The 144,179-nt window shown below is 42.6% G+C and overlaps 1 long non-coding RNA gene and 1 other non-coding gene across 2 annotated transcripts; both read right to left on the bottom strand.

Moving 5' to 3' along the window:
- Positions 1–39,209: 39,209 nt before the first annotated feature.
- LOC138354433 (uncharacterized) lies at positions 39,210–114,312 on the bottom strand. Its single transcript, XR_011223560.1, has 3 exons — positions 114,078–114,312; positions 81,891–81,996; positions 39,210–40,031 (listed from the first exon to the last, which is right to left on the bottom strand). It is a non-coding gene; the product is annotated as an uncharacterized lncRNA (long non-coding RNA).
- TRNAT-UGU (transfer RNA threonine (anticodon UGU)) lies at positions 104,198–104,269 on the bottom strand. The gene has a single exon. It is a non-coding gene; the product is annotated as a tRNA-Thr (tRNA).
- Positions 114,313–144,179: the final 29,867 nt, after the last annotated feature.

Below are 144,179 nucleotides of genomic sequence, written 5' to 3' on the forward strand. Positions count from 1 at the left end.
TGGTGAACACCTTGAACACGGGGTGGTGGGTGGTGAACACCTTGAACACGGGGTGGTGGGTGGTGAACACCTTGAACACCGGGTGGTGGGTGGTGAACACCTTGAACACGGGGTGGTGGGTGGTGAACACCTTGAACACGGGGTGGTGGGTGGTGAACACCTTGAACACGGGGTGGTGGGTGGTGAACACCTTGAACACCGGGTGGTGGGTGGTGAACACCTTGAACACGGGGTGGTGGGTGGTGAACACCTTGAACACCGGGTGGTGGGTGGTGAACACCTTGAACACGGGGTGGTGGGTGGTGAACACCTTGAACACCGGGTGGTGGGTGGTGAACACCTTGAACACCGGGTGGTGGGTGGTGAACACCTTGAACACCGGGTGGTGGGTGGTGAACACCTTGAACACCGGGTGGTGGGTATGGAGCATTTTTTAAGCTTGTGGAAGGACAACAATGGGACAAAACGAGTGTTAAGCAACATAAAATGAAACTTGGTACAAGGTAGGAAGGGGGCGGGGGAGGAAAAGAAATAAGAGATGGCTTTGGAGAGAGAGAGAGAGAGAGAGAGAGAGAGAGAGAGAGAGAGAGAGAGAGAGAGAGAGAGAGAGAGAGAGAGAGAGAGAGAGAGAGAGAGAGAGAGAGAGAGAGAGAGAGAGAGAGAGAGAGAGAGAGAGAGAGAGAGAGAGAGAGAGAGAGAGAGAGAGAGAGAGAGAGAGAGAGAGAGAGAGAGAGACAGAGAGAGAGAGAGACAGAGAGAGAGAGAGAGAGAGACAGAGAGAGAGAGACAGAGAGAGAGACAGAGAGACAGAGAGAGAGAGAGAGAGAGAGAGAGAGAGAGAGAGAGAGAGAGAGAGAGAGAGAGAGAGAGAGAGAGAGAGAGAGAGAGACAGAGAGACAGAGAGACAGAGAGAGACAGAGAGAGACAGAGAGAGACAGAGAGAGAGAGAGAGAGAGAGAGAGAGAGAGAGAGAGAGAGAGAGAGAGAGAGAGAGAGAGAGAGAGAGAGAGAGAGAGAGAGAGAGAGAGAGAGAGCGCTGGCGGAAGAAGAGAACGAGAAAGACACAAAAGGGAAAAGGTGATGATTTTAGAAAGGGGCGCCCACGATGAAGTGTAGGACGGAAAGAGAGGGTTTGACGAGATGTGGATAAGATATCCTATAGAAGAGGTGAGGTTGTGAGAGAGCACACAGGAAGGGTAGATAATAGGAGCCCTAATGGACTATACCAAGTATATAGATAACAGGAACAAGAGTGAATGCTCCCGGCTGGGCTATACAAGCATGCAGAGCAAGAGAGACAGAGGTGACTGGGGGAGGATAGCGTGCTGGTGAGGCTCTCTGAAGATGACGATCTCTGCGTGTCACAGCTGATTTCTCATATGCACTCCAATAGCTTTAAGATACTTAAAGCAATATTCGAATGACAAACCAGCCATCCAAGAAGGAAATTCCCCTGCTACTTCTCTCTCTTAACGAGTAGGAAGGACCCCCTGTGAACTTTATGAGAAATTCTTCGTACTCAGAAAATCCTAAAGTGAAGTGCTCCAGCGAACGTTCAAGAAACAAACAATATTCTTTGGCAAACAATTTATTTCCTGCCATAATACATTCACTGCAATAACAAGGATATGTTCTAGACCGGACACTGAGTTACCTAACTGGTAGAAGACAGATAGTCATTGTGAAAGAGGCAGACTCCGTATGGAGAGATGGCGAGCCGCGTAACGCACCTGTCAAACACAGCTCTGATAAAAAGAGAACTTGTGAAAAATTTCGATCAAAAGTCCTGACTGGTTATGACTTCAATTTCTTACCAGAGCCTGACTTTTGGATTCGATTTCTGGCCAGGGCGAGACGTTTGTACTTGTTTTCTGGTCAGGATAAAACGTTTTTGTTTGTGTTTTGACCGGGGTAAGAAGTTTTGTGTTCGATTTCTGGCCAGGGGGAGACGTTTCGATCACCGTACATGACGAGATACTTGGGTTCGATTTTTGGTCAGAGTAAGACGTTTGGCCCCGTTTACCTAGAGCAAATGCCTCTGTTTCCTAACGGTAGATAAATACTTGTCCCATTGTTATGGGAGGCAAGCTGGGATATGACTGGCAGTGGTTATGGCAACCTCGAGTAGCCTAACAAGCTTCCTCTTACCAACAACACAAGCCATCTTTCCTCCCTCGGTTTCTATCCATCGGTTCTTTAGGTTAGGTGTGTGGCTTGGGTCCGCGAACGTTCCTAACGTCAAGAAACTAACGTACTAAAGTGCCTTATCCTAATCTACCAGAGGACTCACGAACAGAAAACGGGACATTATGTCAAATTCGCGAGCTCCTGCCATTTTTTTTGGTGCGACAGTTTTTGCTTATGTAATGTATTTGTCAAACTGCGAAAGACGTTGGATTTTGGGGACCTACACAGTCTTAGGAGAATACTATTATCGCCCTCCTGCTCCCTTCCCCTTGCTCTTCTGTACTTCTCATATCAAGACCATCACTATGGCTCTCCCCTTTAATTACTGCCATTATCCCCTCAATTACGCTTTATCTTAACCTGTCCTCTTATTCCGCCTTCCTTTCTCCCGTTTCCCCTCTGGTCGACGTCCAGTTTGTCATTTTGGTAATTTTCTCGTTCTCCAGCACAGGCTCACAGTGATGTAGGTGAGGCAGTAAGTACTCCGCTGGAGAAGACTGTGGTGATATTTCCAGCATAGTTTAGCAGTTGGGTTTAATGATGCTGTTTATGTTGGGTTGGTTATGCTGAGTGTTTCTTTAATGATGGTTTTCACTTTGTTTTTTTCTCTTTCACACACACACACACACACACACACACACACACACACACACACACACACACACACACACACACACACACACACAAACACACACACACACACACACACACACACACACACACACACACACACTACATCTACTGTAACATACTGTACCTACACCCACGTGTACCTCTCCGTGATTGATAATGTTTTACTCATTTCATGAGGTTGAGTTACTGATAAATGTTGACTCATTATTCACCTGCTGCGTCAGGAAGTACAGTGAGTAATGAGAGTTTGGTGGGCACGTGTGGTGAGATGTCACCTCCACCATCACCCTCACCACCACCACTACCAACACTCTATCACTACTACCAGCATTACCGCCACTTCTACCACCACCGTCACTCCATAGCCACCACCATCACTACCACCATCGCCACCTCCATCACTGCACTGCCACTACCACCACTGCTACCTCCACCACAACCACTATCACCACTACAACCACCACCACCTTCACTCCAACGCCTTGGTACTTTGATTTACATGGTATTTTTAATGTTCATGATATTTCAATGTGTAATATATTAACCAGAAATTCAACAAAAGACAATACATTTCAGGATAAACAAGATGCCCCAAGTATATGACATGCGGCAATATTATGTATAGAATATTACCCCAATGACGAGCCGAGTATTACACATTATTAATAATACTGAGCTGTGTCACACTGAACACACTGAGAAAACAATGTTATTCCTAGCAGCAAACATTCAGTATTTATCGGTGGACAAAACACATGATTTTTGGGCCAAAAGCAACTGTATTTACATGCACACAATATTTTTTGTTTGTCCTTACAAAATACTTAAAAATGCTTTAAATAAATGGATAATAAAACATGCAATGCATTTTTCCCACGAGATTATGAAAATTAGGTGCGTATTACACGCCCCAAAACCGGTTTGTTATGGCTCAAAACATCATGAGGAATAAAAAATATACTTGTGCTTCACAAATATGAATAATGGGTTATGTATACCTGGATTTTTAGTCATGAAGTTAGTAATGCCATGAACTTGAATGTGTGTGTTGAGCATACTACCACAACAGTATGTACCAGTACCACGACAGCCACGGGAGAGAGCTCACCCACCCAACACAAAGCCAGGAGCCACGGGAGAGAGCTCACCCACCCAACACAAAGCCAGGAGCCACGGGAGAGAGCTCACCCACCCAACACAAAGCCAGGAGCCACGGGAGAGAGCTCACCCACCCAACACAAAGCCAGGAGCCACGCGAGAGAGCTCACCCACTCAACACAAAGCCAGGAGCCACGCGAGAGAGCTCACTCACCCAACACAAAGCCAGGAGCCACGGGAGAGAGCTCACCCACTCAACACAAAGCCAGGAGCCACGCGAGAGAGCTCACTCACCCAACACAAAGCCAGGAGCCACGGGAGAGAGCTCACCCACCCAACACAAAGCCAGGAGCCACGCGAGAGAGCTCACCCACTCAACACAAAGCCAGGAGCCACGGAAGAGAGCTCACCCACCCAACACAAAGCCAGGAGCCATGCGAGAGAGCTCACCCACCCAACACAAAGCTAGGAGCCACGGGAGAGCTCACCCACCCAACACAAAGCCAGGAGCCACGGGAGAGAGCTCACCCACTCAACACAAAGCCAGGAGCCACGGGAGAGCTCATCCACTCAACACAAAGCCAGGAGCCACGGGAGAGCTCACCCACCCAACACAAAGCCAGGAGCCACGCGAGAGAGCTCACCCACTCAACACAAAGCCAGGAGCCACGGGAGAGCTCACCCACCCAACACAAAGCTAGGAGCCACGGGAGAGCTCACCCACTCAACACAAAGCCAGGAGCCACGGGAGAGAGCTCACCCACCCAACACAAAGCCAGGAGCCACGGGAGAGAGCTCACCCACCCAACACAAAGCCAGGAGCCACGGGAGAGAGCTCACCCACCCAACACAAAGCCAGGAGCCACGGGAGAGAGCTCACCCACCCAACACAAAGCCAGGAGCCACGGGAGAGAGCTCACCCACCCAACACAAAGCCAGGAGCCACGGGAGAGAGCTCACCCACTCAACACAAAGCCAGGAGCCACGGGAGAGAGCTCACCCACCCAACACAAAGCCAGGAGCCACGGGAGAGAGCTCACCCACCCAACACAAAGCCAGGAGCCACGGGAGAGAGCTCACTCACCCAACACAAAGCCAGGAGCCACGCAAGAGAGCTCACCCACCCAACACAAAGCCAGGAGCCACGGGAGAGAGCTCACCCACTCAACACAAAGCCAGGAGCCACGGGAGAGAGCTCACCCACCCAACACAAAGCCAGGAGCCACGGGAGAGAGCTCACCCACCCAACACAAAGCCAGGAGCCACGGGAGAGAGCTCACCCACCCAACACAAAGCCAGGAGCCACGGGAGAGAGCTCACCCACCCAACACAAAGCCAGGAGCCACGGGAGAGCTCACTCACCCAACACATAGCCAGGAGCCACGGGAGAGAGCTCACTCACCCAACACAAAGCCAGGAGCCACGGGAGAGCTCACCCACCCAACACAAAGCCAGGAGCCACGGGAGAGCTCACCCACCCAACACAAAGCCAGGAGCCACGCGAGAGAGCTCACCCACCCAACACAAAGCCAGGAGCCACGCGAGAGAGCTCACCCACTCAACACAAAGCCAGGAGCCACGGGAGAGCTCACCCACCCAACACAAAGCCAGGAGCCACGCGAGAGAGCTCACCCACTCAACACAATGCCAGGAGCCACGCGAGAGAGCTCACCCACTCAACACAAAGCCAGGAGCCACGGGAGAGCTCACCCACCCAACACAAAGCCAGGAACCACGGGAGAGCTCACCCACCCAACACAAAGCCAGGAGCCACGGGAGAGAGCTCACCCACCCAACACAAAGCCAGGAGCCACGGGAGAGAGCTCACCCAACACAAAGCCAGGAGCCACGGGAGAGCTCACTCACCCAACACATAGCCAGGAGCCACGGGAGAGAGCTCACTCACCCAACACAAAGCTAGGAGCCACGGGAGAGCTCACCCACTCAACACAAAGCCAGGAGCCACGGGAGAGCTCACCCACCCAACACAAAGCCAGGAGCCACGCGAGAGAGCTCACCCACCCAACACAAAGCCAGGAGCCACGCGAGAGAGCTCACCCACTCAACACAAAGCCAGGAGCCACGGGAGAGCTCACCCACCCAACACAAAGCCAGGAGCCACGCGAGAGAGCTCACCCACTCAACACAAAGCCAGGAGCCACGCGAGAGAGCTCACCCACTCAACACAAAGCCAGGAGCCATGCGAGAGAGCTCACCCACCCAACACAAAGCCAGGAACCACGGGAGAGCTCACCCACCCAACACAAAGCCAGGAGCCACGGGAGAGAGCTCACCCACTCAACACAAAGCCAGGAGCCACGGGAGAGAGCTCACCCACTCAACACAAAGCCAGGAGCCACGGGAGAGAGCTCACCCACTCAACACAAAGCCAGGAGCCACGCGAGAGAGCTCACCCACTCAACACAAAGCCAGGAGCCATGCGAGAGAGCTCACCCACCCAACACAAAGCCAGGAACCACGGGAGAGCTCACCCACCCAACACAAAGCCAGGAGCCACGCGAGAGAGCTCACCCACCCAACACAAAGCTAGGAGCCACGGGAGAGCTCACCCACCCAACACAAAGCCAGGAGCCACGCGAGAGAGCTCACCCACTCAACACAAAGCAAGGAGCCACGGGAGAGCTCACCCACCCAACACAAAGCCAGGAGCCACGCGAGAGAGCCCACCCACTCAACACAAAGCCAGGAGCCACGGGAGAGAGCTCACTCACCCAACACAAAGCCAGGAGCCACGGGAGAGAGCTCACTCACCCAACACAAAGCCAGGAGCCACGGGAGAGAGCTCACTCACCCAACACAAAGCCAGGAGCCACGCGAGAGAGCTCACCCACCCAACACAAAGCCAGGAGCCACGGGAGAGAGCTCACCCACCCAACACACAGGCAGGAGCCACGGGAGAGAGCTCACTCACCCAACACAAAGCCAGGAGCCACGCGAGAGAGCTCACTCACCCAACACAAAGCCAGGAGCCACGCGAGAGAGCTCACCCACTCAACACAAAGCCAGGAGCCACGGGAGAGCTCACCCACCCAACACAAAGCCAGGAGCCACGCGAGAGAGCTCACCCACCCAACACAAAGCCAGGAGCCACGCGAGAGAGCTCACCCACTCAACACAAAGCCAGGAGCCACGGGAGAGCTCACCCACCCAACACAAAGCCAGGAGCCACGCGAGAGAGCTCACCCACTCAACACAAAGCCAGGAGCCACGCGAGAGAGCTCACCCACTCAACACAAAGCCAGGAGCCATGCGAGAGAGCTCACCCACCCAACACAAAGCCAGGAACCACGGGAGAGCTCACCCACCCAACACAAAGCCAGGAGCCACGCGAGAGAGCTCACCCACCCAACACAAAGCTAGGAGCCACGGGAGAGCTCACCCACCCAACACAAAGCCAGGAGCCACGCGAGAGAGCTCACCCACTCAACACAAAGCCAGGAGCCACGGGAGAGCTCACCCACCCAACACAAAGCCAGGAGCCACGGGAGAGAGCTCACCCACTCAACACAAAGCCAGGAGCCACGGGAGAGAGCTCACCCACTCAACACAAAGCCAGGAGCCACGGGAGAGAGCTCACCCACTCTCCAGTGATATACAGATGCCATCAATCCCTCTCACTCAACCTTGATTGATGACAGGTAAACAATATTTATTTTTTATTTTCATTCCACGAAAGTTACCCCGGCACTCGCGCCCCCGCTAATATACAGTGCCAGTCTTACCGGAGAACACACATGCACACTCTTCTGGCTCTATGACGAGTGCTTGAGATCTTATTCTGGCTCTATGGCACGTGCTAAGGTCCTTATTTTGGCTCTATGGCACGTGCTAAGGTCCTTATTCTTGCTCTATGACACGTGCTCGAGTTCTTATTCTGGCTCTATGGCACGTGCTAAGGTTCTTATTCTGGCTCTATGACACGTGTTCGAGTCATCATAGGCAAGTATGGTGAAAGTGATGTATCAAGAAGAAGAGACGTGTTGAAGGCAGGCAGGTATGAGGTAAGGAAGGTGTCAGAGTAGGCGGATGTTAAGGCAGGCTGCTAGGTGACTCGTGTAGCTCGTGTAAACTTACACGAGCTACACGAGCGCACGTACACACACACACACACACACACACACACACACACACACACACACACACACACACACACACACACACACACACACACACACACACACACACATGGAATGCATTAGGAAGTAATGTGGTGGAGGCTGACTCCATACACAGTTTCAAGTGTAGATATGATAGAGCCCAATAGGCTCAGAAACCTGTACACCTGTTGATTGACGGTTGAGAGGCGGGATCAAAGAGCCAGAGCTCAACCCCCGCAAGCACAACTAGGTGAGTATACAACTAGGTGAGTACACACACACACACACACACACACACACACACACACACACACACACACACACACACACACACACACACACACACACACACACACTCTCACACACACACACTTCCTTCAGGGGTCCAGTAGCTGAGTGGACAGTGCGCAGGACTTGTAATCCTGTGGCCTGGGTTCGATTCCCGGCGCCGGCAGAGTCAAATGGGCAGAGTTTCTTTCACCCCTGTTACATAGCAGTAAATAGGTACCTGGGAGTTAGAAAATTGTTACGGGCTGCTTCCTGGGTGTGTGTGTGTGTGTGTGTGTGTGTGTGTGTGTGTGTGTGTGTGTGTGTGTGTGTGTGTGTGTGTGTGTGTGTGTGTGTGTGTGTGTTTAACACAAATTAGTTAGTAGTTAGTAACAGTTGATTGATTGACAGTTCAGAGGCGGGCCGAAAGAGGAGAGCTCAACCCCCGCACGCACAACTAGGTGAATACACACACAGAAGGAATAGACTCGTTCATATCAATGTTTGCTGATGTAAAAATTATGAGGAGGATTAAGATAGAGGAAGATAGTGTGAGGCTACAAGATGACCTAAACAAACTGAAGGAAAAGTTAAACAAATATCTACTAAAGTTCAACCAAAGTAAGTGTAAGGTAATGAAACTAGGTGGAGGAAATAGGAGGCCAGACACTGGATACTGAATGGGAGATGAAGTCCTTCACGAAACGGACAGAGAGAAAGATCTAGGAGTTGATATCACACCAAACCTGTCTCCTGAAGCCCACATGAAAAGAATAAGATCGGCGGCGTATGCGAGGCTGGCTAACATCAGAACTGCCTTCAGAAACCTGTGTAAGGAATATTTCCAAACCTTGTATACTACATATGTAAGGCCAATCCTGGAGTATGCGGCTCCAGCATGGAGCCCGTCAAGCACAAGACGAAGCTGAAAAATGTTCAGAGATATACCACTAGGCTAATCTCAGAACTAAAAGGCATGAGTTACAAAGAAAGGCTGAGGGAACTGCACCTCACGTCGCTGGAAGACAGAAGAGCCCGGGGAGACATGATCACCATATACAAAATTCTCAGGAGAATTGGAAAGGGTAGACAAGGATGGATTACTTAACACGGGTGGTACAGCACAAGGGGACACAGGTGGAAGCTGAGTACCCAAATGAGCCACAGACACATTAGAAAGAACTTTTTCAGTGTCAGAGTAGTTAGTAAATGGAATGCACTAGGAAGTGATGTGGTGGAGGCTGACTCCATACACAGTTTCAAATGTAGATATGATAGAGCTCGAGAAGCTCAGGAATCAGTACACCAGTAGATTGACAGTTGAGAGGCGGGACCAAAGAGCCAGAGCTCAATCCCCGCAAGCACAACCCGGTGAGTACAGCTAGATGAGCTTCCACACACACACACATTGGTACCATTATGTCAGCTCGTCTGAGTTATGCAGTGGAGGCAGAGGGATGACTGGAAAAGTGTTGAGCTTTTGCGTCTCACTGCGTCTTACCCCCTCCCTAAAGATCCATCTTATCGTCCCTCCTTTCCTCCACTTCCCTTCGTACCCTCCCCACTTCCTCCACTTCCGAATGTACCTCTTCCCTCTTACACTCCCGTACGCACTCCCTTCCTCTTTCTACACTCCCCAACGTACTCCCCCTCTCCCTACAGCCACATAAGGGAAAAACAACAGTAAGTGACCATACGACCAGATTGACCAGAGGAAAAACTGTATGACATAGTAGTCATTGAGGAGGAGGTTAAAAAACACCTGGAGGAACTAGATGCAACAAAATCAGTAAAGCCAGACTTAATATCACAATGGCTGCTGAAGGAGGCTACACAGGTCACCTGCAAACTGATGTTTTCAATAAAACACTGAAGACAGGAAATCTCCCTGAAATCTGGAATAAGATAAACGTAATCAGAGTACAATATAAAAAAAGAGGGAACAAACAGGAGGAATTAAATTAGTGACCAGTGTCAGACAAGTATTCCATATAAAGTGCTGCAGAGAGTAATCAGGTTGAACATAGGAGAGCACCTGAAAAGGATTTACTTTGTAATAAAAAGGAATGATGGACCTGGAAGGGAAATGTTGTAGCTGACAAGCTTCATCGAGTTCTATGACAAGGATACTAAAATACGACAGGAAAAAGAAGACGAGTAGACCGTGTTGGCCTAGACCCTCAAAAAACATATGATACTGTTCCTCGCAAAATACTGGTGCACAAGATGGAGAAGTAAGCTGGGATAATTGGAGAAGTGTGGGTAACGGAGTACCTGAAGAACAGTAGACAAAGAGTCACAGTCACAGGTGAGGTAACTAAGAAATGTAACAACTGAGGTCCAAAGTCTCCATCCTGGGACCACTACTGTTTCTAATTTACGTGAACGATCTACCCAAAGAAGAGGGTTTGTACATGTCAGTGTTTGCAGACGGTGCAAACCTAATGAGCAATGTAAAAACAGAGGAGCACTACAGAATGTTAAAGAAAGCCCTTGACAAACTCCAGGAGTGGGCAAACAAATGTATACTGTCCAGAGTTCATTTCCAGTAAGTGTAACGTAATGAAGATGGCGAAAGGAGAAAGAATATCAGAACGTATCTACACCATAAATGGAAGGAAATTGCAGGAATCAGAGAGAAAGAGATTTAGGAGTGAATAATTCCAACACTAACACAAGAGGCACACACACACACACGTATAGACAGAGTGAGTGACATCGGCAGAATATGGAACGCCTTAGAACGTCGTTTAGAAATGTTGACCACACCACACACACAAGAAAATGAAGAGACGACAACGTTTCGGTCCATCCTGGACCATTATTAAGTCGATTGTGAAACCTAAATCAGGACTATTTCAAGGCAATCAAGCCTGAAAAGTACAGAGATTTGCAACAAGACTATTGCCAGAGCTAAGGCGATTAAGCTGTAGTGATAGGTTGAGAGAATTGGATTTCACAACTCTAGAGGACAGAAGAAACAAGAGACAGCCACTTTAAATTGAGAGAAAGTATTACAAGAGGACACAAGTGGAAGTACCCTGTACGTGGTGATCAACAAGTGGAAAGACCTGAAAGACGTCGTGAAGGCGCCTCCATCCACAACTTCAAGATCACATTCGACAACGAATTCGAGCGTCAGAATAGTTCAATTGATACGCAAGAGACACAACAAGGCTAGCAGGCGGGGTATAAAGAGCATGACCTCATTTCCCCGTCATCACTTATAGGTAAGGTAAGCAGACTCCCTTTCGTGCCTTCCCTTCCTACTTCCCCTGCGTGCCTCCCCTCCTACCCTACCCCCTCCTCCTCCATATAATCTATGGTTGTTGTGATGCAGAGGGAGGAATGTGTCTGGTATACAGGGTATTCACGTTCAGCATCTGGTAAAACCCCTCGGTCATGTGTGCTCGGTGATGAGCGATAGGAGAGAGGGAGAGGAGAGGGAGAAAGGGGAAGGGAGAGAGGGAGAAAGAGGAAGTGAGAGAGGGAGAGGAGAGTGAGGAAAGAGAAGGGAGAAAGGGAGAGGAAAGGGAGAAAAGGGAAGGGAGAGAGGAAGATTGGATTTTTTGTTATTTGTGGGGAAGGGAGTAAAGATGATGAAAAGGCACAGGAGAAGGAAAAAAGTTCCGTAATGGAAACCTTGTCGGCGTTGTTGACACGACGTTGACAACTAAACAAAGCTTGCTCTTCTGTCAGGGAGGTGTAAGTGTCTGTGAGGTGCTTCACGTGTATCACAGCACACATTGATGTTTGTATATGAATACCTTGTAGCATTTACACGTGTACATTCTCATACTTTTGTATATGTTCTCATGTTCTGTTTAAGTCAACTGACCATAATTAAAGATTTGTTTGAAAGTGAAGTGGGTGAGTGAGTAAAGATGAGTGGGAATGAGTAAAGATGAGAGACCGAATGAAGGTGGGTGAGAGTAAAGATGAGTACGTGTGTGTGAAAGTGGCTGAGACTGAGTAAAGATGAGTTAGAGTGACTGAAGGTGTGTGAGTGAGAGCGAATGAAGGTGGATAAGAGTGAGTGAATTTGAGTGAGTAAAAGATGAGTAAGAGTGAGTGAGATTCAGTCCATCAACCGGCGGGGACGAAGGTATTTTTAGCGAATGGCAGAGGCGCGCCAGCTAGATGGATAAGAAAAATGAGGGGAGAGATGAGGAAGTGAAGAGGGGAGATAGAAGAGGTACAGAAGAAAGGGAAGATAAAATTGAAAGGAAAAATGGGGGAGATAATGAGGCAGTAAGGCGAGATAAGATAGAAAAGAGAGGAAGAAGAAATGAGGTAGAGGGTTAACATGAGGTAGAGAAGAGGGAAAGGAGAGATGAGGTAGAGAATAGAGGGATGAGAGATGGGGAAATGGAAAGAGTAGGGAGGAGAGATGAGGTAGGGAAGAGGGGTAGAGAAGAGGAAGAGACTACGGACACAGATATGTATGGAGAGCATTACTAAATAAATGAGAAAGGATCAGGAATAGAAGGTAAGGACGCGAGGAAGGAGTTGATGAATGGAAGGACGCGGGGAAGGAGTTGATGAATGGAAGGACGCGGGGAAGGAGTTGATGAATGGAAGGACGCGGGGAAGGAGTTGATGAATGGAAGGACGCGGGGAAGGAGTTGATGAATGGAAGGACGCGGGGAAGGAGTTGATGAATGGAAGGACGCGGGGAAGGAGTTGATGAATGGAAGGACGCGGGGAAGCAGTTGATGAATGGAAGGACGCGGGGAAGGAGTTGATGAATGGAAGGACGCGGGGAAGCAGTTGATGAATGGAAGGACGCGGGGAAGGAGTTGATGAATGGAAGGACGCGGGGAAGCAGTTGATGAATGGAAGGACGCGGGGAAGGAGTTGATGAATGGAAGGACGCGGGGAAGCAGTTGATGAATGGAAGGACGCGGGGAAGGAGTTGATGAATGGAAGGACGCGGGGAAGGAGTTGATGAATGAATGACTCATAACTCCTACCCTGCCACGCGAGACGACTAACATGCGGACTGACGAATGACACAGGTGAATGAAACAGATAAAAGACACCGATGAATGATCCAGATGACATAGTTGAATGACACAGATGAGTGATAAGAGATGACTCAGATGAATGACACACGTGAACGGCAGAAATGAATGACACAGGCCTACCTGACCTGCACCAGTCTTACGGTATATATATAATTCTGGATGGAGACCACACTGACTCTCACCCTCTACCGTTGACACCCTGTAGGTACTCTTGACACCCCTTTCTCCCCCCCTCCTCCACGGGGAGAGAGGGGCCATGGGGCACGATGGGTAAGAGGTGCAGAGGGAGAAGGAAAACAGAAGAGGGGGTTGAGGAGGAGAGGAGGTGTTGAAGAGGAAGAGAAGTTGAAGAGAAGATGGTAAGATGCCAGTTGACATTTCCTGGTGAGGAGGAGATATGAGTCACTGTGAGTGGTCAGGGACGGCTTGTATTAATATACATTTACTAGTTGGGAAGACGTTTGCCCTTCACTGAAGGACTAACAGGTGTATACATGTGTATAACTTCTGCTGCATGGTTGTTAGACCCGCGTATTGAGTATAACGCTGTTTCGAAGTGTAATCAAACATTGTGTATACCCGCACATCATGAACAATGGCGTATTTTGGTGTATGGTACACATTCACAATATAAGGACACCAATTGATTCTGCACTCAACTAATGGTTAGTAGCGGACTTACTTCAAACTTTACATTTTGTATGCAATGTAATAATGACATCTAGTGCCTACTTATTTTAAATACGTTTATATATCTTAAATATGTTGTTAATTTTTTTGGTTGAGAGTGCAGCTTAGTGTTGGGCTTAAGGCTATCTACCTCTGTAGGGCTTTTAAGGCCACTACAGTTGCTCACTGACAAACCAGCAAGGAAACAAATCCACAAGGGCCGTGACGAGGATTCGAACCTGCGTCCGAGAGCATCCCAGACCCTGCCTTAATCGACTGAGCTACGACATGGAAAAAGGAGTGGAAACCGAAGTTCCAATGAACCTACTGGATCCTGCAGCCTCTCCGAGGCACAATCCAGAGTTTTACAAAACTCCCCCCCCCCCATGCACTGGAGCTATGTCAATAGGCCGTTCTCCCTCTTCGCCCTTGCTCAACCACTTGGGCTGGACGGTAGAGCGACGGTCTCGCTTCATGCAGGTCGGCGTTCAATTCCCGATCGTCCAAGTGGTTGGGCACCACTCCTTCCCTCCTCCGTCCCATCCCAAAATCCTTATCCTGACCCCTTCCCAGTGCTATATAGTCGCAATGACTTGGCACTTTCCCCTGATACTTCCCTTCCCTCTTCGCCCTTACTTCATTACACACATAAATCACAATTTCGTTATGCATCAAATTAAGGGCAACGTCACGGCCCTTGTGGATTTGTTGATGCATCACGCAATTGTGATTTGTGTGTGTAACCAGCAAGTACATTTTACTCCTGACGATAGTCCAGGACTAAAATAAGCTCTCAGTGTATATACACAGAGATGTGGGGTACACATCTTTGTGTATATATATTCCTGTGAGAATATATACATAACGAATCTGATACCGTTGGAATTTCTCGGGAGATTGGGTTGTTGTGGGGCCATCTACTCTCACAAGTCACACCGCACACAAGACACTTCGCCTACGGGTTATAAAACCTATTTAATTTTACCCAGCGTAACCTAACCTAACCAAAACTCACCAAACCCAACCGAGCCTAACACAGCCTAAACTAACTCAAACGAGCCTAACCCAACCCAACCCAACCGAGCCTAACCCAACCCAACTGAGCCTAACCTAACACTTCCTCAACTAAATATATATATACATTTTGACAAGGAGAAAACGTGGTATGTATAACCGTGATGTGGAGGACATACCACGCCGCGGTTCATGGATGATACAACGACATCTTGATCACCGTTTGGCATTCAATTTGGCACAGGCTCGGGTATGTGACCCTATGGGCTCCCTCCCCCTTCCCACTCTTATGGCGCTTAGTATCACTCCTCTCAGGTTACTCCAGTTAAGTGAAGGGAGAACTTTAGTAAATCAACTAAGATGAGGCCGCTTGGGCGACAGTTATACACATGTTGTTCAGGTCATGGCTACGGCTCTATTTGATAATTGCGTAGGTAATTACGTCGGTGTCTATTACATAACCAAATCTATTCAGATTGTACCCCCAAGGAAGAGAGTTTAAATGAATAATATGTCTTTTCTAACTGCTTTCTCAGATTGTACCCAGGAAGGGGGGTTAAATAAACCTTTTTGTTTAGCTAATTTATAATTTAAACTATTATTATAACAATATTTAATTAATATTTAATAGTAATAGTTAGTATCAGTGTTATTCTCCAATGAATATCCAGATTAATATATCTATTATATACGAAATTTACATAAATTATTAACATAATTTAATTTACAATATTTAGATATTATGTAAGATGGATGAATGGGTAGATTACCTAAAGATATCTAAATCCAGGGAAGGATTAATAGTGTCAGTTGAATACCAGTTATAGGTACTTACCAGATCCCTCCGTACCTCTGCAGTACGGAAGCATTGCATTGCATTTTTTTTAGTTAAACTTATTGTGAACACATGGTCTCTTGTATTCATAGTTACAACTTATAGTAATAGTTGTAGTAGAAGCAGTATTAAGGAATTATATTATTTACACGCTCAATAATTTTATATTTTAGTATCTACGTTGTTCACCAAACGTCGCCGTGGTCGAAACCGACTTATATTCATTCTAGCAAAAACTTAATTAATAGATCCTTCTTAACCACATAATTCTTCTTTAACAATTTTATTCAAACATGTCTTCCTAGTGTGTTAATTAAAGCTGTTCTGGCCACAGACAAGCGTTCCTAAAATACAGAGAATAGTTTCTCTCTTGACTAGGCTCTGACGTCATGAGGCCCCGTGATAAATGTCGGCAGGGGTCCCCTATGATTTACAGGACAGCTTGGCGGGAGAATGCCTTTCGACGTCATTAATATACGGGTGGCTTGTTTCATTTCGGCATCCGCCTTCTCGAAAATAATTAAATATGTCAGGAAGTAATGGTAAAAAAAATATTTTTTTTTAAAGATGATGTAGTGTTATACCAAACAAAATTTTGCCTGGAAAGGTATTTACCTTCAATAGCTTTCATATTTTAATGCTCATAACCTATTTTTTAGTCTTTTTCCACTTTGCGACTCTATATATATATATATATATATATATATATATATATATATATATATATATATATATATATACGTTTAACTTTTTCGGTCTTTTACGTATTATATTTCTGCATTCAATTTTAATTGGTTGTTGTTGCTATTTAGATACACAATAATGTAGCCTAACAACGGGCCGAAAATATTACGCCATCACCGAGTCACTTGCGGAATTGCCTAATGCGCGGTTCTTTCTGTTTCTAGGAAACCCGAGCCTTTACCTGCCTGTTGTTGGTTCCGGGAATCAACGTCCCCGAGGCCCGGTCCCAGGTCATGACCTGGGAGATACTATTTAGAATGACAGGTTAAGATCACACGAAGGTCAAATATCACAGGCCTGGGTCACGTATCGAGAAAACAAGTTGAAGTGCCAAGTTCAAACATCTCTTGGTGAACAGAGACATAAGGTAAAGTAAAGCTGTTATTTAGTTCTGACCCTGCCAGGATTCAAACCTGGGATTTACTACTAGGAATCGAAGTCTTTCACCGCTAGACCATATAGACCACGGAGTATTTCCATTCCCTTCCCCTCCCTCTGTCCCGTTGGCACCAATATGTTTTTAAAAAATGTAATCTAAGTGTTACACCATAAATGGTTTTATTTAATATTTCACATACAACGAAAATCTGTCACACAAGATATTGGTGGTGCCTGGCAGTCGGCTCTTAGCATTCTAAAGTGACACCTTTTATTGTGTTAATTGTCACAGGTGGCCTTCAAGTTTGGTCGCATCAGGTGACCTCACACTCTGCTAAGCTGATAATTACAGACGGGTGGTGGCTGACAATTACTGACAGGAAGATGGCTAGAGGCTGTCCCCTGGTAGGCGGAGCTTAGCTCGCAGTTCCCCCCTTAAATACCCGTGGAACTGTAGATTTGGAACGGGAGACATCTCCTGTCACGCAGGGTGCAGTCGCACCTCCACAGACCTCCAGTATCAGCTCTTGATACTGGAAATGACTCAAAAGGGCCACCACTTACGAGCTATTCATGCCCGTGCCATCTTGTGGGTGGCTTAATCTTCATCATTAATCATCGTAGATTTGGAGGGAGAACAGCGGTAGATAGATCGCTACACGAGAGGTTCCAGAAACCAGACTGTCACACAAGGCCTGTCTCAGGCCGGGGGGGGGGGCTCTGTCTATTAGCCGTACCCCCCCCCCCCTCCTCTCTACCAACTTAGTCTCAGAGACTTTGATGAGTGAACTTGTAAGGATGACGTGTATTGTGTTTTCGACTTATGTGTTGTGTGATTTTTAGGGGCAGTCAGCCTTCTCCAATTTCTTATACGTTACAATAGTGACGTTATATAAGCGTCACTAACTTTAATACAACAAAATTGCCATCGTGTCGTACCACATTAATGACCGTAAGAAATTAACTGTAAAGGCAGATTATAAAAGAATGTTTAAGGGAACCAAAAACATCAAAATAATGAAATCTGGCCGCCTGGGGAAAACCATAAAACGAGACTGTTTTTAATGAGACTCTGAACCCCGATCCTTCGGCACCTCCCACGGACAAGACGAACGATCGACCCTACGATGAATCACTGGACCGATCCCACCCATAACTAAGATTCCCCCCCTCCCCCTCTCCCTTTACCCCTCTGTCTCCTAACCCTCCTCCTGAGCCTTTCCCCCTATTCCACCTTCCCCTCCTACTCCTCCCTCACAAACCCAAATCCATATTTAAACGGGCCATAAATCCACACGTGACCAGCACAGCTCATTACAGTTTTGGTCCGGCCCCGCGAATATGGCCTTCCTCACTCTCCCTTACCACCACACCTCCCAACCCCTGGAGGTGGCAGGTGTGAAGGTGACCTAAGAGAGTTGACCACATGGAATTAACAGGCAAGAGAATACCTGTCCTATACCAACCCATCCTCACAAACATTGACTAAATGCGTGTTAATCCAGCCGCCAAACCCCTTATTAACAAATGAGAAATACTTTTCACACGCTCCATAAACCTGTCTTCAGGCCAGGTTTGTCCAAGGAACAACCAACGGTAATCATGAAAGGCAGGAAAGTCAGATGTGAGGTTGGAATTTTGTTATCCTGTATTTCAAACGTACAGCCTTAAACAATCACCAGTAGAAAGGGTACTATGGAACCCATACTGGTGACCAAAGATCACAAGAAACTAAACTTGTTTTAAACAAAACGTTTATAGAAGACATGAGAAACCGGCGCTCCAATTTCGGTACAAACCTCACAAGACAGACAATAGCAAAAAAAGGCTAGACAATTCATGTGCAAGCTCATACATTTTGTATTAGGTATTAGGAATCGCGAAAATATTGTTTTCTTTTTGCGAAAAGGTTATCAATAAAAATATATATTGATTGTTGATTTGTGGAACCAATTACCGCGTAACGTGGTGGAGGTGGGGTCCCTCGATTGTTTCAAGCGCGGGTTGGACATGTATATGAGTGGGATTGGGTGGTTATAGATAGGAGCTGCCTCGTATGGGCCAATAGGCCTTCTGCAGCTGCCTTTGTTCTTATGTTCTTATACGCCTAATGGGAATACTGTATTTACTTTGAGGTGAAGACTGGGCAAGTCGAAGAGTGTGTCCGAAAGACAAACACAAACGCAGCCAAACAGTCAGGCAGAAAGAAACACAGGCGAACACACAAATTTTTAAAATCCATCAAGGGGACGAGGCCATAAACGTAGAAAGAAGATTTCCTCAATCCAACAATTTCTCGAGGAAGAATGTCGAGGCGTCCAGTGCATTCATCACTCACGGAGCCCTCGCCTGGAAGCACACTGCTCCAAGAAGACTTTTGGAAGAACACGCTATGAAAGAATACTCCTAGAAGACTTCTATAGGAGAACTTCTATAAGAAACTTATAGCTGAACATTACTGGAAGACTTCTTGGAGATCATTTCTGGAAGAAGAATCCCGACAAAAGACTCTTGGAAGATGTATCATAGAAAATTTATGAAAAAAAAGACTCCAGGGATCAAGATTCAGATAACAACTGGAAAATTAATGTGAGTTGATCAGAAACAGCTTCAGCCTCAACCTCTCTCACCATCCCCTTCCATCCACAAGAATGATGAAACAATATCATCATAATCATCATCAGTCCCCCCCCCCCTCTCTCCCCTTCCGTGTGAGTGTGTGTGTTTGATCAGCAATTTGAACCTTTGTGATTATTACCCCCAATCATCTCCGTCGGGTGTTTACCTTAGTGCCTGGTGCAGGGCTCGTGTTGTGGTTGTGGTGGTTTTGGTTGTAGTTCTTTTGGTTGCTGTGGTTGTTTCAATTGTTGTTGATATTGATGCTGGGTGAAGCTACTCTCTTAGGGTTGATATTGATGCTGGGTGAAGCTACTCTCTTAGGGTTGATACTGATGCTGGGTGAAGCTACTCTCTTAGGGTTGATACTGATGCTGGGTGAAGCTACTCTCTTAGGGTTGATACTGATGCTGGGTGAAGCTACTCTCTTAGGGTTGATACTGATGCTGGGTGAAGCTACTCTCTTAGGGTTGATACTGATGCTGGGTGAAGCTACTCTCTTAGGGTTGATACTGATGCTGGGTGAAGCTACTCTCTTAGGGTTGATACTGATGCTGGGTGAAGCTACTCTCTTAGGGTTGATACTGATGCTGGGTGAAGCTACTCTCTTAGGGATGATACTGATGCTGGGTGAAGCTACTCTCTTAGGGTTGATACTGATGCTGGGTGAAGCTACTCTCTTAGGGATGATACTGATGCTGGGTGAAGCTACTCTCTTAGGGTTGATACTGATGCTGGGTGAAGCTACTCTCTTAGGGTTGATACTGATGCTGGGTGAAGCTACTCTCTTAGGGTTGATACTGATGCTGGGTGTAGTTTCATCTCTTAGGGTTCAAATCAATCAAATGAAATCAAATCATCTCAAGGTAAGGTTGATGTTGATGGTGGTTAATAATACATATATCAGGGTAGACCAGACTGTACCCCGTAAGACTTGCTTTTTTGCCTGGTAAGTGTGCATCAGATTAGCCAGTGAAGAAACAACGATGGAGACTACCAATACACTGATGGTAACTGTGGTCAAACATACAAACATTCGTTTAATTTGAACATATACACACACAAAAACATAGACAACATACAAATACATACATAAATGCTTACATATATACATTCGCACACACGCATACATGCATGCTTAATAATATGGCAATCTATACACACATTATGCATATGTATGTAAAAGTGGGAATTATGTAAATGTTAGGTGCTGCCTCCAGAAGGGAGAGAGGGGTGGGAGAGGGAGAGAGGGGGTGGGAGTGGGAGAGGGAGAGAGGGGTGGGAGAGGGAGAGACAGGAGTGAGACGGAGAGATGGGTGTGAGAGGGAGAGACGGATGTCGGGGGAGAGGAGTATAAGAAGAGAGGGGGTTTGAGACGGAGAGACGGGTGGGAGGAGAAGACGGGTGTGAGAGAGACGGAAGAGTGCGAATGGAAGAAAGGGGTACAAGATGGCGATAGAAATGAGAAGTTGGTAGCGAGCCGCCAATGATACCAATACCCTAATCGCCACCACCACAACCTCCACTAGTGCCACCATAGTAACAACCACCACAACCATCACTAGTGCCACCCTAGCAACAACCACCACAACCTCCACTAGTGCCACCATAGTAACAACCACCACAACCTCCACTAGTGCCACCATAGCAACAACCACCACAACCTCCACTAGTGCCACCATAGTAACAACCACCACAACCTCCACTAGTGCCACCATAGCAACAACCACCACAACCTCCACTAGTGCCACCATAGCAACAACCACCACAACCTCCACTAGTGCCACCATAGTAACAACCACCACAACCACCACTAGTGCCACCATAGCAACAACCACCACAACCTCCACTAGTGCCACCATAGTAACAACCACCACAACCTCCACTAGTGCCACCATAGTAACAACCACCACAACCTCCACTAGTGCCACCATAGCAACAACCACCACAACCTCCACTAGTGCCACCATAGTAACAACCACCACAACCACCATTAGTGCCACCCTAGCAACAACCACCACAACCTCCACTAGTGCCACCATAGCAACAACCACCACAACCTCCACTAGTGCCACCATAGTAACAACCACCACTACCATCACTAGTGCCACCCTAGCAACAACCACCACAACCTCCACTAGTGCCACCATAGCAACAACCACCACAACCACCACTAGTGCCACCATAGCAACAACCACCACAACCACTAGTGCCACCCTAGCAACAACCACCACAACCTCCACTAGTGCCACCATAGCAACAACCACCACTAGTGCCACCATAGCAACAACCACCACAACCACCACAAGTGCCACCATAGCAACAACCACCACAACTACCACTAGTGCCACCATAGCAACAACCACCACTTGTGCCACCATAGCAACAACCACCACTAGTGCCACCATAGCAACAACCACCACAACCACCACTAGTGCCACCATAGTAACAACCACCACAACCACCACTAGTGCCACCATAGTAACAACCACCACAACCACCACTAGTGCCACCATAGTAACAACCACCACTAGTGCCACCATAGCAACAACCACCACTTGTGCCACCATAGCAACAACCACCACTAGTGCCACCATAGCAACAACCACCACAACCACCACTAGTGCCACCATAGCAACAACCACCACAACCATCACTAGTGCCACCATAGTAACAACCACCACAACCACCACTAGTGCCACCATAGTAACAACCACCACTAGTGCCACCATAGCAACAACCACCACTAGTGCCACCATAGCAACAACCACCACAACCACCACTAGTGTCACCATAGTAACAACCACCACTACCAGCACTAGTGCCACGATAGTAACAACCACCACTAGTGCCACCATAGCAACAACCACCACTACCACCACTAGTGCCACCATAGCAACAACCACCACAACCACCACTATTGCCACCATAGCAACAACTACCACTACCACCACTAGTGCCACCATAGCAACAATCACCACAACCACCACTAGTGCCACCATAGTAACAACCACCACAACCACCACTAGTGTCACCATAGCAACAACCACCACTAGTGCCACCATAGCAACAACCACCACTACCACCACTAGTGCCACCATAGCAACAACCACCACAACCACCACTAGTGCCACCATAGCAACAACCACCACTAGTGCCACCATAGCAACAACCACCACAACCACCACTAGTGCCACCATAGCAACAACCACCACAACCACCACTAGTGCCACCATAGCAACAACCACCACAACCACCACTAGTGCCACCATAGCAACAACCACCACAACCACCACTAGTGCCACCATAGCAACAACCACCACAACCACCACTAGTGCCACCATAGCAACAACCACCACTAGTGCCACCATAGCAACAACCACCACAACCACCACTAGTGCCACCATAGCAACAACCACCACTACCACCACTAGTGCCACCATAGTAACAACCACCACAACCACCACTAGTGCCACCATAGTAACAACCACCACTAGTGCCACCATAGCAACAACCACCACTACCACCACTAGTGCCACCATAGCAACAACCACCACTACCACCACTAGTGCCACCATAGCAACAACCACCACTAGTGCCACCATAGTAACAACCACCACAACCACCACTAGTGCCACCATAGCAACAACCACCACAACCACCACTAGTGCCACCATAGCAACAACCACCACAACCACCACTAGTGCCACCATAGCAACAACCACCACAACCACCACTAGTGCCACCATAGCAACAACCACCACAACCACCACTAGTGCCACCATAGCAACAACCACCACTAGTGCCACCATAGCAACAACCACCACTACCACCACTAGTGCCACCATAGCAACAACCACCACTACCACCACTAGTGCCACCATAGTAACAACCACCACAACCACCACTAGTGCCACCATAGTAACAACCACCACTAGTGCCACCATAGCAACAACCACCACTACCACCACTAGTGCCACCATAGCAACAACCACCACTACCACCACTAGTGCCACCATAGCAACAACCACCACTACCACCACTAGTGCCACCATAGCAACAACCACCACTACCACCACTAGTGCCACGATAGTAACAACCACCACTAGTGCCACCATAGCAACAACCACCACAACCACCACTAGTGCCACCATAGTAACAACCACCACAACCACCACTAGTGCCACCATAGCAACAACCACCACTAGTGCCACCATAGTAACAACCACCACAACCACCACTAGTGCCACCATAGTAACAACCACCACTAGTGCCACCATAGCAACAACCACCACAACCATCACTAGTGCCACCATAGTAACAACCACCACTAGTGTCACCATAGCAACAACCACCACAACCACCACTAGTGCCACCATAGCAACAACCACCACTAGTGCCACCATAGTAACAACCACCACTACCAACACTAGTGCCACCATAGCAACAACCACCACAACCACCACTAGTGTCACCATAGTAACAACCACAACTACCACCACTAGTGCCACCATAGCAACAACCACCACTAGTGCCACCATAGTAACAACCACCACAACCACCACTAGTGTCACCATAGCAACAACCACCACTAGTGCCACCATAGCAACAACCATCAGAACCACCACTAGTGCCACCATAGTAACAACCACCACAACCACCACTAGTGCCACCATAGCAACAACCACCACAACCACCACTAGTGCCACCATAGTAACAACCACCACAACCACCACTAGTGTCACCATAGTAACAACCACCACTACCAGCACTAGTGCCACCATAGCAACAACCACCACAACCACCACTAGTGCCACCATAGTAACAACCACCACAACCACCACTAGTGTCACCATAGTAACAACCTCCACTACCAACACTAGTGCCACCATAGCAACAACCACCACTACCACCACTAGTGCCACCATAGCAACAACCACCACAACCACCACTAGTGCCACCATAGCAACAACTACCACTACCACCACTAGTGCCACCATAGCAACAACCACCACTAGTGCCACCATAGTAACAACCACCACAACCACCACTAGTGTCACCATAGCAACAACCACCACTAGTGCCACCATAGCAACAACCATCAGAACCACCTCCTTAACATCGGGTAGTTCTTAACTTTGGGAAGTGGCAACCCACTAAGGTTAATCTTGGGACTAGAAGTAGTTTTCACTTACTTAATTAACATCGTTAACGGGTGATGTTGTGCACTACAAACATTTCTCAATGCAACGAAATTGAACAAAACAAAAAAATCATGTTTGTACCAAGGATTTTAAGTCAACTTAGATTGTTTAGTAAAATGTACCAATGTCATATATTTATTTAAATTGTGATATAAAAAATAAAGTTATTTGAAAAATTTAAGAAGTATGAGAGTAAAGGAAGAAAAATAGTACCAAAAATTTTTATAATAATTCGAATCAACCACCACTAACAAACTAACCACCAGCAAACTATCCACCACCACAATTATAACTAATTCTTTCATTCTCTCCTGTTATCTCTTTCCTGTCACCCCTCTGCTCTTTTCCTCCCTTCTCTCATCATGCTCCATCAGCTCCCCCTCTCCCCTTTCTCTCTCCCCTAGCTGGCTGGCTTATTAACCCCTCTCACCCTCCCCTCACCAGTTATACTGCTATTCCTCTCGTTCCCCTCACTAGCTATCTTTCTCTCCCTTCTTTTCCCCCCTCCCCCTATACTCCCTACCATTCTCCCGACCCCCCTATTCCCTACCATCACTGTTCACCACTACCACCACTGCACACTACAGCTAAATGATGTCTTCTAACGAAAATAGAGGCACTGGTATCTCTGGTATATTGAAGCATAATATTATCTCAAGAACAGCATATATCTAGGAGAAAATATAGAGGCTGTACGATGTTATAAAGAATCCCAAAAGCAACATTAACCATCCCGGGATCTTCAACAAAGACCATCACAATATGAGTGTCAACTTCGTCGAATGCCAATTTTTTGGCATTCGACGTATGGTACTTTATCCTTTGTACTTTGGGATCCATAACGTACAAAATGAGACGTATTGGTCGAGAGGACGGCTTGACGAATGAGAAAGCAGCCTGTTCCACTTCTGACGTTGGATCGTGCCAGAAGCCAGGAGAACCATTAATATATATAGAGGGTACCATCTCTGGTTGCTTGTACGGACCCTCAATTCTCGAAGAAGACGATATGCAGCACCCTGGGGAGCCTTGTCGGGCTCTCACGTGTGCTGGCACATATTGTCTTCTCCTACCACCCCCCCCCTTATATATTTATATATACACTAAAATCTATTGTACATGATAATATGATTACAAAATGTGGCATTAACACATACACAACACAACCATTAAAAGTAAAATGAAAAGTACACCAACAGGATAAAAAAAAACTGACTAAAAACAAAAACCTGGTTTTTGACCAGACAGGTTAAAAACCTTCTCAAATTTCTCCGGGGTTGGACTCGTGCCCAAGATGCAACAGGCATTTTCCCTTTGAACTGCGACTCTAAGGCGCTGGAACAAGAAGCTTTTCGCTCTTTGATCTTTTGTAACACTGATCGATTTGTCTCTCAATTTTTTTTTTTTTTTTTTTTTTTAGATATATACAAGAGTTGTTACATTCTTGTACAGCCACTAGTACGCGTAGCGTTTCGGGCAGGTCCCTGGAATACGATCCCCTGCCGCGAAGAATCGTTTTTTCATCCAAGTACACATTTTACTGTTGCGTTAAACAGAGGCTACAGTTAAGGAATTGCGCCCAGTAAATCCTCCCCAGCCAGGATACGAACCCATGACATAGCGCTCGCGGAACGCCAGGCGAGTGTCTTACCACTACACCACGGAGACTGTCCTTACCACTACACCACGGAGACTGTGAACATAAATTCCTTCAGGAACTTCAATGCACATTTTCCCCACGAACTGAGGGTCTCTGAACCGATCGGAACTAAGCTGTACCAGTGTGCCAGACCTCTGCATTTGATGGCTTTCTGCATTTCCCCTGAAAGAAGCAGCCCCGCCCCCTTCGCTTGAGCTAAGTTGCAGGTAAGAACTGGCCAGTGTTCATGTGTAGTCCCACACCACTTGCTTACCATCCTTCCAAGGAAGCATGGTGGACGCTTCAGGATGCTTCTGAGGTTCGTTGGGTTTGAATAAGTGTGGTTCTATTTGTGCCGGGCAGCAGGCTGTGGCGAGGCTCCTCTTGATAAAGTCGTCGACGTCTTCATGTCTTGCAATCTTACCCTGTGATTTACGACATAACACAGATGCACAGAGCCACAGATGAACCTATGTTCGGTGAAGATTGGAGCGGCAAAGCAAAAGGCAACTCTCCAATGCGGAGAGTGTCAGGATTGAGGCGAGTTCGCAGGGGTGCACTGGGCACAGCAAATAAAAAAATTCCCGGCATAGGGTGCTGTTATCGCTAGGAGGCGGGCTTTGTTTTCAGCAGATGCGTTTTCAAGCATTGTTGTGGCAGTCTTTTCCATTTTGGGGCTTGTGGTCGGGATAAAGGGCGTGCAATGGTTTCCCATTCACTGGCTACTTCGATGAACGTTGGATCATGAGTTCTTACTGAGTTTAATTTAACATTTAAGTAAAATGTAAAACTTAAATTTAACCTTTAAATCCCACTTATATGTTAAATTTACATTCTTGTATACACAGCTTAACGAGATTGACAATAATATCAGCGGCAGAGGTAATACACGGTTCATTAATTCATGGGCAAGGTAAACAAGAATATCATCAACCGGAACCTTAGCAAACAAAGAACAAACGTCAAAACTTATTAACTTGACATCAGAATTGGTTGGAGCATTATTCAATTTGTTAACTAATTCAATAGAATTGGTCAAATGAGAAGATGAAATAGTTTCTAACAATGATGACAGGATTTGGGTGAGGATTTTTTAACAGGATTTTACCTTCTTCGCGAATTAATGAACCATGTATTACCTCTGCCTGCTGATATTATTGTCAATCTCGTTAAAATGTGTATAAAAGAATGTAAATTTACTTTTATCAATGAGTATTTTTACAGACATTTGGAATTGAAATGGGGAATCCTTTATCGCCATTGCTTTCAAACTTGTACATGGAATTTTTCGAAAAGAAATTAGTTTTACAAATTAGCCCTGTAATCATTCCATGATTTAGATATGTTGATGATATTTTGTGTATATGGCCTACAAATGTAAATTCAGACGAATTTGTAGCTAAACTTAATGATAAAGTCACCGCTATAAAATTTACTATAGAGACTGAAATTGATAAATGCTTGCCATTTTTAGATATACTTATTAATATGGAAAACTTTTCATTAAAGTTCAGTGTCTACAGAAAGTCTACGAATAATTTATTTTATGTTCATTATTTCTCAGGTTATAGATACAATGTGAAACAATCAATTTGTTCCTCTATGTATCTAAGAGCTCTTCGGGATGTTAGTCCAGAATTCTTGGAGGAAGAGTTTAAGAATATTGATTCTATTAGTCTCAAACTTTGTTATCCACTGTTTTTTATTTTTTAAGTTTACCGTAGCAAAGCACGTCGTACATATTAAGAAGATAAGAACATAAGAACAAAGGCAACTGCAGAAGGCCTGTTGGCCCATACAAGGAAGCTCCTATTTATAACCCCCCAATATTGTACCTCACCTCTTTCCTGCCTAAATATCCACACATCAAAAAGTCAACACCAGCAATCCAAGGCCAATTAACGCATAATTATATTCAACCCACTTCAAGACCCCGAACCAACATAGGAGCAGCAAGAGAAAGTATGGGCCAATAGGTTTTCTGTAGTTACTTCCATTTTTATGTTTTCATACCCATTGATTCGTGTTCTGTCACCTCACCCAAAACTTTTGTGTCATATCACTTCACCCAAAACAAATAAAAGCATGATGTATGTTATGTACAAACCAAGTCTTTGAAAATTGTAAGAAGCCTTACGAAAGGCTTCTAGGCGTCAATTACCCTTGGCAGTGAAGAAAAACGTAAGAAATATTGAGAAGATTCGTGTTAGAATTATTAATCTTACCCTTTCGGTCATATTCAACACCATATATATATATATATATATATATATATATATATATATATATATATATATATATATATATATATATATATATATATATATATATATATATATATATATATGTCGTACCTAGTAGCCAGAACTCACTTCTCAGCCTACTATGCAAGGCACGATTTGCCTAATAAGCCAAGTTTTCATGAATTAATTGCTTTTTGACTACCTAACCTACCTAACCTAACCTAACCTAACTTTTTCGGCTACCTAACCTAACCTAACCTATAAAGATAGGTTAGGTTAGGTTAGGTAGGGTTGGTTAGGTTCGGGCATATATCTACGTTAATTTTAACTCCAATAAAAAAAAATTGACCTCATACATAATAAAATGGGTAGATTTATCATTTTATAAGAAACAAATAAAAGAAAATATATTAATTCAGGAAAACTTGGCTTATTAGGCAAATCGGGCCTTGCATAGTAGGCTGAGAAGTGCGTTCTGGCTACTAGGTACGACATATATATATATATATATATATATATATATATATATATATATATATATATATATATATATATATATATATATATATATATATATATAATAAGTTTGTGAGGGTACCACCTCTGGTGCCAATGTGGGGACCCATAGCCTCGGAGAAGAAAATAAAAAGTATTCAGAGGAGACCTTGTGGTTTCTCACTGAACACTAATATTATCTTCTCCTACCACCCCCATTCTTTTGTATGTACACATATATATTTACTTTATTTGAACTTTGTTACAAAAAAGAGTTACATATGGGTTACAAAGATGGTTATCATAGGTTGTCAAGTTCCTCCAGCTCCTCAGATGGCGGGCAGGAACCCTGGATGCAGTGCGCATTTCCCCTCTGTATCGCCACACTGAGGCGCTGGAAAAGAAAGCTTGCAGCTCTTGGGTCCCTTGTTGTTTCAATGAGCCTAGAACCCAGTTCCTTCAAAAAACTGGTAGCACTTTTATTTATATATATATATATATATATATATATATATATATATATATATATATATATATATATATATATATATAATTTATTCCAAATAAATTGCCTTATAGTGTCAGTCCCATTTAGTACCAATGTATTGTTGAAGTGTATTGGCGAGCACAGTAGATCTCACGATAATACTGATAAATGGTGTCATTTGAACCCAGGAATATTCAATGTATTTGATGCCCAAACAACAACTCGGAAGCTGAAGAAGCAAGGACGTTTCGGTCCGTCCTGGACATCGTCGTTTCTCATCTTCTGAGTTGTGGTTTGGTCATCATTTCTTCAGCCACATTATTGTGACTCATCGTCTGCACATGGAATATATCTTTTTTGATTCACATTAATTCGTAAGATTCCAACAAGCACACATTACCTCCACAGCACGCACTTCTACTACACTACATTAACCAAACACCACCACCACAACACACTTCCACCACCTCACATCTTCATCAACATACACTACCACAACTACCACAACCACTTAGAACTACCACCACCACCACCAGGCACAAAATAATCTTGTTACACTACCAAATAAATTACTGATGGATCGACTACCACCACTCTCTCCCAGATTAGACCATGCTAGGCCTATCATTAGTTGGGCCTCTTTACCATTGAGTAACTAATACTTATCTCCAATTATCAATTTCTCTAATACCAATTATTGATAAACTTCATTCTCACTTGGCAAGTCTCTTAACCCTATCAATTTAGCAGAAAATTGCAAATCAGAACTAAAAAGCATATACTAAACATAACTGCAGACTCTGATCTAATCTTACACTCCCTCTCATCTCTTCAAGACTCTCGCATCTGGTCGTTCATTTTAAGATGTCATATTTGGCACAGTGTGTCACGCCACAGCGCTACACTATCACCGCTAGCGACTGTCAAACATAGCCTCATGCTGTACATTGTATTACTAGGCTGCCACACACCACCCACACACACCACCATGTGCGAGTCTTATAAATCTTAGATAACACTCATATTTACTCTTTGTAAGATAGGCTATAAGCAGCTGAATGTAAAATAATGTTTTTCCATTATATTTATTTGATAGTTTATTAATTTAATTAACTTTCGTACTTTATTGATACTGTATAGGTATTTAAGGCACGAAGTATTGTTAATCGTATGTTTTTTATGCATTACCTACTTTGGAGGGTAATGTTCAAGTAGCATGAAGTGTTTGCATGGAGAAGGAAATAGTAGGAGTAGTTAATGATAAGATAATAAATGACAAAGAGAGAGAGAGAGAGAGAGAGAGAGAGAGAGAGAGAGAGAGAGAGAGAGAGAGAGAGAGAGAGAGAGAGAGAGAGAGAGAGAGAGAGAGAGAGAGAGCGAGAGAGAGAGCGAGAGAGAGAGAGAGAGAGAGAGAGAGAGAGAGAGAGAGAGAGAGAGAGAGAGAGAGAGAGAGAGAGAGAGAGAGAGAGAGAGAGAGAGAGAGAGAGAGAGCGAACGACATAGTTTAGGAATAATCGATGCGCTCTAGCCTAATGACCTCCCAGAAGTCGCAGGCCATACAGCCCAACAAGCGAGTGGTATTCATGAGGAATATGCAGAAATAATACGCTGTGTCCTCATCACAAACCACACTACCCATTACTCACACCACCATCACACGAGGGTGACCGCCAGCTGAGAGTGACGTGAACTCATAAACCAGCGCCACCACGACACTTGAGGCCCGGCTGCAGCGACCATAATCGGCTTCAGTCTCCCTTTTGTCGTCTCGTGTCGTTTTAATGGTCGTTTTCACCCCTACTCTGCCACCTCTCCCCCCACACGTTTCTCGTTCTTAGTGTACGCCCTTTACATGTTCTTAATGTAGAATACTTCATCTTCTCTCCCTCTTCTTCCTCTCCCTCATTCTTTCCCTACCCTCCCACCAACAGTGTAACTCACTTTATTCCTCCCCCCCCTCCTCCCTCTTTCTCTCTAGTGTCCCTGTGACTAAGTAATTCTGCACCGCCTATGGCCGACGTAATTCCATTTTCCTCAGTTATTTTTTTATTTATTGATGCATTTGACGATAGTTATTTTATTACGTCTATCATTTATCTTCATGTCTTTCAGTCGCTTTTATTTTAACATTTCTATATAGCTCATGTATTTTAATTCCGGTTCCCATTGTATGTGTGTCAGGCGGTGTGTACTCATCTAATTGTACTCACAGAGCAAAATCGCCAGCATATGGGGAAGCTGGCAAACATTATAACGTGTTTTAGAAACCTAAATCAGGACTCTTTCAGGGCAGTTTACAGTCAATCGTAGACCAATACTGGAATATGTAACTCCGGCCTGAAATCCGCCCCTTGTTAAGCACAAAACAAAAATGTTAAAAGTACAGTAGTGTGCAACAAGATTAGTGTCATAAGAGGGTTAAGCTATGAGATTATGTTAAGGGAACTAGAGCTCACAACCTGGATGGTAGAAATAGCCTTAGCTACTCTATTCTTTTGAGATGTGTCTTCGAATGTCAAGACAGTTCAATTCTAGCGCAACAGGTACAAGGCTAGACCTTTCTTCCCATAGTCGGTGACAGCAGACAGGGAAGCACTGATGGGTATATTACATATGTATATATAGATACTATTGGGTAGAGTTCCTCCAAATTGTTCTTGGCATCGTTCTCTGTAATATTAGTCTCAGCTCTTCTCCTTCCTGCCTCTCTTGCATCTGCTTATACATTATCTTTTACCCCCTCCCTCCCTCCCTCCCACTACCACTACTCCCGGGCTGGGCTTGGGAAGTAGAACTCTCTGAACCCCACCAAGGTAAGGTAAGGTGCCCTCCTGAGCCTTCCCCTCTCCGTCCGCTATTCTCCCCTTCTATCCCCATCCCCTTCTTCCTCCTTTACCCCCTCTTAACTGACGCTTAAACATGTCGTCCTTCTCATGGCCCACACCTGTAGACCCTACGGACCATTTCCCTTACTCTGCGCAGTGATAATATGACACTTGGAGCACCCGTCGTTAGAAGCCATTCTCGCTCCTGTCTTGACTCGTAGCGCTGTTAAATGGGATGGGATCAATTAACTTGCTTCAGGATGGCTATTTAGATTATCCAAATGTATATTTAAACTTTTCTTTCATTTTTCCATTTCGCATGTCACTTTCGATGTTTTTGCTTATCGGGGGTTGCTTACGGAATGTTGGCATTTATATATTGTTTTTGTACAGTTAATACAAAACGCGAGCGGAGATAGCTTAACCGAAACAATTCCTCGTTCCAAGTTTCAAGCCTTTTTTTTTTTATTAGGTACATCTGCATTTGTGCAGCTGCCCTAGACTATATGAAGGGGAGTACAGTGTGTCAAAAAGCTAGCTACGTGATGCTAAAAAAAAAAAACATCACATAGGATGGTTAGTCATACAGAAACATGTGATAAGTAGTCTGCACTGACAGACTCTGGGTTTGTTATGAGGATATCATGAACACAAGAGTGAATAAGGTAGCAGTGATACTATAAGTTGCAAGCCTAATGCACACTGTTACGCTGGGCTAGGTAATCCTAAGCTACGTAGGTCTCGTTTGGTGTTGGGCTGGTGGAAGATTAGATTAAATTGGGTAACGAGATAATAGGATAGGATAGGCTCGGTTAGTTTGCACAAGACTAGAGAAGGTTAAGTTTATATTACGCTTTATTAAGTTAACTTGGGACGAGTCCAGAGCTTTTGCCAATGCTGCTGTCAGGTTTCTATCAGAAAATTTCATTGGGTAGGAATAGTATCATAATTTAATGAGTGGTTCCGAATGTTTTATGAGAAGTGTATGAGTTCAGTTTTATCAATGGAATCTAAGTGAAAGATATTTCTAGTGATGGGATGATACTAACATTTCTAGCGATTCCGATCCCACTAAAAAGTCTCGATTCCGATACGCTTATCGATTACAATTACAATTATTTTCAAATATATAATTGTATATTTATTTTTTTCTGAAAAGTGTCTTATTTTAGTTGGGAAATTTTCATGATTTACATTATAAGCACGGTAAATTTATTAATAATATAATATATTGATTTAAGAGTAAGAAACAATTGATACATATAATGGAAAGCATTCCATTATACATGCTTCAATTGTGTACTATAAATAAAATAAAATTTGTAATCTTATTTCAAATAAAATTAATATTACAACACTAGCTCCATTAAAGCATAGCTAATTCCTTTTTACTTAAAAAGGAATCTTTACCCTAGTCTACAAAATACAAGAAAATAAGGAACACTGAAAACATTCCATTACCCTTCACAGGTGTACAAGTTAACACAATTTACAATACAATTTTGAATCCTTTTTTTAGTGATATTAGTGCAATAGTAGTTCAGTTAAAACTAAATTAATTTTTGGTTTATGATGAAAACCAATCTCTAACCTAAATAATGCAAGTATAAGTGAATCGGAAAAAAAATCATATTTTCAATCCAAGATATAAATTATAACATGAAAACATTAGCATCTCTCCCCTGCTTCTGCTTGCATTGTGTTTCGGATGAATATATTGTACTACCAAAATTTTTTGTTATTAAATATTAAATAATCGTTTTAAGAATCTGAAATCATGACAAATTTATCTCGATTCCCATTACTGAAAAAACTTGATTCTTGATACAGATTCTGATTAATCGTTCCAGCACTAGTATCATATTTCAGTTGAAATATCAGTACGTCGGAGATGTCCCTTCTCTCTATGAATCTCTGTATATTTAACGAACCCCTGTACTTGGCAATCAAAAATAATGTAGTCATTGTTCCACCCTTTCTTCCCGGTGCTATGACACTTCCTGTTGTTAGGTATGTAGATGATACCACTCTTTTTGGTGGCGACAAAAGCCTCAGCGTTGCATGTTCAAGATGAGCTACACAAATTTGAAAAGGCGATAGGTGCTGCAATTAATATGAACGAAACGTGCATGTTGAAGCTTGGACTATGGAGTATTAATTTAACCTGGACAGGTTCATGGTTACGAAGACTAGGGTCTATTAAAGCTCTCAAAATTTACTGGTGTCAAAAATATGACACCGCATTGGCTACAAATTGGGAGGGACATACCAGGAAAAATATATTAGCAATAAAAATACTGTCAAATAGATCATTAACTTTGATCAAACTATTCTAATCAACTGTAAAACTCTAAAATATAGCATATGGAGATAAGAATACTCCTTTGGAAGTAGAAAAGGCACCCCTTTAGATGTGGTGTGAGATACCAACCGATTAAATGGACTACACTATATAAACGTAAGACTAAAGGTGGGGTTAGGTAAGATTACCCCTACCTTGCGAAGTAAGGCTAACTGTACTCCAAGGGATACTGAATGTGTTGCATAAACCTTTAGCCATCTTATGTATTATATTCATTAAAGAAATTATGTAAATGAATAGTGACAAATTTTAAGGACTTTATTAATGTAAAACACGATCAAACTATTTGGTGAATTTGCATGCAATTAATGTTCTAACAGGTTTGTAACGGTGAAGGATTATTAATGATGGCCAATAAACAAGTGTACAACATATAGCTCCAATAAATAGTACCTACGGCAAAGCAGAGAAGGAATATCACCTTTTAACTGGTATGCAATATGGATGAACCTTCACGTTAAATTCATTGCTGCAAAACAACATGAACTCTAGTACATATTCATGAGACCATTCCTACATATGACAGGTTGATGATGTTGACCATTGGGGACAATATTAAATGAGACAAATGTAACGAATAGAAAGTATGCATGCATTTTATTTTTCTGAAAATAGAGTTGTACTTGTAAATTGGATGAAAGATACTACTGCAGCTTTATGTGGCACATAATTTAATGAGATTTCTATTGTTTAATACTGAAGTGAATTTAAAGGAGAATTATAAACAATCATTATGCTACTTTTAAAATTAAATTATGTGCGTGTGATTTGGTGATTTGTTAGGCAGGAGGTTTACTCTGTAGACAAAATATTGCAGTTCTTGAAACATAGGTTAAGGCATAACATTTGAGGATTACGAATATGAAACTACATATCCGCTGTATATAATGTAATATTTCCCTTGTAAAAAATGTATTTACATACAAATATATGGCAATGTTTAACCACAAATGAAATGAAACAAGAAGTTACTTTAGCACTTTCTTGTTAATCAACACATAATCAGAAATATGAACATTGCAATTTTGCGTAAGGAGAAACAGGCATACTGTATATGTAAAGTGAAAATCAATATCTGTAACATTGGTTCATATGAACACAAGAACAAGAGGAAACTGCAGAAGGCCTAGTGACCAATACATAATGAGTTCCACTAAGCAACATCCATAATGAGATAACTATGTTTTAATGATCTTAAGACGTTTTAAAGAAATAATGATTCTAATCAATTTAGTATGTCATCTCCTTCATTACCATATTTTTATGGCTTTATCAGGACTCGTAAGCCTAACTATCCGATGAGACCTGTTATCAGTTCTGTGGGATCTATAACTTTTAAGCTTTCTAAATGGCTCATCAAAATTTTGGCATTAGTTAGATACTTTTTCCATGTTTACATTGAACACTATCTTGCTCTGATGAAGGCGAATTGAGCCGAAAACGCGTTCAGCATTCTCTAATTCTTCAAGTGTGTTTTTCTCATATTATATATATATATATATATATATATATATATATATATATATATATATATATATATATATATATATATATATATATATATACATAATATAATATACAAGTATAATAATATATATACAAGTTTAGAAAAGGAAAAACTAATTATGAAGGCACTTTCTACTGTAGCCCGAATGTGACTTATCATTCTCAGCGGGGAAAGAGGCAGGTCATGACCGTGGATACAAGTCACATCGTACACAAAAATAGACCGTGCCTAACATAAGTTAATACATTATAATCTAACACTATATATGGTTTTGACAACTAGAAAACGCGTTTGTTTAAACGCCTATATACAACCGAGAGCGTATATTTAGTTGATTTAGGGTCGTCAACAAAACCACCAGTATGCACCTTGTCGATCCGGCTCCCGGTATGGAAAGAAATCGGGAGGCTATCCGATAAAAAAACGGAATCCAATCGCCATATAAATGTAACCCGTGTAGCAGCACAGCACACGTTGTGACGCCTGACCCAGAGCAGGGCGAGCACCAGCCCCACGGGGCAGGGCGGGCACCACTAGCCCCTCGGGGCAGGGCGGGCACCAGCCCCACGGGGGCAGGGCGGGCACCAGCCCCACGGGGGCAGGGCGGGCACCAGCCCCACGGGGCAGGGCGGGCACCAGCCCCACGGGGGCAGGGCGGGCACCAGCCCCACGGGGCAGGGCGGGCACCAGCCCCACGGGGGCAGAGCGGGCACCAGCCCCACGGGGCAGGGCGGGCACCAGCCCCACGGGGCAGGGCGGGCACCAGCCTCACGGGGCAGGGCGGGCACCAGCCCCACGGGCAGGGTAGCTACCCAGGCGGAGCAAGAGCCAGGCGCCCTCCACCTCCATTGAACACAGGAGCCTCCGGAGCCAGCTCATCCCTAACCATTCTCCCAACGGGCAGTAAATGCAACATTTTCCAGCGACCACCCTCCCTCCCTCCCTCCCCAGGCGTCCCTGGTGACCAGTGCCGCGTTGCTTATTGGTTAGTGCACCCCTTATACCCATCTCGTGGGCGGTGGTGAAAAGGGTTACTCATACACATAATGGGTCCCCGAACTCAACCCCATTAAATCATTTACCCAAAAGTAACAATCTTGTGACTATCGTTGATGGCGCCACTAAGTCCCAGGAATTTGTATTTTGTAAATGTCAGTCACGTAGGACTCAAACAGAATAACACTTACTGCCATCAGTCCAGCAGAAGTAGCAGCACGTTCAGGGGCAGGTTTGAGGTGGTCAGCTGCCAGGTAAAGTGAAGAATTACGAGTGTGAGACAACACGTTGATCACTAACAGACAAGACTGGCCGAGTGTCGTCCCGCGCCTGGCTGTTGGTTCCTTCACGATTCCGTTTTAGAAACATTACGGAAAAGCTACTAGTATTTATTGTAATTAAATATAGTACATATATACCGAGCAAACAAAAATTTCAAGTAACTAAAACGGATAATTGTTTTCTTAATTTTATCGAACATAAGTTACTATTTCAAATTATTTATGCACAATTACTTTTACATATATAATGACTTAGTTGACGAGGTTTCAAGTACATTAATCATACAACAAGATAAAATAAATTTTAATAGCCTATAATTTTAAGAAATTATATTTTGACTCAATCGCTGAAATAAAAGCCTAACCAATCATTATACCTGAACTATAGAGACGTCTAAAATACAAAATAGGGTTTTCTCCTGATAATTACCTCACCTCGTATTTGCTAATCAGAAAACGGGTAATGGTTAACATTAGCTAGGATGTGACATTCAGATGTTTTAACTACAAGCTTTTCTGACATGTCGAAGGTTCCAATAATATTTTTCTTGTCACATGTATTCCTTATATTAATACATTATTCCATCATTCTTTTAAACATTAGCATAATGTTTTATGCTAATATATCGGTGATGAGACTAATTAAAATATTGATAAAACTATGAACTAAGAATTAATTTGTCATTAATAAGTAAGAAATATTTATTTTCAATAATCTGATGATTTTTTGGTGTTTGGCTTAAGGCCTATCAGCCAACCAACCAGCAAGTAAGTAATTATCAAAAGAAGGCACCAAACCGGGAAGGTTATGTAAGTATACTTTAGTCCTGAACATAGTGCCAGAATAAAGTATACTCTCAGTGTAGCCTATCATCCTGTTTTGGTAGTACTTTCAGTAACGATGATGACCGTAGTACATATATACCGACGTACAACGCAATTAGAAAGTAAAAGTTGGTACTATTGAATTTAGACAAACCGGAAAACGATTTTCTACTCATGTTGCAAAGACAAACTAACCTAACCTTCCTAGGCATAATATATAACATCTGAGGCCTAATATAGTACATATGTGTGCTATACTAGGCCTAGGAATATTTAAGTTTTTTTTAGCTTAATTTTTTTCGGACTATAAAGTGAATAGTACAAAGTTCTACTAACTGCTGAGTACGTCAATATTTGTACTATGATGCACATAGTTGCAAAAGGTACTATCTAAACAGGAGGATAGGTTGCTCAGTGAATATACACCGAGAGATGGGGTTATGTGTACATTTGTGAAATGTATTCTTCTTCCTCCTCCTCTTCTTCCTCTTCTTTGTCTACCTCCTCTTCGCCTTCTTCCTTATCTTCATCTTCTCGTTGTCCTGTTCGTTTCTCATTAGAATCATCTGATTTCTTCAATAATATGTGTTTTCACTTTTCAATTTGTGTCATTTGCTTATTGGAATATTGCTCTTAACATCAGAAAGTATTCAGTGATATAAAAAGTCGGTTCATATATATATTTTATTTTTAGAATACTATAAAGTACAAAACAAAATATATTTTTAATATGCAAATGTTAAATGAATATGACTGTATGAAAGTGCGTATGTTTAAGCGTTTTTGCGCGTATGTGTATATATTTCATGTACTTAAACGTGTGCTGTATTATTTGCATGTGTTTATATATGATATGCATAGGTGGGCAAAATGCGTATGTGTATTAAGTGCGTTTGTGTTCATATATGTTTTATATGCATTAACGTCACAATTCCATATATTACACATATATACGTATATATATGTGTAATCCCGTGTGTGTATGATGTACGTAATCCTGTATATGTATAATGTACGCAATCCTGTTTATGTTTGATGAACCTAATCCGGTGTACGTATGATTTCTATAATCATGTATATGTATGATGTATATAATCCTGTGTATATATGACACGTAATTCTGTGTATGCATGATGCATGTGCTGTAATCCTGTGTATGAATGATGAATGTGCTGTCTATGTACAGTGAATGTACTGCAATTCTATGTACGTATGATGCATGGCATCCTGTGTATGTATCAAGCACGTCATTCTGTGTATGTATGATTAACGTAATACTGTGAATGTGTGTATGTGTTCGTGTAGGTAGGCTGCGTCCCCACTATCGGGGAGAGGAACCCTGCCTATTGAGGTATCTATCATACCTCCTTGATACCTCGAGGTATCTCTGGCCACTCACAGACCTTCACCAGGGTGCAACCCACAACAGTTGCCTAGTCTGTTTACTGCTAGGTCAACAGAGGCATCAGGTGAAAGGAAACATCCCTGACAAACGCGAACCGAACCCGAGTCCTTTCGGTTGCATGTCGAGCTGCGCCCATTGAACGACAACACGTACACTTTCAACATCACATAATATATCTGAAAAAAAAGAAACAGTAATGGAATTAGCATTGCAAATTATTGCAACAAAATATAATCTAGGAATTAGTAATACAAATCATTGTACATAAAAGTAATAATGAAAACAGCATTTGAACAGAATTATGCAGTGATAATTACCTATTCATGGATATTTGGATATGTTACCCATACCCGTACTCCTCCCCCCCCCCTGACATCTACCTCCCCTACCTTCATTATTTCTCCCTCCTACCTTACCTCTTCCTTCTTCCCTACCTTCATTATTTCTTTCTCCTCATTAATATTATACTCTTACTTACCTCTCCCTCAAACCTCTTCTTCCTTCCCGTACCTCTCCCTCTCTCCCTTACCTCTTCTCCCTTTAATTCCCATTTTCTTCCCTTCATTCTATCTCTTCGTGCAGGACAGTGACATTCCACAGTGATCATTTAGGTCGAAATCTTGACCTGAAGGCATTAGTTCTCGCCGTTGAGAGGAGCTCATACTGTCTTTAGCGTCTCGGACGACTATTTTTTACTCGTATAACAGAGAGTTTCTTAGTTCTCCTTTTTCTCTACGTCTTTTTCATCCCTTTCTTCCTCCTTGTTCTCTGTTTTCCCTTCATCTTCCTTAAGTTTTCTTCGTTTACTTTCCTTTTGACTCTTCCGACGTAAGGGGAGGAGAGAGAGCGAGTCAGACAGACAAAAAACAGACAGACAAAGAGAAAGAGACACACACAAATAAAGTCACACACACACACACACACACACATACAGAAAGACACGGGGAAGAGTGATTCCCGACTTCTTGAGGGATTTCATGCAAGTTGGGTCCAGATCTCGGGTCTATGATTTTCGATTTTCACGGGTTCGTCTCCATTTGGCATAGAGCAGGACTCGCGTTCCTCTCAGGCTACCTTCGTATTTTATAAATTTTGAAGGTTTGGGCGGATTGAGGCTAGATTTATTTTATACAAGATAAAAATAAATGCTTGAATGGAAATAGTGATCGTGGAAGCCTAAAAAGAAATGGAAATTGTCGAAATATTGGTTGAAGTAGCAGGTGTTGTTGCAGGAGCTGAAGGAGTAATACTTGTTGTAGTAATACTACTAGCAGTGACTGGTCCCAGCCTAGCAATGTAAACAGTGATCGGTCCCAGCCTAGCAATGTAAACAGTGACCGGTCCCAGCCTAGCAATGTAAACAGTGACTGATGCCAGCCTAGCAATGGAAACAGTGACTGATGCCAGCCTAGCAATGTAAACAGTGACTGGTCCCAGTCTAGCAATGTAAACAGTGACTGGTCCCAGCCTAGCAATGTAAACAGTGACTGGTCCCAACCTAGCAATGTAAACAGTGACTGGTCCCAGCCTAGCAATGTAAACAGTGACTGGTCCCAGCCTAGCAATGTTAGCTTCTCCATTACATTTGATCAACCTGTTCCTTCGTTGTTTGTGATTGTTGGTGGAGAATGTCCAAAGTTGGAGGCCACACGATTTGGGCTAACCTTACCAAAATTCCTAAAATTCCAAAAGTTAAATGATTGAAGAAATAATAATTATTCTCAACTCCCCATCAGATCTCGCAGATTCAATTCTGGACAAGTGTGAAATATTAGTTGAGATGCCTGAAGAGTTTTTCACCAGAAAAAATTACTTCTTTATAAAACAATACAGTAGGTTAAATAAACAAATCCATAAGGGCCGTGATAAGAGATCCATATACAGTATGCTGAAATATATGTGAAGAATCTCATTACGGCCCTTGTGGATTTGTTCATTTGATATATACGCTATTGTGATCTCTGTGTATTATATTTGATGGGAAGATGGGGTAAGCAGCAGGAAGGGGTGTAGGAATGGGGGGGGTGGGTGGGTTGAGTGATGGAGGACGAGGGGGAAAGGCGGGAGGAGAAGAGGTTTGGTTGGATAGGGGAAAGGAGCGAGATGGGCAGGGAAGGGTGGGGACGGCGATAGGAGGGAAGGGACAGGACGGAGGATTCTGAAGGACGAGCGTAGGAAGAAAAGAATCCCAGGAGCTCCATGAAATCCTGAACACACAACCACTAAACATCAGACAACAGCACCAGCCACCAGGGTGTGAACACCATCGAAATGTTGGACGATCTAATGCTTAAAGATTACTCCAAGCTAGACGAAAACCGAGCTCCACGATACATAAGTCCTAGATGAAATACTGATCAGAAACCCCATCCCCCTCTTAAAAATAATTAAACAAATAAATAAAATAAAAGTAAATAAATAAATCATCAATAGTAATAAATAAAGAACCTTCTAAAAACATCAAAACATGTGTGAACGTATCTGAGTGTGTATATGTTAATTCTGCACAGTATTCATCTCTAGATATCCATATACAGTATGTTGAAATACATGTGAAGAACCTCACACAGACTCACAGCTCTCTGACAAAAGAGAGCAAGCTTAGCTTAGCTGCCAACACCCACACATGGTGTCAGCAAGGCGAATAGTCCGCCTCCTAACATACCTCATACTATATTTTTCAATTCCAAATTTTTCCCTTCACCTGTTCCTCGCCATCCTCTTTACTTTCAGCAAATAAATAAATAAATAAATAAGGGTGGTGAGGAGGGGTGAGGGCGAAGGGTAGGGAACAGGGGGAGAGGCTATATATTCAAACTAATTTTGAAACAGGATATTGGGTTTTCAGAAAGTTTACAACTGTCAATTAAGGAATGGGTCCGTCCCAAGAGATCATCGTTGAGTAGGTCCAAATTATTAGAGGGGACTTGTAATATGTATTAAAGCAAATTTGTCAGAAAATTCACACCAAATTTATTGGGAGAGGTCTTCCTCAAACGTAAGTCCAACCCGTACTCGACTCAAGTCCATTACATCCAGCGGTCGACCCCACAGACGCATTCATAAATTTTAACACGCTGTTCATTCAAAACAGGAATTTTCTCAAATATAAATTAATATTATAATATATTAGCATATATTGGCATAGGTTAGGTTAGGTGAGGTGCTTAGGTTCTGTTGGCGATTATTTGTACTTATAGTACGTGGGTGAAGCATTTACAGCGTTGTGGTTCGAACAAAATTCGTCAGTGAAGCACTTGTTCCGGAAGTGTTCGAAAGATATCAGTTGTGAATCGTATGTAAACCTTTTTTTTCATAAACAAGGGGTTTGGCGGGTGCATGGAATCACTTTTGGGTCTTTGTTTGGAGGACGGGCTGGAATGAAAGATGGTTTAAACACTCGCATACAACAAATAATCGTCAACAGAACCTAAACACCTAACCTAACCTAACCTATGCCTATATATGCACAATATACTAATATATTATAATAGTGATTTATATTTGAGAACATTCCTGTTTTGAATGAACAGCGTGTTAAAATTTATGAATGCGTCTGTGGGGTCGACCTCTGAATGTAATAGACTTGAGTCGAGGACGGGTTGTACGATGCCCGGTATGGTAACGCACATAAAGTGTTGTGTGTGTGCGTTAATATTATACATATAGCAACCCAGCTTGCTTAGCTAAATGAACTGTGGAGTTCAGTCCCTGAGCCCATTATATGTGCCTCTGTAACCCTTTCCACTACCGCCCACAAGATGGGTATAGGGTGCATAATAAATGAACTAAACTAACTAACTAGCAACCCATCCTCCTGTTTAGATATATGTGGACCACCGTACATATATTGACATAATGGACAATTAGATAGTAGAATTTGGTGTTATTCACTTTATAGTCCACACAAAATATAGCTAAAAACCATGTGTACTATATTAGGCATCAGATAACGTGTATTAGGCCTAGGATGGTTAGATTAGGTCGTTAGGTTTTATTAACAACGTAAATATAAAAACTTGTTCTGGTTTGTCGAAATTCATGGTATTAAATTCTATTTTCCAATTGTCCATTTACGTTAATATATGTACAATGGTCTACATCTTTACTATAAGTACTATCTAAACAGGAGGACGGCTGAAACATATATACAGAGAGTTTACTTTAGTATTGGACATGTTAAGGACTATATGCTTGTTGGTTTGTCAGTAAGCTATTGTGCTGGACTTAATAACCCTCCAGAGGATGATAGGCCTTAAGCCCAACACCAAGCCTAACGGTTACTCGCTCTCCATAAACAAGTCTACAGAATAATTAACAAAGGTTTACACTACTTATTACGTAGCGTAATCTCTGTTAACTATTTATTTAATAAATTGTCATCAACACTTCCGTGGAAATAAACATTTAATTCAAAATGAATGAACGTCTCCTTATTAAGACTACTCATAACTGAGTGGATAGAGCCTCTGCCTCACACACGTGGGGTCCATGGTTCGAGTCTCCTACAGCCCAGGTGAATGAAATATTCATTTAATTATGCGATTTATTATGTGTAATTCGTTAATGCATGATTCTTTACCGGACTGTCTTGCACTTGTATTCATTCGGTACAGACACCACAGGGGAAGAACGGATAACACAGACTGTGACTAGGCTACCCGTGTCGTGCTCCTGTCTGTAGCGCTCAGGTGTAGAAGCTAAGAACATTAAAGCCAGCGATGTTTGCGTAATAAAGGAGTTAGTGTAAGTAGCCTTGGACAGTAAGGCAGATGTGAGAGAAACAAAGAGCTTTAGAGTTGAGAGTTAAAAAAATCGATAGCCGGAGGTAGACACACAGGCATTCAGGCAGGCATTGGCCTATGAACGAATAAAAAAAGATATGAACCCATAGTTGGCCCATTTCGAGAAAGCGAGTTTTACCCTCCTTTTCAGTATCTTCTCCTAAAGCTAGGCTATTACAGCATGTGGTTAGGTATTTGGGCCTTTTGTCTTCATCTTTCGTCCTCCTTTTCAATCACTTTCTCTTCCCCATTTCATTAATTTTCTATGCCCACTCCTCTTTCTTCCATCTCTCCCTTTCCTTCCCAACCTCCCTATCCCTCACAACAACAACAATAACAAAAAAACTCTCCCTCCCTCCTTCATTCAGTTCGGACTTTTGGAAATCAGAATTTGGAGCGCCAACCTTCCAGGCGATCAGCTGTGAGAGTTCCGACATTCCAGATTTCCAGATTTCCTCCCGGTTGGTGCTGGAGGAAGGTCCCCAGGAAGACACACTCGCCAGCAACCCGATTTTCTGCTCGACGATTTCTCCTTCTTGGGGTTGGAATTGGCCCGGGACGGGTCAGGAGAGGAGAGGAAGGAGAGAAGTAAGGAGGTACAAGGAAGAGGAGTAACGAGGAGAAGAGAAGTTAGGAGATGTATTGCATGAGAGGATGAGGACAAAGGAAAGTTAGTAGCGTAAAGCAACGAAATATTTTGGTAAAGATTGGACACAGTTGAGGGTATGTATGGGACACATAACAGGACTGGTTGTAACCAACACCCACCTCACTAACAGCAACAACAGTAAATGTACCAGCATCCATCTTCACCACACCTTTCACCATCACCACAATCATCACCATCAATGCATATAATGGTCTGGACCCCATCATAGCCCATGGTGCAAGTCTCACTGCCTCCACTACCACTCCGGAGACTACCACCAGGACGATCACGAGGTCGATTTCAACACAGACTCCAGAACCATCCATGACCCTGGCGGCACAGAGGTATTTCCCTCTCCAGCTCCCAACACTCTCACCATCACCATCTCAGCAGCCGCGCTAGCAGACGTGCTGTCTACGAATGCTAACAGCACCACCAACGCTCCTGAAATAGCTTCTACCACCAATCCACAACACCTGAGCCTACCTAAGGCTGCGAGGCGAAAGACGAAAACATCAACTACGGAGGTTACGGACTCCTCAGACGAGGAAATTGTAGGAGCTCCACCGCCGTACCACAGATACGACACCTACTCGGTTCAAGACTTCCTCATTAGCCCACCTCACCAAACTACGACAGCACGGCTCAGCCAAAGTCTCAGGCAAAGAACAAACAGAAAACCTAGAGGCCTACACTAACCCCACCAGCTCCATAACTGGTACAGCCAGCCCTCCAGGGCTGAAAACCACCATGAAGACCCCCATCCATCGCCAGATCTTTAGTATCAGCTATTGATACAGATAATGGCTCCAAAGAGCCTCCACTTACGGGCTCACCATAGCCCGTGCTATTGGAACTTCTTGTTCTGAGTAGCTGAATCTAAAACAACAACAACAACAACATCTCCGCCATCACCAACAATACATCTTCGCCGCCATCAACACCACCAATACACCTTCACGATCAACACCCACCCACCAACACCGTGAATCAAATATTCTCCCATTTTCTCCTCCCCTAGTTTTCCGACTCCCCTCTCACCCCATCCTTCCCCTCACACAGCTCCCCTCATGCCTGCGGGGCCCGCTAAATATGGCATAAAATTTGGATTTTCAGAGTGGGGCGCCAATAAGACCGTTCCACACCCTAATATTTAAGTCTGCCACAGGTGTCTGCTGATCACATTACCGTCCCCTGTACCACCACCTTAAAACCCCCCAACCCCATTAAAATATCCTTAAAACTTCTTTTAAAATCCTGTTGGAACCCTGGAGACCACCTTGTATCTCACGTGACTCTCCCGTGGTAAGTCCTCCACGTGACGGGGAAGTCTATGACACTTATTTAACAACTCTAACAAACCCAATCTCTCGATTTGCCTCAACTCACAAAATCCACCATCCTGATCTAACTAGAAACGCACGAACCCAGACAACCCACCTAACCTAACCTATCTTAACCAACCGATGCATAGAAAACATGTTTTTTTGTGAGCAGCTAGTTTTTAAGGCACGTTGCATTTGGTACGTTGGTTGTCATAATGTACCATAAGGGTGTATTAGTTGAGAGGATGGGTTGACAAGACCATCTTACAAGAGTGTCTGCTGTAGTGGTAAAGTTCAGTATGTTGTTGGAACACAGTAATACAGTGTTCAAGAGCTCCTATTGGTTCTGGGTTCACTCATCCCTGCTTCTTTATCTGCAGTTACTAGATCTGGCAGCGCTTCATTACTGTGTTACACAGGAGGGTACAGGAGTAGACGCCTTCTGACTCCTGTTAGGAGGCTGAAGGCTTTCCCTTTTCCATATTTCTTGGTAAGCAGCCTAACTTCCTGGTAGCATTTTACGAATAACTGAGTAGAAGCATGAGGTGAAAGAAAATTATGCCAATTTGTTTCTGCTCCAGCTGGGATTAGACCCCGGGATCTACAGGTAATGAATTAGAGAGTTCCAATTAACAATGTTTTCTTTCACTGTGCTGTCCCATTCATGTTTTCTTTCTGGTTATAACTTATCAGTAGTTTTGTTCCTGTGTATGTAGCTGATGTTACTCCTGCTCGGATATGCCAGAAGTAATGTTATCTTGTTTGTAAATCCATCAACATTCGTGTCAAACGCCCTTGTATTGCTCACGCAGACAAACATTCTGCAAGCAGAGTCCTAAAGCGCTGAGTAGTCTTTTCTCAGGCTGTACTCACCTAGTTGTGCTTGCGGGGGTTGACCTCCGGCTCTTTGGTCCCGCCTCTCAACTGTCAATCAACTGGTGTACTATCAACTGTGGTATATGCTTAGTGAAGCAGTCGTGTGAAATTATCATGGTAGGTGCGCGGGTGTTGACTTGGTGGTGATACTGCATTTTTTCTTCTGGCATGATAGTGCTGAAGCTGGTGTTGCTGTTATGTTGTTTAGGGTTTTGTTTAATAGTGCTGGTATAATACCTCTGGTGTATTGTTTCTCGTGTGTGTTGCCGGTATTGTGTAGCTGGTGTGTTATCTTCAGCGATCATTTTATGTGGAGAGCCCGGGAGAGTTTCCGTCTGGAGCACTGCTGTACTGATAATGGTGCCGGTATGATTTTCGTGGTATTAGTAGTATTCACCTAGTTGTGCGTGTAAGGGAGGGGGGTTGAACTTCAGCGCCTCTCAACTGTCAATCAATTGGTGTATAGATTCCTGAGCCTACTGGGCTCTATCATATCTACATTTGCAACTGTGTATGGAGTCTGCCTCCACCACATCACTGCTTAATGCATTCCATTTGTTCACTACCCTGATCAGTGGTATGGTAGTGCTGGTGTTAGTATCTGCGTCAGCCCGTTCTCTTGACTGCGTTCAAAATCCATCCTCCTAACCTTACCAGAAAAATATGCACCCAAGCAATCCACCTAACCTGTCGAGCAGTTGCACAGAAAACGTTGATATTTGTGAGCCCTTACTTTTCATAGTAGGTTTCATTTGGTACGATGGTTGCTATATGAACAAAACGCGACCTATTAGTTGAGAGGTTGGGTAGTATGCTTAGTAATGTTACTAGAGAGAGAGAGAGAGAGAGAGAGAGAGAGAGAGAGAGAGAGAGAGAGAGAGAGAGAGAGAGAGAGAGAGAGAGAGAGAGAGAGAGAGAGAGAGAGAGAGAGAGAGAGAGAGAGAAAGAGAGAGAGAGAGAGTGAGAGAGAGAGAGAGAGAGAGAGAGAGAGAGAGAGAGAGAGAGAGAGAGAGAGAGAGAGAGAGAGAGAGAGAGAGAGAGAGAGAGAGAGAGAGAGAGAGAGGTAGATAGACCCGGGCACCACCGGGTACCCCTTTTAAAGATAAATAATATTAGCTTGGGATAATTCATAATGTTTAGTAGTAATTTTAAGTAGAGATAATACTGGATTCAATATGGCTGATGTGCATAATATTGAATTTATATTATGTAAATAGTTATATACATTAAAGGCATTCCCAGCACTAAAGCTGCCCTACTGTCCTAACCAAACCAACAGAGGTGGTCACATTTTCAAACAATTTGCATACAACACGCGTATAATCCACACATAATTTCCAGACGACCATTCCAAACGCGCGGCCAAAGCTGCTGGAATGACCCGCTGAATGTTTTAACTGGCGAATGGCTTTCTCAGTCTCTTAATTGATTCTAATGACCCCAGCAGGGTCGCGAGAAGTCTTAAGGGTTGTTAGGTAATCACTTCGTTAGGGTGCGGGTGTCTTTTGGTGTATGGCAGAGCACATACGCTAGTCTCTCCTGGGTACACATAGTAAATTACACACACACACACACATATGTGTATTATATATATATATATATATATATATATATATATATATATATATATATATATATATATATATATATATATATATATATATATATATGACCGAAAGGGTAAGATTAATGATTCTGACACGAATTTTTCAATATTTCTTATGTTTTTCTTCACTGTCAGGGAAGTTGAAAAATTAACTCTCCAAAGTTCATTTTCACACTTATTTTTCGTCTGACGCATAGAGATGCGTTTCGCAAGGTCACTCCTTACATTCTAAAATACAAATTTACCATCCTGTTGTTGTTGTTTAAGATTCAGCTGCACGGAACAAAATGTTCAAAGTGGCGTGGGCTAAGTTGAAGCAGTATTGGACGTATCTGGTACAGGAGTGGTGCTGTAGATTTACCATGCTTTTGCATATGCTTATATTCTCTGTGTGAGGTGGTACAGAACAAGTGGATGAATGCCATAACATAGGGAATATTGATAGGGTATTACACGCATCAATATAAACAACTTATGTTCTTGTGGCTGCTTGTGATTCTAAGGCAGGGTCATTGGATCGAATGTAGAATGTAATTATGTGTTAACTGGTTGTTGATTGCTGGTCTTGACCTTTTGATGTGTAGCTCCTCGCTGATGTCCAGTCTTCTGTTGTCGTTATACCTATCGATTATTTCAGTGTTGCATGTTAAGATGTCTCTTGTGATGGTCTGGTTGTCTGAGGAGATTATATGTTCCTTGATGGAGCCTTGTTGCTTGTACATTATTAATCACCTAGAGAGAGACGTTGTTGTCATGCCTATATCTTTGGGGCTGGCAGTCCCCAAGTGGGCATGTGAAGGCATAAACGACGTTGGTCTCTCTTAAGGCATTATGTTTGGTGTCTGGAGACACCAAACAGAATGTCTTCATAAGTAGGTTGGCGGTCTTCTCCTACAAGAAAGACAACAACAACGAACCTAAACGTTCCAAGGCCATGTATAGCACATATATTTATTAAAAATGGCCTATAAATTTTTACCCTATATAATTCCCGTCAATGAGCTTGACAGGATTTCGCCTTCATATGTGGAATATTCTTTTTTATCATTTTGTTAAACGTCATTTTATAAAAGAGAATGATGTCGGTTTTTATCATTTTGTTAAACGTCATTTTATTAAACGAATGGTGTCAGTATTTACGGCAGCTCTCCGAGGGCGTGACTCTGACACTGCTATTGTTATTTGTTGCGCGTATTCCCTGCTCGGACGCTCGGCCACGCGCGCCATCTATGTCACTATAATTTATTTGTGAAATTTTGCTTTGCAATTTGGGCTTTTGGTTACCTCAGCCCATTCTCCTGTTTAGGTAGTGCCTATTGTGACGATCGTCAATAGTCAGAATTCCTACGTTCTTAGCATTTAGATAGTAGTATACGGAATAGTAAGGAATTCTTTTAAAATAAATGAAGCTAAAACACAAACTTAAATATTCCTAGGCCTAGTATAGTACACATATGTACTATATTAGGCCTCAGATAGGTTAGTTTAATTTGTCAAAGCAAATTCCGGTTTGTCCAACTCAATAGTTCGGATTTCTATTTTATAATTTCATTGTACGTCGGTATATATATATATATATATATATATATATATATATATATATATATATATATATATATATATATATATATATATATATATATATATATATATTATGGTCCTCATCGTTACTATTAAGTATTACCAAAACAGGAGGATGGGCTGTTTTATTTTATTAATAGTATTGTAATACTTATTTAAAGATTAGTCGATCACACACGGCCATTCTTTGGTCATATGTACCTAATTATACTGTATATAAATTTTTTTTCTGTTATACCAATCATGAAGTGACTACAATAATAAATACAACATTGCCTGTTAAGCTTAACGGCCTATTAACCGTGGTAGGTTTAAGGCCGTGACGAGCTTACGAGCAACTGGTAAGAAAACTTTATTTCTAAACATAGTCCAGGACTAAAGTAAACTGTATACACAGATGCATGTTACATCTTGGCGTATGTTTCTTACGCAACAATATTCAGTACTGTCACATGGCGCTTTGAAACGGCCGTAAAAAAATTTCATGACAATAAATTTTATGATATTCTTAATTTCCACACACACATATATATATAACAACTGAAAACTCACACCCCAGAAGTGACTCGAACCCATACTGCCAGGAGCACACTGCTGGCGTACAGGATCCCTTAACATTTAAGGACCCTGTACGCCAGCAGTGTGCTCCTGGCAGTATAGGTTCGAGTCACTTCTGGGGTGTGAGTTTTCAGTTGCATATAGTCCTGGGGACCACTCAGGCTTGTTCGCACACACACACACACACACATATATATATATATATATATATATATATATATATATATATATATATATATATATATATATATATATATATATTCAGGGGATTTCAGGGGAAATCAGGGGATTTCCTGTTAGCAACCCCAATGTCGGCAACTGGCACGCGTCTCACACCACACGCCCTCCGAATTGCTGTGGCCCTCCGCCTTGCTGCCCCAATCCACACCAGATATAGGTGTATTTGCGGCGAGGTGGTGGCTGACAGGTACGGCCACCATGGCCTACTCTGCCAAAGCACAGGGGGATGGCACTCGAGGCACAGTGAAGTTAACGACATCATCAAGAGGAGCCTCACCACAGCTGGATGCCCAGCTGAAAGAGAGCCCCGTTACCTAACGCCCCGTAACTCTGATGCTCTTATTGGTCGCCCGGATGGTATCACAGTGAACCCCTGGAAGAATGGCAAGCAGTTAGTATGGGACTACACGTGCGTATCAACCCTGGCTAACACCTACATTAACCTCAGTGTTGCACAACCAGGTGGCACTGCCACCCACAGGGAAGCAGCCAAATCCCAAAAGTATAGAGAACTGGATCACCACTACAATTTTGTCCCCATTGCTTCTGAGACACTCGGCGCCTGGGGTAAAAGTGCTACCAGTTTTTTGAAGGAACTGGGTTCTAGGTTCATTGAAATGACAAGGGACCCAAGAGCTGCAAGCTTTCTTTTCCAGCGCCTCAGTGTGGTGTGACGATAATCTCTTTCAAGAGAGATTGAGCCTGCTCTTCCCTTCATCAGTATGTCAATATAGAAGATACGTCCACCAAGTATCGCCAAAACGTTTTGCCCAGAGAGCAAATCGTACCCAGCACACAGTGACACCTGCTACCTACCACCACCGTAACCAGCAAACTGCTCATCCTTTGCCTGCCTGTCGCTGATTGGCTGGTGTCCCGTCGCACCTGCCCTCCGCCTCCGCCACAAGTTGACGTCTGGGCTGCAGTGCGCTAATATTGTCAGAATATCTCAGTGCTCCAAGCAGTTGACATCTCTCGCTGGTAGACTAAGCCTTGGCTTTCGTGTACTAAGGGAGGTGGCAGCTCGAAGCCAATATTCCAGCATTCATATTTTATTTTGCTATCACTGTAACTCACTTGTCTTAACGTAACTTTTCATTTGCCAGTGATTATTCATATTATTTTGCTGTTGACTTGTCTTTCATATTTTATGTGCTTAACTTTATTCATGTCTTGTTTTTCTAGAGTAATTAAAATTTCATTGTTAAATTTATTTGTGTGTTGTGTGTCTTCCCATTACCTTACCACAGACGACAGCTCCAGCTTTTCTTTTTTTTTCTATTATGTGACGAGGCCCTGCCCCTAGCTTTTGAAACAGCCGAACACCAACGCTTTACCGTCACAGTGGCGATACAGAGGGGAAATGCGCACTGCATCCAGGGTTCCTGCCCGCCATCTGAGGAGCTGGAGGAACTCGACAACCTATGATAACCATCTTTGTAACCCATATGTAACTCCTTTTTTGTAACAAAGTTCAAATAAAGTAAATATATATGTGTACATACAAAAGAATGGAGGTGGTAGGAGAAGATAATATTAGTGTTCAGTGAGAAACCACAAGGTCTCCTCTGAATACTTTTTATTTTCTTCTCCGAGGCTATGGGTCCCCACATTGGCACCAGAGGTGGTACCCTCACAAACTAAAAAAAAAAACTATATATATATATATATATATATATATATATATATATATAACTGAAAACTCACAGTTATATATATATATATATGTCCTGGGGACCATTCAGGCTTGTTCGCATATATATATATATATATATATATATATATATATATATATATATATATATATATATATATATATATATATATTAGAACACTGCAAATCCTATGTAATTAAGTAGAGAAAAAAGGGTTGTTAACACATAATCTTTATTTTAAGCATCTACCATGTTTTAATGGCAATTCTTGTTTAGCAGTTTCAACAAGAACTCCTGCTACTTGTGCAGAAACTGGAGTACAGACAAATTATACGTAAAAGTTTCGCAAATAGCTTGTTTTCTAATTGTTAGGCCCATATATATATATCATTAGGTTAGGCCGGATTAAATTAAACTGAGTCGGGTTAGGTTTGGATGGTTGAAAATGCTAAAAATCTGTGAGCGAAGTGTTCTGTGTACACAATTACATTCATCCCAGGAAACATCGCCTTTATGTGAAATAAGTAAGTGTTCTTTATATACAATATCGAGCATCAAAAACCTTCAGGAAGCCCAGTACTTGATATATACATATTAAATTAAAATTAAATTAACTATAAATATATTGTAATGAGAGGATTATGCATCCTGTGAAGAGTTCATTATGTCTTCCATTCACTCTAGTAACTTAGCATATCGTGTATAATTTGCATTAAACTTAAATATCCAAATACACAAATAAAAAAGGCGTGCAGCGCAAATGAAGAATTGTTTGCCGATAAAAGCCTAGGGAAAAGTACAAAATAATTCCTAGCAAACATTTGCAATAACCCAGATCTGAAACATACTTGATGTTTGCACAGAACAACCATAAAAATATATTATTTACCGTCAAATGACGCTGTCAATCATATGGCCAGTTCCTTTTAATTGCATACACAGTAAATATTTTGTGAACGGATAATGAGTTGCACATGGAAGTATATTTATATAAAATATGGTCAGTGTCATTCTAGGAAATGTATTCGCACAGATTTAGATCATGCTTACATAACATCTCCAGCCCTTGGAGTTAAGGCAACCCATATACTGTATATTTCGGAAAGAAATTGCCATAGAAATTCCATTGATCATAACAATTCAGACATATTAAGATAAATATTGCAATTACATAGAAGTGTAAATACATTAATATTAAACTCAAATGTTTAATTTAGCATATCATAGCAAATCATAACCTAATAAATTCTTAACGTATTTACTTAGGAACAGGGCTCTGTAGGTTAGTTGATGGACTTGTAAATATATTACATATAGATTTTGAGCATATAACACCAGGGTTCTTAACTGCCTCTCAGAACTGAGGTTCAATAATCTTGATTTCTGTGACGTCACTTCCATTAAGCTCATTTGAGTGAATATTTTCTCCTCACTTGACTTGGTGTTAGCCTTAATGCCCATCAGCTGGAGAGTTATTATGATTACCACCACAACAGCTTACTGCCCAACCACCAAGTATACTCAAGTCCTGAACATAGTCCAGGACTAAACTAAACTCTCAAGAGTATACACCGAGAAGCGATGTATATCACTCGGTGTGTATATCCCTGTCCGAAGTTTGCATAATTTAGTAATATGTAATTTTAGAGTAATATAAAAAAATTAATAACATGAGACTTGTTATGATTTTTTCTTTATTAAATATTATATAATATAAAGATCATATTTACATTAATTTACAAGGGAAAATACTACATTTATATATATTTTATAATTCTCAGGTAACCAATTTTCCATATCATCACCCAGCATGAGCCGTAAACCCCAAATGTTACGCTTGATCCTGCCTCGCAAGAACTTTAATATGCTGTCTACCGAGTAGCCCGCCTGCCTCCATATCCACACACAAAAAATGTAATCAGAAAGTTTGTTGTATTTTTAATTTTCTTGCATTTTATGTCAATATGAAACATTAAAATCCACTCTAATGCTTGGTTCACATAAAGCTTTAAGAGTGTCTGTAATCCAGTTTAAAAGAACAACTTTCTGCTTACAGAAATCAAATATATGCATATTATTCTCAATTTCAGTATATTAATCACACCTATCATTGTCCTTAATGCCCAACATTAATAACCTATCATTCGTAAGGAATTCTCATGTATATTGCGATACATTAATTCACATTGTTTTGGCGCAATAAATTTAACATGAATGTTTGGCCATATTATTCGCCAGTTAAGGAGTGGATATGACTCCTCTTCTCTAGCAACTGTATGTGGGAGCAGAACATCATACACTTGTTTGCTGTTCATCATTAAAAAAAATCACTATTACAAATCCGCCAGAGAACATCAATTGCACATGAATAAAAGTGTGGTGAAATAAAGGCCAGGTCAGTATACTCTGGCATATGTATCAAGTAGCTAACACGTATTTTACAAAAATAATGCCCTAACGCATTTACATTATTGCTTTGCATCGTCTCCTTTCTAAAGATAACACATAAGATAGCCATTGACTTATGGTACACATTCAGTATTCCTATTCACCGTCTTTCTTACCTTTACATAGTGTAGTCCGTTTAATTGGTTGGTATCTACCATACTATACATATCTAAAAATAGTTTTGTCAATCTCCATAGCACTTTTCTTGTCAATTGGAAAACTGTGAGACAAATACCACACTTTAGACAAAATTTTGCAATTGATTATTACAGCCCTCTGAATCAGGGTTAATTTCCTATTTGACAACATATTCGTAGCTACTATTATATTTCTGCAGAGTACTTTCCAATTTGTAACAATGTTGTTCCATTTGTTTTACACCAGCAAATCCCGAGAGCTGCAAGAGACTCCACTATCTTGAACCATGAACTTGTGTAGGTAACTTTATTACACCAACTGCCAAGCCCCCATCATACACGTTATGTTCTTGTTAATGACAACACCCGTTGCCCTCTCAAAGTTGTCTAACTCATCCTGAACATTCACCACTGTGTCTTCTGTCGACACAAAACTAGTGGTATCGTCTGCATAACTCACAACAGGACGTGTCATAGCCCTGGGAAGACAAGGTGGAACAATAAAGTCATTGCTTTTTATTGCCAAGTACAGTGGCTCTTGAAAGATAACATACAAAAGCATTGAAAGGGGACAGCCCTGACGTACCGACCGTTCCAATGAAAATAGTTTACTCAAAGCACCATTGATACAAACGCTGCTCCGACACTGTTTATAAAGCATATGGATCCTCTCAATAAATTCTTGTGCCACTCCTACTCGATCCAAGATTTCTAATACAAGCTGAACATCAACACGGTCAAAAGCTTTCGACCAGTCAAGGTTTATCATAGAGGAAGGAATATTATGCTCAGACACATGATACACAACTTCCGTAATTATATTATTACAATTGATTATAGATCTTCCATGCACACCACAGAACTGTTCCTTTGATATTATTTTATCCATTGCAGTCCTAAGTCTATTCGCCAACAATTTCGAGATTATTTTGTAATCCTGGTTGAGCAAGAAAAGTGGCCTCGAGTTCGTTAGAAGATGCAAATCACCTGTTTTTGGTATCATCTTAATAATCCCATGATTATTAAGCTTCCTATGATGTATGCTATACTGTACCACTTGTACAAAGTCTTTACCAATGACATCCCATAAATAGAAATGAAATTCCGCCGGGAACCCACCACAGCCAGGTGATTTACCCTTTTTTAAACTCTTGACAACACACCACACCTGCTTATCTACATCTTCCAACAATAACATGTTGTCATCCTGGGTTAAAACACGTGTACATTTTCCAAGGAAATACTCCCCCATACCTTAGTCTACGTCCATTTTTGTGTACAATTTCTCTAATTCACCTCGAACATAACATACAATCCCATCCAAATTTGTCATATCCGTCCCATCACCTGCTCTGATACTAGTCACAAGCGCTGTACTCTTGTTATTCTTGACTTTTTTTTTTGAGATATATACAAGAGTTGTTACATTCTTGTAGAGCCACTAGTACGCGTAGCGTTTCGGGCAGGTCCCTGGAATACGATCCCCTGCCGCGAAGAATCGTTTTTTCATCCAAGTACACATTTTACTGTTGCGTTAAACAGAGGCTACAGTTAAGGAATTGCACCCAGTAAATCCTCCCCGGCCAGCATACGAACCCATGACATAGCGCTCGCGGAACGCCAGGCGAGTGTCTTACCACTACACCACGGAGATTGTAAACTTACTTAACAACTTTACTTAACAAATATGGAGAGAGTTTTTACCATACATCCTACCATTATTCTGGAGGCGAAATATCTGACTCCGTCAGATATTTCATCCCGCATTATGTTAATTCTGCCCTTTAAAATGGTAATTTCTTCATACTTGTCTAATTCCATATTAACCTTTGCATAAAGTTGTTTTAATCTGTGTTGGAATAAGGTTAAAAGGCCACATTTTTCAGCCGCCTTTCTTTTTGACTTTCATGAAAAAACAGTTGCATGCAATTTTCCACATGTCCCGCCACTCCAACAGACACTGGAACTTTTGTTTTTGCCCAACCAGGTGTTCCCACAATACTTGAAAATTATCAGTTACATCTTTACTCCTCAACAGACTGCACTTAAGCTTTCATGACCCTGCCCCCACTTTAACCTGATCGTCAATAACATACTTCACCACAACCAAACAATGATCTGAACAGTACTGCAAGAGCTAATTTCATCATGTAATATGTGCATATATATTCTATCAAGCCTAGAACCATAATTCTGGCGAACATATGTGTACTCAGAGACACCCCCGTTAATGCTATTCACATCCTTGAGATCGATACATTTCAGAAGTTTAATTAAAGCAGGAGATACACATGTGTTCGACTAAGTGCTACAGTCTCTCACAGAAGTGACAGAATTAAAGTCGCCACCAAAAGTAACATTACGTATATCATGTCTGAAAAAATACAATAACTCTTTAGAGAACAATTCGTCTATCTCTTTTTTTCTTTGGGTGCCAGAGGGAGCATACACATTAAGCAGAGGAGTTATAGTGTCAAAAAAGGAAATCCTCGCATATAAAACATTACCATTGTCATCCATTTCGGTATTAGGAACCTTTATGTGGACTTGTTTAGCAATCACTATCATCGTACCACCTTTCAACAGGTTCATAGGATTTATTAGGCTTTCAAAATAATCAAGCAGCACATCAAGTTTCTTAACATCTTGAACATTATGTTCTTGCACTAAAAGTACATACAATTTATTATATTTAAACAAAGATATTTGTTGCAACTGTTTGATTCTACAATTGAACCCATTAATGTTTAAAGTAGCACAATTAAAATTAATAGGCTTCTCGAATGTAATTCTGACAAAAAATTTACTCTTTACCAATCATTATCTCGACTCTGAGTGTCATCTTTCCCTTTTCGAAATTTAAGTATAAAATTTTCCCTCGTGGCTCGATTCTGTTCATGTTCCCCAATATCCTACCACGCATTATCGTTGGCTTTTTTAACATGATCACCACTCACGGGTTGTACTGTGCCCTCGCTACATTTCGGTAACTCTTCGTGATCTTGGTCACGGTGAACTTCAACGGCAATCACCTGGTAAAATTGTTCACAGACTTTTAATTTAGCGGCACAGTCCTTCATACGTTTCAAATCAATACTCTGGGTTAATTTTTTTCCACATGTCTTTACATGACTGGTTACACAGCCAGCTTTCACACGACCCTTTCCCTTTCTACCAGACCTTACAGAAGAGGGTGGAGTTGCCCTCTGCACAGACATTTCTTCGTCACTATCACTCATGGGGTCATCCTCTACATCCAGTTGACAACCAATTACTTGTTCTATTGTCACCTCACCAGGCTCAACACCATCTTCAGCATCGCAGCTACAGTGACTATGTTATGGGCGTCCACCATGTACACTGTCCTGGCTTACCTGGTTGATCAGCCTGATCAACGAGGCTGTGATTCATACGTCAGGCTGCGAGCAGCCGCGTCCAACAGCCTGGTTGACCAGTCCAGCAACGAGAAAGCCTGGTCGACGATCGGGCCGCAGGGACGCTAAGCCTCGAAAACACCTCAGGGTAAGGTACCTCACCCTCACCAGGTTGGATGACAGCAGTTATAGCGTCCTGAGCAGTGTCGCCTGCACCGTCCTTGTCTGCTTCACCTTTACCGTACTGACCAAGTCACCTGCGTCGTCCTCACTCACACTGGGAGACACTTCCAGAGACGTTTCACGAACAGAGTTTTGAGTTACTTCATCCATCCTACCTTTAACTGAAGCACTTACAACGGTGGGTTCATTTTCTGGTACACTGTCCTCCAGTAAAGGCGGAAAGTCATGTTCACGAAAAATGTTGATACGTTCTGCTGCCTCCACCTGGCAGGCAGCAGCCAAGTGACCACACACACCCACACTTAAAACAAGTTTTCAGTTGTCTACTGTAGATAAATTTAATATATTGACCTGCTACTGACACTGATGAAGAAATATTACGGTGAAGTTCCATTTTCACTGTTCTTGTACCATTAAAACATCCTTTCCTGCTCCATAGGTACATTTATTGTAACGAACATTGTCTACTTTCCCATATTGTTCCAGTATGTGAGTAATAGTTCCAGTCGACATTTCAAAGGGCGCATCCCTCACAGAAACATATGTAAACGTCTTGCTCAAATTAATCACTTGCACCGATCCATTCCCACTAGGCAGACTGATAATGTCACCATCATACTTCTTCAGAAACTCGGAAAACGCCACATTGTTGTCAAATTTCACCACCACTGTTTCCTGGCGGTGGTTGGAAACCAAACATATCGTCCATCTTTATCTGTAGCACATCTAAATTCAAATTTTTATTCAGGTAAAATACATACATAGAAGATGAGTTACAAACATAATGTTTGATTTATAGATAGAGCTAGTACATACAATACTTAAAGCCACTAATACGCATAGCGCTTCTGGTGTGGGTGCGTGCTCCTGCTGCGACGAGGAGGATGGTTGGTTTGGTGTTGGGACGAACGTCCATCAACCTATGGACAGTTAGTAAGGCAACACTGGTCAACCAGAAACTATACTATAAGCCTATTGTATAGGCTATAGGCACATAGCCTATATATAGTATATAGTGACAGTGTCAGACCACGGAGGAAAATTGAAACAGGAATTTCCTTAAGTACTTTTGTATATTAATACATCTTCAGAAGGAGTGTTACATCTTCGTGTTACATCGTTACATACATCTTCACTCCTTCTGAAGATGCATTAATATACGAAAGTACTTAAGGAAATTCCTGTTTCAATTTTCCTCCGTGGTCTGACACTGTCACATTTTTAATCACGCGTTTATTTTCGTGATATACACACATAGTATATAGTACAGGCACATTGAAGATCGTCGTAAAGACAAGGTCATAATCAGTATTACGACTGAACTTGTGTCCTATGAACTCCTTCCGCTTAAGTGGAGGTGTGTGGGAGCCCATGATGGCACATACACCACCCCCAATGTGAGTCTCCAGGCTCAATAGTCAACACGCCGGCCGATAGTGACGACAAACACGTCCGCCCACCACACGCCAGTAGCAGCGGAGAGCAACACCAAGAATCTGTTTCAAATGTCCTTCTTTTTTAAATGTTGAAATTGAAGCCTCAGGCCAGATCTTGGAGGAGGTGAGGTAATTCAGCTTCTTGTCTTATTAAGAACACTTCAAGACCGCGTTCGAAAAAAAAAATACTTTGTTAATATTATACTGATAAAGTGTGGTCATTAATTATAGGTGTGCACCCGATGTGTTTATATAACAGTGTACCGTGCACTAAATGGTGTACCCTGCTTCTCGGTATATATTCACTAATTGATTTGATTGTTGCCGTCAAGTTTACATAAATTCTAGACTATGTCCATAGGCTTATAGTATAGTTTCTGGTTGGCCAGTGAGCTATTGTGTTGCCTTAATAACTGTCCATAGGTTGATAGACGTTCAGCCCAACACCAAGCCAACCATCCTCCTCGCCACAGCAGCAGCACGCACCTACACAACTCTCCCATCGTCAATTCGCGCCGTTGAGGCACTGACAATTCACCCACTGTTAAGTGGGTGAATTAAGTGAGTACCGCTTGACCATGGTAACACTATTTTTTTTTTTTTTAGAATAAAAGTCCGGCTCCTTGAAGCATGCAAGCAATCTGAGGCGGAAAAAGTAGCTGCCCTAAACACGGTAGCGAAGTCTACTCCAGTCCACACAGACGTTGCTGCAATAACTGTAGCCAACGTTGAAGACCTATAGAAACAACTCAAACCCAGCGCATCTAACAGCACTGAAAGACGGAAAGGTTTCGTTAATTCCTCCACAACAATTTCAAGCTCACAGGACGGTTTTCGTCAGAAGACCCATTACCTGGACAGCTGAAGAAGCCCACGACATCATCAAGTAGATCAACGAAGAAAATCCAACTATGACTGCAGTCTCAGAATACATTTAAAAAATGATGACAACGAAAAGGCAAACACTGAGACTCACCTTTGCAACAGCTGGTCAAGCCAGCAAAGCAGTGAAAAGCGGATATAAATGCTTCGGCCTCACATCCTCGTCGTCCCAAATCTCCAAGTAGAGACACTCATCTTAAGCAGTGATTCAAAGGCTCCAAATACGATCACTATACAAACAAATGCCTTGAATAGGAAGGAAGACGTAGCATACGCTCGAGGAATCTCAATTACAAGCACTGCGCTCGAAACATCATGAAGTACATCCTCTGCGGAGGAAATCACATTGGAATGTCTCGTCAGTCTCCCAGAAGAAAGGATGAAGTTTAGAAAATTATGAACAGGGGCCAAACAAGCCAAGACCACAAACAACCCGCTGCTGCTTCGACATCCACCAAACTTCATCCCCAAGCCTGCCAGAACAACCCACAACCCACCGACCGCCAGAGACGACACACCTCAACATCACTCCAAAACTAGTCTTGAGGTTAGATTCATCAATGCGTATTGACTGCCAGGGTCATTGACGCCGCAATTTATCCGTTTCTAATTTTAAAGTATATCTTAATTCCAGAGTTTAGGGTAAAAGAAAGTCGCAGTTTTTGAAGATGATTGCGGAACAGCGATGGGCACAACCCCATCTTCCCCCCCCCCTGACATGGCAGCTCTATGGTATATGCACAGAAATATAGTTCTCTGGTCTTCTATGCTCAGTGTTTAATAATATACATGATTCAAATATAACTAAGAGTTAGACACATTTCAATATATGTAATATATTTCTATGTAATTGTAATATTAATCTTGACAAACGATAGGTCTTAAACGAAAAAACTAAGAAGCCGATAGGTGATGAGGCTTTACACTATACGCTAACCTCGCGCTCAATAGGCTCTAAATCTTCACGTTGGTGGGCGGTTGTTTTCAACAAATTTGTCTCAATAGACCAAAAGCCTATATAGCAGACTCGCTGAAATTAGTTGAGTTAAAAGCCTGTCATCTGCCACTATCATTAAAACCTTATTTTACTTAAATTCATAACCTGCAGATATAGTTTACTCCAGGACAGAGTATATATATTTAATGTATATATACTAAGAAAACTTTGTATATATATATATATACGTGTGTATACTTTGGTGTTGGGCTTCAGGCCTATTAACAGCTTGATGGTTAAGGCCACCACAATAGGAGGTGACCAACCAGCAAGTATACTTTAGTCCTCCTTAGTTCATATATGTTGTAATCTGACGCTAGCTTACTGTGCAGCCTACATCAATCTCAGAGAATCAATTATTATCCCAAAATTCTCTTCCCTCTTAAGACGTTTATAGTTAGGCATTTTAAAGCATTTATCATTCTTACGAGTAGTGGGTGATTATGAAAATTTGAAGTTCATAATTATTCATATTAATTTTTCCATTAACCTCACTTGCACTTAATTACTTGCCAGCATATGAATTATTAGTTCTGCACTAATTTGGCTGAACAGTGATGTGATTTTAATGTTGAAAACTAAATGATAAATAAAAGTTAAGTGTCTGCAAGAAACATTTTCATCATTTGACATTCCTTTCACTCGGGGTTAGAGTAAGTATTTAAAATATATTGTAAATTGAAGTAATATAACTAATGACATGGCACCTATTTTGTATGCCATAGCGGGACGTCAGGATGTCAGGAAACTGACCGATTAGTATGTCCAGTCTATACGTCCTATGTAAGTTACTTACACAGACTTACGCAGGACGTATATACTGGACAAACTAATCGGCCAGTTTCCTGACAACGATTACAGTATTCATACCGAGTTGGCATTAAAAAAAGGGCTTTAAATAAACACCGCATTAAAATAAAGTAGTTTCAATTATACTGGATAAATTATTTATCAATATCTATAAAGGAGTATGTCTGACGGTCTGTTTGTCCAAGATTGGAGACCAGACCGAGCTTAATATTAACATACGCCAGAGTTATCAAGATATACACACTGAAAGTTGGGTTTGTCGTGTATATACACTCTAAATTTTATTCCTGAAGTCGGTGTAATTTTTAGTTTAGTTGAGGTTACATAATAGGGTAAAGTACAGCCTAAGGAGTTGATGGGTCTTGAAACACTAATCTAACCTAACCTAATCAAATCCAACCTAATCTAACTTGCCCTAACCTAATCTAACTTGACCTAACCTAATCTAACTTGACCTAACCTAATCTAACTTATCTAACCTGACCTAACATAATCTAACCAAACCTATTCTAATCTAACCTAACCTAATCGACTAACCTAACCAAAATATACCATGGTAAATGATAGTACCGTTAATAAAGCCAATATATGTTAACATTCACTACAGTCAACATCCTTGTAAGAACAAACAAGGTCTCCATACATTCTGTCCTCTCACCTAATACGTCTCATATTTACGGAATCGAGCAAACCGTTAAAAATGCGACGTAATAGTACAAAATAAAGCACCATAGTACTGACGTATTCTTTGCATTGGCCACGATCGGTTAAGTGGGTTGATTGGGTTAATACGTTTATGGTTAGGCAAGACAGCTGCGTTTTTTACTGTGTCATTTCGAGAGAACGAGTTGCACTACGACAGGGAGTGGTGCAGTTGCTCCTGCAACTGCACATAGAGTTATTTCTGCAACCTGCACACACAGTTGCTCCTTCTGAACGTCGTGAACTTTGGGGAAGCTAAACCCATCAGAGCCCCTTACCCTCTTTCTCTATCACTATTATTAAATTACACAAAGGTAGGGTTCCATGTTACTCAGTAAAGATCAGAGCATGCATTTCTTAAAAGGTCAAAGGCATCCTGAAAATGCAAAGAAGTTTTAGGGGGCGGACTCGAGCCGGCCTCAGCGGGTCACTGGGGCGCTCAGTACACCCTTTGTGCTACGAACCTTCCCTAATGCCCAGACTGATATATATTGGAGTTTGCATTAATTAAATTTTACAGTTATTGGAAACGAATGAAGTAGATTTTTACGTTAAACGGAAGGACATCAACTAGATTTTACGGTTATTGGAAAGACATGAATTTGCATCAATTCTAGTCTTTGGTAGAGAGGGTACGTAGCCTGAAGTCCGACCGTGCGGCCGTGCATAACCCCTGTTTTCCTCCATTGTAACCAGGAAGTAATCAAGATTTGCTTCTAAGCTCATTTTCCAGAACTCTTTCGTACTTGCGTCAGGTAATATATCCCATACATTTTATACCGAATTACAACAAAAACTAACTTTTGTCAATGTGTACAGTTAAAATGCAAGATTTCTATTTTAAATAATATTTTTTGACTGGTTTCGATTTTCTCAGATGACAGGGTCTGCAATATTAAACATAATAATTAGCGCAATATTTACCTTAAGTTAAGTATTTATTTATTTATGAATTTAGTACTTTTCATAATTTAGTTATAACAATGCATAATGAGTCCAAAGCTTAGCAAGATGCGCTGAATACTTAAAAACTACAGTTCCGGCTTGGTGTTGGGTCTAAGGCCTATCAACTCCGGGAGGGAAAATGTTGTTAACCAACGTTTATTGCGGGTGTATGTATATACAATAAACATTGTTAACATCCAATAAACGTGGATAATGATATTTCATTCATCTGGGCACTTGGAGGCCTCGAACCACCGCCTCCAGTGTCTTGAGTCTACACTTCATGTCTAAGTATACACCAAACTGCACTTGTCTAGCCGTCATGACATGAAAGTTAGTATTGGTGGGTAGTCTGGGTCCTAAGTTCAGTTATTATGTCTGCGTACCCTGGCAGATGTCCGAACACGTGTGTGTCTTGAGATTTCAATTTGTCAGTGTCAAAGCTACTTGTCTGCCATTTCATGTAGTCTGCAACTGATTAGCAGGGGGGGGAGGGCAATTTAGTCTGCTGCTATATATTTTGGTGGCTGACAATATTAAAATCCAGTGTGGCTTGCACTGGTGATGTTTACAGCAGACACTTCTATGTTTATATCTTCCACTCTTTATCTGAAAAGTCTATGAGATCGTACGTTAGTATATAAATTATATTCTGTTTTTGTTGAAGATGTGTTGACTCACTGTGTGTCAAGTCTTAACACACATGAACGATTTTTTGGTCACCAATAATATTTATTCTCCTTCCCATTAATTTATGCTAAACTCTCCATTCATCATAATTACTGTTGGAATTTCTTTAGACCATCGCCAAATGTTCCTGATTTACTCTCAGTAACAGTTCATTGCATAAGTTGGCACTGCAAGGATCAGCTGATGCCACTAAGAGTTCCTCACATTATGCCACAAGAGCGTAAACTAAAATGTGTTAATTAGATGGTGATTACTTTGTGTGACTTACTTATTGTTGCTGGCTTGTTTATTGTTGCACCACCGGGCCTCATGGCCTTCCTCACTCACTCACACCACACCCAAACAATGTCCACATGTTTATTATGATTTTCTACTAACCTATATATATATATATATATATATATATATATATATATATATATATATATATATATATATATATACCAACTTCAATTCTACCCACTTCAAGACTCCGTGCCAATATAGAAGCATCAAGAGGAAATATGGGCCAGTAGGCCCTGTGCAGTTACTTCCATTCTTCCCTTTCATATATATATATATATATATATATATATATATATATATATATATATATATATATATATATATATATATATATATATGTCGTACCTAGTAGCCAGAACGCACTTCTCGGCCTACTATGCAAGGCCCCATTTGCCTAATAAGCCAAGTTTTAATTAATTAATTGTTTTTCGACTACCTAACCTACGTAACCTAACTTTTTCTGCTACCTAACCTAAACTAACCTATAAAGATAGGTTAGGTTAGTTTAGGTAGGGTTGGTTAGGTTTGGTCATATATCTACGTTAATTTTAACTCCAATAAAAAAAATTAATCTCATATATAATGAAATGGGTAGCTTTATCATTTCATAAGAAAAAAATTAGAGAAAATATATTAATTCAGGAAAACTTGGCTTATTAGGCAAATCGGGCCTTGCATAGTAGGCCGAGAAGTGCGTTCTGGCTACTAGGTACGACATATATATATATATATATATATATATATATATATATATATATATATATATATATATATATATATATATATATATATATATATATATATATATATATAAAGCCCTATCAACTTCACGAGGGTTACTGACCAATTAGCAAGTATACTTTATCCCTGAATATAGTCCAGTATCAAAGTAAACTTGGGAGTATATACACGGGAAACCCAACTGTACCTCTTGGTGTACATATTCCTATTGTTTTTTTGTATGATTTTTGGTATTAAGCGTGGTGGTAAATATTTTACATGTCTGTTACATCTTAAAATTACTGTATAGCCTGCACGTTTGTCGTACTGCAATATTTCACTTATACACATAATATTTTAGGGCTTATGTTTTCGAACACATTGTATTAGGTTTAGGTTCTAATACTAAGGTCAATAAGATTATGGTTAGGTTAAGTGAATTATATTAAGATTAGGTTAAATTAATTATATTAGGGTTAGAATAGGCTACAGGATTTGAAAGACTAGGTTAATTAGTGCTACTTTTCATTAGTATAATAAACTTGACAGTTGGTAGCGCTACACTACACGTCACTAAGTCTTGCTTTAATATATTCTTCTGGCTGAGTGCCCAAGTTACGTTACAGTTTATTCTGATGATATGTAAAACGTTCGTTTTTTATTTTACAATTGTATAATTCACATATTAATTTTCAGTTCGGGTGTACCAATAATTACACTATTGGGAACTATTACTGTAAAGAAATGAGTCACCCGGTCACTTCCAGCGATTTCACTGTTCTGATTTCTAATACGTTTCGGCTAGATCTTAACATCTTGGAATCAATTTCGATCATGTTAATGAGACCTAGAATTGTGAGAATGAGTGTGGCCTAGTGGTTAAACGACTAGACACGCTAGGGTGCATGGAGCCCTGGCTGTCCCTGGCTACATTCGATCCCCAGAAGGATCGAATCCTTCAGGGGTGAGGCGTTTTCTGATACACCTTAGTGCATATTTATATATATTATAGATTATATATTTATATATATGCAGCGATATGAAGAAAGATGTGACGTTTTCGACAGTTATGTCTTTTTCTAGCCTGGCCGCTGAAGAAGACCAAATGCTTGAAAAGTTACAGCTTCCTTCATATTTCAATATAAATTTTCTGTACACCTTGATCACTGTTTCGTGATCGTTGTTGCATATATATATATATATATATATATATATATATATATATATATATATATATATATATATATATATATATATATATATATATATATATACATATATATATATATATATATACATATATATATATATATATATATATATATATATATATATATATATATATATATATATATATATATATATATTGGTGTATACTGGCAGCAGGTTTTCTTTCAAACATGTTTCATTGAATATGACCGCATATTCTGTATTTATTATTTTCTGGTTTAGGGCTTCTATCCCTCTAACTATTTTCTTAGCATCAGGGCTTAATTGGAATAGGAGTTCTCCAAAACTCATTTTCGTACTTTTAAGGTGAAGAAAAGAAGTGATTTACTATAGAGTGTATTACACTTATTTGTATAATTTGCACGACGTTTCGAACCTCCATGGTTCATTCTCAAGTGAACAATCTTACAATACTAGTTGATTTTATACCCGCATTAGGTCAGGTGATAATACAATGAAGGTGAAAAACATGGGGGGATACATAAGGGATAAACATAGGGGCTGCAGAAGGCTTATTGGCCCATACGAGGCATCTCCTATCTAAACACAAAGATTAATCCAGTGTAATTGGCCTGTTATGTTGGACATTGTCTTCTGTGTTGGCATCGATATGTTCTTGTCTTGTCCTTACTCTCATGGTGGGTAGAGTAAATAGTTCCGTGATTTGGGTGTTCATGGTAGGTCGCTCTATTCTCCTATTCCAATTAAGCCCTGATGCTAAGAAAATAGTTAGAGGGATAGAAGCCCTAAACCAGAAAATAATAAATACAGAATATGCGGTCATATTCAATGAAATATATATATATATATATATATATATATATATATATATATATATATATATATATATATATATATATATATATATATGACAGTGTCAGACCACGGAGGAAAATTGAAACAGGAATTTCCTTAAGTACTTTCGTATATTAATACATCTTCAGAAGGAGTGGTTTTTCAGGTCGCGTACTGGACATAAATAGACAGGAGAGAAGTGTCCACGTATTGTACCTCACCTCTCTCCACCAGTCTCTCCTGTCTATTTATGTCCAGTACTCGACCTGTAAAACCACTCCTTCTGAAGATGTATTAATATACGAAAGTACTTAAGGAAATTCCTGTTTCAATTTTCCTCCGTGGTCTGACACTGTCACATTTTTAGTCACGTATTTATTTTCGTGATATACATATATATATATATATATATATATATATATATATATATATATATATATATATATATATATATATATATATATATATATTGGTAGCAGTCTTTCTTGTAAACAGACAGTAAAAAGAAACATAAGAAATATTGAGAAAATTCGTGTTAGAATTATTAATCTTACTTTTTCGGTCATATTTAACAACATATATATATATATATATATATATATATATATATATATATATATATATATATATATATATATATATATATATATATATATATATATATAACAAATCCCTATCAACTGCACGTGGGTTGCAAAGTACGTCAGTGTACTTTGTCCATTACTTCGCTGGGGATGCACGTCAGTGTACTTTGTCCATTACTTTGCCGGGGATACACGTCAGTGTACTTTGCCCATTACTTTGCAGGGGGATACACGTCAGTGTACTTTGCCCATTACATTGCCGGGGATACACGTTAGTGTAATTTGTCCATTACTTTGCCGGGGATACAATACAGGTCAGTGTAATTTGTCCATTACATTGCAGAGGACACACATCAGTGTAATCTGTCCATTATTTTGCCGGAGATACACGTCAGTGTAATTTGTCCATTACTTTGCTGGGGACACACGTCAGTGTAATTTGTCCATTACTTTACAGGGGACACACGTCGGTGTAATTTGTCCATTATTTTGCCGGGGATACACGTCAGTGTACTTTGTTCATTACTTTGACGAGGATAAACGTCAGTGTACTTTGTCCATTATCGTGCCGAGGATACACGTCAGTGTCTTTTTTCTATTACTTTGCTGGGGATACACGTCAGTGTAATATGTCCATTACATTGCCGGGGATACATGTCAGTGTAATATGTCCATTACTTTGCAGGGGATACAATACACGTCAGTATAATTTGTCCATTACTTTGCCGGGGATACACGTCAGTGTACTTTGTCCATTACTTTGCCGGGGATACACGTCAGTGTAATTTGTCCATTAACTTGCCGGGGATACATGTCAGTGTAACTTGTCCATTTCTTTGCCGGGGATACATGTCAGTGTAATTTGTCCATTTCTTTGCTGGGGATACATGTCAGTGTAATTTGTCCATTACTTTGCTGGGGGATATATGTCAGTGTAATTTGTCCATTACCTTGCCGAGGATACACGTCAGTGTAATTTGTCCATTACCTTGCAGGGGATACCCGTCAGTGTAATTTGTCCATTACCTTGCAGGGAATACTCGTGAGTGTAATTTGTCCATTACCTTGCTGGGGATACCCATCAGTGTAATTTGTACATTACCTTGCCGAGGATACACGTCAGTGTAATTTGTCCATTACCTTGCAGGGGATACCCGTCAGTGTAATTTGTCCATTACCTTGCAGGGAATACTCGTGAGTGTAATTTGTCCATTACCTTGCTGGGGATACCCGTCAGTGTAATTTGTCCATTACCTTGCCGAGGATACACGTCAGTGTAATTTGTACATTACCTTGCCGAGGATACACGTCAGTGTAATTTGTCCATTACCTTGCTGGGGATACCCGTCAGTGTAATTTGTACATTACCTTGCTGGGGATACCCGTCAGTGTAATTTGTACATTACCTTGCTGGGGATACCCGTCAGTGTAATTTGTACATTACTTGACTGGGATGCACGTCGACGTAATTTATGGCCCCTATGTCCGTCTCCCCTTGTTAATATTGGCACAACATTTGCAGATTTCTGTCTATCTAGGAGTTTCCCATTTATCAGTGTTATGTAATAAATTAGTTAGAGGGTTAAATAGCTTCTCTGCTGTCTCTTCTAGTAGCCATAGAGACAACTGGTCAGGTCCTGCCGACGTGCATGCGGTACGTAACAATTCATTTATGTACTATACATTGGAAGGCAAATTTGTACTTTTAACGTGTAGACTAGTAACGCCTGATGGTGTGGTGGTGTGTTTAGAGCTTCTCAACCTCTGTAGCTCACCACACTTGCTGCTTGCTGACCAACCAGCAAGTAAGATCTGGACATACTCCAGAACTAAAGTAAACCGTATACACCGAGATGCGGTGTACACTTGTCGGTGTAATAATCGTCATTGTTTTAGTTTGGTTTGTTGTTGCGCCTCTGGAGGGGCTGGCCACCACAAGTGCTTCCTCACCAACAAGATGTCACTCAACGGCGCTTCCTTTATTTATTACCGGTGCAGTGTATAGTTTCTTTTGCTCTCCTCGCTACATGATTTTTGTTTTGATTATTAACATATTTAAGTACATGGTCATTTATGCAGCTACACTAGTTGTGTCAAGAGGTAGCTGTGTTATACGAAAAACTCCACGTCTCGCAGGATGGTTAGTCATACAGGCCCATGTGATCAGTAGCCTCCATTGGAAAGCTTATGATACATTATGAGGACCTCCTTAAGAACACGAGCGTAGTAATTGCCTAGCTTTAGGGACCTAATACCGGCAGGTCTGAGGGTCTAGAGACTGTACAACTCCGTGGAACAAAAACTGGGCCATGATTTCGCTACAGGGTGTTCTCAGCGACTACAAAAATGCCTATCGATGTAAAACGACCATTGCACATTATACGAGAGCTATACTTGGTGATAGCGCACGGAGCCAACCATGTGGTCACAAACGTTATTTCGAGGTAGCGGAAGCCATAATAGATAGCAATAGACCATTCCCAACCTTAATGAACGTTTTGCGGCAGTTGTTCGTTCATGGCCTCGACGATCCTTGCCGGGCGGAAATCATTAATCGGATATTAATGTATTTCGTGCACTTAATAGATTATTTTGTTCTGGTTATTTATTTGGTTTGTGTTGGGCTTAAAGCCTAACAATCGCGGGAGGGTTGATAGCCACCAAAGTAGCTTTCTGACAGACCAGCAAGTATACTTTAGTCCTATATATAGTCCAGGAATAAAGTAAACTGTATATACTCCTTGATGTGGTTCACTAGCCAGTCAGGCTGTTCCATGGGTGGCCTCCATACTGCGCACCTACCAACCTTGCTGGGCTTAGCGACCAGTGACCCATGGGAGATTATTAGGCTAAATCTCTGATACTACTGTTGTCCCCTAACTATTCATAGTGGAAGCTCCTAACAAGGCCCCGGAGTGGGAGGGATATCATATATGCACATGGGGGGTCCCTCCGGCCGCCGCCTTACCCACTCGTGGGCTCCGGCCAGGTCATCCACCCTCTTGTGAGACACCATTTGGAGAAGTGGTACTCCAGATGACGACTCTGCTTAGATAGTTGGCTACCAGCTATCCTGGCTGCGGTTCACCTAAGCAAGACTATATTAACCCTTATGCACCCTTGATTTTGTTTGATTGTTGCCGCCGAAGGCGGCTAGTTTATTGTGCACCCCATACTCATCCTGTGAGCGGTAGCGCAAAAGCATTACAGAGGGCACAAAAGGTCTTTATCAGACCTCATCTTAGATTATTACATAAACAATTTCTTCAATCCTTCACACCTTATAGATACAATGTCAGCTAGTTACAGAGAAAGTGCTATTACAAGAGCTACATATTTACAGTAAGTCATCATACATTAATGGTAGGTCTTGTCGTTAATACATAATAGTTTGGCCAATGGGGATATTACAGAGTCATAGGGGAGCTTCTGTTTATTATTAGTCCTCACAATACACTACTTGTTTCTGAATCTCATATGTCGTTCATCTACTGGAAGCAAAATGTGGGTATGACACTGTACTTGTTTTTATGAGATTCAGAGGCCGCCATTGTTCTTTTGTACTTTATCAGTCTGCAGTTTCAGGAAAGCAAGTATGTCTACACACCCTGTGCACGGTGATCCTGGGACTAAGGTGGTCTGCCCTTAGATGTGGCCTTGGACCATATTCTGTAGATGGAATATGTCCAGGTCAGGGCTTTCACAGAGCAAATCTCAAGGTCGCTCTTGGTGAGTCCCATATCCTGTAGACCACGCGCACTCTCCTTGCACCATCCTCCTCTCCAATTAAGGGTTACTGAAGAGGCGGATGCTGTGTGCTTCCCGGTATATTCCCTGACCTTTTGAAGGATCTCTGGGCTGCCGTACTTGTCACACTTGCTCTGATGTGGACGGGAGAGTGGGAAGTTATCAGCAGAGACCTGGGTGTCTAATATAAAGGCCTCATCACCTTTGCAAGCTATGATGTCAGGCTTACAGAAGGTCCCTCCATCCGGTATACAGACTTCACGTTCCACCTCAAAACCTCTTTGCCGCAGGCAGCCGGCTACGAACCAGGTAATATCGTCATGACGTTTCACCCGAGCCCCGTGTGTCTCGTTTAGCTTGATGTTGGTCTTAACGCCTATCAACCTCTGGAAGGTTATAAAGGCTGGTCAATTGCTTACTGACCAACCACGTGTATACTTCAGCCCTGGACATAATGTAATACAGAAAAAAACATTCTATTCCATTCTCAGTCCAGGTGAGAGGACTGTAATACAGCTTCAGGTTACGTAAGACCAAGCTGTCGCTGTCCCCAAAAGCGCATTCGTCAAATTTTCAAGTTGCTTAATAAAAACTATATTTTCTAAAATATAAAATAATATTATTGTTGAGAGTAGTAAGTCCCCACGTTATTTATTTTTATTCAATTATGTTCAGTATGTAAATGAAGCATTTAGAAGGAGACAAATTTCGAACTTAATTAGTTGTCATGTGTAGTGTTTCGAACACAATTAGTTTGTCATGTGTAGTGTTTCGACCACAATTAGTTTGTCATGTGTAATGTTTCGAACACAATTAGTTGTCATATAGAATGTTTTTCATTCATGAATGTTGTATTAACGAGCATAAAAGGCATGTATACACAACTGTATTACGATTCTAATTGTGTATACAGTGAATGTACATTAGGCTTATACAATGTTCTGGACGGCAGTACTCACCTAGTTGTACTCACCTAGTTGTGTTTGCGGGGGTTGAGCTCTGGCTCTTTGGTCCCGCCTCTCAACCGTCAATCAACAGGTGTACAGATTCCTGAGCCTATCGGGCTCTATCATATCTACACTTGAAACTGTGTATGGAGTCAGCCTCCACCACATCACTTCCTAATGCATTCCATTTGTCAACCACTCTGACACTAAAAAAGTTCTTTCTAATATCTCTGTGGCTCATTTGGGCACTCAGTTTCCACCTGTGTCCCCTTGTGCGTGTTCCCCTTGTGTTAAATAGACTGTCTTTATCTACCATTCTACCCCTATCAATTCCCTTCAGAATCTTGAATGTTGTGATCATGTCCCCCCTAACTCTTCTGTCTTCCAACGAAGTGAGGTTTAATTCCCGTAGTCTCTCCTCGTAGCTCATACCTCTCAGCTCGGGTACTAGTCTGGTGGTGGTGGTGGTGGTGGCAGTGTCCGTGGTGGCAGGTCAGCGGGTTCTGAGGCGGCATAATACCACCCGCGAGTGTAGCCTACTGTTTGGTAGTACTGGTAGTAACGATGAGGACCGTAGTACACATACCGACGTACAACGCAATTAGAAAGAAGAAATCGGTACTATTAAATTTGAACAAACTGGAAAAGATTTTATATTTATTTTGCAAAGACAAACTAACCTAACCTTCCTAAGCCTAATACACGATATCTGAGGCCTAATATAGAATATATGTATGCTATACTAGGCCCTAGAAATATTTCAGTTATTTTTTTACTCATTTTTGTAGTACTCTACAAAGAGAATAGTACCAAATTCTACTATCTAATTACTTAGTGCGTCAATCTTTGTACTATGGAGCACATAGTTACAAAAACCACTATCTAAACAGGAGCATGGGCTCAGACCTTAGTTAAGCCCAACACCAACCTTAAGACATTTGTCCATTTGACAAAGGTTTTAGAATAGGCTAAAGTATTATTTTCTGGGGTCTTGCGGTCCATTCGCAGCCATAGTTTAATTCCTGTCAACAAATTCCTTGTTGGTTTTAGTGCGATCATTATTGTCCAGCTGGTAGACACCGCTGTCCATCTGTGGCTGCCTCTGTCCAGCTGGTAGACACCGCTGTCCATCTGCGGCTGCCTCTGTCCAGCTGGTAGACACCGCTGTCTATCTGTGGCTGCCTCTGTCCAGCTGGTAGACACCGCTGTCCATCTGTGGCTGCCTCTGTCCAGCTGGTAGACACCGCTGTCCATCTGCGGCTGCCTCTGTCCAGCTGGTAGACACCGCTGTCTATCTGTGGCTGCTTCTGTCCAGCTGGTAGACACCGCTGTCCATCTGTGGCTGCTTCTGTCCAGCTGGTAGACACCGCTGTCTATCTGTGGCTGCTTCTGTCCAGCTGGTAGACACCGCTGTCTATCTGTGGCTGCTTCTGTCCAGCTGGTAGACACCGCTGTCTATCTGTGGCTGCCCTGTCCAGCTGGTAGACACCGCTGTCCATCTGTGGCTGCTTCTGTCCAGCTGGTAGACACCGCTGTCCATCTGTGGCTGCTTCTGTCCAGCTGGTAGACACCGCTGTCTATCTGTGGCTGCTTCTGTCCAGCTGGTAGACACCGCTGTCTATCTGTGGCTGCCCTGTCCAGCTGGTAGACACCGCTGTCCATCTGTGGCTGCTTCTGTCCAGCTGGTAGACACCGCTGTCCATCTGTGGCGTCCTCTGTCCAGCTGGTAGACACCGCTGTCCATCTGCGGCTGCCTCTGTCCAGCTGGTAGACACCGCTGTCCATCTGTGGCTGCCTCTGTCCAGCTGGTAGACACCGCTGTCCATCTGCGGCCGCCACAATCCATCTAGCGCCATCCCTGTCTACAGCTGGCACCGCCCATCTGCTACTGTCCAGCTGCAGCCGCTAGCTGCCGCTGTCCAGCTGCAGCCGCTAGCTGCCGCTGTCCAGCTAACAGTCACCAATGTCCAGGTAAAGCCGACACTGTCCAGCTGCGGTTACCACTGTCCAGATGCGGCTGCCACTGTACAGCTGCGGCCGTTACTGTCCAGCTGCGGCTTTCGCTATCTAGATGCTAGCCGCCACTGTCCTGCCGCCACTGTCCACGCGCTGGCCGCCATTGTCTAGCTGCGGGCGCCACTGTACACCTGCGGATGCCACTGTACAGCTGCGGCCGCCACTGTCTAACTGCCGCGCCACTTGCCAGCTGTGGCCACACCTGTCCAGCTGCGGCCACAACTGTCCAGCTTCTAGCCGCCGCTGTCTAGCTGCTATCAAGTTCAAGTTTAAGTATGTTTATTGAGATAAGCAAGAAATACATCTCAAAGGGATAGAGTAGCTTAGGCTATTTCTACCCCCTCGCTGCTATCCGCCACTGTCTAGCGATGTCCACCACTGTCCAACTGCGGCTTCCACTGTCCAGCTATTAGCTGCCACTTCCCATCTGCGGCCACAATTGCCCCAGCTGCTAGCCACCGCTTTCCAAATGCTGCCGCCAGTGTCCAGCTGCGGCGTCCTCTGTCCAGCTGCTACCCGCTACTGTCCAGTAGTTTGCCGATACTCTCCAGCTACGGCTGCCACTGTCCAACTGCGGCTGCTACTGCCGAAGCTACACATTTACCGCCCCACGAGCCACTGAAAGGGAGCTAAACGGTCTCCGCATCCGGCGCTCGAGATGGTCGTCCGTGCAGTCACTCGTCAAGCTTGTTCACTCGCAGAGCCTCAACTGACCGCATTGCTTCCTATAATTGCACTCTCCATGAAAATAATAGGCTCTTCACCTGTCTGAATGACCACTTAGAACGCTATTATGCACTCGAAGCCACTCTAAGTGTTACATCACTGCCTGCAATCGCGAGAACTTAATATTCTATATCTTACTTGACAGGCAACATTGACTTCAGTATTGGTTTAGAGGTTTTAGTATAACTATTGCTCTATGACATTAAAATACACATTGTGGTTAGTATTACCTCCTACTGGAGTAGCACGCTCTCCTAATAGTACTAGACTAAATTGGCAAAACTCTCTTAATTGTTTTGCACGCTAATTAGCTAGGCTGTGCTCGCAGCAGAAACAAAACTACGGAAAATCTATGCTAATTTTTTTTCAAACAAGTTCTCTAAAGAGCGACAAGACTAGAAATATTTTTAGACGTATAACACGCTCTAAAGGTACGGTAGAGACGCATCTAGGACTAGAGTAAAAAATGTAGAGCGCGTTAGAGCTAGAGCGGAAAATGTGACGAGTTGGAAGAACTAAGGAACAGTCAACGCTGTTCAAGTACTAATATTACAAAGAAGAGTTTGTCTATGGCACGGTAGTGGCTGTGATCGCCCTCCGGTGCGTGTATCTAGGACTATCATTAGTCAAATACTCTATACGCTTGACTATATTTGGCTATACCAATGTCTATTGGCTGTACTAGTGGTCTACCCAGCCGGTGGAACATAACGGCGACATACCCAGCATTGTTGTAGACTTGGCCATCCAAAGAAAATGGGAGGATATTACATGGGGATGGAACTGGATAATTAGGAACATGAGGGACACAATGGAAGGTGCGCTTCATCTAAGGGAACAAAGTACACTAAATAGAAACTTCGCTTATTATTTGAAGATTTCGAGGTGTGCTGCGCGCGCAGGCCAAGAGGCGGGATGAAGCCAGAGTGGGCGGGGCCGGTCAGCGAAGCTCCGCCCTCTGTGCCACAGGGGGCGGAGCTTGTCGCCACTCACTTGGCACACTGTCAGTCCGACGACACACTTCGTACGACACCATCTAATTCCTTATCATTATCATCATTATTGCTTCTCTGGTGTGCCATTATCACCAGTCTCACCTTCATGACACCTCTCCCAAGGCTATATTTCACCAGGAAGGCCACTTTATCCCAGGCCTTGTGGCCTCAGTGGCTGGTGCCAAGGTGCCACGTGAGGGTAAAATAGTCAGTTTATACCCCAGCTCGGACGCCGGGTCTCCACTTGGCACCACGTCTGAGTCAGCAGGTCCTCGCCGGCCCAGCCCCCCCCCCCAGTAATCAATAATTGGCTGGTTTTGTGTGTTGATGATATTTACCGTCGACTTTTGATGGCCTCAACGTCGTTATACAAGATCGAGTCGCCGGTGGACTCGTGCCAACATATCAACAAGGATTCTTTTCATCTATTTCTTCCCCGCCTTGGCGACGTCTACCGCCCCTGTTTCGTACGACGCGCCTCCACGGTCAGCACCTCCGGAGGTTGTCCCGGGTGCTTGGTCGGGCGAGCCCCTTCACTCGTGGTTCGTTCTGCTCGAACGAGCCCCTAAACTCTTGGCTCGTTCCGGTTGAACGAACCACTAAAGTCCTAGCTGCTCAGGTCGAACGAGTCCTTAAACTCGTGGATAAAGCCTGTCTTGTGGGACCCTATTCTCTTAGCTGGTTCAGATCGTACGAGACCTAGACTCGTAGGTGGGCCAGATGAGTGAGTGTTACGAGCCTTCCTGCTCCTCACACAAACAACATACACACATTTTTATCAACTTTTTTACTAGCACATAAAATGACTTATTTCCTGAGTAATCAAGACTCCCTCAATGATGCTGATCTCTTTTGTGACTGCGTACTGCCACCACCACCAGTGACAGCTTACTGCCACCACCATCAGTGACAGCTTACTGCCACCACCATCAGTGACAGCTTACTGCCACCACCATCAGTGACAGCTTACTGCCACCACCATCAGTGACAGCTTACTGCCACCACCATCAGTGACAGCTTACTGCCACCACCATCAGTGACAGCTTACTGCCACCACCATCAGTGACAGCTTACTGCCACCACCATCAGTGACAGCTTACTGCCACCACCATCAGTGACAGCTTACTGCCACCACCACTATCAGTGACAGCTTACTGCCACCACCATCAGTGACAGCTTACTGCCACCACCATCAGTGACAGCTTACTGCCACCACCATCAGTGACAGCTTACTGCCACCACCACCAGTGACAGCTTACTGCCACCACCACTATCAGTGACAGCTTACTGCCACCACCATCAGTGACAGCTTACTGCCACCACCATCAGTGACAGCTTACTGCCACCACCATCAGTGACAGCTTACTGCCACCACCATCAGTGACAGCTTACTGCCACCACTATCAGTGACAGCTTACTGCCACCACCATCAGTGACAGCTTACTGCCACCACCATCAGTGACAGCTTACTGCCACCACCATCAGTGACAGCTTACTGCCACCACCACCAGTGACAGCTTACTGCCACCACCATCAGTGACAGCTTACTGCCACCACCATCAGTGACAGCTTACTGCCACCACCATCAGTGACAGCTTACTGCCACCACCATCAGTGACAGCTTACTGCCACCACCATCAGTGACAGCTTACTGCCACCACCATCAGTGACAGCTTACTGCCACCACCATCAGTGACAGCTTACTGCCACCACCATCAGTGACAGCTTACTGCCACCACCATCAGTGACAGCTTACTGCCACCACCATCAGTGACAGCTTACTGCCACCACCACTATCAGTGACAGCTTACTGCCACCACCATCAGTGACAGCTTACTGCCTCCACCATCAGTGACAGCTTACTGCCACCACTATCAGTGACAGCTTACTGCCACCACCATCAGTGACAGCTTACTGCCACCACTATCAGTGCCAGCTTACTGCCACCACCACTATCAGTGACAGCTTACTGCCACCACCACTATCAGTGCCAGCTTATTGCCACCACCACTATCAGTGCCAGCTTACTGCCACCACCACTATCAGTGCCAGCTTACTGCCACCACCACTATCAGTGCCAGCTTACTGCCACCACCACTATCAGTGCCAGCTTACTGCCACCACCACTATCAGTGCCAGCTTACTGCCACCACCACTATCAGTGCCAGCTTACTGCCACCACCACTATCAGTGCCAGCTTACTGCCACCACCACTATCAGTGACAGCTTACTGCCACCACCACTATCAGTGCCAGCTTACTGCCACCACCACTATCAGTGCCAGCTTACTGCCACCACCACTATCAGTGCCAGCTTACTGCCACCACCACTATCAGTGCCAGCTTACTGCCACCACCACTATCAGTGACAGCTTACTGCCACCACCACTATCAGTGACAGCTTACTGCCACCACCACTATCAGTGCCAGCTTACTGCCACCACCACTATCAGTGCCAGCTTACTGCCACCACCACTATCAGTGCCACCACCGACTGTTAGTGGTGTTATCTTCCCTTAGTATGGCTGATTCCGTAAATAACACGCAAATAATGGCATAATTAAATTATTATAAGAGCAAAAATATGAATAAATTGCATCTTTGCAATTTTGCAAAGACTTTGCCCTTTGCATCACAGAAATTAGAAGAGATAAACTGCAGTTAGTTAAGTTATTAATTATTATTATCAATTTAATATGCACCAAATACTCATCGTTTAAGTGCTGGTGGAGAGGCTGCAGAGTGCACATTATGGGCTCAAGAACTGAACCCCAGAGTTCTCTTAAGTTAGGCAAATCACATTGGGGTTTAACTGTTTACGTTTGGTTAATATTTGTATATCATGTATTTCAATGCTTCATTTTGAAACTAAAACCTCAAGCAAGCAAATTTAAAAATACGGAGAAGGACGTAAAATGTGATGGCTCTTAATCTGTGAGGGTGTAATACACTGGTTGGCGAGTAAAGTGTGTTCTTGACAACCAGGTTTGGTTACTCAACGAGCCAGAATTGTTCTCTTGTCGACCATGTATATATCCCAGATGCTCCAGGTTGGTTACATCACGGGCCTTAGTCTTCCCTGCCCTGTGCAACAGAAAACGAGAAGCCTTGTAATCTAGCGCACGTTAGCTGCGGACTCGCTGGTACTGAGCATCACTTCTCGTCCTCGTGGGAATAGTGGCAATCCTTAACACAGTGTGACGAGTGATGAGGAGCGGTCTTGGACGCAGCTTATAGCCCTTTTATGACCCCGAGGCGCAAATTGAGTCCACGACCTCAGTGGAAGAATACTTAAAGCTCGCCCTTGTGTCTGAGGAACAGAAGGAAGCTGGCACACCAGAGCTGAGTGTGACAAAGGTGAATTGTTGATTATATTACATAGAGAAGGGGCTCGGGGTTGTGGCTTAATCTTATATTGATGCGCGTTTAAAGTTAGAGTAGGTTCAGAGGTTACATTGTTCACAGCGTGCAAGAGATCACAAGTTCATAAAGGTATACAATATTCAGCAAGACATGCAGGCAACTAGATTAATACACATGTATATGTGGATGGCGAGTCACAATAACGTGACTGACGAATGTTGACCAAACCACACACTAGAAATTGAAGAGACGACGACGATTCAGTTGATTCAGCTACTTAGAACAAAAGTTCCAAAGTAGCACGGGCTATGGTGAGCCCGTAGTGGACTTACCTGGCACAGGAGCGGGGCTGCAACTAGACATTTCGTTTCGTCGTCAACCATTATCAAGTCGATTGTGAAGAGACGAGAAAGGCACAGGCATACGTAAGGCAAGAAAGAGGTGAGGAGGTGGAACTCTTGGAGGAAGGTAAAAGCAAGGCGAAAGATAGGGGTAATAAAGAACATGAAGGGGATAATAAAGGGATATGAAGGTGTAATAAAGAAAGAGTAAATGGGAACGAAAGAGAAAGTAAAAGAAAAAAGGAAAAAGAAAGAGAAAGAAATAAGGAAAGGGTAGGGTTATGTTAGGTCACGTTTTGTTAGAAAGTTTAGAACATTTGAGAATGTACTATGAAAGGGAAGAGTCAAGCTATATCGCCACATGTATATGTGTATGTTAATTGTGAACATTTCTGGCAGTACACGATACCTTCTTAACTGCAAGACTTCATGACATGACCTCAGACATCCAGACGGACTTTGACATTCATTATACAACACTCGAGGAGCGACAAAACTCGCAGGTGACCTTTGATCTGGAAATATACAAAGAAGATATGTCAAAGTAATTTTTTATAATACGGAATATTACAGAGTATAATGACAGAGCTTTTCCCCGTGTTGTGGAGAACAGACACACACACATACTCTAATACTCTATATCCCAGCTGGAATTTTTTCAGTACAATCGTGTGACCTTAAACAGAACCATGTACATCAGAAGAAGAAATCTCAATACCTCAGTGTTCATTTTATATATATTGTATCATTATAAATTTATATATGTATATATATAGTGCCGTGGGATTTCTCAAGGAATTAGGCTCCAAGCTCATTGACGTCACCAGAGACCCAAGAGTTGCCAGTTTTTTGTTTCAGCGCCTCAGTGTGGCGATCCAGAGGGGAAACGCCTGCTGCATCCTCGGTTCCTGTCCGGAGGCGGATATATATATATATATATATATATATATATATATGTATATATATATATATATATATATATATATATATATATATCCGCCTCCGGACAGGAACCGAGGATGCAGCAGGCGTTTCCCCTCTGGATCGCCACACTGAGGCGCTGAAATATATATATATATATATATATATATATATATATATATATATATATATATATATATATATATATATATATATATATATATATATATGTCGTACCTAATAGCCAGAACGCACTTCTCAGCCTACTATTCAAGGCCCGATTTGCCTAATAAGCCAAGTTTTCATGAATTAATGTTTTTTCGTTCACCTAACCTACCTAACCTAACCTAGCTTTTTTTGGCTACCTAACCTAACCTTACCTATAAATATAGGTTAGGTTAGGTTAGGTAGGGTTGGTTAGGTTCGGTCATATATCTACGTTAATTTTAACTCCAATAAAAAAAAATTGACCTCATACATAGAGAAAAGGGTTGCTTTATCATTTCATAAGAAAAAAATTATAGTAAATATATTAATTCAGGAAAACTTGGCTTATTAGGCAAATCGGGCCTTGAATAGTAGGCTGAGAAGTGAGTTCTGGCTACTAGGTACGACATATATATATATATATATATATATATATATATATATGTCGTACCTAGTAGCCAGAACTCACTTCTCAGCCTACTATGCAAGGCCCAATTTGCCTAATAAGCCAAGTTTTCATGAATTAATGTTTTTTCGTCTACCTAACCTACCTAACCTAACCTAACCTAGCTTTTTTTGGCTACCTAACCTAACCTTACCTATATATATAGGTTAGCTTAGGTTAGGTAGGGTTGGTTAGGTTCGGTCATATATCTACGTTAATTTTAACTCCAATAAAAAAAAATTGACCTCATACATAGTGAAAAGGGTAGCTTTATCATTTCATAAGAAAAAAATTATAGTAAATATATTAATTCAGGAAAACTTGGCTTATTAGGCAAATCGGGCCTTGAATAGTAGGCTGAGAAGTGAGTTCTGGCTACTAGGTACGACATATATATATATATATATATATATATATATATATATATATATATATATATATATATATATATATATATATATATATATATATATATATATATACACACACACAATAAAGGTGAAAACATGGGGGGATACATAAGGGATAAATGTGAGGTGAAACATAGAGGTAACTGCAGAAGGCTTATTGGCCCATACGAGGCAGCTCCTATCTAAACACAAAGATTAATCCAGTGTAATTGGCCTATTATGTTGGACATTGTCTTCTGCGTTGGCATCGATATGTTCTTGTCTTGTCCTTACTCTTCCTGTTTCAATTTTCAATTTTCCTCCGTGGTCTGACACTGTCATATATATATATATATATATATATATATATATATATATATATATATATATATATATATATATATATATATATATATATGACAGTGTCAGACCACGGAGGAATATATATATATATATATATATATATATATATATATATATATATATATATATATATATATATATGTATATATATATATATATATATATATATATATATATATATATATATATATATATGCGAACAAGCCTGAATGAAATATATATATATATATATATATATATATATATATATATATATATATATATATATATATATATATATATATATATATATATATATATATATATGGGTACCGCCTCTGATGCAAATTGTAGGGACCCATAGCCTCGGAGTAGGGAATACAGAGCATCTTACGTACTAGACTTACGTATTTGATTTTTCTGTGTTTTATGTACCGTATATGTACTGGGTTATATACACAAATGTCACAAGGTACAGTCACATGTTCACGGATACCAAAATATTCGTTAAAACCACAGACATGGACAAATAACATAATTAGTACGATTTCTTCGGTCAAGCAAACAAGCATTAAATTATGTGATAAGTACACACCCACTCACACAGGTGTGTGGTGTTTACTTTACTTACCTATACTTTATTAGGTGAGGACACACACACGAGCCTAGTAGCTCACAAGTTGATTATCAGATGAGAGGCGGGACCAAAGAGAAAAAGCTCAACCCCCGCAAGCACAACTAGGTGAGTACACACACTTGTTTGATCACTTGGTCGAACAAGTGGTTGTTAGAGTTTAACCCAAGCAAACGTAATGTAATGAAGTTATATGTAGGGAGCAGGAGATCAGATACAAGGTATTATTTGGGAGATGAAATTCTTAAAGAGTCAGAGAGAAAGACTTGGTGGTTGATATCTCGCCAGACCTGTCCCCTGCAGCCCATATCAAGAGGATAACATCAGCAGCATACGCTAGGTTGCCCAACATAAGAATGGCATTTAGAAACTTGTGTAAGGAATCATTCAGAACTTTGTATACCACATATGTCAGACCAATCTTGGAGTATGCAGCTTCAGCATGGAGTCCATATCTAGTCAGGCATAAGACTAACCTGAAGAAGGTTCAAAGGTTTGCCACCAGACTAGTACCCGAGCTGAGAGGTATGAGCTACGAGGAGAGACTACGGGCGTTAAACCTCACGTCGCTGGAAGACAGAAGAGTTAGGGGGGAGGACATGATCACCACATACAAGATTCTCAATGGAATCGATGGGGTAGATAAGAACATGCTATTTAACACAAGGGGCACACGCACTAGGAGACACAGGTGGAAATTGTGTGCCCAAATGAGCCACAGAGATATTAGAAAAAACTTTTTTAGTGTCAGAGTGGTTGACAAATGAAATGCATTAGGCAGTGATGTGGTGGAGGCTGACTCATACACAGTTTCAAGTGTAGATACGATAGAGTCCAATAGACTCAAGAACCTGTACACCAGTTGAGAGGCGGGACCAAAGAGCCAAGCTCAACCTCCGCAAGCACAAATAGGCGAGTACAAATAGGTGAGTACCCAATAACACGGAGCATCGACCATGCAACACCACTTAATTGACACAGTCTGTCATTGTGAGGACACGACCAGACTGCCCCCTGTACCCACATCCCAAAATTCCACCCACCCCGTACTGACCCCGGACTCGTTGGCTTCTGACCCTCCCTGAACCCCGATTTGACCCCCGGTTGACCTGTGATCCTGCTTCACCCCGGGTGTGTGACCCTCGTTGACCTGTCATCCACATTGACCGCATTATCCTACCTGGTCTGTTTTGTAGCAGTTTACTTATTGTATGTTGTATCGAATATCACGAGGGCGGCGATACTGTATTTCGCGAGGGCGGCGATACTGTATTTCGCAAGGGCGGCGATACTGTATTTCACGAGGGCTTCGATACTGTATTTCACGAGGGCTTCGATACTGTATTTCGCGAGGGCGGCGATACTGTATTTCGCAAGGGCGGCGATACTGTATTTCACGAGGGCGGCGATATTGTATTTCACGAGGGCTTCGATACTGTATTTCGCGAGGGCGGCGATACTGTATTTCGCGAGGGCGGCGTATTGTATTTCACGAGGGCTTCGATACTGTATTTCGCGAGGGCGGCGATACTGTATTTCACGAGGGCGGCGATATTGTATTTCACGAGGGCTTCGATACTGTATTTCGCGAGGGCGGCGATACTGTATTTCGCGAGGGCGGCGTATTGTATTTCGCGAGGGCGGCGATACTGTATTTCGCGATGATGCACATCCCTGCAATACCGGGATCTGCACGTGCAGGGTCCTCGCGTGGAGAGCCGGGGGTCGGAGGGATGCCGCCATCTATTAGTGTCACTACTCATATGCCCTGTGGCCTGACTCATTACCTCCTGGCACTCTCACTACTCATATGCCCTGTGGCCTGACTCATTACCTCCTGGCACTCTCAGATTTGGCACTGGCATTTACCTCGCGATGCCTAGACTTTGCTTCCATTCCTGACATGCTTTTCTATTCTTAGCATTATTTTCCAATATTCTCGAAATTCGAGGAATCCTAGCAGATTGCTCAGATATTTTTTAAACTATTCCTTAAGAATACTATAAAGTGTGCCTTCTGGCCCATACTAATGCCATTTTTTATATCCTGCTATTTTGTTGCCAGGCCTATCATATTTTCCTACTATCTATTGCTGTAGCCTGCCCCGTGTTCTGTCAACCTGCCACGTGTCCTGTCAGCCTGCCCCGTGTCCTGTCAGCCTGCCCCGTGTCCTGTCAACCTGCCCCGTGTTCTGTCAGCCTGCCCCGTGTCCTGTCAACCTGCCCCGTGTTCTGTCAGCCTGCCCTGTGTCCTGTCAACCTGCCCCGTGTCCTGTCAGCACATTCCCCCCCCCCTGGACATAATCTTCAGTGGACATACCTCACACTCCCCCCCCCCCATGCATAATATTTATCCTTGGGACATGTTTTCCCCTGGACACATTCCTTCCCTGGGACTTATGGATAATATACTATTTTGTATAGTATATTAATTAGCGAATATGAACAGAGAGGAATATACCCAGGAGGATATATTTCCCAGGGGAGAATGACCTGGAAAGTGTATATCCTGGGAAGAATATTCCCTGGGAAGAATATTTCCTGTGAAAAATATGTTCTTTGAAGAATATGTCCTGGAAGGATATATCCTGGGAAGAATATGCCCTTGGCCGGGTGTGAGGTGGGGAGGTGTCCCCGGGGTGAGGGGCCGGGTGTGAGGTGTCCCCGGGGTGAAGGGCCGGGTGTGAGGTGGGGAGGTGTCCCCGGGGTGAGGGGCCGGGTGTGAGGTGTCCCCGGGGTGAAGGGCCGGGTGTGGGGTGTCCTCGGGGTGAAGGGCCGGGTGTGGGGTGTCCCCGGGGTGAGGGGCCGGGTGTGGGGTGTCCCCGGGGTGAGGGGCCGGGTGTGGGGTGTCCCCGGGGTGAGGGGCCGGGTGTGGGGTGTCCCCGGGGTGAGGGGCCGGGTGTGGGGTGTCCCCGGGGTGAGGGGCCGGGTGTGGGGTGTCCCCGGGGTGAGGGGCCGGGTGTGAGGTGTCCCCGGGGTGAGGGGCCGGGTGTGGGGTGTCCCCGGGGTGAGGGGCCGGGTGTGAGGTGTCCCCGGGGTGAGGGGCCGGGTGTGGGGTGTCCCCGGGGTGAGGGGCCGGGTGTGAGGTGTCCCCGGGGTGAGGGGCCGGGTGTGGGGTGTCCCCGGGGTGAGGGGCCGGGTGTGAGGTGTCCCCGGGGTGAGGGGCCGGGTGTAGGGTGTCCCCGGGGTGAGGGGCCGGGTGTGGGGTGTCCCCGGGGTGAGGGGCCGGGTGTGGGGTGTCCCCGGGGTGAGGGGCCGGGTGTGGGGTGTCACCGGGGTGAGGGGCCGGGTGTGAGGTGTCCCCGGGGTGAGGGGCCGGGTGTGGGGTGTCCCCGGGGTGAGGGGCCGGGAGTGAGGTGTCCCCGGGGTGAGGGGCCGGGTGTGGGGTGTCCCTGGGGTGAGGGGCCGGGTGTGGGGTGTCCCCGGGGTGAGGGGCCGGGTGTGAGGTGTCCACGGGGTGAGGGGCCGGGTGTGGGGTGTCCCCGGGGTGAGGGGCCGGGTGTGGGGTGTCCCCGGGGTGAGGGGCCGGGTGTGAGGTGTCCCCGGGGTGAGGGGCCGGGTGTGGGGTGTCCCCGGGGTGAGGGGCCGGGTGTGAGGTGTCCCCGGGGTGAGGGGCCGGGTGTGGGGTGTCCCCGGGGTGAGGGGCCGGGTGTGAGGTGTCCCCGGGGTGAGGGGCCGGGTGTGGGGTGTCCCCGGGGTGAGGGGCCGGGTGTGAGGTGTCCCCGGGGTGAGGGGCCGGGTGTGGGGTGTCCCCGGGGTGAGGGGCCGGGTGTGGGGTTTCCCCGGGGTGAGGGGCCGGGTGTCCCCGGGGTGAGGGGCCGGGTGTGGGGTTTCCCCGGGGTGAGGGGCCGGGTGTCCCCGGGGTGAGGGGCCGGGTGTCCCCGGGGTGAGGGGCCGGGTGTCCCCGGGGTGAGGGGCCGGATGTCCCCGGGGTGAGGGGCCGGGTGTCCCCGGGGTGAGGGGCCGGGTGTCCCCGGGGTGAGGGGCCGGGTGTCCCCGGGGTGAGGGGCCGGGTGTCCCCGGGGTGAGGGGCCGGGTGTGGGGTGTCCCCGGGGTGAGGGGCCGGGTGTCCCCGGGGTGAGGGGCCGGGTGTCCCCGGGGTGAGGGGCCGGGTGTCCCCGGGGTGAGGGGCCGGGTGTCCCCGGGGTGAGGGGCCGGGTGTCCCCGGGGTGAGGGGCCGGGTGTCCCCGGGGTGAGGGGCCGGGTGTCCCCGGGGTGAGGGGCCGGGTGTCCCCGGGGTGAGGGGCCGGGTGTACCTCAGTGTTGACAAACGTCGTCTAGTTATGACAGCGTGCTCCTGGCTCTGGCAACCCTCCATTAATACTTATACCCTTTATGGCTGTCTTGCTGGCTCCTGACACCACACAAAAACTTGTCCTACTTCTTTTGCAGCGAACTTTAAGGTGACACGCTGACTTTTAGGTGACACGCTGACTTTAAGGTGACACGCTGACTTCTAGGTGACACGCTGACTTTAAGGTGACACGCTGACTTTTAGGTGACACGCTGACTTTTAGGTGACACGCTGACTTTAAGGTGACACGCTGACTTTAAGGTGACACGCTGACTTTAAGGTGACACGCTGACTTTAAGGTGACACGCTGACTTTTAGGTGACACGCTTACTTCAAGGTGACACGCTGACTTTTAGGTGATACGCTGACTTTAAGGTGACACGCTGACTTTTAGGTGACACGCTGACTTTTAGGTGACACGCTGACTTTTAGGTGACACGCTGACTTTAAGGTGACACGCTGACTTTTAGGTGACACGCTGACTTTTAGGTGACACGCTGACTTTAAGGTGACACGCTGACTTTAAGGTGACACGCTGACTTTAAGGTGACACGCTGACTTTTAGGTGACACGCTTACTTCAAGGTGACACGCTGACTTTTAGGTGATACGCTGACTTTAAGGTGACACGCTGACTTTTAGGTGACACGCTGACTTTTAGGTGACACGCTGACTTTTAGGTGACACGCTGACTTTAAGGTGACACGCTGACTTTAAGGTGACACGCTGACTTTAAGGTGACACGCTGACTTTAAGGTGACACGCTGACTTTTAGGTGACACGCTTACTTCAAGGTGACACGCTGACTTTTAGGTGATACGCTGACTTTTAGGTGATACGCTGACTTTAAGGTGACACGCTGACTTTAAGGTGACACGCTGACTTTAAGGTGACACGCTGACTTTAAGGTGACACGCTGACTTTAAGGTGACACGCTGACTTTAAGGTGACACGCTGACTTTAAGGTGACACGCTGACTTTTAGGTGACACGCTGACTTTTAGGTGATACGCTGACTTTAAGGTGACACGCTGACTTTAAGGTGACACGCTGACTTTAAGGTGACACGCTGACTTTAAGGTGACACGCTGACTTTAAGGTGACACGCTGACTTTAAGGTGACACGCTGACTTTTAGGTGACACGCTTACTTCAAGGTGACACGCTGACTTTTAGGTGATACGCTGACTTTAAGGTGACACGCTGACTTTTAGGTGACACGCTTATTTTAAGGTGACACGCTGACTTTTAGGTGACACGCTGACTTTTAGGTGACACGCTGACTTTAAGGTGACACGCTGACTTTTAGGTGACACGCTTATTTTAAGGTGACACGCTGACTTTTAGGTGACACGCTGACTTTAAGGTGACACGCTGACTTTTAGGTGACACGCTTATTTTAAGGTGACACGCTTTAGGTATGCTAAATCTGGAACTTTATTAAGGGCTCTATCGCTAACTCTCAACACTCAGCTATGTATTCTTAAATTCTGAACAATGCTCTGGGGTAGGCTACACACAGTACAATACACCCGACACGCTGGTGGCAGACACCCGACACGCTGGTGGCAGACACCCGACACGCTGGTGTCAGACACCCGACACGCTGGTGGCAGACACCCGACACGCTGGTGGCAGACACCCGACACGCTGGTGGCAGACACCCGACACGCTGGTGGCAGACACCCGACACGCTGGTGGCAGACACCCGACACGCTGGTGGCAGACACCCGACACGCTGGTGGCAGACACCCGACACGCTGGTGGCAGACACCCGACACGCTGGTGGCAGACACCCGACACGCTGGTGGCAGACACCCGACACGCTGGTGGCAGGCACCCGACACGCTGGTGGCAGACACCCGACACGCTGGTGGCAGACACCCGACACGCTGGTGGCAGACACCCGACACGCTGGTGGCAGACACCCGACACGCTGGTGGCAGACACCCGACACGCTGGTGGCAGACACCCGACACGCTGGTGGCAGACACCCGACACGATGGTGGCAGACACCCGACACGCTGGTGGCAGACACCCGACACGCTGGTGGCAGACACCCGACACGCTGGTGGCAGACACCCGACACGCTGGTGGCAGGCACCCGACACGCTGGTGGCAGGCACCCGACACGCTGGTGGCAGGCACCCGACACGCTGGTGGCCAGCGAGGACAGGAACAAGGTCTCCGGTCACATGCGTGACCTTAAATCTTTAGAAAGAAATTGTGTTGAAACGGAAACACGCCGATTATTTTGGTGTCTATGTCAGATTTGGCACGGAAAACCACATCCATGCCATCTACACCACACCACACCCGCGCCTCTACACCACACCACACCCATGCCTCTACACCACACCACACCCGCGCCTCTACACCACACCACACCCGCGCCTCTACACCACACCACACCCGCGCCTCTACACCACACCACACCCGCGCCTCTACACCACACCACACCCGCGCCTCTACACCACACCACACCCGCGCCTCTACACCACACCACACCCGCGCCTCTACACCACACCACACCCGCGCCTCTACACCACACCACACCCGCGCCTCTACACCACACCACACCCGCGCCTCTACACCACACCACACCCGCGCCTCTACACCACACCACACCCGCGCCTCTACACCACACCACACCCGCGCCTCTACACCACACCTGCGCCTCTACACCACACCACACCTGCGCCTCTACACCACACCACACCCGCGCCTCTACACCACACCTGCGCCTCTACACCACACCACACCTGCGCCTCTACACCACACCATACCCGCGCCTCTACACCACACCACACCACACCCGCGCCTCTACACCACACCACACCTGCGCCTCTACACCACACCACACCTGCGCCTCTACACCACACCACACCTGCGCCTCTACACCACACTTTACAACACCGGTTGTTATCCTGGTAATCTCCAGAGACGTCCAAACCCACCTTTGATCAAAGGATGAAAACATTTAATAAGCCAACGATGGTATTTAATTCACATTTCCTGAAACACGAGACGATCCATTGTAATCAAGGAACGAATCAGCGATAATCATGATAGAGGAGGTGCATTGTCTCTTGCGTGCGCGCGCTCGCTCTCTCTGTCTCTCTCTCTGTCTCTCTCTCTCTCTCTCTGTCTCTCTCTCTCTCTCGCACACAGGTGGGTACGGTAGTAGACACCGTCTGACTCCTATATATATATTAGCAGGCTGAGCTTTCTCTTCCCATTACTCATGGAAGGTCTTATATAAGGTTTTTCCTGGAACAAGACCCGAAAATAGGGTTTACTCAAAAGTCTCCACTTACTCCTGGACGAACAGGGGCGAACAGTATTGGATTGGTTCCCAGTCAATCGTCCGCAGGTTTTGTGACGGAGTGAGCGTGTACATTACGTGCGGTGTTTAATGTGTGTCTAACTACTAGGCCAACTACTGACCATGCCCAGAAACTGTCTAACTTCCAAGTATCTTTTGACCGCTAAATGAAAAGAGCCATGAGGGTTTTTTTTTCTACCACAGACGTGGCCATACATTTACAATGCTAACTAGCATGGGGAGAAAGGAAAAGCTGCCAATTTGTTTATGTTCCAGCCAAGATTCGAACCGGGGACTTAAGGCTGGGAATCTAAGTCATTAACCGCCTGACCACGGAGCCCATCATTCTGTCTTTCTTTCTCCTGCCCCACTCAATTATTTCAAGCTTCTCCTTTTGTCTCCCCCCCCCCCACCCGCGACACATCAACAACTGATACGAGATAAGGCACAGAGCGAGGACTCTCCCTTCCTCATCTAACCCAGTCTCTCTTTTAATAATCATTATCATCCCTTCCTCTATCCATACCCGCGTCCACAGTTAATACAAATACAGTTTCTAAAACTGTTGGCATTCTTTCTAAGGTCAGATATTATGTACCTCGCCCTGCCCTGGTGACGCTCTATTACTCTCTCATCTATCCTTATCTTAATTATGGTATTTGTGCTTGGGGGCTCTACTACACAAAATCATTTACGTCCTCTAATTATTCAACACAAAGCTGCTATTAGAACAATATCTAACTCTGGCCCCAGACAGCACTCCGTACCCTTACTCAAATCTTTGAATATGTTAGATATTAAGTCACTGCACATCCTCTTATGCGTACTCTATATATTTAAAACTCTGAACTGCAATGTCAATCCTGACCTTAGAAGCTTCCTAGAAGGTTGTAACAGAACTCATGGGCATCACACCAGAAACAAATACCTATTTAATATTCCAAGAGTGCGTCTTAACCAAATTAGAAATGCTCTACAAATCAAGGGACCCAGAATGTGGAATGGTCTCCCCAATCATATCAAAGGCTGTACTTCTCTCAACCAGTTTAAGAGTAAAACCAAGTGCTACTTAATTAACTCCATGTAACCTACCTTACCCCCTAAGGTAAGGTAATTATCAAAAGAAGGCACCAAACAGGGAAGGCTATGTAGCACCATCAAGGTGCGAAATAATCAGAGGGCGCTAAATATCACCAAGAATGATATCACGAGAACAAAAACGCATAAGGGGAACGATATCAAAAGTATCCGATTCACCTAGAACCTTACCCCCTAAATGTCAACCCATGTCTTGCTTTTGTTAAACAATGCTGTTTGTTCTCCAACTTGTACAACTGCTGATTTCTGCCATGTTCCCCCCCTTTTTTATTCCTTTTTTCAACACAATTTATACCTAATCCCAAGTAGTATAAAGTTTTAATCTAAGTGTCCCCCCCTCCCCAACACCTTGCCATAAACGTTATGCATATTAGTGGCTTTAGGTATTATATGTACTAGCTCTATAAATAAATACAACATTATGTTTGTAAATCAACTACGTATGTACTTTTCCTAAATAAAAAATTATTTATTATTATTTATTTATACCATCCCTAACTCTTCTCCTACTGCACATTTTATGTTCCATTTGTCTGCTCTTTTTTCCCGCACATGTTTCTCGTTTCTAACTTTATTCCCGATAATTTTTATAATAATGATCATCATTATTATCATTTCCGTCATCATTCGTTGCCTTTCAAGAGATCACCAGTTGATAAAGATGTTGCCCCTAATTCTCCAAAATAAGAGAGGAGTTGCCTGGCAAGGTTTACATATCTTTGTTCTGGAAGTTTTCAAAGATCATTTGAGTCTCTCGAAGGATAGTTGGATCACTGGCAGATTATCAATGAATGCTCGTTGTTGGGCATCTGTTGAGATCACGAGGAGAGCGATATGTGAGGTAATCCACCAGTCTCACTTACTTCACCGAGTCTCATAGGATAGGTAAATACACCCATAGAATTATCGCCTAACCGCCGAAGCCATAAATGCAAAGACGTTAAAGTTTAAAATTAAGCTATGAAAATCCTTAGGAATGAGTGAGGACATTTGACAAGCCTCCAGCTTCCTGTCCCCGTCGAGGTTACTAGAGATGATAGCCAGCAGGTAAATTCAGATAAATGTCACCCCGTCTTCAGCACCCCCCCCTCCCCCACCCCGCTCCTCTTCCCTAGGTGCGGCTTCCTGGTGTCCGGGGTGTTGCTGGTGGACGATCCTCAAACACACATTAGTGTGTTATCTGACTGACCACAGCGCCCTCTCTCTCCCCCTCCCTCCCTTTCCCCTTCTCTCTCTTCCCTCCACCTCTCCCACATCCCTTCTGGCCCCTTCCTCCTCCTCCTCCCCCCCACCTCCCAATCACGCATTTCTCCTTCCCCTTTCCGTCGTGTGGGGCCCCGCTGGTCTCCTACCCCCCTCCAGTCCCCTACCTGAACATGACCGGAATTTCAATCACTTCAACCCGTATAAAAGTATATAGGATCTCACTGTCTGTTGTCTGTCTCACTGTTACATGTCTCACTGTCTGTCTGTGTCTTGCTACTTGCTTATACCTTAATATGTCCCTGTATCGTGCAGCCGTCTACGTGCTGTCTGTCTGGCATGCAGTTTGTGTATTGCTGTCTAAATGTATCATAAATATATTAAGTTCAGCATCACTGTGTAGATATAAAGGCATATAGTTACCACTCTGTGGTATATATATATATATATATATATATATATATATATATATATATATATATATATATATATTATATATATATGTCGTACCTAGTAGCCAGAACGCACTTCTCAGCCTTCTATGCAAGGCCCGATTTGCCTAATAAGCCAAGTTTTCATTAAATAATTGGTTTTCGACTACCTAACCTACCTAACCTAACCTAACCTAACTTTTTTCGGATACCTAACCTAACCTAACCTATAAAGATAGGTTAGGTTAGGTTAGGTAGGGTTGGTTAGGTTCGGTCATATATCTACATTAATTTTAACTCTAATAAAAAAAAAATTGTCCTCATACTTAATGAAATGAGTAGCTTTATCATTTCATAAGAAAAAAATTAGAGAAAAAATATTATTTCAGGAAAACTTGGCTTATTAGGCATATCGGGCCATGCATAGTAGGCTGAGAAGGGCGTTCTGGCTAATAGGTACGACATATATATATATATATATATATATATATATATATATATATGTCGTACCTAGTAGCCAGAACGCACTTCTCAGCCTACTATGCAAGGCCCGATTTGCCTAATAAGCCAAGTTTTCATGAATTAATTGTTTTTCGACTACCTAACCTAACCTAACTTTTTCGCTTACCTAACCTAACCTAACTTTTTCGCTTACCTAACCTAACCTACCCTATAAAGATAGGTTAGGTTAGGTAGGGTTGGTTAGGTTCGGTCATATATCTACGTTAATTTTAACTCCAATAAAAAAAAATTGACCTCATACATAATGAAATGGGTAGCTTTATCATTTCATAAGAAAAAAATTAGAGAAAATATATTAATTCAGGAAAACTTGGCTTATTAGGAAAATCGGGCCTTGCATAGCAGGCCGAGTACGACTTTCTGGCTACTAAGAACAACATATTATATATATATATATATATATATATATATATATATATATATATATATATATATATATATATATATATATATATATATATTTATATATATATATATATTTATATATATATATTATATATATTATATATATATATATATATATATATATATATTTATATATATATATATTATATATATTATATATATATATATATATATATATATATATATATATATATATATATATATATATATATATATATATGTCGTACCTAGTAGCCAGAACGCACTTCTCAGCCTACTATGCAAGGCCCAATTTGCCTAATAAGCCAAGTTTTCATGAATTAATTGTTTTTCGACTACCTAACCTACCTAACCTAACCTAACCTAACTTTTTCGGCTACCTAACCTAACCTAACCTAAAATGATTGGTTAGGTTAGGTTAGGTAGGGTTGGTTAGGTTCGGTCATATATCTACGTTAATTTTAACTCCAGTAAAAAAAAATTGACCTCATACATAATGAAATGGGTAGGTTTATCATTTCATAAGAAAAAAATTAGAGAAAATATAATAATTCAGGAAAACTTGGCTTATTAGGCAAATCGGGCCTTGCATAGTAGACTGAGAAGTGCGTTCTGGCTATTAGGTACGACATATATATATATATATATATATATATATATATATATATATATATATATATATATATATATATATATATATATATATATATTATATATATTATATATATTATATATATATATATCAGTGAGGAACCACAAGGTCTTCTCTGAGTACTCTTTATTTTCTTCTCCGAGGCTATGGGTCCCTACACTTGGACCAGAGGTGGTACCCTATATATATATATATATATATATATATATATATATATATATATATATATATATATATATATATATATATATATATATATATATATATATATATATGTTTCCGAAGTGGAAACCCACTTCGGCCAATCATCAGCCAGATACCCACACCCACGTACAGACTGGCGAAGCGGCTCTACGGCTTGCTGACTCCTTATGTCCCTTGCACCTTCAGCCTGAAGTCTCCAAAGGAATTTGTTGACTTACTGCAGGGAACACGGGCCACAGGGATAAGAGCCTCGTTGGACGTAGAATCACTGTTTACCAACGTACCTGTGGATGAAACAATCGATGATAGCGGACAGAGTGTATCATGATCTGGCCTGTACTCCTCTTGACATACCAGAAAACATTCTAAGGAAACTACTCCAAGCTTGTACTAAAGAGGCACCCTTCTTGAGCCCGGATGGGCACATGTATAAGCAAGAAGATGGGGTCACCATGGGTTCTCCCCTAGGTGTCCTGTTTGCGAACTTCTACATGGGTACCATCGATCAAAAGGTCTTAGTCGACATGAATTTGAAACTGGCCATATACTGCAGGTATGTTGACGACATTTTTACACAGGTACCTGATGTCAGACATCTGCAGGAGCTGAAGGAGGCATTTGAGCGGAATTCTGTGTTGCGTTTCACTTACGAGATGGAGAAGGATGGGAAGCTGCCCTTTCTAGATGTAACAGTCATGGAAAGGAGCGGAGGCTTCCACACTGCAGTCTACACTAAGGAAACAAACATAGGAATGTGCCTCAATGCCAACAGTGACTGCCCAGACAGGTACAAGAGGAGTGTCGTTAACGCTTATGTCGACCGTGCTCTCAGCCACAGCTCAGGATGGAAGCAAGTCGATGAAGAACTCTGTAGGGTAAGGCAGGTCCTAGTCAACAACGGCTTCTCCAATGGTTTCGTTGAAGACATCATAAAAAGAAAGGTGAAATGCCATGCAACCTCTGAAGAGACAACTAACACAACACCTGTACCCCCTATTAGACTATTTTACAGGAACTTCTTTTCCACAGCTCATGAAACGGAGGGAAGGGTCCTGAAAGATATTGTTAATAGAAACGTTATCCCTACAGACAAAAATCAGAAGACACAATTGACGATCTACTATAAAACCAAGAAAACGGCCAACCTACTCATGAGAAACTCTCCAGACACAAAGCAGAACGCTTTAAAAGAGACTCTTTAATGTCATCTATACCTTCAAATACCCACTTGGGGACTGTAAGCCTCAAAGAATTCAGTATATAGGCAAGACAACAACATCTCTTTCCAGGCGATTAACGATGCATAAGCAACAGGGCTCCATTAAGGAACATATAATCTCTTCCCACAACCAGACCATCACCAGAGAAGTCTTAACAAAAAGACTTAAAAAATCATCGATAGATACAGCGATAGCAGGCGGCTTGATATCTGCGAGGCACTACACATTAAGAAGTCGACACCAGCAATCAACAGCCAATTAATACACAACTATATTCTACCCACTTCAAGACTCCGCACCAATATAGAAGCATCAAGAAATATGGGCCAATAGGCCCTTTGCAGTTTCTTTCATTCTTCCCTTTAACTTACAAAATATTATACCCATTGTTTCGTGTTCTGTCTTGTGTTGAAAGTTTGTTTTCACCTCATCCAAAACTGTTGTAACATATCACCTCACCCAAATGCAGGTATAAAATCAAAGCTGTTTAAACTCTGTTCAGTTATAGTTGTGTGTGTGTAAACTAAAGTCTTTGAAAATGTAATAAGTTTTACGAAACGCGTTCAAGTGTCGCGTCAGACTAGAAATAAAAATGAATTTTGGAGAATTGATTTTTCAGTTACCATCAACAGTGAAAAGAAATATAAGAAAGATTGAGAAAATTCGTGTTAGAATTATTAATCTTACTTTTTCGGTCATATTTAATAATATATGTCTACAGGAAAGACTGCTACCAAAATATACTAATATATATATATATATATATATATATATATATATATATATATATATATATATATATATATATATATATATATATATATATATAAACTGAAAACTCACACCCCAGAAGTGACTCGAACCCATACTGCCAGGAGCAACGCAACTGGTATGTACAGAACGCCTTAATCCACTTGACCATCTCGACCGGACAAAAGGAGGTGATAGCCGAAGCTATTTGAACCACCCCCCCCCCCCCCCCCCCCCCCCGCCGGCACCCGGATGGTAATCTTGGGCAGAGCATTTTATCAAATTCTCCTCATTTTATCAAATCAGGTGATTTGATAAACCTGTCCTCTTAAAAAGAATGTCGCTTTTGGCCGTTTGCCCGTATGTCCGAATATGGACGTAATTTGAAAAAAAAAATTAATATAAATTTGGAATTTTTTTTAACAACAGTAAGTTAAGGGTCCTCTAATAGGTTAGGTGGGCAGGAAATTCTCATAAAGTTTCAAAATGGTATGAAAAACTTTAATGGAAAGAATCCTTTTCAAAGCTGGCCGAGTAACCCGGACGACTCAAACAGAAAACGGAACAGTACGTCACTTTTGTGAGTCGATTTCATTTCAAATTACATCCAAATTTGGCCATTGCGCGCATACGAACGAAGAGTGACGTTATTTTTAAGAGGACGGGTTCGACCAGGAGAGTGGCTGTGTTGATGACTTCAGGGTGGTTACTGCAAGAATCAAGGACTCTTAAAGCTCTTCTAAGGTCGTTGGTTGCTTCACATTCCAGAAGATAGTGAAGTAATGGCTTTTCTGTGACAGTTTGGCAAAAGATGCACTCTCTCTGTCGGGGTTCACCAATCTCCCAGTTGCATCTGTAACCTAGACGTAGTCTATATAACCTAACTGCTATTTCCCTGTGGATTCCTTGTGGGATATTTAACCTTTCTAATTTGGTTGCCTGAAGATACCATATTGCAAAGGGCTAACCTTCAACTACTCTCTGATGTAGATAGGCTTTGTTGAGGTGTGAGTTTTTTTGGTGATGTATGTTCCATAGACTGGGTTGAATTGTTTTATGTATCACTGGATGACGAGTTGCCAATTTAGCAATTTCATCGGCTTTCTCATTTAATGGGATTCCAACATGGGATGGGATCCAGTTTAAGGTTATGTTGAGTCCTTTGCCTTTAGCGACTGCACCAAGATACAAAATGGTGGTAATTATTTCCACGTTATCTTTCCACTGTTTTTGTCCTAATATTTGAAGTGCAGCTTTTGAGTCCGTGTGTGTGATTGTATTTTGAGTGTTTTGTGCAATCATATATGCGAATGCCTGTTGTATGGCAAACAGCTCAGTTTGGGTGGATGATACTAGCCCTCCCAGTCTCCAATATGCCTGTACGCTGGCCGTGCAAAGAGCAGCGCCAGCACTCTCATATTCTGTGTCCACCGATCCGTCTGTGAAGATGTGGGTGGCTCCTGCTACTGCAATGCTATACATTTGCTTTTCTATTATGCGCCTTAGGATTGTTGGATCATAGGCAGCCTTTTTCATTGGGAGGTTTGCTATTCTTGATTGATTGATTGATGAAGATTAAGCCACCCAAAAGGTGGCACGGGCATGAATAGCCCGTAAGTGGTGGCCCTTTTGACCCATCACCAGTATCGATAGATGATACTAGAGATCTGTGGAGGTGCAACTGCACCCTGCATGACGGGAGATGTCTCCCGTGTGAATGTTTGCTATTCGATTGATTGATGAAGATTAAGCCACCCAAAATGTGGCACGGGCATGAATAGCCCGTAAGTGGTGGCCCTTTTGAACCATTATCTCCAGTATCATCTATTGATACTGGAGATCTGTGGAGGTGCGGCTGCACCCTGCGTGTCGGGAGATGTCTCCCGTCCTTCGCTATTCTCATATCGCTTGCATATATATGGTGACTACACCTCAGCTCCCTCCAATAAGATAGGAGTACGGAAGAACTGTTATCTGTAAATAGGGATGGGATTATAGCTTGTGAAGTTAGTGCTAATTAGTTACGCCATTAAGATGATGGGATAATGGAGCGAGTATAAGGTTTACTCGCTACAGGACTCCCCCTGCCAGGGAATGAAAGAAAAGCAATACAACAAAATATGAGGCTACCGTTCCCTGGGTCGTTGTGTAACATGTAGTCCGGTACCAAAAGATGCAGGCAGCATGCGGACAACCTCGGTGTAGCAGGAGAGAAGAATGTGCATGATTGTTGCGTCCTTGGGTCTCTGGTGGAGCATTTAGATCCGGGGCGGATGGGCTCGGGGACCAGGACCATAGGAGGTAATGTAGACACGCAGTTACGACAATGAGGGAATCACTGCTAAAGCAATGTAACGAATTGTCCTGGAGGCGACGAAGATTCGGAAATGTCAGCAGTAAGTCCTGTACTACGCAAGGTGCTCGAGTCGGCAGAGTATCAGAATGCAGTGAACGTGTAGATGAATCTGACGAAAGAGCAACTGACGTGGGAGTCCCTGTAGAACAAGCAGTGCTCTGGCAGCGACGGAGAGTTGGCAGAACAGGCTGTAGATTCCATATGATGTAGTTGCTGATGAAGCTGTCAGATGAGTAAGTAACGCTCACGGTGCAGCAAGCTGTAGAAGATGAAAATGCAGAGATGATCGCCGTGAAAATCATAGCTGTGGTGAGGGTGTTGGCAGCATTCCATGACAGGTAGGTGGCTGTGGTCCACAGCATGCAGCAGCAGTAGAGGTGCAGTGAGAGTCCATGTTGTAGTCCATCGTGGCTGGGTATCGTCAAACTCTCTGGGGTCACCAATGTAACGTACGATTATGTTACGTTGCTGAGTAGATTAGATACACAGTGTTTAGTGGGCTTTCAGTCTTGAAAGCCCACTAAACACTGCTGAAAACTGCTAAAAATTTAGCAGTCTTGGATACAGCAGTGTCGTAGACGTCGAGACGGAGTTTGGAGCTGAGTGAGGCCGGAGTCGCGGAGCTCTGTGGGAGAGCGTTGTAGCTCGATGCGGTCCTAGTCTGCTGTCTGTTCTGTGTCGAAACTGTAGCGTCTTGGCGTCAATTAGAACTGCATACGTCGAGTGCTACATTCTTGACTGTGGAAATTGTACTGTTTGTTATTCTCATATCCCTTGTTTATATATGGTGACTATACCTCAGCTCCCTCCAATAAGATAGGAAGATGGAAGAACTGTTACCTGTAAATAGGGATAGGATTATAGCTTGTGTGCTAGTTAGTGCTAATTAGTTACGCCATTAAGATGAGATAATGGAGCGAGTATAAGGTTTACTCCCTACATATGTATTCACCTAGTTGTGCTTGCGGGGGTTTGAGCTCTGCTCTTTCGGCCCGCTTCTCTAAAGTCAATCAACTGTTACTATTTTTTTTCACATCACACACCCAGGAAGCAGCTCGTGACAGCTGACTAACTCCCAGGTACCTATTTACTGCTAGGTAACAGGTTCATTAGGGTGAAAGAAATTGTCCATTGTTTCTCGCCGGCACCCAGAATCGAACCCGGGACCACAGGATCACTGTCCAGCATGCTGTCCACTCAGCCACCGGCCCCCTTGTATATGTTCACGCATGTATGTGTGCGCGTATGTATGCATGTATGTATATAAAGTATATGTGGAAGCTTATCAGAATTACATTTCACCTTTGTAAATACACATTAATTATACTATGTAAAGAACACATCGACCACTTTATGTAGGGCAGGCATAACTCTGTATCTTATGTATTTATGTTTAAGTTAGATTAGCATTTTAAAAGCACTACACTCACCTTCTGTGGTTGATTATTCAATAAATCCCTGAACTGTATGTTTAACAGATCTCTCACCCTGTCCGTAGAGGACAGAAGAAAGTGTATATATATGCTGGTCAGCATTGTAAATGTGTGGCCACGTCTGTGGTAGAAAAAAAAATTGGATCATCAATACTGCAAGTTCTGTTTCCTACATTAATACGGCTTTCTCTGTCTCTTAATTTTTTTTACAAAAAATAGGAGTATGTTACGGTCACTTAGGACCAATAACCCGGTTCTTGACAGATAACCTCTTTTAGTGTATCCAGACCCCAAGTCGGTAGTACGATTTAGGAGAAATGGCGATATACTGCAACAAAGAGTAGGGGGGGGGGATAAACAATACACTATTCTTTTCTATAATATAATTACCTTCACCAATAGATTATGACTACACGTATATACAGTAGTGGCACTTTCACTCAGGACACTACTACGTTGGCAGTGTTCACCAACTCCAGTGTTTCCACCTTGTACACGTGTACTGATAAACATTGGCAAGTTCACCTTTTACGTGGGCCAGCCCACCAACACAGTATCACAGTATCACGAGGTGCCTACACCCAACTATCGCTCTCCAGCCACTCGCTGGCAGAGGACTTCAGCCACACGCTGATCGGGGTCACAAACAACCATATACAGGGGTAACTAACCCCTGGCAGAAGCCTCTAGTAACCGGCTAGCAGCACTTCATTATAGGACCTCACTGTCGTCCGGTACTCTCCCAAGCCAATCCCGGGGTACGTCGATCTTACCAACACTGCGTAAATCAGCAGTTAACACACTGCTCAGATCGGCGGCGGCTTACTTGGTCGTCTTCCAAGACCAAGCTGAGAGTACGTGGACGGCCCAAGGTAAACTGTCTTCCTCAGTACGACTGCCTCCACACGTCACTTCTGTGGACATTAAACGTCATCAGTTGAATGGACAGTACATTGGGGAAACCAGGAGGTAACACTCATTCACTGATAGTTGACATTATGCTTTGTAGCACAACAGATGGCGCTGATCGTGACACGCCATCCACCAGAAGTCATCCACGTCGACCTCTTTTGCTAACCAAGGCAGGAAACCAGAGCCATTTGTCGCTGTCACACCACCACCAATAGATGGCGTTGTCCACGTAGCGTCCAAGTTCATGTATGTTTATTGAGATAAGAAAGAAATACATCTCAAAAGGATAAAGTAGCTTAGGCTATTTCTACCCCCCCCCCCCCCCCAACGTAGCGTCCAATATCAGGGTAACTGGGGTGCCGACCCATAAATGGCGCCGAAATCGCCACTCCATACCTCAATGAAGGTGGCGATACCATAACAGAGTACATATGCATAGATCACAAGCTAGTTTAGAATTTGTCTATAATATCACCATCTCACAGGATGGTAAGTCATACACGGAATCAGGAGAAATTACGAAATATAAGTCTTGTTTACTGTAGCTTGTAATAGCAAATTCAGACAAATAATAGTCTTAAACTCTAGCATTACTGTTGTAGTGTGACACTATTTGTAAATTATTTGTACTAGCAAACTCTGGGTAAAGCACACGAATATCTTCGAACATTTGTGAGTGTAAGAAGTATTTACAGAGTTCAAAGTATTTCATACCATTTGGCCTAAAGTTATCAATAACATGACACAAAATATATAATGTTAGAGAATACTCGCCCAGTTGTGCTTGCGGGGGTTGAGCTTTGGCTCTTTGGACCTGCCTGTCAACCCTCAATCAACTGGTGTACAGATTCTTGAGCCTACTAGGCTTTATCATATCTACACTTGAAACTGTGTATGGAGTTTGCCTCCACTACATCACTGCTTAATGCATTCCATTTGTTAACTACTCTGACACTGAAAAAAATCTTTCTAATATCTCTGTAACTCATGAGTCTACCAGCCCCCTGTGAGAATCGAACTCACGACCCCTGGTTTACAAGACCAGTGCTCTGCCCCTGAGCTAAGGAGGCTATATTTGGCTGTGGCTCATTTGGGTACTAAGTTTCCACCTGTGTCCCCTTGTTCGTGTCCCACCCGTGCTGAAGGGTTTGTCTTTGTCGACCCCTGTGAATTCCCCTGAGATTTTTGTAGGTTGTTATCATGTCTCCCTTTACTCTTCTGTTTTCCAGGGACGTGAGGTTCAGCTCCCTTAGCCTTTCCTCGTAGCTCATACCTCTCAGTTGCGGGACTAGTTTGGTGGCATACCTCTGAATCTTCTCTAACTTTGTCTTGTGTTTAACTAGGTATGGTCTCCAGGCTGGAGCTGTATATTCCAGGATTGGTCTAACATAGGTGATATACAGGGTTCTGAACGATTCTTTAGACAAGTTTCCAAAGGCAGTTCTTATGTTGGCCAGTCTAGCATATGTCGCTGATGATATCCTTTTGAGGTGGGCCTCAGGGGACAGGTTCGGTGTGATATCAACTCCCAAATCTTTCTTTCTATGTGACTCTTGCAGGATTTCACCTCCCAAATGGTACTTTGTGTTCAGCCTTCTGCTCCATTCGCCTAATTTCATTACTCGACACTTTCCTGAGTTGAAAGTGTATGCATCTGTCTTGATTTTTCTCATAATTTTTTGCATCATCATCAAACATTGAGAGGAATGAGTCTATACCCTCTGGAAGATTGTTTACATATATTAGAAACAGGGTGGGTACAAGTACAGAGCCCTGTGGGACCCCGCTAGTGACATCTCCCCACTCTTACGTTTTCCCCCCCCCTCACAGTTACTCGCTATTTCCTGCTGCTTAGATACTCCCTTATCCACTGGAGCACCTCATCTTTCACTCCTGCCTATTGCTCCAACTTTTGTAACAACCATTTATGGGGTACTGTGTCCTAGCTCTTAAACACATATGCTGTAGTTTACAATTGGCATACTCACCGTAGAGGGATACCTGCAACCATCTGCCTTATTAACAATATCCCAACCTAATGCTGACATTTACACGGTTACAGTGTCTATAGTGGATGTTCTATCCTGTCCGTACATATAGTAAGTATTTACTCTGTTTTGAGCACATCTTAACTCTATACAAGCACTTTCTGGCCTTTAAGCGCTAGTGACTGCTCTTCTACCAGCCCTAGTTCCCTAAAATAATGTTGCAGAATACCTATAGGTCTCGCTCATTTTCAAGTTTATCACATATGCAACTTCAGCTACCTTGTTCATATCATCATGCTGGGCAACACCACCTATATGTGATGGTAATCATGGTAGTCATAGAAATGAGATTCTAAAACTATTGTTCTGTGTATCACTTATGTTGGTTAACTGGTATCTATTTTGCATGTTGGTGTTTTCAGGTGCTTGAGAGCTGACTTTGAATCAAAGAAAATTACTCCTGTAATTTTTCAGTATATTAATGACAAGTGTGTAACTAATTTTGTACGTGTAAGTTACACAGATGGGGTATATAGAGGAGCGACGACTTCTGAATCTTGTTAGCCCTGAGAACTTGCCCTTCACTAAGCTTATGGTAACCCTTTGCCTAATGTTATTACCGCGAACAAGAACATTTCCCTCTTCGTGCCTCGCAGTGCATGATAGGTGATCTTTACATATAAACTTTACGTCGGTGAAGGCTGAGAATGCTTCACTAATGCTACAAACGCGCATGTACTTCTAATACAAATTTCAAATCGCATAAATTTTACGAATTTGGGCAAAATCTTACCATGCAATGAGTTGGGTGGAAACTATAGCTGTGTACTGAGGTGATCTTGTACTTCCTGGTGACTTAGGAAGATTGTCAGACATCTTTCTTTTATGTACCGTATATGCTAAATTTAAGTGTATTTTAAACAATAGTTACCGATAAATCCACAGACAACCGATTGGTTTTCTGAATAACCTGATCGTCCTGTTAGGTAGTGTGTTCTATAATCTAACGAACAATGCAGACGATGAGTCACAATAACTTGGCTGAAGATATAATGACCAAACCACACACCACAAGATGACGAAACGACGTCCTGGACCATTATCAAGTCGTATGTGGAGTGTCGTCGTATGACCATATCTTGAGGTTATCTTGAGATGATTTCGGGGCTTTAGTATCCCCGCGGCCCGGTCCTCGACCAGGCCTCCACCCCCAGGAAGCAGCCCGTGACAGCTGACTAACTCCCAGGTACCTATTTACTGCTAGGTAACAGGGGCATTCAGGGTGAAAGAAACTTTGCTCATTTGTTTCTGCCTCGTGTGGGAATCGAACCCGCGCCACAGAATTACGAGTCCTGCGCGCTATCCACCAGGCTACGAGGCCCCGGTCATTATCAAGTCTTCAGCAATTACTAGCAAAAAAAAAAATAAAAAAATCCCTGGTGGTTTTACTTTCTAAAGTTTTTACTTTAATTTTTAATAATAATTCAATTTACTTTCTAAATGTCATAAAGTGAATTTTTTTCACAACACGATAACGAAAGCATAACTTTACTTAGTAAAATGAGATATTCTCGTGCTCTTCCCAGATTTAGCTAATGCAGGCTAATAGATCGTCCTCGCATTTTGTTACTCCTGATTCCCATTTACGAGGGTAGAAATAGCCTAAACTCCTCTATCATTTTGAGATGCATTTCATTATCTCAATAAACTTACTTGAACTTGAACTAATTCCGTGTATGACTAACCAGTTTTTGATCTACACACAATAATCTTTCATTTGGAATAGGGTAACAACACATTGCCGTGTAAACCTAAGCCTGTTAATAAAAAAAACATAATAAATAAAGTAAATTATTTGATTATGACAGTGAAATATAGAAAACCAACTGTTATTGCCCAAAAGGTGTCTACCCAACCCTCCAACAAAAAGCTGACAACAAATATAAACTATAGATACCATGTACAGGAAAAACAAGCAATTAAGGAAACTGTGTGGAGAGAGTAAGGCAACTCACGGGTAAACAAATAACTGTGGCAGCGTGGGCGGGAGCTGGCTGAAACCTTTGTTCTGCGTGTATAGGTGCTGGGATTGTCCACCACAATACTCGCCCATGGTACGTGTCACGCACTTTTTCTCTCATATATATATCTATATATATATATATATATATATATATATATATATATATATATATATATATATATATATATATATATGTATATATATATATATATATATATATATGTATATATATATATATATATATATATATATATATATATATATATATATGTTATATATATATATATATATATATATATGTTATATATATATATATATATATATATATATATATATATATATATATATATATATATATATATATATATATATATATAATCATTACCTAGTTGTGCTTGCGGGGGTTGAACTCTGGCTCTTTGGTCCCACATGTGTGCGTGCGTGCGTGTGTGTGCGTGCGTGTGTGTGCGTGCGTGTGTGTGCGTGTGTGTGCGTGCGTGTGCGCGCGCGTGTGTGTTATTGTATTAGAAAAAACTTCAACCTCTCTCTCGATGATCTACACTGGAAACAAGGCTCTTCCTGTAAGACTTGGGGCCTCGGAGTTCGAACAGCAACGCAAATTGCTGTATCAGCCTTCATGTCCTCCTCCTCAGCACCCAGCAACCTTGTCGGAAATTCCACCTGCCTACTTAGATCAATTGGCAGGCGTACATAATCCCAATTTTATACGCTGTGCCACCGAGTGGGCCTCTCGTGCAGGCCCATCACTTCAACCACCACTATCAAAAGCCCACAAGCAATCCAGCTGGGATGGCCCCATTGTAGACCAATTTGCTGCACAGTGCCTGGGCGCTGCAACAACACACCACAACACGACACTGCTCGCCTCACAGTAGTAGCAGCTCCACATGCAGGGGACTTCCTGTTAGCAACCTCAATGTCAGCAACTGGCACAAGTCTCGCACCACACGCCCTTTGAATTGTTGTGGCTCTCCGCCTTCCTGCCCCAATCCACACCAAATATAGGTGTATTTGCAGCGAGGTGGTGGCCGACAGGTACGACCACCATGGACTACTCTGCCAAAGCACAGGGGGATGGCACTCGAGGCACAGTGAAGTTAACGATATCAAGAGGAGCCTCACCACAGCTGGATGCCCAGCTGAGAGACAGCCTAGTTACTTAACGCCCCGTAACTGCTGCTCTTATTGGTCGCCCAGAAGGTATCACTATGAACCCCTGGAAGAATGGCAAGCAGTTGGTATGGGACTACACGTGTGTATCAACCCTGGCTAACACCTACGTTGACTTCAGTGTTGCACATCCGGGTGGCGCTCCCACCCACAGGGAATCAGCCAAATCCCGTGAGTACAGAGAACTGGATCACCTCTACAATTTTGTCCCCATTGCTTCTGAAACACAAGGCATCTGGGGAAAGAGTGAAACCCGTTTTTTTTTTTTTTTAAGGAACTGGGTTCTAGGCTAATTGAAAGAACAAGAGGCCCTAGAGCTTCCAGCTTTCTTTTCCAGCGCCTCAGCGTGCGACAGTGAGGAAATGCACATTGTATTCAGGGTTCCAGCCCGCCATCCGAGGAGCTGGAGGAACTCGACAACTTATGGTAATCATCTTTGTAACTTATATGTAACTCCTTTTTTGTAATAAAGTTTAAATAAAACAATATATACATATATATATATATATATATATATATATATATATATATATATATATATATATATATATATATATATATATATATATATATATATATATACGTTCGAAACAATCGGGATGATAGCCGACAGAGTGTACCCGTGATCCGGCCTGTACTCCTCTTGACATACCAGAAAACAGTCTAAGGAAACTACTCCAAGCTTGTACCAAAGAGGCACCCTTCTTGAGCCCGGATGGACACATGTATAAGCAAGTAGATGGGGTCGCCATGGGTTCTCCCCAAGGTGTCCTGTTTGCAAACTTCTACATGGGTACCATCGAGCAAAAAGTTTTAGTCGACATGAACTTGAAACCGGCCATATATTGCAGGTATGTTGACGACATTTTTACACAGGTACCTGATGTCAGACATCTGCAGGAGCTGAAGGAGGCATTTGAGCAGAATTCTGTGTTGCGTTTCACTTACGAGATGGAGAAGGATGGGAAGCTGCCCTTTCTAGATGTAACAGTCATGAAAAGGAGCGGAGTTTTCCACACTGCAGTCTACACTAAGGAAACCAACATAGGAATGTGCCTGAATGCCAAACAGTGACTGCCCGGACATGTACAAGAGGAGTGTTGTTAACGCATATGTCGACCGTGCTCTCAGCCACAGCTCAGAATGGAAGCAAGTCGACGAAGAACTCTGTAGGGTAAGGCAGGTCCTAGTCAACAACGGCTTCTCCAATGGTTTCGTGGAAGACATCATAAGAAGGAAAGTGAAACGCCATGCAACCTCTGAAGAGACAACTAACACAACACCTATACCCCCTATTAGACTATTTTACAGGAACTTCTTTTCCACAGCCCATAAAACGGAGGAAAGGGTCCTGAAAGATATTGTCAGTAGAAACGTTATCCCTACAGACAAAAATCAGAAGATACAACTGACAATTTACTATAAAACCAAAAAAACGGCCAGCCTACTCATGAGAAATTCTCCAGACACAAAGCAGAACGTTTTAAAAGAGACCAACGTCGTCTATGCCTTCAAATGCCCTCTTGGGGATTGTAAGCCTCAAAAAACTCAGTATATAGGCAAGACAACATCTCTTTCCAGGCGTTTAACGATGCATAAGCAACAGGGCTCCATTAAGGAACATATAGCCTCATCCCACAACCAAACCATCACCAGAGGAAATCCTAGCAAACAACACAGAAATCATCGATAGATACAGCGATAGCAGGCGGCTCGAAGTCTGCGAGGCACTACACATCAAGAAGTCAACACCAGCAATCAACAGCCAATTAATGCACAACTATATTCTACCCACTTCAAGACTCCGCTCCAATATAGAAGCATCAAGAAATATGGGCCAATAAAAATAGGCCTTCTGCAGTCAAGCTACCTTTAATACCTGTTTGTATTTCATTGTTTCGTGTTCTGTCTTGTGTTAAAAGTTTATTTTCACCTCATCCAAAACTATTGTAACATGTCACTTCACCAAAATGTAGGTATAAAAACTCGAAAGATGTTTAAGCTCTATTCAGTTAAAGTTGTGTGTGTGTGTGTAAACTAAAGTCTTTGAAAATGTAATAAGTTTACGAAACGCGCTCAAGTGTCGCGTCAGACTAGAAATAAAAATGAATTTTTGGAGAATTGATTTTTGAATTACCATCAACAGTGAAAAGAAACGTAAGAAATATCGAGAAAATTCGTGTTAGAATTATTAATCTTACTTTTTCGGTCATATTTAATAATATATGTCTACAGGAAAGACTGCTACCAATATATATATATATATATATATATATATATATATATATATATATATATATAATATATATATATATATATATATATAGATAGATTCGGTGTTACCCATGCAGCAGGTCCCCCACCCCACTCTCCACGTTGCTGAAATTATCCTATGGAAAGGCTAATGCCAATACACATGGTTCCAGCACCTTCGTAGGAGCTGCCAGAACGAGGTCGAAGTCGACAACGAACTACCTTAGGGGCTCCAACTCCGGATTTTTCCTTTAGGTTGACTTCTGAAGCCTTTCCCCAAACGGGTAGAGGGGTATGGCTGCAAGGCAGCGGAGATTTAGAATCAGGGTTTTCCTTCCCCTAGATGAGCTGCCTTCCCCAGGCTAACGAGTCCCATCTACCCGGAACCAGTGGCTCGCCATCGCCCCTTCCCCTGTCAGTTTTTTATTATTATTATTATTATTTTCTACCACAGACGTGGCCACACATTCACAATGTTAACCAGCATATATACATTTTCTTCCGTCCTCCATGGACAGGGTTAGAGATGTGTTAAACATATAGTTCAGGGGTTTATTGAACAATCAACCACAGGTGATTCGGTGCTTTTTAAATGCTAAGCTAACCTACATACGTAAGTACGTAGATACACAGATTTACGCATGCCCTACATGAAGTGTTCGATGTGTCTTGTACATTGTGTCATTAATGTGCATTTACAAAGGTGAAATGTAATTCTGATCAGCTTCCATATATACTTTATACACATACCTATACATACACACACATATATGTGCATATACATATATACACACACATGCATTCACATACATTTGTCTCTTTTACTCTGACAGGGTGAGATAGCTAATAGAGAAACTAGTGTGCAATTAAGCACTTAATCACTGAAGGTGATTAAGGTGCTTTTACAAGCTCAGGTTATATAGTTACATCACATACATACATTGTATAATTGATACATTACATGGTTAATCTTGGGTACAAGTCCAATATATCATCAAGTGTTCCAGTACTCATATAGTAATTACACAGTTCAGCATACCTTAGCCCAGGAGGGCGAAAGTCAGTCAATATGGGACATTCTACAATATAATGTTCAAGAGAGTGCATGTTTTCTCTTTCACAAAGTTGACACATTGTGTACTCGACATTTGGGTTTTGAGAAAGCTGCCAGATACGTCTATATCCCAGGCGTATTCTGGCCACTATAACATCACATTGCCGGGTTCTTGTTCTATTAGTCCCATATGTGAATGTCTCCTCGCGATATCTATCATAATATTTAATGCTACAACTTTCAGGTCTTTGTGAATTTGTTAAGTCGGTGAGATCTTCATTAGATATTTGTTTAAGTATTCTCTTTGTCACTGCTAATGAAACACCCATATCAATTTCTACCACTGGTTTTCTACAGGCTGTCTTTGCAAGCATATCAACAACATGTGATGGTATCCATAGGAATTTAATTTCAAATCTGTTTTCTTTAGCAGCTAAAACATTCATTCGAATATCACTGACTATTTTCTGGGTGTCACTACTATGTGCGTTCAATGTCAGGAGTGCACTCTGCGAGCCACAGTATACAAGTCCACTGCCTTTGTCTTTTAAAAATTCAATGGCAAGGTATATGCCTGCAAGTTCGGTTTGAGTTGTACTTGCCCAGTCATTGACGCGCTTCATTGCTGTATGTACGAGAGAAGATTGTTCAAATATATTACATGCACATCCGGTACATGTCCACCTTCTACAGAGCCGTCGGTATAGCACTGATACACATTGTTACCCATACTCTGAGTACTTTCAGTGATGCTTTTCAGTGTTAACTTTTTTAATAATGTAGAGTGCACACTATCTTTCTTGGGCGCATTTACAAAATCAACTGATAGATCCCAGTTATCCCATGGAGTAATTGGTTGATTAATCATTAATTGAGTTGGGTACATATTTAATATTTTGATGGAGTTGGCTACCTTGTAGAACCAAAATACATAATCAGATTTCGTTCTTCTTCTATAGACCTCAGGTGAGTGCAGCATGTTAGAAAGTTTAGCTTGAAACTTCATGTGTTGTCTAGATCTACTCAATGCCTTCACGCCGAAAACTGTGCTAATAGAGAAAATCCTTTTACTTATGGTAGGTAATTTTTAACTCTGCTCTCATATTAACTATTCTCATGGACTTTGGAGCCCCAAGGATGAGACGTATAGCTTCATTTTGCAAGGTTTCAAGAGATTTCAGCTCTTTGTCAGTATATAGTGTGATATGTAGAGCATTGTAGCCAATCACAGAGCGTATAAATGATACATAAAACATTCTAGCAAGTCTCACGTTAATTCCATGATTGACACCAACAAGGACCCGCAAGGGCTTTAATCTCTCCCACAGTCTCCTCTTGAGAGAAGAAAGGTACCCAGGGTCGTTAATGGGGACACCAAGGTATCTGTAAGACTCGCAGTTCTCAAGTGCTCGCCCATCTATATGATAATTGGGTGGTGGAATACCACATGGAATGAGGGCACGAGTTTTCTGTACAGAGATAAGGAGGCCACATTCCTCAGCTCTAGTAGCAAAAGCATCGAGCAGAACTTGCATTCTAGGCTCGGAGGCAGCCTGTAAACATATATCATCAGCATAACAAATGACAGTGTCTTCATTATTAGTTGGAAGATCTTTAATAAGTTTATGCATCAGAACGTTGAACAACAAGGGGCTGAGGACCCCTTACTGACATCTTCAGAAGGATGAATTTACAATTCAGTGTGGATATATAGGCAGGAATTCCTCTATATTCCTGCCTATATATCCACACTGAATTGTAAATCCATCCTTCTGAAGATGACTTATTAAATACGAAAGTACTTAAGAAAATTCCTGTCCTAATCCTTCCTTCGTGGTCTGACATTTTCATATATTATATATATTATTATTATAATTATTATATAGCATATCTTTGTGGGCTATAATATATAGGGCTCGGAATAATTACATTATTCATGTAATAATGTATAAGTACACAAAACTGCGTGTGGAGACCTACCATGGACTATTGCACTGGAAAACCACCTTGGGAGTACGGACTTAGAAAACTAACCTTGTTTGTTGTTGTTATAGATTCAGCTACTCGGAACAAACATTACAAGTAGCACAGGTTATGGTGAGCCCGTAGTGGATTGTAAACAAAAGAAAAGAAAACTAACCGTTCCAGATTAAAGTCCTATAAAACGACACAACGCTATGTCCCAAGAACCCAGAACTATATGACTTTAGAAACCCTGGATCTATTGCTTTAGAAAAGGACGCAGAACTACGTCCCTAGAAAACTATCAGGTCCACGGCCCTAGAAAAGGACCCAGAACTACCGCGATAGAATACGACCCTTGAAAGCTACACAAGAAACCTAGCCTGGAGAATAGCCTAAAAACACACCTGTGGTCAGCAATGGTTGCAGGTGACATTCCCCGTCTCGCCACACACCCGCCGCCACCAACGCCGGCCTCGACACAGATGAATCGCACAAACTCTGCAATTTTTCGTGGCTGGCGGTGGCATCCAACAGCCACAAGGCAGCAAGAAGAGGCGAGAAGAGCCACTCAGCGGACGCGGCCACACTCAACAGCTTCACGCTTTTCCTGTAAAGTTTGGAGGGTGTTCAGACTCCTGGCGGGAGCTTGGCCGCCGCCCAAACCATTTTGGAAAATAAATAAATATATTTTATATTTTGAAATTTGTATGTTTTTGTTTAGTTTTTACTATCTATGAAATTAGTAGAAAAAATTAAATTAATAAAACAGAGTTGTATAATATTGTATCGATTAACTAAAGAAAAAATGGTACAGTATCAGTATTTATGAATTTGCATTCTTTCAATTAATATTAAAGGATTATGGTCAGTATATACATCAACCTTATTATCTTGGAGATATACCTCATTAACCGAGAAAGTAATTTGCAGAGGGGGCGGGTAAAGATTTAAATTAGGTTTTACATGGCAAAGTGAATGTAATATAACTTGGTGCGACGACTCTTATTTTATTTGTTATAAATTGTTTTTAAATACATTTATATACTAGACAAGGTACCCAGTTGTGCCAGGGTCTCTCTCCCAATCTTCCTCCTCTCTCACTTCTTCTATCCCTCTCTCAACTTTTCTTCCCTCTCTCCTTACATCTCCGTCTCAACCCACGCTTTCCCCCCTATATTTCTCTCTTAGATAATTTATTTATTATTTTATTTACTTAGTTATATACAAGAGAATACATTGGGTTGTTAAAGTACATACATAGGTGATTGAGTGTGATATTTTGCAAAGCCACTAACACACAGTGTTTCGGGCACGAAAAAACTGCTACAAAGCTTTACAGAAAACAAATTCCCAATTTCAGACTTCATGAAAATTGCAAGGGTCACTACAGGAGCAAATATTAAAGGGTCACACTGGGGCCGACCCTAAATGGACTATGACATTCCCATACATCCCATGTGTCATCTTGGAAGTTTGAAAAGTTTAGTCTCAAGCATCTGGCCTCCTTCCTACTGTAGACAGACAAACAAACAGACATTTTACTTTATAAATATAGATTTTTCTAAGGCATATATTTTACATGGTGAATAGCATACATTTACCAATAGTGCTGGCTACCATATTGCCAAACGCAGCATGTTAACCAACAAATATATTTTGAGGACTAATAAACAAATTTAGATTTATTGGGTTAATTAGCTAAGGCCCATCAAAATTTCCAGCAGCATGCATATTTAAGGTCATCTGGTACAATGTACAGTGCAGTAGAGTTACTAAATAAAATCTATATATTTTCAAGCCTCATGGGATATATACACCATGTCCAAGACTAAGATATATTTGCTGTTTAATCAATAAGGTATTGTGGTGGCCTTAATAACCCTCCATCCAGAGGTTAATAGGCCCTGAACCCAACACCAAACCAAAAACTCATGACGAATGTGGAGATTTTCAATTGTTTCCCATTGTTGAGAACAGAAGACATGTTAGCTTGGCCTATCAAGGTCCTGCTAGCAAACAAGTGGCTAATTCCCTAGGATGCAACTCACAACAGTCAGCAAAAGCCAAAGTATCAATTTGTATTACTGTACTGCTAGGTGAACAATGAGGTTTCAGGTGTAAGGAAATTTGACTGAATAATGTGTTTTTTCTTCTTATTATTAATAACTATAGGTACAGTGCAGCATAGTGCTATCCAATTATATCAAGGATTACAGAGTATTGATCAAGATGTAGCTATGAGTCCACTTAATATCTCCACTTGCAGGATGGTTGGTCATACAGTTTACATAGTCAAGGCAAACCTTTGTATATGAGGCTAATGACTAAAATAATAAATAAATGTTTATTTAGGTAAGGTACATACATACAAGAGATTTTACAAAGTTTGTTGGATTAATAGATAGAGCTAGTACATACAATGCCTACTGCCTAGTAGACTGTCTACTAACCTGCACTAGCAAGCTTTTGGTAGAGTTCGGTAATATCTTTTGTTATCCACAAGTGAATGAAAGTTACAAAGCTCCAAGTATCCCATGCTATTTGGTCTAAAATAATGGATAACTGGGTGTTCACTAATATAGTGTTGAAGAGTGCACTCACCTAATTGTCCTCGCAGAGGTTGAGCCTTGGTTCTTTGGTCCCAGTGTTCTAGCTCTTATTCAGAGTTTACAGTTGGAGTGCTCACTGTTGAGAGATTAATAATAGTGCAGTGCACAATGTACTTTTATCATATGCACTTTGATGAACCTAATATCAGCCATATTGTTTTACCAATTCATTTTAAGTGCAAGGAGTATGCCAAACAATTCTGTCTAAAGAATGAAGGTCCAGTTATTTATACAAGCCCCTCACTCAGATTAGGATAATTTTACAGCACAATTGTTTGTGCTGCAAATGAATATTGGCACAGTAAATTGCGTTACTAGCTTATCAAGACTAACTTACTTAGCTAAATTAATTTTGGGGGTTCAGTTCCTGAGCCTGTAACCTTTTCCACTATTGCCCACAGTATGCATATATAATAAACTAACAAAATAAACAAATTTTATTGCAAACTATTAATAGTGTATTATTAATAATAAAGGGAATATTTTGAGGGTCACACAAAATTGATATTTTCCCATTTAATATTTCATTGTGGTGTTTCACACTTATTTACAGTTTAAAAAATAATTATTTTGTTACAAAATGTTACTTCTCCCTAATGGTTATATTCAGTACCTCATTTGAGCTCCAGAGCCATATACTGATGGCAGAGGTAATCCATCATAACCTGACACTTTAAGCTGCATGTATTTTTGGAATGTGCATGAGTGTATCCTACAGCATCATTCTAGTTTTCTATGAGTGTACACCCTGCAGCTTAAGCTAATGAGCTAAATTTATAGATTTTCTTCAGTGTACTATCCTGCATACTGTATTTGTTCTAGGGAAATAATACAACTTTTATCTCAAGTATTTTATTCATTTTTTTATGAAATAAATAACAAAGCAATTATAAAGTATGAACCTAATTAGAGCGAAGGATAAGTTTCTTTTCATGGTGTATAAGAAACTGTCAACCAATCTTGACAAACTAAATTTCTCTACACTAAATACTTTACAGCAAATGCATACCCAGGGCCAGGGTGCATCAAGAATACATGGGAGAGTTTAGTATGCATTTATTACAATGTTCACAAACTCCAAACCACTATGAGGGTGTCATAATAGTAATAACCTTGGGTTGAGGATGACCTCGAAGTGCTTCAGAGCTCTTGCAAATTTTTTAATAAATGCAAACTAAACTGCCATGATCAAAGTAAGAGCAACAACTCTCCTAAGTGTGCTTGATGAAACTTGGGCCTAACTTCAGTAAATGTTCATCAAATAGCAAATGTTGTACTCCATATATCCATGAATTACTTTAAACATTGCAAAAAATATTGTACTGCAATGTACACACAGTACTAATAAATAATTTCAGAATTATTTTACATCATGGTTTATGCAGAGGTAAGAAAATAACATGACAATCTTAAATATGAACAAAAGCACTGTATTGTATCACAAATATATAGTTATTAATATCAGATGGCTATTCATTAATATTTACTCTTCATCAATAAAATCAATTCAAGTGTGATTCAACTACTTCAGTATAACCTGAATAATATAAACTGAGTTACACAGACTCAAGAGTAGAAAATTTTAACATTATTAAAGGAAATCAAACAAATTATAGCAATGCAAATTATTATCTGCAATACATGCACGTATTAAAGTTATACAAAAATACTGTATTCTGATTTATAATACTCATTTATTGATCTCTAACTTTACATTTTTTGCATAAATTGGTAACTTTCTTCAGATGAAAGGGGGTTAATAACTGGAGGATACTATAATAGTTTAAATATGTAATGTATGTTTTTTGGAAAATTACAATTGATCTTCAACAAATTACAAGGAAATACTGTCCGAGAACCCTGGTACAAGCAGTGAATTGCAAAATGGGGAAGCAGTTAAAAGTTTCAAGCAATACTGTACTATGTTCAGTGACAAAACTTAACATTGATTTAATTTTTTTTACAGTAAACTATGCAATTTCATTCCATGTAATATATCTCAATACCTGTATTAAATGTGAATCAGAGATTCTGAAATACTGTACTGTAAGCTTTTCACAGAAAAGTTACATTAAAATCTATTTAGCCAACTAGCAAGTAGAAAAATAACTATGAGTGCTATCTAATCACTATATATACAGTATTTTATGCCCGATTCTGTCTTGAAGCTCCTTTTCTATGAGAGGGTTACCACGTGTAAAATTTTTACCCAACCTCTCAGGCATCTTACGAGTTTTGAATGAGCTCCAGACACATTTGTCATATAATTCTACATGTTAAGTTTGGTTATCATCCCTTTAATCTTATGGGTTTTGTCATACTGTATTCAAATTATGAGCAATTAATTTGCTCATAATTTGCCTTCATTAATTAACACTAGTGTGTATTCATCTAACTGTACTTTCAGGAATGTAAGTACCAATTTTTCCAGCACATATGATTCATGTTTTTGGTCCACCACCAATTGAGTACTGTATATATTAATTTATGTGGACAAATTAGAAAACATATGATTCTGTGCACAATGAAATTCAATTTCAATGTGTACAAAATCATGTTTTCCCCTACAAAACCACCTTATCATCACTTTCAATAAAAGAAAGATGAATGATCATAGTAAAAAAGAAAAATTATACAATATATCCTTGTTAAATAACTGCATTTTTTATGTTGGCAAATATGATACATAGTTTTTAAGAAATGCAAATATGGTATATAGTTCTTGGAGACCACTATAAATCAAACCCAGTTCATATGAGCAACAACTGGATTTACTAAAGTGGTGGATACTTTGTCAATAGCATTAAAACATCACTATACACAGTCAAGGCTTCATTTCTTTAGCAAATCCACAAGTAACGATTCAAACTAGCATTAACTACTGTAATTATATTGTAAACTACGGTTGAATATTTCTTTGCTCCATCTCGGTATCAAAATGTATTTCTGATGTACTCCAAACAATCTGATAAGGTCTTTGCTAGTGTGATGGTATTTACAAATACTGTAGTCTAATCTTGTCTTTGTATTTCTCACAATCATTGTCAGCACTTTGTGCTCTTCACTACCACTGAGTTTTATAATACATCTGTATAGAGTCACTGTGTATGTATGCAGATGTGCACATGAAAATTATATGGCTAAAACATGTACAAACAAATTGAGTAACAGACACATAAATTAAAAAAATCTCAAATTATCAAACTTCCAAAATGTTGCATTTCAAAAAAGATGTGCAAATATGCTAAATGTGATTTTTAAGAAATGGGTAAAGAATTAATATTTTACAAAATACCCTAATCATGAAACAAATTTTATTACAGCATTACAGTAGGTCTACTGTAAACACTAATAATTAATATAATTTTATCCATATGCATGAGAAATTAATTCAAGACACTACTGTAAACAGGTGTGTTGTCCCTGATTAACAATGCAACTCATTACTTTCAGCTGCAATATATGAAAATATGTTTTTTTATATAGTTTTTATTAGTTCACTAAAATAAAAATTCTTTGATGACTATCACAAAAAGAGGATTTTGAAGTCATTGAATAACGTTTTTTATTATGTACATTCAATATACAGTACTGTATTCAAATATTTTCTTTATGTTAAAATACTAGAATTTTAAAAGTTGGCAAACACAGGAATAATTAAAAAAGCAATTGCAATATTACTGTACTATTTCCCAATTACTGTATAAAACTACATAATTTTCCAGTGTATGAGGGATTACAACTTTGTAAAATCTGCTATACATTGTCCAATACTATTCAATAAATACTGTGTGCTACATACGTCCTTAATATATAAAATAAGTTATTACAATATTATTTAATGCACTGAGTCAAATTGTAAATCTTGGAATGATTTATAAACATTATATAAGAAAATATAAATTTTATTATGGTATTGGATCAAGATTATCGTAATTGGTCAGCCTTTCTTTATTTACAAAACTCCATTTCCATTTCTGTGTCATTGAGCTGAAATCACAGATGGCCACAAAAATTTCCTTGTTGCTTATGCTGGAATCAAGGCAGTGGGTGGCTTGGTGTCCAAATTTTATCATTTGATTCTTCTGCAAGACAAGAATTACTTAGTTATGGCCTATTTATTAAACTTAAAACTTTGTGTAAGACAGAAAAACAGAGTTAAGTATAATGAAAAGTTCTTTTCTGAGCTTGTCGGTCATTCCTTAAGGCAATCTCTCCCTTCTCAAAGAATCTTGGTAGTACAGTAGGGTTTGTTCTTGACTCACAACTTGAAATCCCGTGTTTGTATTCCGAGCTTTACAGAAACGACTGGGCATGTTTCTTCTCACCTAATGCACCTGTTCACCTATCAGTGAAAAGGTACCTGGAAGTTATTAAGCTGTTGTGGAGTTACATCCTGGGAAGGGGTCAGTAGTTCAACCTGGGGGGGTGGGGGCAACCTAGATATACAGTATGCCTAACATATATTCAGTACAACCTCGATTCAACGTACCCCAATTCAACGAATCTCCGGCTAGTTCGTACACTTTTCAGGCCAGATTTACTCACCTGGTTCGACGAAGCGGGGGATGTTCGGATTTGCTTACAATGTCGAGACAGAGTTCACAGACTGGTGGGAAAACTTTTCCATTCTATTACAGATTACAATTAATAATTCCTTCATATGACAAGTTGGATCACTCAAGTGGACCACACAAGTGGACCACAAGTGGTCCACAAGCTTACGATGTCGAGACAGAGTTCACAGACTGGTGGAAAACTTTCCCATTCCATCACAGGTTACAATTAATAATTCCTCATATGACAAGTTGGATCACACAAGTGGACCACACAACAAGTGAACCATATGAACCAAACACCAGCCAGAATGGTCCACACAACAAGTGAAACATATTAACCAAACACCAGTCAGAGTGGTCCACACAAGTGAACAACTGTGTTTCCATGATTTTCGTTCACCGATTTGTGGCACATGTATCTTTGCAAATTAATTTAAAGACTGAAGTGTGAATAGCTAGCTAATGTGTTAATCTTCTTATATACATTTTCAGTGATGAAACAAGATGAGTGAGGGGTGGACAGATAAGGAAATACAGTACAGTAAACCTCACTTTACAGTGAGGTTTCACTCACTTTCATCTGTGTCGTCATAGTTCAGTGACCCATGATTTTGAACGTTTCAGATTAATAAATCATTTCTAAAACTGGTGTTTTAATAGCTTTATATTATCCTAATTAAACTAAACTAAGTAAAACCAAAAATATACTGTAATATGATAGATATCTGCTATTTGAGAAATTATTTATGTTATTGGCTGCACAACTCCAGCACGAGTGGGCGGGTCTAACCGTGTGCACATAACACCATGCGTGTTTTGTTCGATTTCGTTGCCACAGTTCAGTGACCTACAGCTTTGAAATAATAAAATTAATAAATCGGTTCTAAAATAAGTATTTTCTGGGGGGAGCCCCGTCGGCTCCCCGGAGCTATCCCAGGCTGATATGCTAATGTCAGACTTTGGCACCAGTCATGTGTATGGAGTTCTTAGGCCTACCGGGGACCACGGCCAGAACCGGGCCCCCTCAGAGAGGCAAGGGGAGCAATGGCCTATAGAAGCCCCCGTGTGGTTGGAAGCATTCTATGTCTGCCATCGACCGGAACAGGCACCCAGAAAGGTAAGCGCCTCAAAACAAACCCCTATTCTGGCTAAAATTGCTACCAAAAGTCGAACTAGTGGATAGAACTCCCCAACCGAAAACAAGCAAACTAGTGTGACGTCACACACCGCCTCGCCGCTGTCTGCACAACTCCCCCTCCCCGGGAGGGGGAAGGTTGAGCCCCAGACCCCCCACGCCGGCTACCCACACCTCAGTTCTTGAGGCTGATGCTATAGGCGATGGTCGTGTGCTCTGGCTCCGGTGTCGCTACTGCACTGTGCTTTGCGTGTGGTGTTGGTTTTGTGGGTGCGAGAGCCAGGAGTTATTTTCAGTACTCGGGCTGCATGCGCCTAGGGCTGCCTTCCCTAGGTGCCCTGTAAGTACTGCACTTGGGGCTTGGGGCCACCTTCCACAAGCTCCTCGGGGTCTGCCTCTGCTGGTCCGTTTTACCTTTCGGTTTTTCGGCCGCCTGTTGGGCTCTTGGGTGTTCTGTTCTCCCTTGTTACCGGCAGGTAAGAGGCAGTTTGCACTGGTAGGGGCGCAGGGTGCTGTTCAGCTTGTATTTCCCGACATCGCGGCCAGCTCTGTTCCTTGGGGGTTGCTGTCCTCTTGCGGGGTTTTGTTTTTCTTTTTGTTTTTGCCTGGTGGGGGGTTCTGTCATTTTATTCAGTTTGTTTTTGCCCTTCCACTGTTCTCCTCGGTGGCGCCCCCTGCTAGGTCCCCGTGAATGTACACGTCCCTGGGGTTCAGCTTTAGAAGTTTGCTTGGTAGTTTTGGGCGCCGGTTTGCAGCACCCTGCCTGGGACTACCTGAGTGCGAGTCCTCTTAAAGTAAACGCTCAGGACCCTGGGAATCCCCTAGGGGGCGCGTGGGTCCGATGGATGTGACCCAGGAGTCCCCACTCGCTGTGTGCGAGTTTGAGGGTTGCTCGGTCCTCTTGTCTCAGGGTGACCCTCATTGTTTTTGCCTCTGCCAGGCTGCCTGTTGGGTCGGTGATACTTTCGACTCTGAGTCCTGTGAGTGTTGCTGCTTGCTTGTGACTCAATTTACCCAATCCTCTGATGATTCTATTCGGGTACAGGCGGCGCGTGCGTTGCAGTCTAGGTTTCGTCTGTTGCAACGCGCTCGGTTGGTTGCTCACCCGGATGCCCCGGGGCTGCCCCGCTTTGCTTTTCGAGACCCGGACTTGGGGGTGGGGGTCGCTTCGATCCTGGTTCAGTCCGCACCTCCTCGTCCTTCCCCTTCTGTTCGTTCTGGTCCCTCCCTCCCCACCCCCTGCTTCCGGCCCGGAAGCGTCTGAGGGTTTCAGGGTCGGAGCAGGGGTTACTTGATCTCGAGACTCGGGCAGCTTCGGGGGGTGCCCCTTCTGGGGGGGCGGCAGAGGCATTCGAGTCTTGTCTCCCGGCCAAAGCTTCTGGGTCTGACCAGTGGGCCCCCCTTCCTCCAGCTTTTCCGGCTGCTCCGTCCTTGTCTTGTGGGGTCGGGGCTTGGGGAGAGGACTCGGCCTCGGGTCCTGTGGTGAAGGACCTCGAGGCTGGGGAGGGGCTGACTTGGGGGCCTTGGGCCCCGCTGGACCCCGCCTGGGTTTTTCTTCCCTCTGAGCAGGGCTTATTGTTACAAGGAGTGGGGTTTTATTTTCCCCCCCTCTGCGTACGAGTTGGATTTGGTGTCGGCCCCTCCCCGGGTTCGGTTCCGTGTTCCCCCGGGTACGTCGGTTCCGTCCTTCCGGAGGTTTTCGGCTTATCGCATCCAACCTGGTGTGGTGCGAGCGGCCTTTGCAGCTTACCTCCTGCATGACCCGGATTATGCCTCGGAAATGGATCTGTCCACATTCAGGTTTGGGACTTCGTTCCCTTTCTGGCTCCGTTACGAGGTTCCGGAGTCGTCCTGGCTAGCAGACTGCCCCTTGTTTGGTCTGGATTCCTGGCATTCCTTCTGTCGTTCCCGCACGCTGGAGTGGTGGGAAGCTTCAACGGTGCTTCAGGTTTTCCTGGGAGGCGAGCTTGAGTACCTGAATGAGTGCTTGTTTACCCCCGGCCCTTCCTCGCGATGTGGGCGTTATTCAGATCCATGTGCAGGTTCCCTCCCTTTTGGCGGCACTCGTTGCGGAGGACTTGCGCGCCCGGGGCCTTTTGGCTTCGGCCTTGCGGTTCTTTTCCCTCCTGGAGCTGTCTTCGGATTGGCTCGTGGAGGATGTGAGGACGCTTGGGTCCGTCCCGGGGTCCGGCACCTTGTCCTCGGCTGCGCGTTCGTCGGCTGCCTTGTTGTAGCTGTTCACGCCGATTTTGCGGGATGCGGTTTCCCTGTTTTATGCTTCCCATCTCGCGTGTCGGCAGGCGGTGCTGGGTTCCTCCGTGGAATCTGCTTGGGCTCTGGCTCTTAGGCGTTCTTCACCTTTTTGTCCTCTTCTGTTTGAGGAGTCGGCCGTGGCGCAATTTATTCAGGCTGCGTCGGCGGCTTGTCGTCCGATGTCGGACTTGTTGGTTTTCCGGGGGTCCCGGGGTGGGTCTTCCCGGAAAGGTCGTGCCAGGACTTGGGGTTCCTCTCGTCGTGGTAGGCCTCTGGTGTCAGGTTCGGGGTTGGCTCCTCCTGCGGACCCTCCCTCGTCTGGTTGGCGCGGTGTTCGTGCTGTGCAGGGTTCTGGGTCTCGTAAGGGTCGCCGGCCCTTTCGCGGTTTGCTCCCTTGACGGGGCGATGGTGGGGTGGCTTGCACTGTTCGCCCGCACCTGGTCCCACGATTCGTGGGTCTTTCGGGTCGTGTCTCACGACCTGCGGTGGCGTTTGGTGGCCCCTCCCCCCTTTGGGGGGTCGGGGCTGGCAGGGCAGTTACACTCTGTTGGAGCACTAGACGGTCAATGGTCGTCGTTCTTCTTTATGATAGGTTCAGTTTATTGTTTAGTCACGGGAGACATCTCCCGTCAGGCAGGGTGCGATCGCACCTCCACAGATCTCCAGTATCATCTATTGATACTGGTAATGGCTCAGAGAGGGCATCCACTTACGGGCTATTCATGGCTGTGCCACCTTTTGGGTGGCTTAATCTTCATCAATCACCAATCAATCAATCTATTGTTTAGTGGCCAGTATTATTCAGTTTATTGGCCAGTGCGTTGGCATCAGTTCTCAATGACGAACGAGCAAAAATTAGAAGGATTTAAATCGTAATTTAAATAGTTATCTCATTCCTTCTTTCCTTTGAATGTCAGTGACTGTGCTTCTGCTATGCTTAATTGCCTCAAAAGCGGCCAATTTTCATGATACCTTAAATTATAAAGGCAAAATTTGGGCTGAGTATACAAGTATAAGCAAAATTGACTGAGTATCCACAAAAATTAAGAAAAGAAAACAGCACACCCGTTACATTAAGAAAACGTATTCCTCGTTTCGGGGAGAATATTCTAGGGAGGCCAGCCGGTAACTGGAACAGCCCGGTAAGTGCATTTATGTACTAAATACGTAAGTATGAAAATGCACTTATTACACTTAGTATTAAAACGTATTGCCTATTCGGAGGATGGGTTGCCGGAACGCAGCAGTCTCATTCTTCGCCAGAAAAGAAGGAGACAGCTGCAAACGAACAAAACAATCACCACGACCAAAAGAGCAGAAACCCCTGCGCCGGAGGAGAGCATGAAGCTCCCCTACCCGACCCCCAGAGGCCAAAGCCAACAAGAAAAGTGCCTTGGAAAAACAATCCTGGACCGAAGGGGCCACAACGAAACGAGGAGATGAAAGGAAAGCGAGCACACTGTCCAAAGACCAGGACGGCTCAGGCGACGCATGAGCAGGCCGGAGGTGAAACAATGCACGAGACACCTTGTGAAACGGCGCAAACGTAACATCGATACCGAAAGCAAGCTGAAGCGGCTCCGCCAGCGCCGCACGATAGGAAGCGACAGTGTTAGGCATAAGATGATGGTCCTGAAACAACCACAAGAGGAAGGACAAGACCACCCAACAGACAAGGAACACGACGAAGACGCAAAAAGAAACGGAAAGACCGCCAGGAAACTTCATACTGCCGCCGAGAAGAAGCCCTCAGGTGGGACACCAACAAGGAGGCCACCTGATCACCATAGAGATGATGATAGACTCGAGTCAAAAAAATCATACGCGAAGACTCGAGAAGATCGAACCAGCCACGTGACGTACCGGCCCGATCTGCTGAAAGAGGCGGAGCCGCGTGAAAACCCTCGGGTTCGGACACCGAGCAACCAGCGCCTGAAACCAAGGCTGGGCCGGCCACCAAGGGGCCAGAAGGACAACTCTCCCCTGGTAAGTCTCTAAGCGAATCAGGACCTGGAGCAACAGCCGAACCGGGGGAAAGAGGTACAGGAACCCCCACCTCGACCAGTCTAGCCGAAAGGCATCGACCCCGACGGCCTCGCGATCGGGGAAGGTCGCCGCCTAAACTGGAAGACGCCGCGACCACGCCGAGGCGAAGAGGTCCACTTCGGGGCGCCCGAACGTCTGGCAAAGCCAACGGAAGGACTCGTCGTCGACCGTCCACTCCGTGGAGAGGGGAACGAAGCGAGACAGGGCGCCGGCCAAGACGTTGGACACGCCCCGTACGTGAACCGCCAGGAGAGCCAAACCCTGAGAACTCAGCAGACGAGTCACCCGAAGCGACCAACCCCAAAGAGACAAGGACCGCATCGAACCCCCGCGGTTCAGGCAATGAACCACCGGAGAGCAGTCCGAATGGAGCCGAATTGTCGATCCGCAGGCCACCCGAATCCTCCCCAGAGCAAACCACACTGCCGCGAATTCCCGCACCGTGCTGTGAGCTCGACGGAAGGACGGATCCCAACGCCCCTGGCCGGCCTGGTGAGCACTGGTCACAAAACCCCAGCCGAGAGACGACGCATCCGTGTACACATCGAGCGAGAGCTCGGGTAGGCGCCAAGGCACTGAACCCCGAAAAACCCAAAGAGGAAGCCGGTGACGCAGCAACCGACGCAAAGCCCCCGGGGGTCGAACTCCACGATCGCGAGAGAGGCGGAAGGGGGAACCCCGAAGGAACCAGAACAGCCGTCGAAGCCAAACCCGACCCGGCGGGTAGACCACCATCGCGAAGTTCAGGCTCCCACACAGCCCCTCGAGCAACCGCCGGGTGACCCGAGGGCCCTCCAGAAACAGACGAAGGCGGGACCGCAGCCGCAGGAGAGACAAGGAGGCGGTTCGAGAGTCCCAAACGAGACCCAGCCAAGTCCGAACCTGAGAGAGAACCAGATGGGACTTCCTCCAGTTCACCTAGAACCCGAACTCGGCGAGCTGGGAAAGAACCAAATCCCTGGCTAGCAAGCAAGCTGACTGGCTGGGAGCCCAAACCAGCCAGTCGTCGAGGTAGGCCAACACCCGAACACCTAGGAGACGCAAACGAGCCACCACAACCCGTGTAAGGCGCGTGAACACGCGAGGTGCCAGGTTCAACCCGAACGGGAGACAACGAAAGCGGTAACTCAGACGCCCCACAACAAAACCTAGCCAGTCCCTGAACCGCGGATGAATCGGGACATGCCAATAAGCGTCCCGGAGGTCCAGGGACACCATCCAAGCTCCCGGCTCCAAGAGGAGCCGAACCTGAGACAGCGTAATCATCCGAAAGGAGGGGCAATGAACCCAGGGGTTCAGACGGGACAAGTCCAGAATGAACCGCAGGTCCGCGCAGTCCCATTTCGGAACCGGAAACAGACGGGAAACCCATCTGAGGGACGACGCCCAAGCGTACCCACGCCAAGACGACTCGACAGAGCGCAGGGGAAGAAACCTGCCCTGCCAGCCCCGACCCCTCAAAGGGGGGAGGGGCCACCCAACGCCACCGCAGGCCGCGAGACACGACCCGAAAGGCCCACGAATCGTGGGACCAGGCGCGGGTGAACAGTGCAAGCCGCCCCCCCCCCCCATCGCCCCGTCAAGGGGGCAAACCGTGAAAGGGCCGGCGACCCTTACGAGACCCAGAACCTCGCACAGCGCGAACACCGCGCCGACCAGAGGAGGGAGGGTCCGCAGGAGGAGCCAACCCCGAACCTGATACCAGAGGCCTACCACGACGAGAGGAACCCCGAGCCCTGGCACGACCTTTCCGGGAAGACCCACCCTGGGACCCTCGGAAAACCAACAACTCCGACATCGGACGACAAGCCGCCGACGCAGCCTGAATAAACTGCGCCAAGGCCGACTCCTCAAACAGGAGAGGACAAAAAGGTGAAGAACGTCTAAGAGCCAGAGCCCAAGCAGATTCCACATAGGAACCCAGCACCGCCTGCCGACACGCGAGACGGGAAGCATAGAACAGGGAAACCACATCCCGCAAAATCGGCGTAAACAGCTTCAACAATGCAGCTGACGAACGCGAAGCCGAGGACAAGGTGCCAGACCCCAGGACGGACCCAAGCGTCCCCACATCCTCCACGAGCCAATCCGAAGACAGCTCCAGGAGGGAAAAGAACCGCAAGGCCGAAGCCAAAAGGCCCCGGGCGCGCAAGTCCTCCGCAACGAGCGCCGCCGAAAGGGAGGGAACCTGCACATGGAGCTGAATAATGCCCACATCGCGGGGAAGGGCAGGGGCACACAAGCACTCATTCAGGTACTCAAGTTCGCCCCCCAGGAAAACCTATAGTACCGTGGAAGCTTCCCACACCTCCAGCATGCAGGAAAGACAGAAGGAATGCCAGGAATCCAGACCAAACAAGGGGCAGTCTGCTAGCCAGGATGACTCCGGAACCTCGTAATGGAGCCAGAAAGGGAACGAAGTCCCAAACCTGAACGTGGACGGATCCAATTCCGAGGCATAATCCAGGTCACGCAGGAGGTAAGCTGCAAAAGCCGCTCGCACCACACCAGGTTGGATGCGATAAGCCGAAAACCTTCGGAAGGACGGAACCGACGTACCCGGGGGAACACGGAACCAAACGCGGGGAGGGTCCGACACCAAATCCAACTCGTACGCAGAGGGGGGAAAAGAAAACCCCACTCCTTGTAACAATGAGCCCCACTCAGTGGGAAGAAAAACCCAGGCGGGGCCCAAGGCCCCCAAGTCAGCCCCTCCCCAGCCTCGAGGTCCTTCACCACAGGACCCGAGGCCGAGTCCTCTCCCCAAGCCCCGACCCCACAAGACAAGGACGGAGCAGCCAGAAAAGCTGGAGGAAGGGGGGCCCACTGGTCAGACCCTGAAGCTTCGGCTGGGAGACAAGACTCGAATGCCTCTGCCGCCCCCCCGGAAGGGGCACCCCCGAAGCTGCCCGAGTCTCGAGATCAAGAAACCCCTGCTCCGACCCTGAAACCCTCAGACGCTTCGGGGCCGGAAGCAGGGGCGGGGGACCAGAACGAACAGAAGGGGAAGGACGAGGTGTGGACTGAACCAGGATCGAAGCGACCTCCACCCCCAAGTCCGGGTCTCGAAAAGCAAAGCGGGGCAGCCCCGGGGCATCCGGGGAAGCAACCAACCTACCCAGCAAACACAGAACGTTTGTGGACGTTTTTAAATGGTGCCACAAAGGTAATACTGTAACTTTTGACATAAATACGTATATCTGACGTTCTTAAAACCAAAGGATATAACTAAAAACATATATTCTTGAGACACATTTTTTAAGATTTTGTAAAAATTTAAAAATAATAGTAAATGCTATGGTATTATAATGTTTTCATGCTTTATATTTAAGAATAAATAATTTTCAGTCAACATTTAGTTTTTTTTGTTTACTTTCTGTAAAGCTATCCAATTTACGTTCTTATAACATAAATATAACATTTATATGATGTCAGTATAACGTTATTACACGACATCATTACGTTATTATGATGTTATATTAACGTATAATTCCTGTATGAAAACCAGAATATATATTGAACTTTATGTTTTAAACATTGTAAAGTTATCATAAAACTTGGAATAAGACGGTAAGCATGCTTTACTTATGAAAATATACAAACAAATCAACAAAAACATTTTAACATAAAAAACATAAACATAACATAAATTAATTGCATGCATGGGAGTTAACTGGAACTCTGTAATATTGCATATATGAACCTTAAGGTACAAACCCAGTGTATTTACTCATGCAGTTCTTTCCTAAATCTAAATTTTTCCAATTTTTACACTTTGTTTCGAGTTCTGTCTTGTGTTGCTACTTTTAATACCCCATTAATGTCCCCTTTGTTATGTCCATTCATCCCATTGTGTACCTCTACCATATGTCACTCCTAATTCTTTGCTTTTCTAGAGAATGTAATATAAGCTTTGACAATCTTTCTTCATATGACAGGTTAACAGGTAGAACAAAGATTACCATTTATATATGGATAACTATTATAAGTCGGTTTGAATGAGTGAATTGCTGCTTGAAGATAGGTATATACACGTGTGGTACTATCAGATTGCATCGTGGTGAGCCTAAAACCCTTCAGATCCAAGCAAAGGGTAAATGCCAGCAGATACAATTGCGAACACATTGATACCAAAATGAAAGACATATGACGAGAATTGAGGTAACCAAAGTGAAAAGAGTGTTCACATTACATTGCACTAGAGTGCTCCCGGGTTACTTTCTCTCACTTTCTCTGTTTTGTGCGGATGGTACACCGTGCTTTTGGAGTTTATATGCATTTAAACCTGTAGATAATTCTATTGCGAACACATTGATACCAAAATGAAAGATCTAGGATGACAATTGAGGTGACCAAAATGAAAAGAGTGTATACATTTTATCGCTCTTGTGCGCTCCCTGGTAACACACTCTCGCTTTCTTTGTTTGTTGCGGATGGTAAGCCGGGCTTTTGGAGTTTATATGCCTTTAGTCCTGTAGAGAATTCTATTGCGAACACATTGAGCCAAATTGAAAATCCTAGGATGAGAATTGAGGTAACAAAGTTGAAAAGGGTATACACTTTTCAGTATTACCACGCTCTCTATGTAATGAGAGTTGCCTGAGGGTGGCTCAGCTTTCTTTTTCTGGTACCCTTGGCGTACATTCATCTTGTCGGCGGGTGGAGCGCGCTGCTGTCTTTGACATTATATGCACATAGTTCTGTTGGGAATTCTATTGCGAACGCATTGATACCAAAATGAAAGACATAGGACGAGAATTAAGGTGACAAACTTTAAGAGTATACACTTTTCAGTATTTCCGCACACTACCAGGGAATGTCAAAAAAAAAAATGGAGAGAGTGGAGGGGTAACTTGCCCAAAACGCGAAAGTGTTTGGGGAGATTAACTTTCGTTCAATACTATTATGCAAAAGGAGCCACACATCTATGGTTCATCCAATAAAATCAGCAGACTTCTAGATGTTACTACTGCTCGGCTTAGACTCGGTTACAAGTATTTCTGGGAATTCTCATTATCTGCCGATGTAGACCTGACCAAATGTTAACTGTCAACAAAATTATTTGCACACCCCTCCGTCACTATGTGATAGTGAATTCAGAGACAATTATAACCAATGTACCAACGATGTGTCAATATTTCATTCAAAATGATCTGGTACCAGAAATTTTAGCCAAATATCCCCAGTTTGCTAACTGTAAGTAGTAACTAAGTGATTGTAACCTATCCACCGCTGCCCACTGGATGGGGCAGTACACTGGATGGATCAGATGTGTGCAGGACAAACATATCAATTGTGACACTAGCTCTCCACATATGTCAGTTGCTTAATTTAGAAACTGTACTTGTGATCGATCTCGAACCCATTGTTGATGTGACGACTTATACTGAATTTTGTAACTAGCTCATCAAGATTGTAACTTGCTTAGCTAAATGAATTGTGGGGTTCAGTCCCTGAGCCCATTATGTGCCTCTGCAACCCTTTCCACTACCGCCCACAAGATGGGTATGGGGTGCATAATAAATGAACTAAACTAACTTTAAGGCATCCTGAAAGAAAGCTTGGAGGGCTTGAAAAATTGCAGAACGAAGCCTTGAGGATAATCCTTGGGTGCCCTCGTACCACAAAGATACTTAATATGAGAAAGGAACTTAATATTCCGAGCGTTGTTTATCGTGTTACTGAAAATAACTGTCAAATTGGTATAAAAATGCTTAGGCTAGCTCATCCTAACCCTTGCACAGAAGCCCTCCAGAATTTCTTTATTAATGTAAACATTGTTTCAAATAGATAAATAAAATTGGAACTGAACTCAGAAAGTATCAGATTTATAATTTGTACCAAGAGAACAACAATAGCACTTTCCTGCACTGTAGGAAATTACACCCTTTTCAATTTTAATCCCTCCCTTTCCATCAAAGGAGCAAATTAGAGATCAGTCCCAGCTTTGTTTTGAGGCAAAGCTCAACGTCTTAAGCCATATTGATGCTCTGTCCACAGAGCATTCTCTCTCTCAAATCATATACACTGAAGGTTTCCTAGAGCGCCCAACGGGTGCAGCTGGAAGTGCAGTTGTCCTGGCAATAGGATATGACTTATATTTTGAGTGGGGAGTCCGTATAAACAACTGGGCCTCTACCCTTCAGACTGAACTATTTGCCTTGCTCCTTGCTCTGAAATGTGTACAAGTATCCAAACTTGATACATTAATTGTAAGTGACTCTTTATCATCCTTAATTGCTCTCAACTCTTTAAGACATAACTGTAACATGCTTGTGTCTGAAGCTAGACACAAATACAATAACAACTTGAGGAACCTTATCATAAACAATAATCTCAACAAAAATCACATAGTTCTCAGAGGTGATTTCAATATTGACCTAGGGCTACAAAATAACCCTCAAGTAGACTATTTCCTCAACAGCATGAATTCCTGTATGCTCATCCCCGCAATCACCAGGCCCACCCGAGTCACTCAAACATCTGCGACTACCCTGGATCACTGATGGACCAACATAACAGCTCCTCATACATCAAGTATAATCACTGACAGAACAACTGACCACTATCCTACCTTCCTTGTAGCGAACATGGCCATAACACCACCAGGTAACAAGAAAATTACCTTTAGGTTACAATGTGAAGCGGCAATAGGCAATCTCACAAATGCTCTCCACAATGTAAACTGGGAATCTAAATTTATCAATACACAGGATAATAATTCGTTAACTAGCCTCTTTCCAAAATTTAAAGCCTTTACAATACTTATTGTCCTCTCCTCACCAAGCAAGTAACTGGCAAAAAGGTTAAATAATCCCTGGCTCACTAATGGCATACTTAAAGCAATCGACAAGAAACATGAATATGAAAAAAAAACTTTGGATTGGCCTTGTTGGAAAAGAAGTAGTTAAGAGGTACTCATCAGTGCTTACCAGTATAATAAGAGCAAAGCGTTCCTATTACGAGAATAGATTCAAAGAAGCAAAAGGCAACATAAAAAGCACATGGAGAGCCATCTCTACCATCCTAGGAGCTAAACAACATTTACATAATAAGATAAAAATCTCCAAGGATGGTTATACACCTGCAACAGATCTTGAAACAGCAACTGAATTTAATAGCTTCTTTTCATCGTTTGGTGCTCACCTTGCCCGAAAAATCCCAGAGACTCAGACATATGTTACCACATATCTTTCACGCAGCTATCCAAACTCTCTTCTCCTCTCTCCGGTCAGCCCTACAGATGTTGTGTCCATCATTCACTCGCTAAAAACCAAAGCTGGGAACATTAGTGAAATACCATCGATGGTACACAGGCGTGCCTCCCATGCCCTTGCACCATCCATAGCACTGCTGTTCAACAAATCCCTAGAGTGTCATACCTTCCCTGATATCCTTAAAAAAGCAAGAGTAACGCCAGTTCATAAAGGAGGTAACATGGCAGACATAAATAATTACAGACCCATATCGAATCTACCTATATTATCAAAAATATTTTTTTTTTTTTTACAAACAGCTCTACTCCAATCTTGTAAAATTCAATATACTAAGTCCCTGTCAGTTTGGCTTCCGCTCCCAAAAGAGTACCAATGATGCTATTGTTAGTCTGCTTGACTTAATCTTCTCAGCCCTTGACAAAAGTGAGTTTCCAATTGAACTCTTCATCGGCCTGAGAAAGGCCTTTGATACTGTTAACCATAACTACCTCTTACTTAAATTCCACCATTATGGAATCCGTGGCCTTGCCCTAAACTATATCCGATCCTATCTTAGTAACTGACACCAATATGAAGCCATCAATGATATAACCTCTCCCACTCTACCACTTACCGTAAAGGTGCCACAGAGCAGCATCCTAGGACCCTCCTGTTTCTTATATACATCAATGATCTCCCTAATGTCTCTAACATACTTAAACCTATATTGTTGGCTGATGATACTACTCATCTACTCTGACCCCAACCCACTCCTGTTAAATAATGTTGTAAACAATTAATTAAAAAAAGTCTACTTGTGGATGTCAACCAACAAACCTCACACAAAACATAGAAAAGACCTACTATATCTTATTTGGAAACAAATCAACAAATGCAATTCAGCTTCAGATAGATAATGTAAACATTAGCAATAAAAATGATGGAAAGTTTCTTAGCCTATACTTAGACAAGAGACTCAACTTCCGCACCCATATACAACACATAACTAAAAAGGTTTCTAAAACAGTTGGTATACTGTTTAAGATCAGATATTATGTACCCTACTCTGCTCTCCTCTCACTCTATTATGCACTTATCTATCCCTATCATTCTTATGGTGTTGTGCTTGGGGTTCAACCTCTGCAAACTACCTCAAGCCCATCATCATCCAGTAAAAATCTGCTATCAGGACAATAACTAACTCTACCTTCAGACAACACACAGCTCCCTTGTTCAAATCCTTAAACATGCTAAACAAATTCACTCCATACATTCTCCTGTGTAAATTACGTTTATAAAGTCCTTTTTCTAAGTGCAAACCCTGTTCTGAAACTCTTCCTGGACAGATGTAATAGAACACATGGCCACCCCACCAGACATAAATATCTCTTTGATATCCCCAGAGTCAAACTTAATCTATGTAAACACTCTATGTAAATAAAGGGACCTAGTCTATGGAACTCACTCCCTTATAATGATTTGAAAAGCTGTCCAACTTCTGCCATATTCAAAAATAAAACCAAAAAGTACCTGTAGTACTTTTTAAGTACGAGGGAGTAATGCGCAAAGCGTCCCTCACCTGTGACGTCACAGCGTCATCTGACGCCATATCAACACAGCGGCCATTTTGTCGTCAGTTCAGTCATGGCGAGGACAAACCCTTCATGCAAACTGCACCTACTATCAAGAAGAAGAAGATTTTGTGTTCCACCGATAGTATTATCGTAAGTAAACACTTATATTTTATATTTTATTATATTAATTGATTCTATTTTTCTGTAATAAAGGTCCAAGGGTACTGTGTTGGGAGGTGAGGGCTGTTACTGGTGTCTGTGGGGATGTGAGGACTTGTACCAACCACTATCACCACCAGTACCTTGTCTTGCACCCTGCTTAGTATTCCTATTGAGATATGAAATATTATTGCATTCATATAATTATTCATTCACAGTCATTACTATTTTTATGGGCTATGTTCTGTTACCCTAATGCTTTTTATTCCTGGGCATGTCCATTTACTCTCCAGCCCTTCACAAGCCACTGCTGCACCCCCTCCATGCCCATACTTACTGTGCTTATTCTTACAGCACTGCACTGCATTATGTGGTGCTCACTGCCTGGACACCTTGGCAATGTAGAGACAGATATTCTGCAATACCGTGATATTAGCAGTAGAGTGATAAGCTGACACACGGGAGGTACAATTAATGGAAAGAAGTTGAGTATCAACTCTTGTAATTTATATTGCTTCCAGTGAGTTTTTAGTTTTCTTATAATCACTATGTTATCTATCCTCTACAACCTAGTTATCTGCTTGATACATGCATTATAGGGTTCTGGTAGTTGTTCTACTCACCAAGCCCTTCCAAGGCCAGGCTTGACATGTGAGAGCTTGGTCCAACAGGCTGTTGCTTGAACAGGCCCCTCAGGCCCACATATCCACCAGCCTTGTTTGTCCAGCACTTCTTGAAGATGTTCAGGTTTTCTCTTGAAGATGTCGACGGTTGTTCCAGCAATACTGTACAGTATTTCTTTTATTGCTGAAAACATGTTTTCAGCCATAAAAAAAATAATCCTGAATCCAGAAAAAAATCCCTTTGTATCATCTGGAAATTTTCAAATATTGCTGATCAAACCTGAGTCTAAATTATTTGTATATATTATGAATTACAGAGGTCCCAGGACAGAGTTTTGAGGAACTCCACTTACATTTTCCCACTCTGATTTAACCCCATTTATACAAACTCATTCTTATCTTTTAGCTAATCATTTATTGTACACACCATACTCAGCCTGTGTAGGGTAGTTTATTGTGCATCCTAGTATTGTGTATGTGTAGTATATATATTTGTGTAGTATATTTGGTATATTTAATGCCTCTAACCTCTCCTCATAGTTCTTGTCCTTCAATTCTGGGAGCCACTTAGTAGCATGTCTTTGCACCTTTTCCAGTTTATGTGCTTCTTAAGATATGGGCACCATACAACCGCTGCATATTCCAGCTTTAGTCTAACAAAAGTCGTGAACAATTTCTTGAGTATTTCGCCATCCATGCATTAAAAGCTCTGAATATTATCCTTTACCTGCAATTGATTGTTGCTGTATTTATAGAATATGATTTGTTCTGCTTTACATTTGTTTATTCTTCAAAAATTCTTTCTGCCTCTCTCCTCACTGCCGTGTAGTTGTTTCTCTTTGTATTACTGGTATGTTTGGGGGTTTGGCCTCTTCGTATATTGATTCCATTTTTGTGTCTTTTGGTCTCTGGCCGTCTTGAAATTTCAGTTGAACAAATCCTGTTTCCTAGTTCTGCATCTTTGTTTTGGTATAAATGTTTTTGTTCCTTTATCATATATTTCACAAAACTGACATACTGTGCATTAATTCATCTCAATTACTTCCTTTCCTAACAGCAAGCCTTTCCAGTAAAATTCTTTGAATTCTTTTCTGACTTCCAGCCTAATGTTTGTTTTATCCTAGTGTGTATGATGCCTAGCGTGTGTCTGGTGCCTGTTGTGTTAAACCGAAGATAAATGCATAAGTATAGGTCAGTAATTTCTCCAGCTTTGAAAGGGGCTTTCATTATGCAGCAGTATTCCACTCTAGAGAGCACTAGCGTCTTGAAAACTATCATCATCGGTATAGCATCTCTAGTGTGAAAAGTTCTTGTTATCTATCCTGTCATTTTTCTTGCAGTTGTGACGGCTACTTTATTGTGTTCTTTAAATGTAAGGCCTTCTGACATCAGTACACCCAAATCCTTTACGTTGCTTTTCCGTTCAATGTTATGATTTGACTGAGTTTTGCAAGTGGTTTCCGTTTTTATATTTTCATTTTTTCCGTAGCGCATGAGCTGAAACTTATGTTCGTTAATCACCATGTTATTTTCTGTAGCCCATAGAAAGACCTGATTTACATCTGATTGGAGGTTTGCCGTGTCCTCTATGTTGCCTACTCTCGTGAAGATTCTAGTGTCATCTGCAAAGGATGATCAAGTACTATAGGTTGTGTCCTTGTCTATGTCCGATATGAGGATGAGAAAAAGTATTGGAGCAAGCACAGTACCCTTGGGGACTGAGCTCTTTACGGTTGATGGTCCAGATTTTATTTTGTTGACTACTACACATTGGGTTCTATTAGTCAGGAAGTTGTATATCCATCTGCCTATTTTTCCGGTAATTCCTTTTGAACGCATTTTATGTGCAATAACACAATGGTCACATTTGTCAAAGGCTTTTGCGAAATCTGTGTAAATTACATCAGCGTTTTGTTTGTCTTCCATGGCATCTAGTGCCATGTCAGAGTGGTCCAACAACTGTGATAGGCAAGAGCGCCCTGTTCTGAAACCATGTTGTCTGGGGTTATGGAGATGCTGTGATTCCATGTATTTGGTGATCTTACTTCTTAGCATTCTCTCAAAGATTTTTATGATGTGCGATGTTAGTGCTATCGGTCTGTAGTTTTTTGCCTCTGCCTTATTTCCTCCTTTATGGGGCGGTGCTATCTCTGCTGTTTTTAGTATGTCAGGGATAATGCCAGTATCTTGGCTTTGTCTCCAAAGAATGTGAAGGGCCTGCGATAACGTTTTTTTACAGTTCTAGATGAATATAGAGTTCCAAGAGTCGGGCCTGGTGCAGAGTGCATAGGCATACTGTCTATGGCTTCTTCAAAATCCAGTGGGGATAGGATCACACTGATTTATGATTTGATGTTGGTATCATATCCATGAAAAATTCATTTGGGTTATCAATCTTCAGTGTGTTCAGTGGCTCGCTGAAAACAGTCGTACTGATTGTGTGGTAAGGCGTACTGATTCTTGTGTGGTATTGTGGCAAGTACAATAATATGTATTGTTTCATTGCAGATAAGAGATTCCAGATCGTTCCAGATTTCCGAAGTACTGAAATGCACACCATACAAGCTTGGTGGATCTAGGTGCAAGGTAAAATAATTTACATTTACTTGAATATATTTTTAGCTAATTATCAGTATATATAATATATTTATATGCATATATATATATATATGTCATATATATGCATATATATATATATATATATATATATATATATATATATATATATATATATATGTCATATAATGCTTTGAAACTTTTGACGGTTTTGGCCTCCACCACCTTCTCACCTAACTTGTTCCAACCGTTTACCATTCTGTTTACAAAAGTGAATTATCTTACATTTCTTCGGCATCTTTGTTTAGTTCGTTTAAATCTATAACCTCTTGTTCTTGAAATTCCAGGTCTCGGGAAATCTTCCCTATCAAGTTTATCAATTCCTGTTACTGTTTTGTACGTAGTGATCATATCTCCTCTTTTCCTTCTGTCTTCTATTTTGGAATATTTAATGCCTCAAATGTCTCCTCATAAATCCTGCCCTTCAGTTTTGGTATGAATGTTTGTGTGCCTTCATCGTATATTTTGCAAAATATGGAATACATCTCATTTACTTTACTTTAAGAATATGGTTCGATCAATTAAAAACCCTCTTGTTCAAATTGCAAAGAGACTGAAAGAGATGCAGCATGCTCAATGGATTATATATTAGTGATTATTATTAGGATTATATATTAGTGAATCATATTAGTGATTCAATTATTATGGTCATAAAACAATAAACAAATAGTTTTGCTGTTATTACACTCTATTCACAGGTTATATATAAGTATCTGCATGTTTTGTTCACCATTACAAACCACTAAGTTGGTTTGATTTTTGTTGAGATTGTTATTTATGATAAGATTCCTTACGTTATCTGAGAATGAAGCTATGTTGGTATTGGGAAATCTATAGATGGCACTTATAGTCAAGGAGGATTTAAGGGATTTACTGGAGAACTTGGCAAAGGTATATTCACAATAGTCGTCTCTATTACTAATGACACTATTGCAGATGAAGGTATCTTTGTAAGATATTGCTATGCCACCTCCTTTTTTTATTAGGCCTGCAGTTGTGAATGGCTTTATTATCAGCCAAGTTGTAGCATACAACATAGCATATATATGTATATGGCATACAAATATATATATATATATATATATATATATATATATATATATATATATATATATATATATATATATATACATATATATATATATATATATATATATATATATATATATATATATATATATATATATATATATATATATATATATATATATATATATATATATACATATATTGAATATATATATATATATATTTTTTTTTTTTTTTCAAAATTCGTCAATGTACTACATTTTTGTTGTTGCTTTTAGATGATGCTTTTAACCAGTGTACGTGGGTCTGATTGTGCAACCACGGTTCGAAGAATAATGAAGATATGAACAAACGGCCTGTGGTCACTATACAGTCTGGAAGGGCAAAAGAAGAAATTGGCATTTCTACAAAAACAAGAACTATATAATGTTATTTTAAGTAAGTAACCAAAAAATTAAATAATTTTTTTAAAGTTTAAAATTCACTTAAAAATTTAAATTTTAAATTAAAAAATTTTAACCAAAAAACTTAATATTTTTCATATTTGGAACCATTCCATAATATTTTCCCAAGCATAAATGATTATATTTCTATCACTTGCTCTTAAGATTGTTTCATTTAATAGAGGTTGGGCATAATTGTTCTCTGCTGCTAATAGAACTGACTGACTTAGCTATAGGAAAATGTAAACTTAATTGGTTTATCCATTACAGTATTTTGCAGTTTATTTCATGATCCTGTGCTTAATACTTGCATAAATAGTAGATTACAAAATGCATTTTTATATCATTAGTATTGAATAATAATAATGCAAATAATTGACTTATAAATGATGTACAATTAATTGGTAGGTGATATTATATTATTAATATTTTTTCATTCTTGCAAAGCCTTAACAAAGCCATTAACATGTTAATATAAACTTGATCACCTTCCACTTATTTTCTCATGTGCTACCTACATGTACAAAACCTTATTCCTAAATGCATATTTTGTTCTGAAGCTTGTACTTTATATGTTGTGTATCACCATCTCTGGAGAGTTTTATCTGATTGATGTATAAATTACTTTTAATTTTACAGAATATTATTGTTATACTGAATTTATTATTATATAAATAACTAATTTTACAGAATCATCTATCAACGCACATCCACAATTTGAGGAGGAGGATGTGACCTTCCAGATTTCTGAAGTACTGAAACATGCACCAAACAGGCCTGGTGGATCTAGGTACAAGGTAAAATAATTTAATTTTTTTTTTTTTTTTTTTTTTTTTACTAATTGTCCGATTATATATATATATATATATATATATATATATATATATATATATATATATATATATATATATATATATATATATATATATATAATGTCGTACCTAGTAGCCAGAACGCACTTCTCAGCCTACTATGCAAGGCCAAATTTGCCTAATAAGCAAAGTTTTCCTGAATTAATATATTTTCTATAATTTTTTTCTTATGAAATGATAAAGCTACCCATTTCATTATGTATGAGGTCAATTTTTTTTTATTGGAGTTAGAATTAACGTAGATATATGACCGAACCTAACCAACCCTACCTAACCTATCTTTATAGGTTAGGTTAGGTTAGGTAGCCGAAAAAGTTAGGTTAGGTTAGGTAGGTTAGGTAGTCGAAAAACAATTAATTCATATAAAACTTGGCTTATTAGGCAAATTGGGCCTTGCATAGTAGGCTGAAAAGTGCGTTCTGGCTACTAGGTACGACATATATATATATATTATATATATATATATATATATATATATATATATATATATATATATATATATATATATATATATATATATATATATTTATATATATATATATATATATATATATATTATATATATATATATATATATTATATATATATATATTTATATATATATATTTATATATATTTATATATATATATATATATTATATATATATATATATATATATATATATATATATATAGTGTGTGTGTAATTACCTAAGTGTAGTTACAGGATGAGACCGTCTTCCCAGCACTCTTTGTCATATAACGTTTTGAAACTACTGACAGTCTTGGCCTCCACCACCTTCTCACCTAACTTGTTCCAACCGTCTACCACGCTATTTGCGAAAGTGAATTTTCTTATATTTATGACCTCCTGTTCTTGAAGTTCCAGGTCTCAGGAAATCTTCCCTGTCGATTTTATCAATTCCTGTTACTATTTTGTATGTAGTGATCATCTCACCTCTTTCTTCTGTCTTTTAGTTTTGGCATATTTAATGCCTCTAACCTCTCCTCGTAGCTCTTGCCCTTCAGTTCTGGGAGCCACTTAGTAGCATGTCTTTGCACCTTTTCCAGTTTGTTGATGTGCTTCTTAAGATATTGGCCAACTTCTGTTGTTGGGCACCACACAACAGCTGCATATTCTAGCTTTGGCGTAACAAAAGTCATGAACAATTTCTTTAGTATATCACCATCCATGTATTTAAACGCAATTCTAAAGTTAGAAAGCGTAGCATAGGCTCCTCGCACAATATTCTTTATGTGGTCCTCAGGTGATAGTTTTCTATCTAGAACCACCCCTAGATCTCTTTCTTTATCAGAATTCTTTAAAGATTTCTCACATAATGTATAGGTTGTGTGGGGTCTATGTTCTCCTGTTCCACATTCCATAACATGGCATTTATTAACATTAAATTCCATTTGCCAAGTGGTGCTCCATATACTTATTTTATCCAGGTTTTCTTGAAGGGCATGACAATCATCTAAATTTCTTATCCTTCCTATTATCTTAGCATCATCAGCAAACATGTTCATGTAATTCTGTATACCAACTGGTAGATCATTTATGTAGACAATAAACATCACTGGTGCAAGAACTGAACCCTGTGGTACTCCACTTGTGATATTTCTCCAGTCCGATACATTGCCTCTGATTACTGCCCTCATTTTTCTATCAGTCAGAAAATTTTTCATCCATGTTAGAAGCTTACCTGTCACCCCTCCAATATTTTCCAGTTTCCAGAACAACCTCTCTATGTGGAACTCTGTCGAATGCCTTTTTTAGGTCCAGATAGATGCAGTCAACCCAACCATCTCTTTCCTGTAATATATCTATTGCTCGATCATAGAAACTGAGTAAATTCGATACACAGGATCTTCCAAATCGAAAACCATACTGTCTGTTGCTGTGTTGTGGGTTGTGGGAAGAGACCACCCACAACCAAACCATCGCCAGAGAAATCCTAGTAAACAACACAGAAATCATCGATAGATACAGCGATAGCAGGCGGCTTGACGTTTGCGAGGCACTACACATCAAGAAGTCAACACCATCAATCAACAGCCAATTATTGCACAACTATATTCTACCCACCTCAAGACTCCGCTCCAATATAGAAGCATCAAGAAATATGGACCAATAGGCTTTCTACAAACTCTTCTATTCAATATCCATTGTTTCGTGTTCTGTCTTGTGTTGACGAAATTAATACCCTATTAATACTCTTGTTCTGTCTTGTGTTGATGAAATTAATACCCTATTAATACCACATCTTGTTCTGTCTTGTGTTAATGCCACATCACCCCTTCCACCTCACTCAAATGTAGATATAATATCGGAGATGCGTAAGTTCTATTCAGTTGTGTATTTGTGAACTAAAGTCTTTGAAAATGTAATAAGTTTTACGAAACGCGCTCGTGTCGCGTCAGGTTAGAAATAAAAAAGAATTTTGGAGAATTGATTTTTTATTTACCTCCAACAGTGAAACGAAATGTACGAAAGATTGAGAAAATTCGTGTTAGAATTATTAATCTTACTTTTTCGGTCATATTTAATAATATATATATATATATATATATATATATATATATATATATATATATATATATATATATATATATATATATATATGCGAACAAGCCTGAATGGTCCCCAGGACTATATGCGAATGAAAACTCACACCCCAGAAGTGACTCGAACCCATACTCCCAGAAGCAACGCAACTGGTAACTACAGGGCGCCTTAATCCGCTTGACCATCACGGCCGTCAAAAGGAAGTGATAGCCGAGGCTATTTGAGCCACTTCCCCGACGGCAACTCGGATGGTAATCTTGGGCATAACATTTCACCAAATCACCTCATTCTTTGGGGCACACGTGAGGAACACAAATGCGAACAAGCCTGAATGGTCCCCAGGACTATATGCGAATGAAAACTCACACCCCAGAAGTGACTCGAACCCATACTCCCAGAAGCAACGCAACTGGTAACTACAGGGCGCCTTAATCCGCTTGACCATCACGGCCGTCAAAAGGAAGTGATAGCCGAGGCTATTTGAGCCACTTCCCCGACGGCAACTCGGATGGTAATCTTGGGCATAGCATTTCACCAAATCACCTCATTCTTTGGGGCACACGTGAGGAACACAAATGCGAACAAGCCTGAATGGTCCCCAGGACTATATGCGAATGAAAACTCACACCCCAGAAGTGACTCGAACCCATACTCCCAGAAGCAACGCAACTGGTAACTACAGGGCGCCTTAATCCGCTTGACCATCACGGCCGTCAAAAGGAAGTGATAGCCGAGGCTATTTGAGCCACTTCCCCGACGGCAACTCGGATGGTAATCTTGGGCATAGCATTTCACCAAATCACCTCATTCTTTGGGGCACACGTGAGGAACACAAATGCGAACA

Source organism: Procambarus clarkii, chromosome 63 (genome assembly GCF_040958095.1).
Source record: "Procambarus clarkii isolate CNS0578487 chromosome 63, FALCON_Pclarkii_2.0, whole genome shotgun sequence".
NCBI lineage: Eukaryota > Metazoa > Arthropoda > Malacostraca > Decapoda > Cambaridae > Procambarus > Procambarus clarkii.